General features: G+C 40.9%; 4 protein-coding genes and 2 non-coding genes across 7 annotated transcripts in view; 4 read left to right on the forward strand and 2 right to left on the reverse strand.

The window, feature by feature from the left end:
* LOC120722111 (transmembrane protein 158) overlaps positions 1–3,708 on the reverse strand; it is a 4,549-nt gene extending 841 nt beyond the window's left edge. Inside the window, exon 1 of the mRNA XM_040012941.1 lies at positions 1–3,708. This exon is cut by the window's left edge and continues 841 nt beyond it. Coding sequence (XP_039868875.1) covers positions 2,601–3,302 — 702 coding nt within the window. The 5' untranslated portion in view covers positions 3,303–3,708 and the 3' untranslated portion in view covers positions 1–2,600.
* A 14,805-nt stretch (positions 3,709–18,513) lies between these two features.
* Positions 18,514–53,810, forward strand: lars2 (leucyl-tRNA synthetase 2, mitochondrial). Its single transcript, XM_040013091.1, is given in 22 exon segments — positions 18,514–18,686; positions 22,791–23,023; positions 25,502–25,633; positions 33,225–33,316; positions 34,707–34,767; positions 34,868–34,957; positions 35,244–35,387; positions 38,121–38,228; positions 39,143–39,302; positions 39,807–39,844; positions 39,846–39,912; positions 40,024–40,139; positions 40,227–40,510; positions 43,864–43,962; positions 45,694–45,831; positions 45,938–46,041; positions 46,429–46,608; positions 46,721–46,890; positions 48,487–48,564; positions 49,793–49,904; positions 50,990–51,117; positions 53,454–53,810. Coding segments are annotated over 21 exon segments (2,706 nt in total). The 5' UTR covers positions 18,514–18,686; positions 22,791–22,798; the 3' UTR covers positions 53,634–53,810.
* A 5,148-nt stretch (positions 53,811–58,958) lies between these two features.
* limd1a (LIM domains containing 1a) lies at positions 58,959–76,419 on the forward strand. Its single transcript, XM_040012699.1, has 8 exons — positions 58,959–60,849; positions 65,547–65,648; positions 69,792–69,859; positions 71,109–71,171; positions 71,723–71,853; positions 72,873–72,924; positions 74,576–74,644; positions 75,192–76,419. Exons 1-8 carry the CDS (start codon positions 59,637–59,639, stop codon positions 75,324–75,326), a joined length of 1,833 nt encoding a protein of 610 aa, XP_039868633.1. The 5' UTR covers positions 58,959–59,636; the 3' UTR covers positions 75,327–76,419.
* Positions 70,837–121,632, forward strand: deptor (DEP domain containing MTOR-interacting protein). 2 transcript variants are annotated; one of them, XM_040012700.1, is made up of 11 exons: positions 70,837–70,847; positions 85,463–85,860; positions 86,029–86,121; positions 90,397–90,575; positions 93,246–93,369; positions 102,987–103,165; positions 109,389–109,571; positions 110,277–110,429; positions 113,618–113,688; positions 114,040–114,144; positions 117,931–121,632. In XM_040012700.1, the coding sequence occupies exons 2-11, from the start codon at positions 85,847–85,849 to the stop codon at positions 118,051–118,053; spliced, it is 1,224 nt and encodes a 407-aa protein (XP_039868634.1). In that variant the 5' UTR covers positions 70,837–70,847; positions 85,463–85,846; the 3' UTR covers positions 118,054–121,632. The 2 variants fall into 2 exon arrangements, with proteins under 2 accessions (XP_039868634.1, XP_039868635.1); XM_040012701.1 differs by having other exon boundaries at positions 86,032–86,121.
* trnar-acg lies at positions 78,906–78,978 on the forward strand. The gene has a single exon. It is a non-coding gene; the product is annotated as a tRNA-Arg (tRNA).
* On the reverse strand, positions 79,399–79,471 carry trnar-acg. Its single transcript has one exon. It is a non-coding gene; the product is annotated as a tRNA-Arg (tRNA).
* Positions 121,633–134,917: the final 13,285 nt, after the last annotated feature.

The raw sequence follows: 134,917 nt of genomic DNA on the forward strand, positions 1-134,917 counted from the left end.
GAACAATTACAAAATACTTCCTCTACTAAAAGTTTTGTGTCTTTTTCTCAATCTAACTACTGATAAAGGGACAGCTTGTCTGGTCAAATGTGTAATATCAACAGAGCTCCACAGCGCCCTCTGATGTCTGACTAACAAGCAATCAGACAACCCCATGTTTGCACATGCTGCTGGTTCTCATGATACACAGAACAAAAAGGGTGATTTGCACTTTATGTGGTAACACCTCCTTTTGTCTCCAGCATCTGTGAGACAACAAATAAGTCTACAAATTGTTATTTCAGCAAAGAGTAGGGTGACCAGATGTCTGTGCTAATGTGGGACTGCATAGCATTTTCTTACAGTGTCCCACATTTTACATTGGCACAAAACACTTGGAAGTATATTTGGCCTTTGTGTCGTAAATGGTAATCTAGTTATAGTTTAAACTGTTTGTTGTATTTTTAGTTTTTAGTTTGCTATGAAACTTTCACACTACTTCCCAGCATTGTTGACGTCTCACTTTGTCCCTCAAAAAACACAGACTTTGATGGGATTTGTTCACCCTAGAAAGGAGTGGCAGAGAAATGCCTTTACTGATTTATGTGTGTATTTGTTGATGCTGATTACATTACTGGACAATATTTAAAGCAGGTTATAGCTACTTAGGGCTCCCTGAACCTGCTTTTGCTCATAATTTATGCGTGCAACAATATTCTAATATATTCTATTCGAAGTTACAGCACATTTCCCACAGAAATTAATCCAGACACTCATCAGGAAGGACAGGTAAAAAGAAGAAACATTTGCAAAAGCCATAAATTTCATCATAACACCCTGAAAAATAACTATATTAATAGTGGTTATAATTATGAGAATGAGAGAGGAGGACAGAGTGAGCGAAAAAGAGAGAGCAGGATGATAACAGTAAAGCGAGCGAGCAAAAGAAGCAGGAAGGAGTGTCAGACTCAACAAAATGAATAAGACAACGTCGCATCTGTTTCGTCCACATTCACTGATGATATTTTTAAAAGTTGTAAGATTATATTTTTGTTATTTTCTAGGTGAATACAACATGTTTGTATGTGACTGTCAGTGCAAAGGACAAGTGAGGCGGATGAAGAGAGAAAGGACAGAGATATTGGCTGCAGATCGCCGTCCGTCCCTGAGCCTGGTTCTGCCGGAGGTTTCTTCCTGTTAACAGGGAGTTTTTCCTTTCCACTATCGCCCAACTGCTCGCTCATAGGGGTCATATGATTGTTGGGTTTTTCTCTGTATATATTATTGTAGGGTCTACCTGACAACATAAAGCGCCTTTAGGCGACTGTTGTTGTGATTTGGCACTATATAAATAAAATTGAATTGAATATTGAAGTTAGATGTAAAAAATAATCATTATTTTTCACAAGATAATTTTCATACATTTCCACTGTCTTTATTGAATAAGGATACTTTAACCACCTGTTGATTTAGTGGACTGCCTCTGTGTGGTTAAGAGACTGAAACGATGTGTTGCATGTTTCTCCTCTTATCTGCTTTGCAACAAATTGTCAAAATGACTTAAATTTTGCCTCAGGTTTGATAAATAAAGGTTCCACCCTAAAATGATTGCATTATATTGAATTCTGTGATTATTCATTCTGAATTCTTCTTAGACACTAGCATAGGTAATCCTTCGACTTAGTGCTTTTGAAGGTAACGTGTGTAAACAACCGAATTGAAGTTTGCAAAGGCGAAAAGGGTTGACTACATGAGCAAACAGCATATTCTAATAATATCATTTACAAGGCTCTGGATGCATGACATTGTGACTGTGGCTTCCTAAAAGTTTGATCTTAAAATCACCCCATACAAAATCCAAGTTCAATCACACACGTTCCTGCATTTTAAGCAAAAGTGAGCATAAACATACAGGATCCAGATCCAGAGGTAAAATCATGATCCATTCACATTTAACGTGAGTGCTTGTGTGTGTGAAGTAAATGTGACTGCAGAGAACAGGTCAGAGAAAATCTGGTATGGCCTATATATGTTTTATTTTTACTTAAATCTTTAGAACATGAATACAAATAACCACTTTTATTCAACTTGACATAAGAAATCTAACAATATAAGTACTCAATCCCTCTCTATGCCAATCATAAACAACAACTATGTTTTTAAAGGATCTTAATCTGGGGGCAAAAAACTATCACATTGACTTCTGAATGCGCATGACTGTTGGTTATATAGTGTATGAGACGGCACGCTTTGAAGTTCAGTTTTCAGTGCAAAAGTCCTACACATAGAATAAGGCAAAAACTTTCTAGAAAGATTAAAAACTATACAAACACTGTTTAAAGAGAAAAGTTTTGCACAGTTTACGCAGACATAGGAAGGCCTACAAGGGTATACAAAACACATTGGTGTTGGTCCCAGTATAGATTAATATTGGCTAGTATATAATAACCCTTTATACTTTACCTCGGTTGTCCTAAAGAGGAGGAAAAGGAGGTCTAAGAACACCCTAGATTAAAGCATTTGATCAAAAAGTTCCTCCGCAATCATTCATTCATACAGTTCGATGGCTACAATTATAGTATAGGCAGCACAGGCTATAAATATAATGAAGGATATTTCAGTTATCTGGGTCTCCTCTGCTCCATCCCATTAGGCAGAAATCCTGCAATGATCGGCACTGGCCATATGAGAGCAGCAACACTCCACACAATGATAACCAGAGTCATAAAACAAGCCACAAGTGTCGACTCGATGGGTTTTCTGTTCAGCCTCCAACTTTTGTCCCCCTTCAGCTCGTCGAGGCTGAAATCCACGCAGCAAAAAGTGACTTGATCCCCGGTCTGCTGGCCCCTTGACCTACCCTGACCGAACTTCCGGTACCGGGACATCCCGCAGCCCACGCACAAGCGCAACTCCTGCTGACCCCCGGTGACCCCGAGGTGCTCGATGACAACGGGCGAGATCACCCTGTTGAAAGACGCGGCGAAAAAAGCCCTGCCGTGGTTGTTGGTGGTGTAGATGATAACATCACACTGGAAGCCGAAGCTGCTGTCCCAGCGGGCCACCAGCGACGTGGGCAGGAGTCTCTGGACGCTCACGTTGCACTGGGACAGACTCTGCATGGAGGAGGCGTCGGGCGAGGCGTCGCTCTCCTCCACAGACCTTTTGGAGAAGCGCACGTCCACCTCCAGGTTCGCCAGGAACCTGTTGGAGGAGTTGATGGGCGGCAGGAGGAGGTCCTCGTCGCTCCAGCCTTGACATCGCGGGAGAAGTGCGGCCACCGCGGTCAGAGCCAGCAGGAGAGTCGGAGAGTTGTTCAGCATGGCACAGGGCGCGTCTCTCCTGCTCGCATGGTGCGGTGACGATCGCCGGAGACGGACGAGATGTGCAAATGTTTAATTCACCAGTCGCGAGTGTTTTTTTGTTTTTTTAACGCAGCACCCAGCGGAAAGATTCAATTCCCTGCTCGGCTGATACAAATGGAAACGTCCAAAGGCTGTCATGCGCGCATCCCCCCTCCCTGCGGATGTTTCTATCCGTCTCGTTCTCCAAATGTGCCCATCTATCGGTACACAGACGTAGCAGGATGGGAAGAGCTGTGCGCTCTGAGCTCCGATCTTCACTTCCTGCCGGTCACTTCAGGTGTGAGCGCTGAGCATCAAAACACAAAGGAGTGGTTTGGGGGGGGGGGGTCTCTAGTGCTCCAGTGCGCAGGAGCTCAGTGCATTACATATTTTCTAGTCATGACATACACATGCTTCATAAACCTACCACACCAAAAATAAATGAAAGCGTTATTCAGAGTCTACAGAGAACGTCGTGTGACTGTATAGAGGCCAGTTAATCAGCTGCCCTCAATTTATTTCTCAATTTATTCCTCTGAGGCACCAGGAGTTAGCAGCATTACCAGAAGTTTAAAAATAATCACGGGTGCCCCAGTGCACCCCTTTAGCCCCACTGAGCTACATGTCAACACATGAGAGAAAATCTCAAAAATTTCTTTATTTATTTGGATTTATTGAAATATTCACCAGGCTTGCTACATTTCCCGCACAGAGACATTTATTAAAATGTTGAAGTGCATTTTTTTTCAATGATTTGGCATCAAAAACGTGCAATTTCTAAAATCTCAGTTATACCCAACTACAAAAAAGCTTTAAAATGTCTTCTGACAGGGAGCAGTATTATTATGGTGGGGGAGCAGCAAATTCTGCGTATATACAGGTGTCATATTAGAGTCTGTTGATAAGACAATCCATCATTTGGAGCAGACTGAAATATGGATGTTTGGGTGAATTTGGTGATTGCCCCACCTTTTTACCATCAGCAGCAAACCAAAAAATCAGCACAAACAGACATTGGTCACTGATTTCAGATGACGATTGTTATCGAGGGCAATTAGAGAAAAGTCTCAGGCCTTGATCCAGGGTGAATGGAAGAATCCTTACTGCCACTGCTTTTCCTGCAGTGATGAGGTCAGGTTAAAATTTCAGTTTGACTGCAAATTCACGCTCCCTAGGGGTTTCTACAGCCTGTGCGAGTTGGGGAGACGTCCCCGTGTAGCACATGCGTGTCCATATGTTTATAAAAGTGTTTGAAGTATTTTGTGCCACAGAGAAGCATGATAGGATTTCAGGTGATAAGGGACAACAGCATTACAGCAAGGACGCAGCGACTTTGACTGTTGTTTCATTTGACGGACTGAGCTGAGAGATAAGAAGTTAATCCACCACATGCAGGAAAGATTAACCTCCGGACCTTTATTTATTCAGATCAGATTAGATTCATTGAGTTCAGCCTGAATGATGGTCTCTGAGCAAACATCAGGGTTTTAGTGCCTTGCTCAAAAACAAGTGCTGCTCTTTCATTTCCACACAAGTAGCTATACCTTGACCGGACACTTTGTTAGGAGCACCTTGCATGGACCCTCTTTTTGCCTTCTAAACTCCCTTAATTCTTCATGGCACATATTCAACAGAGTGCTCAAAACAATCCGAGATTTTGGTCAGTGTTAACATGACAGCATCACAGGGTTGCTGATTTGCTGGCTGCACATCCATCCAAAAGGTGCTCTACTGGATTGAGAGCTGGAAACTGTGGAGGCCATTTCAGTACAATGATCTGATTGTCATGATTAAGAAGCCAGTTTGAGATGATGTGAGCTTTCTGATGTGTTATCCTGCTCCAGCCATCAGAAGATGGGTACACAGCATGAACAATACTGGACATGGTCAGCAACAAATTTAAGCATTTAAACTGTGGCCATGTGGTACTAAGAAGCCAAAGTGTGACAAGAATATTACCCCCCACACCTTTACACCACCCCGAATCGTTGATACAAGGCAGGACGGATCTATATTGTGACCCTGCCATCCAAATGTGGAAGCAGAAATGGAGATTCATCAGACCAGATAATAGTTCTCCAGTCTTATATTGTCTAATATTGGGGAGCCTTTGTGACACGAGTAGCAGTGCAGTCTCCTGCTGCTGTCAACTGCTTCAGCGTTTGATGTTTTGTACGTTCAGAGACGCTCTTCTGCACACTTTGGTTTTAATCAGTGGTTATTTGAGTTACTCTTGCCTTCCTATCAACTCAAATCAGGCCAGCCATTTTCACACTGACCTCTGACAACAAAAAGGCATTTTAACCCATAAAACTGATATTTTCTCTTTTTCAAACAATTCTTTATAAACCCCAGAGAGGTTTGTGTGGGAAACTCCCAGCAGATCAGCAATTTCTGAAATACTCAAGAAACAACCATGCCACATTCAAAGACACTTTAGTCACCTTTCTCCCCCATTCTGATGCTCACTTTGAATTTCAGCAGGTCTCTTTGACGATGCCTTAAAGCCTAATAGCTCTGAGTTGCAGCCACATGATTGGCTGATTTGATAATAATGATGTGTAACTAATACAGAGACTGTATGAATAAATTCTGTCTGAACAATTTCAGCCTTTATCTTCCTTTAATGAAGTACGTGTTAATTCTCTAAAAAACTGACAATCTAATAAAATTTTATTCAAGTTTTTTACACACATTCAGTGATGAAGCATCCATGAGAAATACTACAGCATCATTGTTGTGTCATGACCCCACTGATGGGGAACTTACCTGGCACACACATCTAAAATCTCAGAGTTTTTGTTGTCTGCAGGAATATGGGGCCAGTTATTTGTACTGCTGTAACGTACAGTTAGACAACCGTATGATAGGGTGTTGCCACATTTTATTTCTGATTAAGTCAGGGAATGAGGGAAGATTATGATCTTGCCTAAATTTGCCCCTCACAGAGAAATGTTTTTGAGCGTCCAACACAATTTTTAGTCGACCCTTCCCACATTGATACTGTACCTCCTTCCTGAGTTAAAAGGCACTTTTGTGTAAGCATGCTAATTCTGAACATTCTTTTGTCCTTCTGTCAGGACAACCTATTAATGGGTATCTCCTGCTGAATATATAAAGCCTTGCTGCTGCTCAAAGATAGCTGCAAGTTCAAATCCACTCAGGTCTAATGACGGTGCCACACACAAGCTACACAGCTTCTCAGCAAGCACAGAAGGCCACTCATGAAAGAAACTGTCCACATCCGTTCTTTTTTCCTTTTCAGTCAAAAAACAGCCGCTGCATGCAAAGTGTCTTCCTGTAGTTACCCAGAGTGAAAATGCTATCTTTGGGTTGTCGTTCATTCTGCACATGGCAGAGCCTATTCAAGACAGCATATATGAGAAAAAAAGAATGAATTTAAAATCTTGTGTGACAGGTTTTTGTTATTTAAGTGTGTTACCTTCTCACAGACTCAGACTGCCCATTAAGAGCAACAATATCTCTCCCCAAGTTGTGAAGAATGTGCTTTAATCGGCATTGCTATTTTTAAAATGATGTGTTTGTTTTTCTTTCTCAGTCCGAAGCTTCTACTTATGAAGCTGTAAACCCAATAGTCCATAACCCCTTTACTTGTTTGCTCATCTACTCTCCGCCCTTTGAGCTTTCTTTATGTTGGTGCTTGTTTCCTTCGACCGTATTGTGCACTCAGGGGAAACCAGACACATCAATAAACATGTTCCTCTGCAGCAGCAGGGGTTTTCGTACACACTGTGTATCACCTGGCTGTTCTATCTGATAGGAGACACAATCCCCCGCCCGCCACCCTGCCCTCTTTGTGTTATGGATCCAGCACTTTATCACAAACGGCCAACATGATTACACCTACAGCTGGGGACACGGCTGCAGTTAATCTCAAGGGATTTTTTTTTAGCTCTAATGATAGTTTCAGTATTAGGACTGGTGGTTAAACACCTGATCGCTTTTTGGCAGGTTGTCCTGAGCTGCAAAATCTCACTAACTCCAAAAACTTGATGAGACCAAGACCAACCTTTCTCCTTTTACCTTTTGAAAGAGGTTTAAACTAGTGTCTTAACATTTGGCATTTTTGAAGCATTTGTACTTTTATTTATTAGAGATGCATTGCATTTGTTTTTGGTTTTTGTTTTTCATCTACAGCATCATTGTTTAGTCTTTTCCCTTTATTTTTCTATAAATTGCATTTCTAGGCTAGGCTTCAGCTCCCCACAACCATAAATTGCACAGACAGGTAAGAAAATGGAAAGATGGTCATTTACTTCGTGCCTTATGGTCACGTGTAAAAATTCAAGAGTTCTGGTTCAGAATATCTGAAAACATTCATGATGATTTAGGGATTCTGTCACACACGATTCATTTTAGGCAGCGACTCAAAATCAGAGGGAGAAGACTAACATTTTTTTGACTGTTTGGTCAGACACATGCACACGCTGGAGGTTGTTTTGTTGGGCTCTCGCAGTGCTTCTGCTGTTCCCCCTCACACAGGCACAGGAAGCAAAAATAGGACCTGCTGATGGGTTGATCCAGAAAGCCAGCTCGGCTCATGTAATTCATGTAATGGCCACTCTCCGGGATCTCCTGTATACTCATGCGACTGTGTTAGGAGACACAGGAAACCTTTATGTGACAGCAGCAATAAGGACTCTAGTAAAAAGCAAAAGTAGAGACAAATCCGTCAGGAGCCATGAGGAGAGAGCAACGGACACTGGACGCCGTCTGCAAAAAACATTCTTTTTGGGGGGGATTACCACTGCAGTGCAACTGTAATCACTTTCATTTGCATTAAAGGAATTGAAATGGGCTCACAGTGGTTTAAGTTTCCCAATATCAAGTGTTCCCTTCACTGTTTTGATCAGTGTAGTTTGTTTAAAGGGCTCCTGGCTTAGAGGCTGTAAGGTGTGGAAAGACAGGGGTGGAGACCTGAATATAGTTTGTTTTTATATTATTTTCTGTGCATTTTTTGGGCAAGCATAAATAAAAACTGTCCATAACAACAACAACAAAGCAAGATGGATGGATTCAATGCAAAAAAGCATCATGAGCAGCAACTGCTCTCTGGCCTTTTTATTTTAAACAAAACAAGACACTAAAGGTTTCCCTGAGGTGCAGATTGATTACGGCCGTTGCTCTTACTGTGTCCATCGTCCTTAAAGGGTTCAGGAAAAGCCAAATTATCCTCATGTCTTAATTGCTTAACTTTCATAACATTCTCTTCTTCAACTTTTTAAAAAGAGGGTATGTCTTTGAGGAATTAATTATGTCTTTTAGCAGTCTACTTTTCCCAGCAGCTTAAATATAATGCATCAGAAAAGATAATAAGCTATTGACAGAATTAGGGTGATGATTATTCTGTTTTATCTTCGCAGAATGAGATGAGATATGGACGCCTCTTGTATGAATTGTTTTCTCCTGTGCTGTTTAAATGGTGTAATTTGCTCCAGAGGCCTGCCTTCGTGTATTTGATGTGAGGGCCAGCTGAAAGATACCTTGGCCTCAATTTGCACCTGAAAGCTCCCGTGTGCTCGCCTCTGTTTAATTATGACAGCGTATCCCACTCGGTCTTTTTCTCTTTTTTTTGCTTGAAAACAATCGTGTAGTTGTACTGCTCTCTTTCTGTGCACTGAGACATCTCTCTGGTGCACGCAAACACTCCCACACGTTTCCAAATGCCGGTCCCTCTGCATCAGAAATGCTCCAGACAATGTACTGGTGAGCCGAGCAGGAAAATGTAAATGACTTTCTTGTTCATTAATTATGCTATAAAAATGTAAATTGCTCTGGTGACAAAAATGCAAATGGACTAAGATAAAAGTCTCTTCTGCTAAAGGAAAATGTATGAAAGATTCATTTCTCAGAAAATGTAGCTCTTTATTTTGGAGACCAAAAGAGGAGAGACCTGCAGCAGCTCCTGGCTGGCCTTCATCAGCTCTGTGCTGGATCAGACGCCATTAATCTGACCCGCTGGCTCTCACACACAACTGACTTAATTAGAAGTCAAGGATTGGGGACGCAGCTCCTCATAACTGTGGTGTTAAGTCGCTTGTTTTACATCTGAGAATCTCCTGTCTGTTTCCAGTTGTCCTGTCATACCACCAATCACTGCCAGGACTTATCACCACGGCAACAAAACTGCGTTTCCCTAGTAGCAGGGGAGTAGTGGGGTGCCCGCTGATAAGGAATGAATGGTCTGTTTAGTTGGTAATAATAAAAATAATAATAAAAAGAAATGAAAATGAAAATAATACTATTATCTTTGTTTTTATTGTTATATGTGGACTTTAGTGGTGAGGATGCTGCGGGAGATCAGAGCAGCCAAATATTCACAATAATAACGTGTTCAGGGACTGTGGAGGAAAAATAATGCACCGGGCAGCAGGCCTGTCTGTCAGACTGTCCCTCTCACTTAATTTTTGAAGAAGTAACAGGCTCCTAGTCAGAAAACGACTGGTTCAGGCACAGACATGATGAAGAAATGCAGAAGTGGATGTGATGCATCTTTTACATTCAGGTTCTTGAGGGAATTTTGAAGAGGTTAAAAAACTGAAACTAACATAACTTACAGTGATGGAAATACAGTTAATGGTTTATTTATAGGGAGACTTAAAGATACTTCATACACTTTAGGAATGGACTCTGAGACCCTTCTTCTTTGAACTGATGGACAGAGGAGGTCAGGCAGGAGTATCCGTGGACTGTGATGTTCACAAGCAACACTGTGATCTGTAGTGAGAGTAGGGAGCAGATGGAAGAGAACCGGAAGAGGTGGAGGTATGCACTGGAGTGAAGAGGAAAGAACATGAGTGGAAGCGGGACAGAATAAATGTGTGTGAATGAGAGGGGAGACAGGTGTACGAGTGAACCTGCAAGGAGCAGAGGTAGTGAAGGTGTTTAAAATTCAACAGACGTGCACAAGTGAGGTGAATAGAGTGCTGGCATGGTGGAGTTGGTGGAAGTGAGTGTCCGGTTATTTCTGACAGAAGGATAGCAGCAAGAGTGAAAGGGAAGGTTTACAAGATGGTAGGGAAACCTGCTATGATGTATGGTTGAGAGACTGCGGCACTTCAAGTTTTCACTCAGAGTGACCAGAACAGACAGAATTAGAAGAGAGTACATCAGAGGGAGTGACAGCTTAGGGTGAGGCAAGGCTAAGGTGGTTTGGATGTGTGCAGAGGAGGGAGAGTGGATATACTGGGCAAAGGATGGTAAATATGGAGCTGCTAGACAAGAAGGGAGACTACAGAGAAGCTTCATGGATGTAGTGAAGCAGGACGTGCAGAGGGTTGGGGTGACAGAAGAGAATACTAGGGATAGGGTGAGATGGAGGAAGATAATCTACTGGGATGATCCCTAAAAGGAGCCGCCAAAAGAGAAAGAAGAACTGTATTCATTACCTGGAGTCTGATCTAGCCTGTGAAAGCTGGGGGACCAAGGCTTTTCTTCTATTTCTTTTCCACCAACACAATGGCCAACATAAGAACCAGTTTCCACTAAAAAAGACAGGTGCTCATGCTAAAAAGCTGCCACCAGCATCGCACTATAAACCTTAAACATGGGACACTGAGATAGTCCACAGAGGTAAATCAAACCTGAATAACACAAGTTCCTAGTGAAGTTCATTACGGGATCTTTTTCATTCAGCATTTTTAAAGGTTAACCCACATTTCCCCTCCAAAAAGCTTGTCATTTGATAAATGTATAATATCAATTCACTTTAGATCGTTCTAGCCTGTACATGAAGGTCAAAGGTCACTCTTTTGAGGACACCAGTGTTCACATTCTGAATCAAGGAGACGAATAGTTTGAAAGATGAGTAAAAGAGGCCATGTATGTCCACTGTGAACCACCATTGCTGAACAGAGGTGGTGGCTTACAACACCAGCTGTCAGCCACCTGCAGTGCAGTCTTGAGATCCCCTCTCAGGCACTTTAACCCCCACTCACTCTTTGCCTCTGGTGACCTCAATAGATTACATGTTGGGGTGGGACAAAGTCTCACAGAGGTTTGACCCTTATGCCTAACCTTCCATGTAACCTGACATACACCTCCCAACAAATGAAGCTGCATGTCAGGTTGATGCACCACGCAACGACAACGTGTAAAGCAAAAGTGCTTTACACTTACGATTTCTTTCGGAAGTATGAATCAAGCTTTAACTTCCGGTGATGGCAATTTCCCATACCTTTTTATTAACACCTTGGCCCATGTTAGGTTTCACATGATAAATAGTGGGTCAAGACCATCAGGACTACCTCCTTACATCTCTGGAGCTCTGAAAAGGAACTGAAGAAGCCTCTTGGATAAGAGTTGAAACATTCTTTGCAAACTTAAAGAAGTCCAGTTACCATCTTTTTCAAACTCCTAAGACTACTCGGATGATCGAGAACTTACAGAGACAACCGGCTCTACCAATGTGTTTTTACTAAAGCAGCAATTTAAATATAATAACAATAAAAGTAACCAGATATTTATCACTGATTCTTTTCAAATGTCAGCAGCATTTTAGAGGTGTAGTCTCTCACTGTGAAGGCACAAACAGTAATACACTGCTGGGTTGATAAAATATAAAGACGTATTACAATCTCTTTTAGATGAAAATCTTAATCTAAGAGTAATTATGAAACACGAGTTTTGCTGATTTTAGTTAAAGTGCTTGTTTTTAATGAATCCACTCAGTACGAACAGGACTCACACTGAGTGGATTATGCTGGTGGATAATTGCTTACCTCTGAGTTGTAGTTCAGTAGGACAAGTACGGGCATTTTGTAACTGCTACTGTTTCAGTGAATACTTTGAACATGAATATGATTTTATGAATTCTAAGACTGCATAAAGCAAAAAGTCTTTATTTGACTGTTAGATTCTGAAGGAGAGCAATTAGGACGCTCATGAAGACACGTAGAAATTACGTTTTAACTTGAGGACGTAACAAGATGACAATTTGGAGAGTCATTTTATCGGTTTCTTAATCAGATTGTCGCCTCAGCCAGGCTTACAGACGGTCTGAGTGCATCTAGGAGACTGCAGAGGGATCTGCAGAACTGAAGAGCTGTACAGTAATTAGCAGCATTAACTGCTGAGGAACTGCTCTGAAATCAGGAGAAGTGCACGGGGAGCCAGAGAAGAAGACATAACAAATGTGTAGTTGTGTCAAACAGCTTGTGTGTCAGATGACTGACGTCCCACAGCAGTGTGGGAAAATTAGAGCGGGAGCGATCAGGATAGATGGCGATACTGCCCGAGAGCTCCCAGCAGATTGTTTAAGATCTTCCTCCAGCTGCAGAGCTGGTGCTCTGTAGAACCATGTTTCTCTTTGAGGTCTTGGGCTTGCACAAGCACAGATAAGTGAAGGACAAGCGAGGCTGTTGACGTGAAACACAGTCTGGAAATAACATCATTCTTATCGGGCTCCCTGAAACACAGTGTGCAGAGATGGTGTGAGATTGCTTCTCCGTGGAGCCACTTCTTATTGAGGTGGATGTGGATTGTGGATCACACGCCTGTTCGGGAAAGGTCACCGTGGACAGGTAAAGACAAGCCAGACCCAGACTCCCCTCATTTGCTTCCCAGCTAACGCATTGCTGCTCCGGCAACTCTGCGTGGTCGTTTGTCATCTGGTTCTCCGCTCGCGAGGCGCAATCGTCCTCCAGAGCAAGGGGAGAGGGAGCGATTACCATGGGTTGTTTGTCAAGGTGTGAACAAGGTGGATGCGAGAAGAAAAAGAGAACGATTGGTTGCTTTCAAAAGTGATTTGTTTGAAAAACAGCAGAAGGCTGGGGTGTACCTGAGACTCTGAGAAACAAAAACACCCTGAATACAACAAAAAATTACTGATGAAAAGACTTTATTTTACCGAGGAAGGATGCCATCCAAGTTTTAAAATGGTAATTAGAGGGGAAATATAAATAAGTGGAGCTCTGAGACAAAGCTGGCCACTGGAAAAAGGACGAGACTTTCACAGAACTGATTCCATGTGTGTGTTTGTGTGTGTGTGTGTGTGTGTGTTTCTCTATAGATTTAAGAAAAAAAGAAACAAAAAAGAAAAAAAACTCTGGCTTAGTTTAGTCAGACTCTCCCTGAGGACACTGAGCCTCCATCTGCTCCTGTTATATGATACCTAACACTTCTGCTTACACATCCTGTTGTTAGAGGACCATTATTTCTTTAAAAATGACTTTGAGCAGACAATTTTCACCTGCTGAAGTCTTCACAGCATTTAATGAGTTCATTAAATGCCCTGTAAACACATTTTATCTGTCAGCTCCTGCATGAACAGCAACCAGCAACATGAACATGAAGTCACCTTTAAGTAAGAACCATTTCCGTGATTGTTTTTTTATCTTTTTATTTGATAGAGACCACAAGGAGAAAGGAAGCGTAAGTGGAGAAGGGAAGTTACAGTATATTATGTCCTCAAAAGATTCCAAGTATATGGCAAAATCTCTGTGTGTGTGGTTCAAGGCTGAAAACCATCATTGATCTTTGGGTCCTCAGACTGCACTGCATTAAAAACAGGGATGGTTCTGCCATGGAAATCACTGCATGGGCTCAGCAACACTGTCTGTGAACACAGTCCACTGTGTGTCCTCACAGTGTGCTCTACCGTTGCAAATAAGTCATTGTGAACACAATCCAGAAACACACATATCTTCTCTGAGCCAAAACTTATTTAAAATGGACTGAGAGTAAAACTAACACTGTTCTATGTCAGACAGATCCAAATTTGAATTTAATTTTATAAAACATGGACACCTCATCCTCCAAACTTAAGAGAAGAGGGACAATCGAGCTTTATCATTGACACTTAGATCAAAAGCCTGCATCGCTGATGATATGGGGGTGCATTAGTGCCCATGAAGGTTGCACATCTGGAAAGGCACCATCAATGCTCCCATACACATGGACATCTTTTTCAAGGGAAGACTTTACATATTTCAGCAAAGACAACAATAAAGTGCATACTGCACCTGTTACAACAGCATGGCTTCATAGTAGAAAAGGTGTTGAACTGGCCTGCCTGCAGTCGGGATCTTTCACCCACTGAAAACCTTTAAATAATCATGGAACGAAAAATAGGACACAGACAAGAAGACACAGGGATGACAAGAATGGGACAACATTCCTCTCCCAAAAGTTCAGCAGCTGCTCTCCTCAGTTTCCAGATGTTTACAGACTGTTGTCAAAAGAAAAGTGAATGCTACACAGTGGTGAACATGGCCTTATACCAACTTTTTTGAGTCATCTTGCTGCCCTCAAGCTCAAAATGGCCTTATTTATTCTTAGGAATTTCACATTTCATGAGTTGATATGTTTTCTATGTTCTGTTGTGAGTTGACTATGGGTTTATGGGGGTTTATATTCCAATCTGTTTTTGTTTGCAATTTGTACAGGGTCCCAACTTTTTTGGAGCTGGGGTTGTACAATGATGTCAGAGCAACATAGTTGCGCTTCATGTCTTGTTACTGTGTTGTGTGGACCAGCTGTGGCCTAAATGCATGCCCAGTGGTAACATGGGTAATGGCAGGTGCTGATGTCTGACATCTGGCCCATGGTTGGTAGATCTGTCACTGAGTTGTTGTAGTCATATTCACCCTGAGTGTATGCAGTCAGTCAAATGTGGTCAGAGAGAACTGCACATGTGGACTGCACTGAGCTACATTTGGACCGCACAGCCACAGCTTTTTGGCTTATGACTTCAGCTGGAACAGGAAAGTCACAGTCATTTTGGGGAGGAGTTTTCTGAGGTTTTCTAGGAAGGTAAACTTTAGAAACATACAAATCGAACATCTGTCATGAGGAAAACTTGGCTTTCATAAAAGAGAGAGCTGGGTCTGAACCAAGACCATTTGTTGCACTGTGATTAATTGTCTGATAAAATGATGGAGGGAAGCTACAAGCAAGTGGATTTTACTGAAAAGCTAAACTTAATAAGCCCAGATGATCAACAAGCCTTTGAAAACACACGGTTTAGATCAGTAGTTTGTTGTAGGAGCCATCTTCTTATCTGATGATGGGATATTTTCCCTTCAAAACATGATTGATCCATCCCCATGATAAACAGTTAGAGAGGTGTTTTCTTTTTATGTTTTTCATCTCGTCAAGTTTTCTCACCCTTGAGAAAAATACTTTCACATCACATGATTCTTCAGTGACTTTTTTCTCCAGAACACATCAGGTTTGTTTGGCTGTTCATTTCTGAACTTCTGATGCTGAACTTCGGATCGTCACCACTCATCTGCAAAGTTTGAACAGGAAGTGAGTGGGGTTGGTGTTGTCACAGCTGTGTCACTGAGATGACCACGTTGACCTCGTAACATCGAGCACATCACTGCTAGCATGTAACCGGATTAGAGCTGGGTCATGTTAAATATATAATAACATTTCACTCACACAAAAATACACATGGTACTGAAATATGTTTTAACAGCTCAACAACAAACATTAAAATTAAAGTGTTAACCTATGGGCATTCCTCAGGTCCACTAAAATGTTACCACACGCTACAATACTATACAGAGCATGATTATTTTGAACACAAGGCTCACTGTATTTATCAAACCTAAGTCAAATAAATAAGAAAGAGTGGAATCAACCACAGACAGTAATGAATGCATCTTTAATAACAAATAGGGTTCATGAAAAACAGGGACAATCTAAGTCCTCTGGGGTAATTGGCGGCCTGCAAATTGAAAATCCAAAAAGTTCCCTTTGGTTACGACTCCTTTGTCTGCCATGTGTTTGTATGGAAAGAGGAATGTGGTCAAATACTAAAAACCTGGGTTACTATTATGGAAGCCAAGGTAGTGTCTCCATTGAGGTCCACAAACACAGTTGCACTTTTGCATGCGTCATGAGCATCTCTCCATCTTTGCTGCTTGCATATGCGTGCATCTGAGTAAACAAGTTCAAAACTGAACTTTGTGTGTGTCTAAGTCAACGTCTCAAAGAGAAACACTGAATGGGAGGCAAAATTTGGTCAGATTACACACACCAAAAGTGTGGGAGACCTCTGACTGATGATGTATGTTGTACTCTGTGGTATCTGACCTTCATATTCACTTCCCACTTTGATCTGGTGCAGGTGAAAAATTTGGACTGATTTTATAGACAGTGAAGCACTTACTTGAAGGGTGATCATCTTGTGGTTATGCTGTAAATACTTTGATCATTTTTGCCATGTAGGACAGTGTAGTGATGAATATTATTAAGAATGGAGCATTCGGATTTGAAGGATTTGATTCCAGGATCTCTCCAGAAACTTTGAGCTGGTCACAAAGCGTCATTCACCAGCACCTGCTGTCTTCTACTGTAGTAGAGGAAGTGAGATTCATTCATTCATCAGTGACGTTTCGTCTGTATCTGCACACTGATCTTTGAATGTATGTGGAGAGTTAGCATCTTTACTCTGTCAGAAACCCATTTCCCTCTCATTCATCCACTGCAGCCACATCCTGGGCGGAGGCACCCATTTAACTTTGATATATGATGGCAAGCCAGAGCAAAGCCCCAGGTTTAGCTCGCTGACGTCAGATAAAGTACCTTTCTTTAGCTCTTACTAATGATGTCCTCCCTCCTTCTTTCTTTCTTCCCCCAATGGCTCTGACTTGTTCCCCCCTGCACTGCTTCTGTCTGCACGTCAGATCAAAGGTGAGAGCCACAGGGAGGGCTCATAGGGAAAAAAAAAGACTGATAAGACACTGTCTTCTCCTCAGCCTTCTCCTCTTTGCCTACCTTGCTCCATGATGAAGATGAAAGTGAGTAGAGGTGCACTCTCAGTCAGCAATCACTTCAAGATGGAAATTGGCATCAAAGAAAGTGTACTTCCCTCAGAAGCCGCATATAATGATGGTCCCTCCGGAGCACACTGTAGTTGTAAAGCTGATCACGGCGATTCGTGGAATAATTTCAGTCAGCTTTTATGCAAACTCTTATCACTGAAGATCAGTTATTAAAATACTTATGAAAACATTGGAAATCTCAGAGAGTAACAAGCATAGCGTATAAAGAGAACACTCATGTCAGTTCAGCGTCGATATGTTAAGTTGGGAAGAATAAACCTTTGTGGATCCATTTCACCTGGTTTGGTGCAAAAGTGGCAACAGGTGCGCTAGAAAGGCAACAAGAAGGCAATGGCTGTTCACAGACCATCTCTGACTGACTTTTCTCTTATTTTGTTTTAGCCTGAGATAATACCTGCATCTCATTCAGGTTGCACAGGTATTCCAGCACCTCCAGGATGGCGCATCCATATGTGACACTGCAAAAAGGTTTGCTGTGCCTCGTAATGTGGTCTCAAGAGTATAGCTGAGATACCAGAAGACACCTGGACCTGCTGTAGAGAGGCATCAATCCATCTTTTGCCGTGTAAAGACCTATCTCCTGGTATCATCTCTGAACTCTTGAGATTGTGCTGGGAGACACAGCAAACGTTTATATGGAGGTTCACATGCCTTGTTGTGGCCTCTCCAATGCGGCTGTTGTCATGTTAATTTGGACCGCAGCAGATAAATTGGAATCACAATGGTTTATTCTTCCTAAACAGACACCCTGATATCAATGAAGTTTTGAATGACTTTGTGTGAAGATTTAGTACTCCCTTGAATTATGTTCAGTGATTATACATATAATGATACAAACAAATGCTCAATAAAAATCAGGATACCTAGGGTGGACAAATATATGTATAATCTGTAGTCTGCTTCATTAGTAAGCAATCTACTGTATTTACCATTAAATCCAAGGTTTTGTTGTTATCTTTTTGTTTTATCTGATTCATTCCTGCCAGTTGCTGAATACATGTTTATCTGTCTAGAGGCTACAGTGCAATACAAAAACTGATTGGATAATGACAACTACATCCTTTTATTTATTTATTACATATTTTGTTCCTATAAACATAGTAAAACTTTTTTTAAACATCCATTGACAGTATGTTCTAGTGTTAAAGTGAGATTTTCAAAAATCCCCTCTCTAGAAAGAAAATTTTTTAAAAATGTGTCACAAAACAGGAATTGTCAACCTTTGTTTACTCAATTTTCATTTTATCCTCTGGAAAATAGCGACTGCTAGTACTAGTACTACTACTAGTAGTACTAGAAATAGTTATTCCAGGGCGTTAATCGCAATATCCGTCAGGAATGTAGCTAAAGGCTGTCTTTGTCGTTGTGCACGGTGTTAATAAAGGTTATTTAAATCCAATATGGCGGCGCCTACAGTGCAATCGTGAGCCAGGAAAACAGGTCGTTTACAACGGTTTTTAAGGCTGGTTGGGATGTTTTCTTTAACACGGACTGGCGTATTCTGTTATTGCGAGCACAGCGCGGAAATAAAGGAGTAGGAAATAAAACGGTGAGTAGCTTCACAGAAGACATTTTCCCTCCTTTCCTTCATCCTTCAGCGTGTGTGCAGCTGACAGACTCCACGAACTTGCACACAGCAGGTGTAAAAAGGTGTTTCCATTGTGTTTAATTCGCATTAAAGAGAGGAGTGTTCGCTTATCTATGCGGATAAAGCAGCAGGTCAGGTTTATCACGAGAAATAACAACACGCAATACCGCTGTAGCATAAAGACGGAAAAGAAACCATGTCAAAACCCCTATAACGTGCATGTAACAAAGTCACGCGATAATTGGCGTGACGCATGCTGTATCAATGTAACAGGATGTGGACTATTTGTGGTTTTAGAATCCAAAATGGTTTTGCTCTTACTTGATTTGCTTGCTTGGTGCTTCTTACAAATATGCAGGAAAATCGTGTATAACTGATTAGCTTATTACACCTCATTGTTAACAGTGTAAGACAAGCTGAACTGAATTTAACGTCTGCATTTATATGATCGTTTTATCCACTGAGGCCAAAAGTTGTTAGGAGTTGTAAATTTGGGAGCATGTGGTCAGAAAGACAAGCTGTGGTAACACAGTTTTGATGGTGTTTTGAGAATATTCTTATAAATGTATCCAATACATTTGATTACTGGCAACATTATCGTTTCTTGAGCAAATGTAAGTAAGTGCACCTTTACTCATTGTCTTAATATATGTGAGCTCTGGCACCAGAAACAGATGCATTTGACTTCTGACATATTGAAACACCTGTCCTATCTGAGCATTTATAAAAGATTCTCATAATGACTGACTGCACAGCTCTTCCCCCAGATCCTAGTTTTCTGCTTTAAAAATATATTTTTAAATTGTCACAGTTACTGTTCATTTGAAGAATTAATCAGCCACCCCCACCCCACCCCTTGCTGAGTACTGGAGTCCAGCACACAGACTTGGACATCAGCTTGAGATGAAGCAATGTTTTACTCTTTGTAGGAGACACCCGAATGGATGAGGCCAGTCACCATAGAAACATTATCTCAGTCTTTCGCCTCAGCCCACTCACTCGCACCGTCAGAGACGCGCACGGCGTTGAGTGCTCGTCTCTCCCAGCTTCAGCCTGAGGGGAGGAGTGTTGGCTGTTGTGATGCTAGCTTATACTCAAGAGAATATATTGAAGACAAAAAAGTCCCACAAACAGGTGGGTGGAGGAGAACCAGTGACAGCTGACAAAGCTCAGCTTTCTCCAAGTGATTTGTCCATCCTGGTCAGTTGTCTCCTTATAATCTAGGATGTAATTTTTTTTAAAAAAGCAGTGGTTTTTATTGCTAAAATCAGGTCATCTGAAACTTTCTCTCTCATGTTGATTTGTTTAACTGTCAAGTTTTCATAACATCAGCAATCCTACAATACAGAGTAACCTTTTCCTCTGAGCCCTCCTCAGCTTTAGTCATAATTTATATTTTCCCAACTGACTTGATGTCAGTCTGATGTCGGGGCGTGCTGATCATCTCAGCCTCCGCTTTGATGCTTTAAAGGTCTCTCCTTCTGAGATCCAGATGCGTCACTGCTGTGAAAATATTCTCCTTACAGGTCAGGTTAGCAGCAGTAGTCCTCCGCAGCCAAGACTGTGCTGACTGTACGAGCCTCTCAGGTTACCTTGGAAACTGTCTGTATATACACGTCTGTGTCTGGGTGAAATCAAATCAAGGTTAAATGGGTTTTCGTACATACTGCTGACTGTCTGACCGACATTAAGCCAGCAGAAAGTTTAGCCTAACTGCTCTCTGATCATTAAGGAGGAAGGGAAACCTTTCTGAAACAGCCTGCAATCAATCTGTTTTTCTTCTTTCAAGTTGTTAGCAGTGGGAGTGGTAAACTTTTTTTTATTTATTTTATAGAGTAATCCTGTTCTGGACATTTTCTTTAATGTAGTATTTTGTCCTTTTGACCTACCAGTAATTACACAAATTGAGTGAAGCTGCCACTTCCATGCAGGTGATGTCCAGAGGTAGCTGGGTGCACTTAACCTCCTATAATGAAGTGGAAATAATCTAAAAGTACAGGGCCGATTTAAAGCCGAGAAATCGGTGTGTCATTTCATGTCATCTGACTGCAAATGACATTCTTTCATCCGAGCAGGCAGGTGGTTTGATACCTTAGATTCAGAGAGAGGCAGAGCTGTAATCACATCGCGCTGAATAAACCAGTCGTGCTGTTGTGTGAGTGGCGTTGAGCGATGGACACAGGCTGTGAAGCAGCAGTGGTAAAAAGAAATTTTAAAAAAAATCAGAGCTGCCATAAATTAATCGCAGTGGATGAAACTGTCACTCAGTCTGTTCGCAACAAGTGGACTTTAATGTAATACTGCTCATTCCTGTAGATTCAAGTCATCTGAAGTCATATGCACTGATGTGGGAAACCCTTTTCAAACCTACTGCAGAACTATCAGAACAATCTCCAGACTGAAAACCTTTTTTTTTAAACCCCTCAGCCCTAAAAGGCTGATGGGGTATTGTTGTCATCCTGCGGGCGACATGGACACCCACGTTTGTGAATAAGATAACTCGAGAACGAAGCAATACAGGCACTTCAAATTAGTAACATCGTTGTATCTAAATGCTAAAAATTTCGGACAAGTTTGAATCTCAGTGACCTTGACCTTAAGGTCAAGTTTAAGTTTAAAAAAAAAAAAATACTACAAATGCGATAACAAGAGAACAAGGCAAAGTGGGATTTTGATATTCATACCGTAGATGTGTCTACTAAAAGGCTGAGGTTACCACCGGCTGCCGTCAGTATTTTTAAATCCTTCTAATCTGGAAGGGTTACGCATGCATTTGTTACATCTAAACTGGGCTATTCTAATGCACTTACAGTCCCTCTGGGAAATATTCACAGCGCTTCACTTGCTTCATATTTTTTCAGTCATTTTACAGTCTTAAATTCATTTTTTTTACCTCAAACAATACCCCACAGTGATAAGGTGAAGAAAAGGTTCTTGCAAATTTGGGCTCCTTAGTAACTCCTGATCATCAAAGCTTATTTCAAAAGAACCTCGTGTCTTTGCTGCTGCTGCACCAAAACTCTGCAGTGACCTCCCAAATGACCCAAATTCAAATGTTTAAATCTGAGTTGAAGACGCACCTTTTCTGTCAAGAATTTGGAACTGTGACCGGAAGATTTGGTTATTTCACGTAAACATTGTGACTGCGTGTAATGTCAGTGTTTAAGGAACCTGTAAAACACTTTGGGTTTAAATGTGCTATAAAATAAAATATACTTAGTTACTTATTGAATATTACACCATGGAGGGCATATCTGCCCTGTAGCCTTTTAGAATAATAATGTCAGACTCTAGTGGGTTTGAAAAATAAGTTTAGCTTATTCCACTCCTCAAATTTTAGAAGAAAAAAAAAAAACAGCTCCACACCTGACTATTTTCTTTCATCTTCTTCTTCTTTTGGTCGCTCCCTGGATCATCTGGACACTAGTGACATCCTTCAGAGTGTGCAGTGTATTCTTTGCAAAATCTCGAACCATCTCAGGTGAAGTGTTTGAGGGTATCAATGCGTGTGCTACTGAGCATGTGCTCACAGTGCAGGGATAATATTTCTATTTTGACACACCAATGCAGTCATCACTCAGTACTGGCCCTGCTTCCTGTGTTCCTGTCTTCTTCGTCAACATAAAATCCAAGTTGAAAACTCACCATTTGGTCACATCGATGGAGATCCAGCACACACTGCAGTTACACAAGTTTGGCCGGTCAGAGTGAAACTTCCAGGAAACGATCCAAGCGTAGGAAAGGGCCGAAGGGGCACGAAGAGGCAGCTTTGAAAGGGAGAGCAGCAAAATCTATATCAGATAAAGTGTTTGATTCATGTGGGCGGAGTCACGAGCCTTTTATTGTCATTTCTATGTAAAGATGGAAACTGCTGTTTCCATTTTCTGTCAGTTAGATATTTTAATGTGTGTGCATTCATGTTGTGTGTTTTATAAGCTATTTAATATATTTACCAAAGGTTAGGGGAAAGCTCGGTTAAAGCTGACCTCTACTGAAAAATAGAAACTTTAGTATTTCACTAGCATGTCAACATTTCCACCACTGGCTGTTTTCCTGTTTTATCAGACTCAATCATGCGGGTGTCCGTGAGAAGGCTGGCGCTGTATCCCCTGTTTGCAGCCCAAAGGAGCGGAGCCCTCCAGAGTCCATTTCTGCACCAAATTTCACCCAGGAGTCGCACCCTGTTCAGTGAGACGGGCGTGTGGGAGAAGGACTATCGAACAGAGACCAGACGCAAAGTGGAAGGATGGTGGCACCCGCGAATTATGGCGCAGTGGCGGAAGGATGCAATGGAGGAGGTAAGAGGGTCTTTCAAAGTATCAAATAATAAGCTCAAGATTAAATGAATGATTGTTTTGCTTTTGGTAACCAGCAGTTACAAAAAAAACCCCAAAACTCAGTTTATATATGACACAGCAAGTGCTCCAGCTTCCTCTCACAGTTCAGAGGTATGCATGTTGATCTAATTGGTGATTTTTAAATTGGCCCTGAGATAGACTGGCAGTCTGTCTCTTGCTCAGTGTCAACTGGGATAGGCTCCTGTCCCACCACAATCCTGGTTAGGCAGTCTGGAACATGCATGGATGGAAATGCACTAAATCCTATAATAATCCTAATTATTATATAATCCTAATATAATAATCCAATAAATCCTTATTTAGATAAGAAGCTGGAACAAGCAGATGGTTGGCATTTCATTTGCCCCACATGCTGCTGCTGTAAAAATGTGTTGAGGTAAACTGCTAGTAGAAATGAATGTCTGATATGTCGAGTGAGAAACATGAGTCATCCTCAGTAAATACTTGACATAACAAAAATACTTCTTTCAGATGTTCTATGGCCTAAATAGAGGTCATTACTGTTGAATGAGTTGGAAATAATTGTACTCCACAAATCAAGGTTGCACCAACCAGTAGACGTCTTTTGTAGAATCTAAACATCATAAGCACAAACAAGTGTTTTGTTTGTCCTTGCAAGAAAAACACAGATGTGTGTGTTTAAAAAAACTGCTGATTTTATTTGAGTTTCACAAAACCTCTGCTGTGTCTACCTTGGGCCAAGTGCGTACTATAAATGAGGACAGTGGTAATTAGCTCCCCTCTTTAACCGAGCAAAACATTTTTAACCCACGAGTGAGTTCAAGAAATTCAAATGGATCCACACAATACAGAACAAGCCTGGTAGAGGTAGGAGCTGAAAGATTTCAAAGACTCTGGAAAGAAAACCAGTGAGAGATGTGTCTGAAGACCCCAGAACGACTGCAGAGACACAAGTGGATGACTTAACCAAGGCAGGAATGATATTCTCAAAGAAGAAAATCATCAAAAACCTGCACAAGAATGGATTGTGAGGTTGCACACCATGAAAAACTCCACTTCTGCAGAAGAGACACCTTCAGTCCAGACTAAAGTATGCTAAAGAAAACCTGAGGAAAGATTATAAATATTGCAAGTGCGTCCTTTGGCCATATGAGACAAAACTAGAGCTCTGTATCAGAGATACCGCTCATGTTTGGAGAAAGAAGAGGGAGGTAAACAACTAAAGAACTCCCCAGTGAAAAGTGGTGGTGGGAGTATTGTTTTGTGGGAAAGCTCCAGTGTGTCTGGGAGTTTGAATCTCACCAAGGTGAAAGAATCATGAAGAATTTAAAATAAAACCTCAAGCAGTCAGCGCAAAACTGGGTCTGCGTCATCGCTGTGTTCCAGTATGACAGCAACCCAAACATTCATCGCTCCTGGAAGAACAGCCTTCAGAATGCCAAAGTGAGCATTACTGACTGGCATGGACACATCCTGAAAAACTGAAACTCTGTGGGGTGAACTGAAGCCCAGGGTCCCTGCCAGAAGACCGTTAGATCTGGAGAAAAATGGGCTGTGATTGGAAAACGAGTGTGAGAAACAAACAACTGCAGGCTGTTATCCAGCTAAAACTGACTCCAGTGTCTGATTATTAGCATCAGTGGGGCTAATAATTTTGACCCTGGTAGTATTAGCTTTTGTGACATAATTTTTTTTTTCTGTGTGCAAAGTAAAATACGCATCCAAAGTAAAACTCTGACGTTTGGAAAAGCTCTGTTAAAAATTCCTTGTTTTGTTTAACAGCAATTGGGAAATACTTATTAGCACCTGAGCTAATAATTCTGTCCTCTGATCCTGTATTGAAACAGATCCACATGTATACATTTGAGGCACAGTTAGATGAATAGGTACATGCTTCTAAATTATGCCCTCATCTATTATTGCCACTGACCCTCGCAGCTCATCTCAGACTCGGAGCTCTGGATGATTATATATCCTAATGGCCTGACAGTGTGGCAGTCTGGGACTGGCTCACAGTGATTAAGTGCATTTACCACAGAACTCTGGACCTAATTAATTTACTGAAAAATTCATGACTCACGTTTCCTGTAATCACGTCTTTCTGGGTGTAACTGGTACTTACTGCGTTGCTGTGGCAACAGCATTGAGACTGTAAATCACCAGCGGTCTGCACTGACACCATTTAAATTCGGACACTATAATCAGCTTCTGTTAGAGCCTTATACAGTAATATACCCCGAGTCAGTCGGCGCTCACGATCGCTATGTGATGAGCAGCTATTCCTGTTCTCATCAGTTTAATGGAGTCTCTGTTGTATGGGATTCATTCAGAGGCCACACTGATAATGGAGAGGCTCTTCTGCTGTGTGCTTTCAGGATTAAAAGTCAGTTTTATGGTCATTTGTCTCATGTCTCATGATTCTATAACGGCCTCTTCTTCTTCTTCTTTTTCCTCCAGAGTCCCCACAAGAAGAAGTTTTATGTCCTCTCTATGTTTCCTTACCCATCAGGGCGACTGCATATGGGCCATGTGCGAGTGTATACCATCAGTGACACCATTGGTCATTTCCAAAAAATGAGAGGGCATCAGGTATGTCAGCTTTTATTTTATTCTTTTATTTTGTTTTGTTTCTGCCTTGTACCATCCCTATTGAAGCCGAACATGCTCTGCTCTCACAGCAGCAGTTGTTTAGCGGTGCCATATTTCAGAGTCCCGAGAGCTGTTTAGCTTTAAGTTTGCTGACTCTGTAAGTAAATTACAGGGTTTTATGGCCAACACAGAAATTCCATAAGTGATATTACAGGACACACTGCTGTTTGATGTAAATGGATTGGTACTTATAAAGTGCTTTTCTGCTCAGTTTAAACTCTCAAACTGCTTTCTTACAAAACTCTATTATTTCTTTGTTGTTTCAATGCCTCTTTGCAATAAATCTAAAGGCTGTTTATTTCTAATTCATGCATTTGTGTTGCTCATAAAAAACCTTCCAGATCTTCTCTGCCAATGACAAACCGCTTATTCTGCTATTGACTGTTGATTGATGGTGTTTATCGGATCGGATGATGATGTGGAGGAACGTTATCTTTGGTGAAAAGCGCTATTTCTGTGAGGTCTGTCTAACATTCAAACTCCAGTGGATGCATCTGAGAGCAGTTTGGTTAGTATCTTGCTCAAGGATATAACCACCAACCTACTTCCTGTGCTACAGCCAGTCCTGAATTCAACCCCACCGAACGCTTGTGGGATCAGCTTGGGCATGCCGTTCGTGCCAGAGTGACCAACACAACTGGCCGACTTGTGACAAATGTTAGTTGAAGAATAAGACGCCATCCTACCCCAGTGTGTGACCAAGCTGGTGACCACCATGAGGAGGAGGAGGTGCCAGGGTGCTGTGCCTTTGTATGTGTACGTCAATCATCTTCAGTGTTGGGAAGGTTACTTTTAAAATGTATTCCACTACAGATTACAGAATACATGCCCCAAAATGTATTTTGTAACGTATTCCGTTACGTTACTCAAGGCTGCACTTTTTGCAGCGATCTCCTATAGAAAACTATTCCTCACCTCTAAAACAGGTTCGCAGCTCCGAACCGTAAAGGCGTAAAACCGTAAAGGGACCTCTGGCTAATACTTCGGGGTTCGTGTCGGGCTCGTAGCTGAAAACTAGCTTTACTTTGTTGTCTGAGTCAACTTTGCTAGTCAGAGACCGAGAGAGGCGTTGAAAGGCTGCTCCAACAGAACTTATTGCTTCGGAGGAAAACGCAAACACAGTGTACAGTCGAGTCTTAATAGCTTACTTACAACTTGGCTCTTTTTGCCTGCAGTGGTTATTATTATATTTACATGCTTCCATCTCCCGTTTTTGCTCGGTGACAGCTCGTACTTTTCCACGCTCCTTTTTCTCCCTCCCTCACTCACAGACACATAACGGGTATGGCAGTCCATTCAACCTGCAGCACGGACTACACTGCCCGTGAGGCTACATTGTTTACAGTTATGCCTGTAACACTTCTCCTATTGCCTTCATATTAAATAATTTTTGTGAATAATTTTTTAAAATATTTCTTCACGTCATTATGCGAGCCGCAAGTAGAGGTGACATGGACCACGAGATTGAGACACAGACATTAGAGCCTCTTTATGCGTGTTTTGTTTGGGTTTCCACCGGCATGGAAACTAAAAATAGAGAGAGCATAGCCTAACATATGAAACGGGAAAATACTGCCGTGTAATCCATTCATTTCAACAAAGTAACTGTATTCTGAATACCACCTTTTTAAACGGTAACTGTAACGGAATACAGTTACTCATATTTTGTATTTTAAATACGTAACGGCGGTACGTGTACTCCGTTACTCCCCAACACTGATCATCCAATATCCAATAAGTGACACCAAACAAGAGTCAATAACAGAATAAGCTGTTTGGCACTGGCAGAGAAGATCTTTTAAGTTTTTCATGGGTGCAACTCACTAATGCATTATGCTTACGAATGTGGCAACATTAAAGGAGAAATACACAAGCTTTGTACTGGTGTGAGATTTAGTGTCTAGAAGCATTGTTACAACAAAGGACCATTCACACACAAATAATACATACAGGAGGAGAAGCAGGTAACAGGTAAACACTGAGAATACCCCATGACAGTAGCACATTCAGGTGTCCATCCCTGTAGGAATGAGCCTGTTCTGCCTTTGAGCTTTTAACTTTTAATGCACGCCTCAGTTCGGCTTATTGTGCGCTATCTTCCCCTCACCGCACGTCTCTCCCTGTGACAAACAAAAACTTACAAAGGACGTGACGCCCTCAAATGTGCTTTTTGAGACACACACTTGCTGTTATTGTGAGGAGTTAAATGTAATGGATGTGTTTTGGCTGTTGTTTAGTAATATTGGGGAAAATGGTGAGTCAGTCCTTCATTGAACTCGTCTTTGATACAAAACATGACGCTGCATTGACAGTATGATTGCTGCTTTCTCACTGGAGCCACTTCAAAAGGCTCCCCGCACCAATCCGTAACCCACTTGTTTTTTCTGTTTATTTCTGTTCAACAGTTCTTTAATATCAGCTGTGTTTACACTGCTGGACTCACTGTTTACTCTTCCTCCGAACTGTGAAGCTTCCCATCTATATAAACGTGTAATGCTTATGCAGTAGTTTGACTTGAGCATTAATATGAGTGTGATTAGAAGCTTAAGTCTACCCCAGGGAACCTGTTTCTTTCAATTAGATGGGCGACGTTTACACCGCCGTGAGAGCGTGTAATTAAATTGTTCTTTGTTGTACTTTGATTTCTATTGTACATCCCTTTGCTTTTTAAATGCTCATTTCAACGCCACACCCAGGTGCCAGTTTATTACTCTAAATGAGAGTAATGAATCCTACCTTCTCACAGGTGTTGATTCAGCTGTAATGTCAGCCTGTGTCAGTGTCTCGTGAACTGTTTTTGGGGCAATCACCATGACAGAAATTAGAAAACATTTTACACTTAATCCCATCAAGGAGGAGGTAATGTTTTTAGTAATGTTTGTGTATGTGTGTGTGTGTGTGTGTGTGTGTGTTACTCTTACTGCCTCAAAAAGTTTTGAATTGATTCTGATAAAAAAAACTGTAGAGTGGGCTTTTGGTTACAAGCCATTAACATTTGGATTAGATGCACCAAGGTCTTTAAGGCCAACTCAATGCTTTATTGGTCAAAAATTGACAAAAACTTTCAATAAAATTAGAAATAAATTAGAGGCTATGATTCTTACAAATATAAAGATTTAAAATATTGTCTCATGTTTGACCTCTGACCTCTACTTCAAGGTCAATAGATTATGCTGAAGGTCATAGTGATAATAATCCTATATAGGGCTGTTTAAAACGGTCTTTCTTACTGCTGTTGTGTGTAAAGACAGTATATGGTGAATGATATATAGGCATTATAAACATCACTGTACTTTAAACCTCTGACGTCTTCTTCGAGGTCAAATAAGGTCAAACTTTCGTAAAATGACTCATCTTTAAGGCTAATATTGAAATTTACTGCCTGCTGGGATTCTGAATATCACATTATAGTTTGCATTCAACTATCATGTCACATTTGACGTCTGCCTTTCTTTCAAGTTTCTTTCAATCCTAAGTTTGAAGAGTTTAATTTCAGTTTAGTTTTTTTTTTTCAGTATTGCTGTATTTGTGGCAAATGTCAGAGGCAGGATTTAATAAAATCAGTGCACAGCAGGACATTTTGAAAGCAGCTGACTCAGTCTTGTAGACATCCGAATCCTCAATACACACGTCCACAAAAGTCTCTTCGGATAGTTTGTGATAACAGATTTGACCAAATGAACACATGACAAAACTACGTTTATTTCTGCTGCACTGCTTATTTCAGAGATCTGGTTTTTATTATAGTAGTTAACTTTCATGACTAGTTTTAGTTTTTAGTTTACTTTTAGTTAACTTTAATAACCTTGGCTGACACTGAATCCTTTTTACAATAAAGTGAGGAATGAATTCGGCCCATAAGCAGCTGTTTTGCTTTTCCTATAAGGTGTTTCTATGGTTTTTAATACCTGCTGTGGTAATTTGGATCCTCGCTATGAGGTCTCCTTGTAAGGTTAAAATTAGGTGTAAATAGAGTAAAATCCATACTCTCGATTACCAGCGCTCTAGTCTGTTATTGACTCCACTCTGTTTCAGCTCCTAGTGCTGCAATCGATATCCAGCACTCTCTTTGATTCCACTAAACGGCGGCCGCTGATGAAGCCGCGAGCAGTGTCTGTCACATGGACCGTGCTCCTGCGGTGACACAAACACCTCCTGCTCAGTTCTTTGGTTAGACTTTGTCTGTACATGATCTATCCACCCAAGAAGAAAGGTGGGTGTGTGACAAGTTTCTCTCTTCCTCCGTGTTTTCTGGTCCAGGTGCCGTCTTTACACGAGATGCAGTGTTATTTTTGTTTCACCTGCCCGTCTTCCTCTGGCTGGTTTCTCTCTGAACAGAAACCTGGTGTCACATCACTGATAACTACTTTGTTTCTCTCAGCATCGGTCAGAAAGTTGAGTTTGTTCTGCTGTATGCACTCAGTCTACCCTATTCACTAGTTAACTGAGAAAGGTACTCACTCTCCTGTAAACGGTTATGTGTAATGGGAGTTCTTTCATGTGTCACATACTAAATTAGAGAAAGTTTTAACCTAGACCTAATTTAGTTCTTTATAAATATCAAAATATGAGGTAATCAAAACAAAAAAAGATGTTAACTTTTAACATTTATTGTAAGTACAAAGCTCGTGCTAATAATCACAGTAAACAGTAAAAATTAAAGTCGTTCCTGAAACTTCAAGTGTGGTTTTTTTTTTTTACACTTATTTTTGTTTTTGTTTGTTTTTTTTACACTTATTTTTTCTCAGAATTCTGAGAAAAAGTTGGAGATTCTGAGATTAAAATCAGAATTCTAACTTTAATCTCAAAATTCTGACTTTTTTTCTCAGAATTCTGACTTTAATCTTAGAATTCTCAGATTATAGTCAGAATTCTGAGTAAAAAAAAAATTCTCAGAATTCTGAATATAATCTGAGAATTCTAGGAAAAAAAAGTCAGAATTCTGAGATTAAAGTCAGAATTAAAATCTCAGATTTCTAAGCAAAAATTTAGAATTTTGAGACTAAAGTCAGAATTCTGGAAAAGGAAAAAAGATGTGCCCACCTTTTCTTTTTCTTTTTCTTTTTTTTTTCCCCCTTTCGGTGACCCTAACCCTCTTCCGTAGATATTAAAATGAGTTTGATGCAAAACATATAAGCGTGACAAATGGTCCTAATTATTCAAACCATGACTGAGTACCGTTTTCAGTTTAGATAGATATCATGGGCACTGCTGCTGGGTGTAACCATATATGTGAAAACAACAACGCTTGTTTCTTGCTTAGGAAAAATAATCATTTTTACAGTCTATACCACGTGTCAAAATCGTGGCCTGCCGACATTTAAATCCAGCCACACGTCACTTGAGCTTCTTCACACAGAATTCAACAAAAGGAAAGTTGATTTTTCAGAGCAGACAATTTCGGCTGAGACGAGACCCTGAGTCTACGTGATCACCAAGTGTTTTCTTCTCTCTTTTGTTCAAAAAACCGTTACTTTCTGGTGGGTTTTTTGGTTTACAAAAATTCACTGTTAACTATTACATTTGCACTCAGTAACCTTCATGTTCTATTGGATTATAACCAGAATACGACCGGCTGGCAGCCTGTGGAGTTGAGTCCTGTGGAGTTGTGCTTATTGACAAAGAGACTCATTGAGACTGATGGATATGTATCGACAGTCGGAATGATGACGCTGCTGATTAAAACAAATCATTTCCTGACATAAGCTAGAATTAATTTAGTTTCAAGACGGTAACAAAACTATTAGTTTGCTTAAAAGAAGGATTGCTTTTAGTTTGACAGAGATGCATCTAATGGGCACTGATGGTACACAGACATCAATATCAGCTTTTTCATTATTCAGCTGTCAGAGCAAATCTTCAGGCTTTTCAGGCTTTTTCGTTTCATGCTTATAAATATTAGCTGGTGGTAGGTTCAAATTTATCAAACACACGTGTGTATTGGTACATTTTCACCACATTTAGAGAATGAAAAGGAATAAAAATGCTAAAGACGGGCGCCAGTATAGCTCACTGTGTTGAGCAGGCGACAGATGTACCAAAAGGTTACTGCAGGAACCCGGGTCATTTCCTGTGTGACGATCCTCCTGCACCACCTTTTCTTCTGCCCTGCTGTCCTGTCCAATATAAAGGCTGAACTACCCAAAAATAAGCTATTTAAAAAGACTAATAGGGCTGGTCTGCCTCTACACATACACTGATGTGTAAGGGTTGGTAAAGGAGTAGTTAACCTTTGAATGGGCTAGTGTAACGAGGAAACGTTTATCAAGTTGCATTTCAAAGTGTCAGATGGAGTGGAGTTTGTCTGGAGCTGTGTGGGTGGACACTTGCATGTAGCATCATATCAACAACATCAGTCTCCCAGCTCTTCTCCTCTGCTTTCATCCCATGGTGCCCTGCCCTGATTGGCTCTGACTTTGCATTACAGTGACTTCAGTGACTCTCTTGTCCGTCTACCACAATCTCTTGTCAATGTGCTGATTTCATGGCCACAGATTCTCAGTCGGGGTAGCTTCACACTTTCTGTGGTCACAAGGGTAAGTGGAGCTATTACCAGTGAAGTATTTACGCTGGATCGAGAGTGTAGTAGCACATCTGTCCTAACATTTTTCCGCTTGCAGTTCACATCGTGGCTGCTTTACTCACAGTGTGGCTGTATTCCTCCTGAGCTCTCTTAGCCTGATACCATCCAGCACTCGGCTTTACAAATGAGGCCCCTGCAGTTACCAAGGATACCAATTCGTCTGAAACATCAGACCAGTTAGGGTCCGTTCAGCGATGCTCTCCAGCTCTCGAGTCCTCGTCGCTCTGCCTCTCCTCTACTTTACTCACGCCTTCCACTCCTGTGCTCTCATTTCGTCTCGCCCAGTAAGCAGAAAAACACCATCGAGGACCCAAAAAGATGTCGCCTCGAGTGTTTGCCTGGGGGAGCCGTGCGTTCAGAGAGGATGTGTATAGAAAGTGACAGTATATTTACAACAAGTTCAGGGTAATAATGTAAGCATGCTGACCCTTCTTTCTAAGGTTAAACCAGTTTCTTTTACATTTTAGTAAAACATCGGCTCTTAGTCTGTGTGCTTTCATCCCAGTGTGTAAGCTCCCAGCAGGGATTTACACATCACCATAAAGTTGATGCGTGCAGAGGACCCTCGTTCCCTGCTAGACTGACTTGTTTTTTTGGTTTAATAGTTACTGATTGCATAAATCCTGCTGTAATGTGAACAGCATGCTGATCAGAGGTGCTGTCAGTTAATTATGTGAATGATGCACGTTGACACCACAGGGCTATTTTCATTTTCCTCCTTTCACCTGGGAAACTTTCTCCTCTTGGTCTAAGTGTGATGTTAAGTCTGAATCCTTCAGTGACACTTTTGACCAATATTTAAACAGATTTCATATCGTTTCAGAGAAGCCATTTTTTGGTTAATTCAGCTCCTACTCTATAAAAAGTCATAAAAAAGGAATATCGAATGGCTTTCACATTTTTCCAGAAGGCTAATGAAAATAACGAGTTCCCTGATTGTGTCTGCAGGTCTTAAATCCAATGGGCTGGGATGCCTTTGGACTTCCAGCTGAGAATGCAGCCATAGAGAGGGGGCTGGACCCAGAAGACTGGACTAAAAGGTATTTGAACTATTACATCTCAGTGTGTGTTGTTTTTATATACTAACTGGAATTGGCCCACTTTTGTGGTGCTAGGTTAGACCCTGTCTTGACTTACAAATGTAGACCGTGCCTGCAAACAAATGAATGGCTGTCTAAGGGAATTCAAACAGTTCTTTAAAATGAATACTGGCATTGCCATTTAGTCATCATTTATAGTTGTCAAATACACAATAAGCCATAAAATGCTCCGAATTACAATTAAATTCTAAAATTGCATTTAAGTAAACAAAATACTAAATGGAAAGTTATACCTTTAACCGTTTAATTCAAACATATTTTGTATTTTTATATTTCTTATCTTTAATTTAAAATGACTTCTGTTGTTGCTGGATGTCATCACTCAGACATCCCACCGATGCCGTGAGTTTCTCATCTCGAGCTGACAGATTACATGCTCCGGTTTCTTCTTTTTCCTTTAAGTCTTTTTTTTTTTTATACCAATTTTTTGTCCAAAAGATATTCAGAACCTCCGTTATTTCAGCCAGAGCATCGCTTTTTATTATTATGTGTTTTTTAAACAGTGCTCACAGAAACACTTTGGAAACGTTTGCCTTTTTCCAGCTTCCTCTTTGAAAACAATTGTTTCGGTTTCATCAGTCAGATTTTCGCCTAATTTTTTGCCTTAGTTGTCCAGACGTCTCTTTTGCAACACGTCACCGCTCTCTCTGCTTCACCTGGAGGTAAACCTGTCTTCTTATAGAGAAAATGGAGGCATGGCAGTATGCAGATTATATGCAGGCAGCACAAACCTGTTGGTTCAGAATGATTTAGTAACGTATGCATAGTGGTAAGAACAAAATAGGCTGGTGTGCATGTTTCATAACTCCAAAGGTAATTTTGCTAAATGAGGGCTATTGTCATGTTCAAGAAACCAGTTTGTGGTGGTGGAGGTTTTGTGATATGGCCTGATATCCTGCAAGAAGAAGCTATTAGACGATGGGTGCACTGTTGTCATAAATGATGCTCGACTGATATTAAAGGTCCTAAAGTATGCCCAAAGAAAAAACTCTTCCACAGCATTACACCACCAGAAACCTGAAGCTTTGTTGGAAGGCAGAACAGATCCATGCTTTCATGTTGTTTGTACCAAATGCTGACCCTACCATCTAAAGCAGCAGAAATTAGGACTTAACAGACCATGGAGACAGACTATGGTGAGCATATGCCATCTGTAACCTCAGTTCCCTGTTCACAGCTGACAGAGTGGCACTGGATGCAGTCCTCTGTTGCTGTTGCTGATCAGTTTAGCTGATTAAATATTTGTGTTGAGCAGCTGAAAAGGTGTACCTAACAAAGTGGCCCATGAGTGCAGTATATTCTAACTCTATTGCCGTTCCTCTTGCTTCAGTAACATACAGTCTATGCGGGAGCAGCTGGACACTCTCGGGCTTTGCTTCAACTGGGACCGGGTAAGCAACACGTGATGATGAGCTGAGCATCAGACAGAGTTTTGGCAGCTTTCAGGCCCATTTTGCTCCCTTTTGAGTCTGATTCTCACTTTCCTGACAGGAAGTGACCACTTGCCTCCCAGACTACTACAGGTGGACGCAGTATCTATTTATCAAGCTCTTTGAAGCGGGACTGGCATACCAAAAAGAGGTATTAATCGTATTTGCGCTCTGGTTTATCCTGGATTTCTTTTAAATGAATAATATGACTTGCGCAGGTTTCAGATCCCTGACTGGTACAGTAATGATTGAAGCAGCTCAGAGTTTTCTCTTTGACTGGATTAAATGGTAGACAGGCTGGAAAAAACATTTTTCATTTTGTGTAATAAAATGCAGTGGCCTTAAAATATGCTTTTAAATAAGCTGTGCTTTTCAATTTGTGAGCTCATGTGTGCCGTTTGGTTGTGTGCTGTGTGCGTGCATGTGTGTTATCCAAGGCTGTGGTGAACTGGGACCCTGTTGATCAGACGGTGCTGGCTGATGAACAGGTGGATGAAAATGGGCACTCCTGGAGGTCTGGAGCTCTGGTGGAGCAGAAGCTACTCACACAATGGTTCATCAAGACTACAAACTATGCCAAGGTATGACTGTAGCGCGTGTGTGTGAGAGGCAGTGCTAGAGAACAAGAGCCCAGTATGTGTGTGACAAGCAGCATCTGAATGGCTGACCAGAAACTTCATGTGGGCAAAAATGAGCTGCGGAGCCCTCTGATAACAATCATGGCTGACACTTCAGTAGCAGCAGCTGCAGTCCTGCTTCTCTGGTTCTGCAATCAGACCCCTGGAGACCGTCATTTATAGCCTGGCATCTCTATTTCAAGGAAAAAGAGACCAGAAGCCTCAGTAATACCACCAGGTGGCCTGGCTGGCTGATGAGAAGCCTCCACCTTTAAGCAGAGGGGTGAACAGGGCTGGTGCACGGTGAAATTAGCCGTTTTGGACTTACATGAATCAGCCTCAGAAAGAAGGTTCATACATTTTTCATGGAACTCATGCATGTGTGTGCATGTGCTTGCACATAGAAATACACTGTACAGGCAGGTACCTATAAAAGAGAAAAGTTTGGCTTTATGTGCTCAGTGCTTGAGCACTTTAAAGTTGAATATATCTTAGTTTGTTTGCTGAGTTGAGAAAAATTGGGTAGAAATGTTTTTAATAACTTTTTTTTTGTTTCTAGAGCTGCAATGAGGGATTACATTCATGTTTAGTTGATGTTAGTTGATGTTAATTTTGTGGGGCATCTTTTTTGGTGTCCAAATGTGCAGAAAATCCCCCAAAAATTGCAATACCAACAAAATAATTCAGCTTCAAAGCCATCCAAAACTTTAAACATAGTCAGAGATACAGAACATCAAAGCAGTAAATCCTCACATTTGCCTAGCAAAGTTTGACATCTCTGCATTCAAATTATGGGTTCAGTCACTGCCTGATTATTTCAGCTCTTCTTGTTTCCATCACAATATAAAAGAAAGCATAAGCAAGTTTTTGTGAGTGGGGTTTCATTTCATACTGAGATAAAATTGAAACCAGTGCCTGGGAGGTGTGAAATAAATGTAAAAAAGAAAAACATTGGAAATGATGCAAAACACATGTAATTTCCAATAAAACAAACCCCAAACTTGCGAGAGCACCAGCGCGTCCGTTTGAGGGTTTTATTCGCTGCTTTGTCACTTTGATTAAAAAAATAATTTCGTCCGCAGTCGGCTGTCGCTCAGGTTCAGCCGCGGCGCCGAAGTCGCCCGTGCGTGTCCGTGTCAGAGGTTTGAGCGGAGGTGGAAGCAGCCTACTGTGACAATGTGTTCCTGCATTTCTAATTTTCTCTGAAGAGCAGAGAAGTGGGAAGGAAGGAAGAGGAAGGTGTTAAGGGAGAGAAGTGAGAGAGACAGATGGAGGGAAAGGCGGACCGTGTCAAACCAGAGCGTGACAAATAAAAAGCGATGTAATTGGACTGTGATTTCCTTTTTTTTTTTTATTTCTGTCCGCTCGCCTCTAAACGTGTTCGAGTCTGTTAGACAACATTAACTTCAGGCAATATTTATTCAGTTTAGCTGTCAAGTTATTCCACATTGTGCAACGACTGTGTATTATTACTAAGATGGATCCTTTTTTTTTCTTCCCATGTGGAGCGTGCAGGATGCTAAATGATCACATGGCAGGAGCAGGAGTTTTCAATTTCATGCATAATCACACTTGTTGCACTCAGACAAATGCTGCCTGCCTATTACACCACGACTGACATCTAAATGATTCACAAAAAGCGAGAGCTCAGTGCGCCGCTCACATGCAGTATTGTTCAAATAGCTTCCAGAAATGTTTGATTTCCTCCAAGTAAATTAACACCCGACAACTGAACCCACTTCCAGAGTGCAGCTGTTTGTGCGTTTCCTCACTGTGTTAATATATTTCTCAGAAGTGTACTTGACATGTCTCACTCACACATGCACACACAGTCCTTGGTTACTCTTATTTCATGCTCGAGCTTTTCTTTGTTGCCAGGGACTCATGTCCTTGCTGTTAATGTTTTTTCTGGCTTTTGTGAGAAAACCACTTACTGCCTTTCACTTTAAAGCCGTGCCCGATTCTCACTCGTAGCTTTTTTTCTTCATCTTTGTTTTGCTGTTTCTCCTTCCAGCAGCCTCTCAGTCACGCTGACACACGTTCTTCGGGATTTATGCCCCTTTTTTTCCCCTCTCGCTCTGAAGGGAATCCATAACTGACGAGCTGCACTCATGCTAGCGATGACTATGGCCAGTGTTTATGTTTGTATTGATAACTCTGTGATGAGGTACTGCATGCTGAACTGCACCACGATGGGGTGGAGGGGTGGTTTGTGGGTAATAGATGCTGACAGACTGAAAAGGAAATTGAGAATTATAACATCTCTGGCCTCAGACCAGCTGTGGCTTTTTGGCTTGAGCCTCGTTGATATGCATAGCTTCCTTTAATCATGCAGTATAAATGTTGTTGTGTGTCTGGGTGTGTAGGGGCTTATGGGTGTGTATGTGAGGTGGGGGTGTGTGAGGTAGTGTGCACATTATATAGGCGATTGCTTTGCGATATCCAGGAAAGAGGGCGAGCAGAGGTCACAATTTTTGAGAATCCCTTTTTGTCTGCATAATGTGACCTGGTCGGCTCTGCTGCTTTGTCAAAATAAATTGGCTGCGCTTTGAAAGAGGCCACACGGAATTGGAGTCAATTGCATTATCCTAGACAGCCACATACTAATAGGAATATCTCTTTTTCCACAGTGAAGTGGAAAATTAGCTCCTTCCAAACTTGTACAAAGTAGTAAACTTGTGGCTTTATCTCTTTCAGCCCCTCCTGGACGCCCTGCAGGACCTTCCAGAGTGGTACGGGGTCAAAGCCATGCAGGCAAACTGGATTGGAGAGTGCACCGGATGCTACTTCGACTTCAAACTGAAGGTGGATCTCGACTCCTTTCTCTCTCCTCTTCACTTTTCTTGTTTTCTTTCAGTCTCTCAGCACTTTCCCAGCAAGTGCTCCCTCTTCTGTGCTTCTGTTTTTCATCTCTTTCACCCCGAGCACTGATTGCTTGCTTTGAGTTTCTTTGACAGCTCTCTTTTTATCTGTTTCTATTAAAATCATGTACCAAAACACTTATTATTTGCTTTCACTGCATCTGCTACAAGTAGCAATTTACCCAAACAGATGATGTCGCAGATTACTTGCTGCTGAAAGTCGTATTTAGACTTCTTCACAAGCCTGTTGTCTCAAACTGAGAGACATCAAAAAGCCAACTGAGAACCCAATTACTGCCATTATTAAAGCAGTTTTCCTTAAAAATAAAAATCACTCAAGTCGGTTCTTTAATTGTGATATTTTGTAGTATTTTTATATTTATAGAGGAAAGAGGGTTGGATAATAATTGGAAAGGGTTGTTATGAAGGAATGTAAAATTAAAGTAAAAACTAGAGTTTGTAAAATGCTGCTGTTAATTGCAATTATCTCCTATCAGTATGATTTTAGCATGATGGGTACTAATTGTTAATTAGAATATCCTTAAATAACTGTGCGCCATCTAAAAGTGATCTCAGGATGTTTATTGTAGCTAAAAGAGCCCAGTAAGCCCTGAAGGTGTTTTATATGTCTGAGTCACTGTGGTCAAGTTTTATAAGCTGTGATTCAAAATTTGTGTATATATATGTGTGTATATGTTATAAAAATCATAAAAATGCTAACAGTTGCATTGTTCTAGTTTTAATTTGCCATCTTACAGAAATATGGAATAGAAAGCCAGCAGGTCCTCGCTGTTTATTTGACCTCTGTGCCGCTGTGGATGTGACAGTTTCCCACATGCCTCCTCTCTTATTTTCCAGGTGAATGGGAAGGAAACAGGAGAGACCCTGTCAGCCTACAGCTCCTCCCCGGAGACGGTGTACGGAGCTGCTTACCTGGCCATCCTGCCCTCCCACAGACTGCTGCACGGCAGTAGCTCAGTGCGCTCCGCTCTGCAGGAAGCCTTTCAGCCAGGCAGAGGTTGGCATCTCTCCACATTCGCAACCAGCTTGTGCTCAGGCTGTTTTCGAACTGGAGAAAAGAAGATGTTTAAGAAAAGCTGGATGAATTAGTTGGTTTCCTTTAAGAAAAATGATTTATCATTTTAGTACATGGTGTCTCGCTACTCTATGCCCTCTGTGTTATCAGAACTTCATATTTTTTACACACTTTAATATGTTCTTGTATGATTACTAGCTTTTCTTTGAAGAAGTGAGAACTATATTTTTTATACACATCATTAAAGTTTTGTATTGTACTTGTCTTTATGTGTTCCATATCCTGGAGTGGATGCATGTTGGATACCTTGCGCTAATGTAAATATTTAATTTCGAACACAGTCGAGGTTTGGTTGTAGAAGCTGCAGTGGACTGTTTGTTAATTGGGTTCCCCTTGAACTAGTCTCAGTGGTGAACAGTTGTTGATAATGAGCTGCCAGGGGAAGCAGCGCTGCCTCTCATTCCCCTCCTGCCCTTTGCTCTTCAGACTCCCTGACAGACATCACCGCTCACAACCTGTTCACCTGGCCGTGAGGTTCCCCTGGTCATCTCACACAAGGAGACTTTTGATGACTATCTGGATACTGTGGTTGGTGCGTTATGAACAAGTAAAAAGGATTGAAATAAGCAGGGATCTGTCATCTTATGTCTGTTGAGTGGTTTTTACCTTCTTGACATGTTCATGCTGCACATGTATGTTACAGGTGTCCCGGACTGTAATGAAGAGGATCTGTCTGTAGCTAGAGCTCTGAATCTGAGTTGGGCATCAGTGCTGAAAACTCATGAAGATGGGACACAAACCCTCATCAACTCTGAGGAGGTCAGCACTAATACTAATCATTCTTTAATAAAAAGCAAACAACACTATTTTCATTCTTTTGTCCCTCTTCTTTTATCTGTTGCGTAGTTCTCAGGCCTTACCAGAGAGCAAGCCTTTAACTCTATTACCCAGAAGGCCAAAGAACAGAAGGTTGGAGGCTACCTAACCAGCTCCAAGCTCAGAGATTGGTTGATATCCAGACAGCGATACTGGGGCACACCCATCCCTGTGGTGCACTGTGGGTCATGCGGTCCGGTCGCAGTCCCTGAGGAGGAGTTACCAGTTACTCTGCCAAAGCTGCCATCGATTACAGGAAAAGGGGCGTCGCCTCTAGAAGCGGCACATGACTGGGTCAACTGCAAATGTCCCAGGTGAGAACGCTGAGTATTATCAGCCCTGTATAACGCACAGCAGGACTGTAGACTTCATTTATCCCACTTCATGGGTCTCATTAACCTTTCGTGCCATTACAAACAAATAGATAAGCAGTGTATAAGAAGGAGGGAAGGAGAAGGTACAGGATGTGACATCTTTCTTAAATCCTTAAAACAAAGGCACATGAATTTGTGTCATGTCACTTCTGCTAATGGAGAATTAGTATTTGTAAATTGTCTATAACACGCAGTGATGCTCACAGGGCCTTACGTTCCTTCCTAATATTCAAATTAATGTAGAAAATGCACAGGAAAGAGTAGCAGCTAGGAGGTGCTGAACCCTCTGTTATGCTTTTATAGCCCACACAATAACAGTTTTAATGAGTGCATATAATTACTACTATAGCCTGTACTTGTTATACTGGTCAGCTGCAGTTTATTATCTAAGAACAAACATATAATCCATAAAGTGTCAGTGTCACTGCAGCCAGAAAATGCAGCTTGGGAAGCTGTTTATAGCAGCTTTTGTCATTTATGCACCTTAACATTTGCTTACAAGAGTCCAAAGAGTGTGTTGGCTACCATTGAGTGAGCCATATTATTTATTGCATAGCTGCAAATAAAATTCTTCAAAAGGCGCAAACTCCACAAAGAATGGCTGAGAGGTCTTTTTTTGTATTAGATTAACTGGAACAAGGCCCCACAAACACGAAAAATAGCAATAGAGCAAAATCGTATTCTTGCATCAGGATTAAACATGTTTACGTCTGCTATAATGTTGAATCATTTAAAATAGAAGTCTCTGGTGACCTTCGAGGAACTGCCTCGGAGGTCACTGCTCTGGTTCTTTTCTACAATTTGAAAAATCCGGTCCGATTAGTGTGGGAACTCCTGAATATGTTCACTCCAATCAAGCCTTTTGTTCAGTTCTGTATCTCATAGATCCCATTTGCACAAGTATCACTGGATCAACACCATCTCCTGAAGCACTGTTAGTATTAGCATCAGCACAGCCACACGTCCGTCTATGTCATACTGTATATGAGATACACGGTGTTATTCCTTTTCTAGCACAGCATAAGCGTTTTGGGGAAATGATCATGCCTGTTCTAGCGTTTGTGGCCGCCTTTCCTTCCTGTGTTTCCTCAGGAGAACAACACTGACAAAATGAGATCGCTGTCAATCGGGCCTGAGAGCACTGACAGCTTTACAGGAACACTTTGCATTGAGTGCAAGCCTGTAAATTGCATGATTAATACTTTTGTTCATTCGGGGTTATGTAATCAGTGGCATCTCTGACACGAGCAGCATGAGATGATGATGATGGGTGTTATATAAGCCAGCTGTGTCTCGAGAGATGCACACGAATGCCCTACAAGCACGGACATACATGCATTTACCTTTTATGCACAGTGCCTAATCACTCACACACACGGACACACACACACACATCTTAGCAGCTCATCAGTGAATGTGCTGAATGCAGAATGACTGCTCAACTGGCGTCTCCGGAGCGCCTTGCTGACATGGGAATTCCTCTCTGAATAAGACTAATCACCGCCATGGCACCATGTTGATTAAAACCAAGGCCCACTCAGTCGCAGATGGCACAAGTCATCAGATTGTGTTCACTCACTTCCACAAAGCTACTATAATTCCCCCCCATCAGCAGTGATTGATGGCTATAATCGCAAAGACGCCGTTATCTCCTCTCTTCCCATCTCCCCTCCGTTGTTAAGTGTCTGTTGAAATTTGTTCTCGTCACTTGTCGACCATGTCCAATTAAAGTTTCCGAGGAACACAGACGGGCAGGGCGATGAGAGATGGGTGGCAGGAATGCAGTTTTGTCTGTCCTTGACGAAGTCATTTCCTGCGTGCTCATCTTTGTCTCATAACCTCTGCAGTTCTGTAAATTGGTCTGCCAACTGAACCCTGAGCTTTGATTTAGTCTGGTTTAAGAAGGTGTGCGTGCAGGTGTGGGTTTGCAGGTAAAAGGCGAGACTGCTTAGTTAGCACAACACCAACATATAAGCAGGTGGACACACAGCAGATTGGGGCCACGTTGCTGTAGTGGAGAGCTTTCGAGTGGACAGCTGCCTCCTTTAGCTGCATCTGTTTGAGAGCCTTTTGGCTTTTTCTGGCTCACCCTCCAAACACACACGCACATTTTACACACTCTCTCCAGCACAGGTTTGTTTTAGCTACCAACTTTTGTTGTTGGGCTCCTTTCATGGCTTAGAGAAGGCCCATCTCTGGACAGAGCACCTTTGTGTCATCAAATCTCATCCTCAGTAGTCTGGGACCAGCTGTCCGTCAAATAGCCACAATCTGACTCCTGATTGGTCCATACTGGCCTGTCTGAGGAAGGAGAGGAGCATCCTTTTTCTTTCTTTCTTTCTTTGTGCACACTAATTTTCTCTTTCCATTTGAGCGCTTTTGTGATAGACTGGGTTTTGTTATACTGCTGGGTTTTCATCATATGAAATAACACCTGACTTCCAAATATTAACTGTGCTACACCTTAGCCTTGTTGCTAGGCAACCTCCAGCTCTTACCTCATCATCACAGCCTTATTATAGACTGGTATGGTAGGTGGTCGAGGAGTTTTTGCCTCTCTACGTGCGCGTGTCTGACTAAAAAAATGTGACTGTGAGATGAATCAGAACGCGTCGAGCAGTAGACGGAGTTTAAGATGAAACGGAGGCATCCCACGAGGTCCAGGAGACGACACCAGCTCCGCTGCACACACTGTAGCAAAGCTCAGAGCTGTTTCTCTGTTTGTCTTTCTGGGACACTGATTTTAAATCTTTTGAGACTCATTATAAGTAAAAGGCAGATGCTTTCAACGTTCCATTAAATGCTTTTAAACTGAAGCAGAAGTACTCTCCAAAAGCCCCGCCTCCTTCCCCCTCTTTGCCGATGTCCTCTCCTGCACTGTGAAAGTGTTGCTGGCAGATTCGCATCACATACCCAAGTGCTGTTTGGCTTGGATAGAGAGGGGCACAAGGTGGCATTTCCAACACAAACACATGATCGTGTGTGCGTCCTGCCAGTTCTTTTCCTGTTAGCACAGCCTGTTAGTCAGGGCACAAGAACAGAGCTCTGGTGCCAGGCTGGCTTCAGCTGTGCTTCTCCACGGGGACATGACCCCCACAGCCAGATGCAGGCAGCGTTACACACACACACACATGCGCGCGCACACCCACGTTAATCACATAATGAGCCATTTTCTCTGAGCATACAAACAGACATCATTCATTTGTTCACTTTCTAATTTATCAGCCTGTTTTTTTTGTTGTTTTTTTTCCCAGTCCTTCCTTTGCCAACTCTCTCTTTGTCTCTCCTGTCAGATGCAAGGGCCCAGCGAGAAGGGAAACTGACACCATGGACACATTTGTGGACTCGGCCTGGTATTATTTTAGATACACAGACCCTCACAATGCATACAGGTATAAACAGCCTCCTCTTGAAGCTTTAATATGTTCCTGTTCATCCATCTCTGGCTCAATGAGGCCAACAAATGTAGACTTATTTACTTTTCTTTCTTGCATCTTTTTTTCTTACCTTCTTTCTCACCTTTTATTACAATCGTATTTGTTTAAAAGAAAACGAGAAAAGAGGAAGTTGCAAAAGGTTCTCCAGCAGTAGGAGAAGAAGCATGTCTGTCTATTTAGATATGAAGAAAGGTCGCTGTGTAATCGCTGTGTAAATACAAACTCTATAAGTGCTATTGGTGAAAGTTATACTCAAACTATGATTATGCTCATTGTTAGATCACCCACTCTCTCTCCCACTTGCCTGCTTGAAACACTTGTATTGGGTTGTGTACACGCAGATATGCATACGCACTTCCCTGAAAGTTGCACTCTTTGCTGATAGAGATTATGGAGCAATGGCCGTCACCTGCTGGGGTGGCGGTGATACCCTGAGCTTAACAAAAGAGATTAATTTCCCAGTGCCCTGACCTAGCCGTAAAGCTGCTTTAAAAAGGGAGGGGGACTGCTCTCTCCATCACTTTTCTTTGCCGGACAGATTACGGCACAACAGAAAAAGCAATTACACCATTTGTGCATTTCAGTTGGATTGCTGAGCCGTATACACGCGGGGTGGGGGGTTGGGAGCGAAAATGGGAAGCGAGTGATGTTTTAAAGTAGCAAGTGCGATGAAGGAAATGGGAACAGGGTGTTATGTATTAGACTTCCTTGGCCTCTTGCCAGAAGTGAGTCCGAATTATTTTCAGCTTTGTGAGTTCATAACTCCCCTCCACCCCGGTTCAATTATCTGGAGGTGCTATCAGGCACAGAGGGAGGGTTGGAGGCAGAGACGTGTGAAGGAGAGTAATGATGTAAGTCTTCCCTAAAAAGCGTCATTACCGATACTCCATCATGACAGCCAGGCTGACTACACGCGGCTGTCCTGCCAAGATCTGAAAGCAATAGTCATAGTTTCACTATTAACTTGTGATGGCAGCCAAAATGTAAGCAGGCATTACTTTGGTACTTTTTTCTGAGTCTGAAGAAACTGAAGAGGCTTCACGATGCTTCTTTTCCTCTCTGGATTCTCGTGTGTCAGATTAAGCCTGCCCCCTGGAGGAAGACGGCGTGCATGTCTACCAAAGCACGTAACTACAAACTAGTCTCATCTGAAAAAATGCCTACTGGGATTATAATTGGGCATTTTGCAGCTTTGAGTTGCTAATTCATTCATTTTTGGCGTTGATTTTAAACATCAAAGTGCTTCAAGTGCAGATAACGAAATGACAAAGACATGAACGAGAAAACATAAAATGAATCAATTAAAATTAAAAAAAGGTAAAATAAATGGTTACTCTGCAGTATTATGGCGTTAAGTGAGCAAAAGATAAAAGTTACATCGTGATAGAGCAAACCAGCAGCCTCTGTGTTTACTGAAAAGACTTCTTCCACAACATTGGTTTGTGTGGACAGATGATGATGTTTGCACAATCATTTATAGCCTCTGTGAGAGCCCAAAAAAGCTCCTATATGAAACTCAACAGACCTCATTTTAGGAAGGAAGAGATCATTCAAGGTCTTCAGAAATCCTGTCCCCTTCCTCACTGACACTTCTTATTGTTCCTTTTCAGTTTAGCATTGCTCTTGATACTACTTTAGGCTAATAAATGAAGTGAGCACCTCTTTAAATGTCCTCTCCGTCTTCAGGCCTTTTGAGCGCCACTTGGCAGACCACTGGCTTCCTGTGGACGTGTACATCGGAGGGAAGGAACACGCTGTTATGCACTTGTACTATGCTCGCTTCCTCTGTCATTTCTGCAAGGATCAGGGTCTTGTGGCTCACAGGTGGGGTACACTGTGGTTTATGTGTATGTTTGGGTTTTTTTTTATTTAGTGTGCATTTGAATTTTGAGAGTGTTTGTAAGTGAAACACTCTCTTTATGTGTTACAGGGAACCTTTTCGGAAGCTCCTGGTCCAGGGTCTGATCAAGGGCCAGACGTTTAAGCTTGCAGGCAGTGGCCAGTACCTAAAGAGAGAAGAAATAAACTTCACAGGTACATGCTGCGTGCAGCTGGAGGGTGTTTGTTAATGTGACACATTTGTAACAAGTAGAAAGGAGGGGGGCTCGGAGAAATGACTGATCTTTTTTTCTCTGTAATGTGTGGTAACACTGCCTCCCCGCCTCCTTCTAGCGTTGTTAGCGAGAAGCCTTCTTCATTTAAGCGCTTCAGATCGCACTTTTCCAGTTGAATGACGGGTTAATCAGACACTCTCAGGAAAAGCCAAATCACATAAAATCCTTTGAAGATGCCAAAACACTCTTATACTTAGCATTTAAGGTTTTATTGATTGGTAACAAGATAAACAGGAGATACTGCTAGTTATCAAAGTAGGACGTCTATTGATCCCAGCTATCTCTGACCCCATCCTGTTTCTTCCAGATAAGGAGCCAGTGGCTCTGAGTGGCGGTCGCGTTGAGGTGACGTGGGAGAAGATGAGCAAGTCCAAACACAACGGGCTGGACCCCCAAGACGTGGTCCAGCAGTACGGCGTGGACACAGTACGACTATACATCCTCTATGCGGCACCGCCTGAACAGGACATCCTGTGGAATGCTAAGAGTGAGAAGAGTCTGCAAAATTACACAGACAAGTTAATCATGATGTGTGAACTTAAATAAATCTTGTAAAAACATGCTCTTTCCTGTGTCCTGTGTGTGTTGACCCACTCCAGCCGATGCTCTTGCTGGCGTTCTGCGATGGCAGTCTCGACTGTGGCAGCTGGTGACCAAGCTGAGAGCAGCACGGCAGCTCGGAGATGTCCCCAATCCCAGGCTGCTGAAAAAGAAAGAGCTCGCGGAGGCCAAAAAGATCTGGGAGAACAAGAACTACGCAATTCAAGAGGTAACTGCTCTGCAGCCTAAAGGCCTTTACACACCGAGCGTGTCGTGATGATGATTTGGTCCTGATGTTTCTAAACAAGAAAGGGAAGAAACTGAGATTCTGGGTTCATCCAATTCTCACTAGAAGGCAGCAGAAGGCAGAATTTTAATGGTTTGATCCAGGAGTTGAAGCTGTATAATGGCTGCTTTTGTCCATATTTCATGATGTCAGTTGGGCACTTTAAGCTCTTTTTGACAGAGCTAGGATCACATCTGTGTGTTTAGCTGTGTGTCTGAAGTAAAACGGTGTTCTTTTACTATTTCCGTATCATCATTTTGAGCTACGAGCACATTTATTCCCAAATGCAGTCTAATATATCAAGTGTGTTTATTCGGATCCGAAAAATTGAGCTTGTTTCGAAAAAAGTCAGTGCTGCAAATTTGTCTGTGTGACGAGCTCCAGTGAGAACGAGTGAATCCAACTCCAGGCCTCGAGGGCCGGTGTCCTGAAGGTTTTAGATGTGTGCTTGATCCAACACAGCTGATTTAAATGTCTAAATAACCTCCTCAACGTGTCTTGAAGTTCTGCAGAGGCCTGGGAATGAACTATTCATTTGAATCAGATGTGTTGACCCAGAGTGATGTCTATAACCTGCAGGACACCGGCCCTTGAGGCCTGGAGTTGGACACCCCTGGCTTAAGCGTCTCATTGTGACATTAAACTGTGACATATTGCAGCACTTCTCACCAGCAGGGGTCAGATATGTGCCCGTTGTCAAATCTCGGGTTGTCAGTGAGATTTAACATTCACTGTCCTTCGGCAACATATTGCATCTGTCATTTTGCTCCGTTTTGAATTTAGCTCTCAGCTTGTTCCTCTTATCTGTGCTAAAGTTGTTGATGCCTGGTATTAATTAATATCCTTCAGCCTTTTGCCACTTTGTTAAATGTTACAGTTGGAAGGCACGTTAAGAAGTCTTTTCTCATTTATAAGGCACCAAATGACAGCAAATAATATATCACTCGTTACACAGTCTCGCAGTACAAAGTCCTGAGTTGTGGCATTTCAGCGCTAAACATCCGTCGCAACCTGAAACCCCTGGAATAAAGGGTAGCAGCAGAAGGCGCTGGAAATTGATTTTAAACTGTCTCCTTTCACACTTTATAAATAGCCTTCTCTGGCTGCCAGGTTTGATAGTCGCTCTCTACCCCCCGCCTCCCACCTCAAGGCCATTGCTTTCAAAGGACCTCAGGCTGTTTGCCCTAAGCCCTCAAAGCCGAGGCTGTCCTTTGATCTGTCCCTCAAAAGCCTCGTTGATAAACCTGCTCCCTGTGGACCCTCCCAAATGGCTCCCTTTTCCATGAAAGCTGAGCAGGGGAATGTTGACTCGCTTTGTGGCTTCAGCTGGTCCACATGACGATAACAGACTGGAGGCCCGTCTTCTGAACCTGTCATTGTTTTCCAGTGATTCATCAGAGGCACACTCTGTAATAATAAGTGACAACACCAACCCATCTGGAAGCAGCCATATGTCTAGGATCCAGAAAGGCATCATAAAGCCTCAGACTGTCGTTTTTACTCACCGACTGTGCCGTGTTTCTCTGTTGGTGTTTTCAGGTGACGACTCACTTCACAGAGGACTTCCTGTTCAACGCAGCCATATCTCGCCTAATGGGACTCACTAACACACTGAGCGTGAGCGCACTCTCTTATATCTTGAAGGACAGTAATGTGCAAAAGAGTCTTCAGCCACCAGCTATTTCATTATATTTTATTTCCAAGGAGCCAGACTTCCTCTTGTAATTTTTTAATGTGGTCACAGGCGATGGTTCTCCAGGGTTTCTGAAGGTCTTTCAAGGTTTTTCTTTGGACATTGGCTGCTTTTTCACTCATTTTTAGTCCAGTCTCAGGTTCTTTTGTTGAATCTATGAAAAATGCCTAAGATAACATAGTTTGACAGGCATAAAATTGTATTTTTGCACCAAGTGCTAAAGTGCTATTAGCCTAAAACTTAGCTAAAAATAAATAAATACATCAATACATCAGATGAGCAACATCTAAAGTCATGTCCTTAAGAAATAGGAAAAGGAATCCAGAAAAGACCTGACAAAGGACCTGAGAGGTTATTCTTAAGGCAGGGACAGATAGCTGAGGTGTGACATCAGAATCAGTGGTAGCATGTTTGATGGAGTGATGAATCCAACTGTGAAATTTTTGTTGTTAATATGTACAGAGGAGCCAGGAGAGAGATACAACAGCAAGTGTGTACAGTCATCATTAACACAGTTGAAGCTCTGTTGGGGTTTGAGAGCCAGTGGTCATGGAGATCTTGTCCAAACAAAGTAGAATCAGATTTTGATCCATCATCAAGAAAGTGCTTGATTGGCAGCAGCTTCTTTTTTCAGCATGACAATGATCTCAAACACACTGCCAGTGCAGTAAAAGCATACCTGCATAGAAAAACATCAATCAGTTGTAGATTGGCCTCCTCAAAGCCTGGACCTCAACATTGTTGAAGCAGTGTGGGATCATCCTGACACTGAATAGAACAAAAGACAGCGAACATCCAAACAGCATTAATGTTTGTCCTTCAAGATGCCTGGAAAACTGTTCCTAAAACTACTTAAAGAAATGACAAGAAAGCTGCCTAAGAGAGTTCAGGCTGTTGAAGAATAAAAGTGATCACACCAAATATTGACTTTAAAGCTCATTGTACAAACTCTGTTTTTGCCTTCTATACTGTACTTTCGTCAATGTTCTCACGGTTCAGTAAATCATTGCACCTATTTCCCATTTTCCTTGCAAAATATGAATAAATGAGGCGTGACTCAACTGAGGCGAACTAACTGCAAATATGGTACAAGTATTGTTTGAACTGAACACACTGGAAATCACATTTTCTCCACTGCTTTTGTGTGTCTAGAGTGCAACAGTCAGGCTGTTGCAACACAGCGTGGAGTTTGAGGAAGCTCTGGCTGCCCTGGTTATGATGACAGCACCCATGGCCCCTCACTTAGCTTCTGAGCTTTGGGCAGGTTGGTGAAGTTCATGTGCATATTTAATGTAAAGAGGAAATGTGTCATATGATGACACACACACTTCTTACACTTAACCACTTGTCGGATGATATTTAAATAGTTATAAATGAGGATAATTTTGGTGTGTAAAAGAGGAAGTGGCCTCTGCTAAACATCTAATTTACACTAGTGAACACCCAACGATGAGTGGTGATGATCAGTACACTCCACCTGAAATAAACAGTGCTGAGAAGCTAAACAACAGAAAGGAAGCTCTAGCGTCACTTTCTGTGTCTCGTGTGGAAGCGTGCCCTTGTGCTGCCCTGGAGGACATCCTTTTCTTTTCATGGATGCACGGGCGCGAGCTTTCTGCACACAGCCGAGAGAGGAGAGAACCAGAAAACAGAGTCCAGCTGAAAGGAAAGCATATAGCGTGTGTGCTGGTTTTAATGAGTGACAATGAGCACGTTTTGTGTTTGTGTGTGCTCATGTACATCATGTACGTATAGCAGAAGAAGCTATAGAAGCTTAAGTTGTTTTTTAGTGAAACGAAGTTCAGCACGATAGCATCAGCAAACTTCGTTTTGTTTATTGTCCTACCCCCACCCCATTTAAAAAAATTTTAAAAATTCCTCAGTTATTCAGCTTACTCGAGTTTCACTGCATAGTTTCCCCGGTACGTGTTCGTCATGTTTTGCCCCCACAGTCTGAGAATCACTGATGCAGAGCGTTATAAACAGGACATACAAGATGTGTGACCTCTGCCGCACTGTACTTTACTCTCTGAGCCCTTCTTCGTAATTTCACACACACAGTGCAGGATAGAGGAAGTTCACATCCTTCCCTTGGGCCTCCAGAGGACAGGAGCTCGCTGTAAGAATAGCTGCGTCGTTGTTGTATGACCCATTACCGAGATGTTGTCTCAGCATAAACATTAACAAATACAAGCAACATTAAAGTCATCCGCAGAACTAAAAATTAAATGTATATATAACTTTTTTCTTTCTTTAAAAAAAAAGAATAAATTTCTGGCTGACTCTTTTGTACCTCCACATACGTTTCCTGAGAGTCGGCAAATATTGTCCATGTTGGGTCTTTCCCAGGTCTTTGCCAGGTGAAACACCCCCTCAGCCCCATCCTCCAACATGAAGGGGATGTCCTGCAGCAGTCCTGGCCGACTGTGGACCCAGAGTATCTGGAGGTCCCTGACTTTGTGGAATTGTCTGTACTGGTAAGTTCAGATAAACGTGAACTCACTCAATATGCATCACTGCTGAAGGTTCTGACTCTGTGACCGAACAATAAATACAGAAATAAATGGTTGTCAAAGTTAAATGAAGCGCTTACATTTCCTAATTCCTTTTCTTTTGTTGGTCATTGCACTTGTACATGTAAACATTGTGAAGACAACCTGCTGAAGTTCAAACTGAGCATCAGAATGGGGAAGAAAGGTCGTGTAAGTGAACATGGAATGATTGTTGGTGTCAGATGGGCTGTTCTGAGTATTTCAGAAACTACTGGGATTTTCCCACCCAACTATCTCTGGAGTTTATACAGAATGGTCTGACAAAGCGAAACTATCCACTGAGCAAACGTTCTGTGGGTGAAAATACCTTGTTGATGCCAGAGGTCAGGGGACAATGGCCAGACTGCTTTGAGCTGATAGCAACAGGAATTCAAATAACCACCAGTAACAATCAGGGAACACTCCATATTATGGTGGTTAACACATTTACCTAACATGCAGAATAATCCTCAGTTTGACACTGGGAGGAGACACAAACTGGACAACAGAAGATTAGAGAAATGTCTTGATTTCTGCTGTGATATTTGGATGTTAGGTTCAGAATTTGGTGTTTAAAAAAAGACAAAACACATGTATCCATAAATAATGCTGGTGATGGTGTTCTAATGGCACACATTAGTCCCTTAGTACCAATGTTTTAACACCTACCTGAGTATTGCTGATGCTCATGTCTGTCCCTTTAAATGTGCACTCAAATGCCACCAGTCACCAGATCTCATCCAGTCGAGCACCCTTGGTGGTCCAATCCAGTACTACCAAGGTGTACCTAACAAAGTGGCCAGTGAGTGTATATACAGAACTTTATTAAGACTGTTTTTCTCATACGTCCTCTAGCATTTCCTGAAACTCTCCACTTTTACTTCCATGATTACTTCCATAGTCTGTAATTTTCAGGAGAGCCTATGATTAGCCTCTGTGTGCATGTGCACGCGCAGATAGATGTCTTTACAAGTTCGTGCGTACCTGTGTGTTTATGCGTCAGCATGTCGGACACTGTGCTTAAAGTTAAAAAGACAAGTTGGTCAGTAATTAGAAGTTAAGAACAGAGTTCCTGCCTTGCTGTCACTCACTCACTCGTGTACTTTCTTTACAAAAAAACCAACAAAAAAAACGCCTGTTAGCCAAAATGAAGCCTGTGACTGGTTCTAAGCTGAGTACATCATCATCGGGAATTCAAGTATCGGTGTTTTTCAGCATGCAAAGACAATCAGAGGATGTATCCAGCTGTGATAGTGGTTTTTTTTTTTTTTTGTTTTGTTTTTTTAAAGAAAATCCATTTGTATCAGAGTGCTATTCTTCGTTCTGCCCTGGATATCCACTAGGCTAATAGATAAAAGCTCCAACTGCTGTAATGTGACTATTTTCTCTTTTAGGAGGTAGTATCCCCCTGAGAAAACCTGCTAATCCCTTCTCACACGCACACACACCTGTGATTTCAACAAACACTACGCTGAATAACAGCGCTGCTCTTTCACTTGAGTTTTACGTGGAAAAAGAGACGAGAAACACGAGACAGAAATGGGTGTGTCCACTTATTCTATTCCCACTACAGAGATCTAAATCTCATTGCAGTGACATTTTGGGAAATCAGCACATTTCTGTGTAAATACTCAGTTAGGTAAGGGTTACCTTAGCAAGAAGAAGTAGTGTTTATGGTTAGGACGGGTCTCCAGTAAACCCACCAGCACATGTCTGAGTGCGGGTGGGTGTGCCCAGTTCTGTTCTCACAATACTCCATATGTATTTTCCGTGTCTTAGTGAAAATAATACTCTTTTACACATCTCTGAGTCACACGCACTGTATATATATTTGAGCTTCCATTGCTCAGTGATGATGATGATGGTGGTGGTTTTCCCTTAGACTGAGCGCTCTGTTGTGGCTTTCCTCACTCTCAGTCCTCTAATCACGTACTCGGGTTTGTCCCAGAATGGAGGCCAATCCCGAGCACACGCACACACAAGCGTGCACACCCTTAATTTACAACCACCTCTAAAAGCAGCATCATGTTCAGCGTGTGCACACATACATTTGCTTCCAAACATACAAGACCGAGTGTCCTTACCATGCGTACCACTAACTATGTGTTTTAAAGGATGCACTGTATATGTAGAGGGAAAAGGTGGAGTCTGCTATTTTAGGAGTTTTGTGCCAGTTTATAATACAACTTTCAATGGCAAAACTTTTGTTTTTCAAAATAACTGAATGGAAAAAACCTTTCAGTAACTTCTCTCATCTGTCGCCTTCTGTTTCTTACTCTTAGATAAACAACAAGTCCTGTGGCATGGTGACCGTCCCTGTGCAGGTGTCCAAAGATACCAGTCGGGTACAGCAGCTGGTTCTGGAGAGCCCCGTCGGACAGAAGTTTCTGAGCGAACGCAGCATAAAGAGAGCCATCTTGTCTCCCAGGACTGCTCTCATCAACTTCCTTGTTGATGAGTGACACTGGATTGTTCACCACTGCTTTTGAGACAGACAAAAGAGGTGGACTTTTTAAAAATCTATTTAAGAAAACATAAAAGGCTGAACGTCAGTTCAGATAAAAATTGAATGATATCAATGTAAATATCTATATAGGCATTTTATTTATGTTTTCTATTTTAATAAAAGAGCAACTGCAGGTTTCCAGTCTCTTTAATGCAGCACCTATCTTTTCTAAATCAGACTCCCAATTATTCAGGACCTCACCTCCACCCAAAGACCACTTTAGATTCCAGTCATTGTTCACATTCTCTACCTTAAGCATCGCACTCACAGCTTCACACCTCTCAATCTACCAATGCACGTCTCAGCCAAGTCATGCAGCTGTGCCTTATCAGCACTTGTGTGCACCTCCGAGCCTGTTTTTGGGCTGCACAGACATAGACTGCCATTTGGCTACTGGATGCGGCGCTGCGTGAACCCTGGCCAGCTGGAGTTAACTGAAGGGCCTCACGCGGTCAGGGGATTTTTAACCTTGCCACCGCATCATTTGTTCTGTCCCTCATGGCCAACTATGCCTATTCATGGGCTCTGTGTCTTGACGTTAGACCAACATGACTCAGCCCTTAGCGCTGTCCTGGCAGAGCGCACACACCAGAGGCACTGAAATGTATCTGTGAACACGCCTACTGGCCTATCTGGAATGAGTATGAGTAAGCAGTCACTTGATATGTAAAACAATTTCCCCCTCGTCAAGTTATTGTGCCCACACCTCCGATTAGTTGAGTTTTTTAAAGCTATATGGGTAATAGCTAAGGACATGCTTTTAATTTGATAGGAATCATATTGGCCAGCTTGCAGCTGATAAAATCATGGCTTGCTGTATATATTGTTTTTAGTTACTCATGCTGAATTTTTAAAATGTGCAGACGCACAAAAAAAATGTTTCTTACTGACCCCCTCAATCCTTTTCCCATATTTTGGTGCTGTCTCTCAGCATTAGGTGACAGGAAGAGGCTCACAAGAGAGACAGAATAACAGGAAGTGAAACCAGGAATTAGAGGAGGGGAGTAAAGAACTTTAACTCTGTTCGTTGTTTTTCTCATTGTCACAATGGCTTGATGCCGTCGCAACCGAAAACAAAGCGAGACAAAGAAACTGAGGCATTTACCTTCTCTGTGCTCATCTCCGTGTCACACATTCAAACTGTCTGTTTTAAAATAGGCATTACAACCAGAAGGAGTTTGTTTTTAAACCCCTGATCTCTTCCTTTTTTGCAGCTCTTTTCACACCTTCATTTACTTTTCTCACTGGTAACAGCAGCTAATAAGCATGGCTGAACTTCAGGTGGCCTCAAAAATGGGCCCTGAGTTGCTGTTTCATTAAAGAGAGCAACAGTGTAACTGTTGTTTAGAGCAGTCTGAGTGACATGATAGAAAATCCTTCCTGGACTAAAGTTAGCCCCTTTGAATAAATTTGATCTGAACTGCAGTGATGCATTCGTTTTGTCACTTTCAGCTCATGGCATCATTTAACACTTTTTATCATCTCTGCAGTTTCCATGACGACGGCGAGGATTATTGAAAAGGCAACAATAATCCACTGTGACTCACTTTCTCTTCAGATCGCAGTCATACCCTTTCTTACACAAGACATGTACAGCATGGATTGTCTTTGATGAGATGAACTAAATCACTCCTCTGCCTCTTGAGAAATTCTGCTGTTGAGGCGGATGAGGGTGGAGCACACAGCGGCGCAGTCCCGGTCACCCTCCATTGCAGCAGTCGAGTCCCTGGACTGGGGCTGTGTGTTCCCACAGTGGGACGTTGTAATGCCACAGCTCATTATCTTGCAGGATGACCTCAAGGCTGGAAAAGTAGTCATCTGTGGGTACTCTTTGCTTACACAATGAGCTCACACAGTTTCATTAGTTCCTTAATTGTATTTGAAACGAAACTCTTGGGTAGTGTGTGATTATACACTTAACTGCCACACCTTAATTTATTAATTTGCAATACTGTGCAAAAGTTTTAAGCCACCCTTCATTTACTTATATTTTAAATCTGAAATAGGTGCAGTGATTTACTGAAAGATGTTAGAAAATAGATCGAAATGGAGTATGGAGGGCAAAAACTGAGTTGGTACCATTCTGATGAGTCTGAAAGACAATACTTAGTATGGTCGTCTTTATTCTTCAACACAACCTAAACTCTCTTGCCGTTTCTTTAAGTAGTCTTCAGGAATAGTTCTACAGGCTTCTTGGAGGACATTCAAAGCTCTTTGGATGTTTGCTGCTTTTTTTCTGTTCTCTATCAGGATGATCTCACACTGCTTCAATAATGTTGCGATCTGGGTTCTGGGGTGGCCAGTCCATGGCTGATGGGGTTCCACTGTGCGTATCTAGATACGCTTTTACTGCACTGGAAGTGTTTGGGATTATTATCAAGCTAAAAAATGAAACCATGGCCAATCAGTTGCTTTCCATATGGTATTCCATGGTGGATCAGAATCACAATTCCATTTTGACAAGATTCCCAACACAGCTGGCTGAAATCCAGCCCCAAAACCAGGACACTTTGACGAGCCCACTGTGTTTTACAGACATTTGTAGACACTCTGTTGCACATCTTCCCTGAGCTCCTCGCTACATACTGATGACAATTTGAACCACAATTTTCAAATTTGGATTCATCACTGCATCAGACCTGTTGTCACTGATTTTTCAGTCCAGTTCTTGAGTAATTTGGGATACCTCAGCCTTTTCATCTTGTTCCCCTTCCTTAAGAGTTGCTTCCTGACAGCCACCCTTCCACTGAGACCATTTCTCATGAAATTTCAGTGAACAGTCGATGAATCAACTGAAGGGTCAGTTGTTTGTTAAGGACATAATTTTTAAATTCAGTTCATCTGCTGTAGATAGTTTGCTTGAATGATTTCACAGGTCAGTATTGAGTGGCTTAAACAAACGAAACAAAAAGAAAACATTCATCTGAAAAAGGTCAGGTACAAGGACTGGACTAAAAATGAAAAGACTTTTAGAAAGCCTGGAGAAATACTGCTCAAGACCACTTAAAAAATGACACAGTCTGGCTGCTTGGAAGCAAAATGTAAAGAAATAAGGAGTGGTTTAAGACAATCCACTCTAGATTATGTTTACTGTGCCGGCTATATCCCTCTCTGTGCAGAGGAACACTTTCTAAGGTGTTTTGTTTTGTATTGAAAGGATCCATGTATAATCTTAGTACAAACACCGATGTCCTCACTGTAAAGCCATCCAAGGCTGTATCATAAAGCACTGGCCAGTGTTCATTCTTCCTTTGCTGTTCTTTCATCCATCTTTACATGCAGGTTTTTCAAACATATCTATTTATTCCACCTATTTCCATCTAACCAGTCAAACTGTTGTGTCTTGTCACGTAGAGTTGTTACTGCTAATGCTTCAAAGTAAAAGCCAACAATTTCACAAACTGCATCTGCTTTTATGGAAGAGTTAATGCCTTACAACAAAAAACAAGACTTCTGAGCATTAGTTTAAGAATATATGGCATTATCTGCTGTGCAGATTTCATTAACTGCTACATTTTCATTGCTTGTTTACAAAATGCCTTGGCACAAATCCTTATAAAAGAGTAACAACAGAGCTTTGGATTCCTGGAAATAATAGTGTTATTTAAAAAAAAAAAAAAAGGTTAACTGTTGACACTGTCCCGTCTAAGATCTTTCGTAACCATGAACATGTAGGAAGTCTGAAACCTGGCTTTTTTTGTTTGTTTGTTTGTTTATATCCTATTTTTCTCTTTTAATGAGGCTCTAATGACACAATTACCATAACGGGTGAAATAAAATGAGCTCATGTTTTCCAGAGTTATTGTCACCACATGCTTGGATTTTCCCCATAGATATTTAGCAAAGTAAATGCAGAACACGGCAACACTACACACAATATTCAAAATATATAGTTTTTAATTTAAGTCAGTCTGGAGATATAATTTTGTCACTTTTATGATGCTTTCTCAAATGTTTAGTTTATTATGTTTTGTACAAGACATCCAGGGTTCAAATCCAGGACACTCACTGCAATTTCATGTCAGAGTGCCATGCTAACAACATTTTGGATATAAAAATTTGGACATATTCATTAATGTCCCATGCTGCAACTGCATCTTTATTTGAAATAAATAATATTTTATAACTTTGTGGATCCTGCTCAATTTATTTAAGCAATAACACATTTGAGCAGCTGCTCTGGTTTGTCCTTTTTCCCCTTCTTTACAGCAATAGTGCTCCCAGCTGTTCTGATGAATGTGTTTAAGGGGTAAGTAAAGCAAGTTAGGCCTCCTGCTTAAGGGAGGGGGGGGGATTGCATTACAGTGACTGTTTCTTCAGGCTAAACCTTTTACTTTTATTATGCCACCAGGCTTCTCATATATATATATATATTTATATTTATATATATATATATATATATATATATATATATATATAATTTTTTTTTTTTTTTTTTTTTTTTTTTTTTTTCACAATAACTGTGGCTGTCAGACAATATAAGCACACTCAGGCTTTATGTAGGACATATAAAATATTTTCTGTATACACATTATGAGTTTGTCCTGCTGTACCCCCAATTCTGCCTCAAATATTCCAGACGGGTCAGGACACAATGCAAAGGGGTTACACTGTGTGTGTGTGTGTGTGTGTGTGTGTGTGTGTGTGTGTGTGTGTGTGTGTGTGTGTGTGTGTGTGTGTGTGTTTTGCATGAACAGGAATGTGTGATGTCATTCAGCAATAAACAGACAGGCCTGTTAATACCCAAACCACAGAAAAACACACCCATGCAGTAGTTACTGTACAGCTTTATGAATATTAAATTACACAGATTGTTATGAGAAGTGGGACTAGTTTAATTAAGCAGTTGTGTCAGGGGCTATACTTTATTTACTTTTTAAATCTTATTTTACCAATGCTGTTTAATAACAAGTAACACGTTACTTTAAGTAATTTCAAGTTCCAGCTTCTGCCTTCTTTTATTTCCATATAAAATTGTCTTCATTTTTTCTACCCTCAACAGTGAACCCGTTATTGTCAGGATTGTGATTGCACCCTGTTGCCTGTTTAAATAAAGGCAACAATAACACACGTCCTTCCATGGGAATGTGAAGTTATTAATAACGGTATAAAATGTAAAAATAAATTTTTAAAAATGTCAAGTTTAAGAACAATAAAACAATGAAAATAAAAGTTAGTAGAGGTTAGGGAAGTGGAATGGGTTTTTTTTCTTCTTTTTCCTCGAAGAAGAACGGGAATTGAGTCAACTCGGTGATATTTTTAAAGATGACACATGATGTATGGAACAGTTAACAGAATGGATGCCTACGAGCTGGGCTATTTTAAAACCAGATATATGCTATCTGGTTACATAAATAACGCTGATTAATGGCTGGTGTGTGGGAAAGCTCTTATCTTACTTGTCCTACTTGATTTGAGCGCTGTGCCTTTAAAGGAACAAACTGCTCCGTCGTTAAGTTCCAACTGTCGACCCGGCGGCCACGTACGGCTCGGTGCCCCAGCGGTTCTCCGGCGGTTTGGGTTAACTTCTCTGTTTTTGACTGCTTTCTAGTAGTTTTTCTTTCAGAGGTGCGGAAGACAAAGTTTTTGAATGAAGCTGTAAAGCAGCAACAGCAAGAGGAGGAGGAGGAGAAGGAGAGGGCGGTTTGTGGGGTCGTCCGGGGGTATCGGATCTGGGATCGGCTCACATTTATAACCAGACGGACGGCGGCTTCTTTGGGGCAGAGCTGAGCTTCACGGACGGACAGTTTCACCGAGGAGGACGTGGAGCTCGAACTGTTTAAAGGACGGGGAAAAGGTCGGAAATATCAGGCGGGAGGGGGAAAGTTTATTTTCTTCTCTCAAGACTGCGAGCTGTTGGACTACTGACTGTAAAGTTTTGCGGATATTTGTGTTTAAGCTAGGCTAGATACAACTACTTGCAACTTTATTGAAGCAGAGCCGATACGCCTTTTTAAAAATGGATAAATACGAGGATTTAGGGCTCGAGGCGAGCAAGTTTATCGAGGACCTAAACATGTATGAAGCATCCAGAGATGGCTTGTTTCGAATGAGGAGGGATGCGGGAAATAACCCCGACTTTGAAGAGACGAGGAGAGTTTTTGCCTCTAAAATGACTAAAATACACATGCAGAAACACCAGGAGGAGATAGCCAGAAACAACGAGGCCATTAAAATGAACGGAGGTCACAGCAGCATACATTACACCAAAGACAGACCGCCCATCAACAGTTACAGACAGCCGAGTGAAGCTGCTGCGAAGCCCCCACTACTATCTGGCCCTGTGCCGAGCACCGCTCCTGGGAGTCAGTACGCACAGTTTGACGGCCAGAGACACCACACGGGTATCCAGTCTGAACTTCCTACCGGCAGGGCTTACGAGTACGGAAACAATTACGACAGTAAGGAGCGCTTGGAGCCCCATTCATACCAGCATACCACCCCTTCCCCGCCTAGCTCTGGAAACCCTTCTCATGCGCGTCACCCAGTGAGCCAGCCGCCTGCTTGGGCCCCGTCCAGAGACAGCCAGCCTGCCCCATCTTTGTCAGAGTCTGGGAGCAGCAGTGCATCCCAGCACCTATCCCAGGCACCTTCTACCTTCAACAGTCTCCCATCCCAGCAGAATCAGGCCATTTCTTCACCTGTCAATAGAAGTCCACCATCTCCTGCTGGGCCAGTTAAAGGGTGGGTCGGAGAGCCCTCTGGCTCAGCAAAACCAGACCTGGCGCCTATCCTGCCTCTGAGTGCCTTCACAGGAGGAGCTGAATTGCATGTGCAGCAGCCCTCCACCAAGCCTGCGTCCCATTACACGCCACCGCCAATTTCTAAACCATCTGCCAGCCATAATGGTCCCGTGGCAGCCTCCTCTGTCCTTTCTACAACTTCTGAAACACTTCAGCCCAAAGCCCAGGTGACATCTTCTACTGTAAACCCCAGCAGTGTCTCCAAAAGCATCATCCAGGGTCAAGGTCAGAGCCAAATGCCTGCCTGTGGACAGACCAACAGTGCTGAAGCTGAAGTCCCGGGCTCTTCTAAGCCTGTCCAGCTACCCTGTCAGTCCATCCTGACACATCCACCTGAACAAAGTCCTTCAGCAGCTGAAATAAAATTAGAAGCCCTCACTAAGCGACTGGAAAAAGAGATGGATGCCCAGCCAAAGGCTGACTACTTTGGTAAGAATTCAGATTGCAAGTATTAACAAGGGGGTTTCTGCCAGTTGGGCAACTAAACCACCAAACCACAGTCCAAAACATAAACCACCATGAGACATGTGAAACCCAGAGCAGAAGAACAACAAAGGGTACATGTGCCAGTGAATGAGGCAAGTTGGTCACTTGCTTCATTCATTGACACGTGTACCCTTTGTCAGCTTTTGTAATCCTTCTGTTGTGGGTTTCTGTTGCAGACGTGCGTCTTGTGTGTTTCTTTTTTGGTGACATGAATACATGCCAACACTTTTTTTTTTTTTTTTTTTTTTTTGTCTGTCTGTGAAACTGCACGTCGACCGATGCCGTGGTGGTCCTTTCCCCCTTTTCCGCTCTGGAATCCAGACGGAATAATTTTCTAATTTGTCATGTCTCATGTAATTGCTTAATTGCCTACCCACAACAAACCCTTTGGCAGTAAAAGAATGTCAGAGGCCAGAAAGAAGACTGTTACCCTCTTATCTCATTTCAGGGAGGTAATTGATTACTATTGAGGCCCTTAACTCTGTACTTAGAGCTTTATCACTTTGGATCTGTGGGGCATTAAGTTTGTAATTGTATTGATGCTCCTCCCTCATCCAGTTTGTTTGATTGACACTAGAATGATGTCACTGACAGAGACCTGTGCTTGCACCCTTTTTTTAAGATTACGCTTTCTGTAAGCACGTTGTCAGGTTTGTGCATGCACCAAGCTCAAGCACATGGAAAACTACAATGTCTCCCATTCAGTTTGATATAAACTTGGGAATATTTGGCATAAAGTGTTTGACCTCGTTATATCGCAAGGAGCACTTAAAAGAAATTCCCAGATTTCCAGCTCCATCTCTGGAGAATTTTTATATAAATCTGTCAACATTTGAGTAATTACTGCTAACAATTTAACAAAAAGACAAACCAAGGAGTTTATGTGATTGCTTTGGTTTAAGTTGATCAATGTGACTGTAAATGTTAGAATTTGGGGTCATATGAAGAACAAACAAGCCGCTGCTCTCAACTTGTTGAGTTTGGGGGGGGAAAAACACCCTGCATATTCTGGTTTTCATTCCTCCTGTTGGTGCATGTAGCACTGAAGCTGCTCTCTCCAGACTGCAGGTGCTATCAGAAAATGAATATGCAACACATGCTGGGGAGAGAAACAAAATACAAAAACAGATGCTTGCCTTTGAGATCAGCTGATAGGCTGTAATCACAGATGCAGATCCTCAGGTGTTCAAAGCCAAAGTCATCTTTGAAAATAGGATTCGAGAGAGAAACATGGTGGGAAGGAAGAGAGAGCAGGAGACCCCGACACACGCACATGTAGCCCACCCATGAATCCTCGCTGGAGGAATTTCCTGCTGGAATGTCACAGATGTAATTCGCCATCTTCTACCTCACCCCCCTCCCTCCCAAACGTGCTTATATTGGTGTGTAAGGAAAGATCCTCTGGCATACGTCACAGTCACTGATGAGGTGCACAAATAGCCAACGCAATGTGGATGTGTGGGAGAGCACAGTGTGCAACAGGCCGGGGTTGAAGATTTCAAAATGATGCTATATATGCCTTTATTTTCTCACACACTGTCCTACATAGCCCACACAGTTCCTATATGGAGTTTCCCACCAGACCATGGCTCATCCTCTGAGTCATCACTTTATACCAGAGATGGGGGGGGGTAAAAACTAGTGTAGGCTATTTTTTTACATGCTTAAGTTTCTCCTGAAAAATCCTACTTTTGAGCTCTTTTAATGTTTTAATTTGTAAATCGTTTGTAATAGTGCTTGAATGTTAAGTTACTGATATATGCCTGCATGTATTGGGCTATGTTGTTTGCATACTGTGCTGATTGGTACGGAGCCCCTCTGATGACATGGTCCAATAAATAAATAAATTGTGGCCACAAAATACTACTTCGTGCCCACGAAATGGGTATAACGTGCGCACGAAATGCTAATTTGTAGCCACGAAACACTTGACCGATAACCGTGATCCTTCCCAGGCCCTTGCAGTTGGTTGACAATAAAATCTATCCCGGCGTCCAGGTCACAACTGGGCTCTTAATATCCTGTTTAAATGTCTCTCCGTAATAATGGTTCCTTGCATTGCAGGCTTTTCAAAATGCATTTGTAGCTCATTCCCAGCCTAAAATAAAACTCATTCATACTGTTTATGTCCATGGTGTATAGGTTTAGCCTAATCTTATGCTACGCAGCTGTCCAGGAATTGTATCAATATGATGTGCGCACGCTATCTATTTCGTTGCCACAAATGCGTAATTCGTTGCCACGTTATACCCAATTCGTGCCCACAAATTAGCATTTTGTGCACACGTTATACCTATTTCGAGGGCACGAAGTAGTATTTTGTGGCCACAATTTATTTATTTTTTGGACCATGTCATCAGAGGGGCTCCATAGATTGGCATTAACTGCAGTTGGAGGTTCTGGGAAAACGAGTTCATTGCCAATGGCTGCACCAAGGGAACACTGAGGAATGTCTGAAGGAAGAGAGTGAGGAATTTAAGAAATGAGGTCTTGAGATACAAAGAGGAGGGGCGGGGGGGTGTCCCAGACGAGTTTAGGGGTGCCTGTGGTGCAGCTTGAATGGATGAGCAGACAGTCTGAGAAGTTTAGGGACAGGTTTGTGGATGCAGCTTTGCTGCAAGAACTTGAGAGGAAGTTAGATTTATGGAGGAGTTCTTTCAAGAAAGAAGAAGCAACATCCCAGAGTTCTCCCTGGCCTCTTCCTCTAACTTTCACATACACATCCAGTGGAGAGTTTTTAGTGTTGCGTTAAGATGGAGGATTAATTTATCCCATCTGGCTGTTGAGTGGAAAGCTTCATCTTAACTCTTCCCAGGGATTCTTGGCTTCTGCTCTGGCAGGCCTTTTGGAGGCTAATTTATTTATTTTATTTTTGATCAAGTATGTGAATGGGATGTCCTCCCAAGCTCACATCTGCATGGTTTTGTCTGTGTGCGTGCACGTGTATGTATATGTGCTACAGTAACTGGCAGAAGTTGGTATGCTGTGTCACTTGTCACTTCTGGGTGTGATGTGTGTGTGTGTGTGTGAGCAGATTATTGTATTGCATTCATGCGTGTGTCTTTTATAGAGTTCATGTGGTGGATGTGTTCATCTAAGTTAATGTAGGTGTAGGTGACTCATGTTAAAGTGATTGAAGCACAAACTGCAACAGTGAGTAACAGGTTTTGTTTTTTTTGTTTTTTTTAAAGTGTTAAAACAGGAACACTAAAGTGACACTACATTTTTAGCCTGTTTTCCCTTGTAGTGCATACAAATCAAACGTAACCCCCCCCCCCCCCCCCCCCCCCCCCTGAAAAAAAGTGTACTGTGCTGTATTTGTACCATTTCTTCTGTTGTTCTTGTTTTTGTGTTTTTGGTTTTTTTGTTTTAAGAAGACTTGAGATTTGATCTTGACTTATTCAAATAGGGTATTTTAGTCTTCGTATGACTGCTTTATCATGTTTTCATGTAAACAAAAAGCTTACATAAGAGCAACATTCTTTGGCTTTCTAATAATATCCCTCTGTCATCTCTAAATCTTCTTTCCAGCCAGTGGGGCCCCTGATTATGTGCACTCTGTGGTGGCATCAGGAGAGGTTTAGCTGAATTATAAATATATATATGTATATATAGCCCAACTGTATTACTGGAAGTCTGTTTTGAGAATCATTTGATGAGGGCTATTAAATGTAACAGCATGTTTGTGGAGGACACAGTCATATGATGAGTGTTGGATACAATGGAAACAGAAGTTTCTTTGTCAGTGTTGGAGGAGCTGAGCTGTGTGAGGTTAGGCTGGGCTGGGCTGGGCTGTAACACTCTTCTGCTGAGCTCCATTTCTTAGTCTCTGGGGAGTTTTACTATAAAAACACACGCAAATAACCTCATGCCTGCCTTTACTTAACTTCCCCCTCACTAAAAGAGAAACTCGAGGTCTCACTTTCATCCTCCATCGGTGTCATCGCCCTTTATGTTTTAACAATTAGGTAGTCATATCTCACTGTAGGTAGGTGATTGATTTAGCAGCCCATCAGTCAGCAGTGATGGCGGTCCATATGTCAGTTTCCCTTATCATACCATGTCCTACTGTTTCTGCTCAGAGGAGGGTTCTCTGGAAATTTTCTCAATCCTCATGCAGCTCTCGGTATAAATAGTTGCATATTGATCACACGGTAACCTTGTGTTGCTCAGGAGCTGTCCAGAGTCAAGGGAGAGGTTATGTAATGTTCCTGGCCTGCCATCATGTGAAAGGCTTGTTGAAAGGACAGAAATAGTAATCTTCACCCAACGAGAGAGAAAAAATAACACCGACTTGGACGTGAGTGCGTATGAATATTAGCTACACTCCCATGTCTTGATATCGGGACACATTAACTGTGTATGTTGTAAAAGTAGGACTGCTCTGATTCTTATCAGCTCTTTTATTAATAGACTTCTAAGTCTTCAAGCCAAGTCAAATAAGCAAATACTGATGTGTTTCCCCCTTTCAGTCTAAACCAGCTTCCTGAAGTTTTCTCTTCCCTTTCTCCAGAAACTGATGAAATAACCTTTTGTTTTTATATTTGAAATTAATATCTTGTGCTGTAGTAACATGAATTTACCTGAACAGTGACAGCCATGTTGGTTAAATGTGTCTTCTTGTCTGTGTTCTGTTCCAGGGCTGTGTGTGAAGTGTAATAAGGCAGTGCATGGAGCCAATCAAGCCTGCCAGGCTATGGGTAGCCTCTACCATGACAACTGCTTCACTTGCAGCGCCTGTAGTAAGTACACACAAACTCCCGTGTGCCGCATACTCTCACTTTTGCTCCCATTTAAACACTTTTCTCCACACATAAAGCTGCTGTCACCTCCTAACTAACAGGCTGCCAAAGAAGCTCTACTCTTGAATCAAAGTGGTACCTTCTTCTTCGCTCATTCACTGCCCCCAAGCAAAAACATGCAATTATTTAGGGATTACTGTCCTCTGCTGCTAGTGTTTGGTTTCTGGGTGTGCCAGTCACTCGTTCAGCCCAGACAAAGGCATACTAAAAGTCTTTTTGCCGGCCTAATTCATCTGTCTTTCAACAAGCTAGCTTTTCGAATAATACTTGGTGTCTCTCTGAGTGTTTTTAAGGAGTTCAACTCTTAAACCCACATCCACACTTGGGAGGAATGTGTGCTTTGTGGCACATGGACGGAAACAAGAGTGGCTTGTTTCACACTGGACCGGTTGGCTACAGGGTTTATTTGTTCAAAGATGCTTTGGCATCGACTTCAAAAACTAAATCTCTCATTTGTTTGTGTGTTTCTTTAAATATTGCTTACCGGGGGCAGATGCAGTTTTTCAACTTTGAGTTTAAATGAAAAGTGTGGGAACGGCCGCACGTATAGATCCTGTGGATTCAATCAACGTTGTGCTAAATAATGTTTAAAGGGTTTAGTTTACTTTGTCGCTTTCGACCTATTACTTATGGTTTGTGGTTGACCTGTAGCTAGATGTTAATTTCCTTCCCCCACTAAAGCATGACCTCACTCATGGCTTCAACCATTTAAAATCTCTGTCCCAATTATCAGATCATGGGTATGCAGGGTATTTGTGGCACTCTGGAGATCTCTGCCAAGGCTCATTATTCTGTACCACCGCTGACCTTTCTGGTTATACACTCAAATGTGTAATTAACACCTCTATTTCCCTTTACCCTCCGTCATGTTTGTTTGTGAGGAAAATGGTGTAGCTGAATTATAATAAGAGATGCATAATATTGCTGGGTTTAGCAGTATCTTGTAGTCCTGATTTCAGACATGGATCTCATTAATTTTTATGTTCCTTCAGACATGTATGGATTTAAAGGAGCTGCCCTTGCCACAGAATGAGCTTTTACCTACAGGAATTATGGTAATGCCAAAAATGCATCAGAAACGAACGCAAGTTGCAAATTAGAAACAGTGCATGAGATAAGATTTTATCTGTTAATGTGTTAAAATATAACAAATCATGTTTTTAAGGAACTGAGCATTTCAAAGTAAGTAAGAGAGATGGGCACAGTCCTAATATAGCTTTACCTAGTAACATTTATACTAGTAAGAAGTGACAACGGCGCTCATTCAGGCATGAAGACGATTAACGGAAAGGACTGCGTGTCTCTAAGGGTTTACATGGTGGCTCAGAGTGTAGCTGATTCCTGAAGTGGTGGGAGAAAGTTTACACAGCACATACCTCTCATGGCTTGTTACAAGCGAGGGCATTAGGGTTGTGTTTGCTCCGAGCGGCCCCAGGGGAAAGCATCTCATCTGGGGAGGAATGCAGGCATGGGGGCCCTCTGTAGCCCCAGCTCCAGGAGGACAGTAGGCGCTGTTGTGTTAGCTGGGAGTACAGTGTGAGACAGGGAGACCATTTACCACGCAATACAGAGCCAGCACACAGGAACATAACGAAAGATACACATGCATATGTAATACTTGCTACATAATAGTCAGCTATTAAGCATTGCCCCTTTTTTTTTTTTTTTTTCTCCTGTCTCCAAAATGTGTGTGTCAGCATAACTGCTACATGTGTTGAGTTGCATAAGATTTTATGACCATGAACCTCCTTCTAGGCTTTCAGTCTACCAATCTGCCCCCCCCCCCCCCCCCCCCCCCCCCCCACACACACACACACACACACACCCCAGGTGACTGTGAAAGGCAGGCGGACATTCCTGGTGGCCAAGAGCGCTCAGGCTGCACGTCTGAGATTCAGCACTTCGCTGCAGGGGTCTTCCTTCTAGTTTAATCATTTACTGTTTACAGACATTTAAAGGTAAAAACACAGTTTCAGTTAGAGAGAAAAAGCCCAAGTTTTACTTCTCAGATGGTCTGTGGAACTGTTTTTTAAAAAAAAAAAAAGTGTAATTCAGAAGGGAAAAAAAAAAATTAAAAACAGCTTCTTAAATTTATATGCTTGGAGACACTCAGGAAAACTTGCATCTGTAGAGTTAATCTTGATGGAAATAAAAAGGAAATTGTGGTTGTTGTGGTTTGGTTTTTACATTTATTTTACTATGATAGCCTAGAACTGCAGCAGTGAAGCAAAGAACAGTGATAAACAGATTCTGCTTTCTCGATATCAGCCCATAATACAAGTCAGTCTGCAGGCTCTGGAGGATACAAGCCAGGATCCTATTGGTCCTTCAGTCTGCTGGTATGTTAACATCTGGAGGCTACATTTTCAGGGTCTTGACCAAACAACCGAAGTTCAAAGAAGTCTTAAAAATACTCATTTTCTCTGTAAATTAAAAGTACATCAGTGATTTCATAGAACAGGAAATGATTTTAAGGTGAGAACAATCTCTGACATGTCACAGTTGAGGACCTGATTCGTTGAGATTGAGGCTTGATTGGGAAGTCATGGCAGGGTCATTATGAGTTGCTCATTTTCTGAATGGGATCACATGAGGGAATTCATAGATTTGCTTAATTAGAACCCGGCCCTGTGTTTTGGCTCTGTCCCTCAGGTGTTTTACATTTTTATGAAAGCGCCGTAGTCGTCGTTTCTTGTGCTTTTCAAACCGTCACTGCTGACTCCTGACTTTAATTAAGCTCTTATCTTTGTGCAAAGCCTTCCCTCTGTGACTCACTTAAAAAAAAAAAAAAAAGAAGAAGAAGAATGTGAAGAAGAGGAATGGTCCATAATTCACTTTCATCCCCTTCATCCTTCCCTTTTTCCTTTAGGGACACAGTTCCAGGACTATCAGTAATTACTCACGGCCAGTTCCCCACCTTGGTCTGATCAGAATGACTTTGCTCTTCTTTAGGTAGTCTAGGCGACACTTTGGTAATGCATGGTCATTTTTACTCAGTTAAAATGGGATCATGAACTTGTAAATTCCTGAAGAAGTTAATGTGCTACCCAGTGAAAAATAGAAATCATGAGGTTTCATGGTTTAGATCTCATTTTACTTTTTATTCCAGCTCATTGCTTCCAAACAGTCCAGTTATGACTTTAAATTGTCAAACAATTAGCTGAAAGATGAAGCAATGAGAAATCATTTGCAGAGAAAAAAGCCCCAGTACTTATTCTATCATGAAAAGGCTGTTTGTTTTTGTTAATTGGTATAGGTTAGGATGTGGATCTGTCTCCTGGAACAAGTAGACTGGTTACACAAAAAAGAGTAAACAGATTGTGGGATGGAGCCTGAGAGATAAAGAAGTCTGCGGTTCACTAAGGTGAACCCCTCCCTCTCCTCTGCTGTCCCCTCCCTCATCTCCCCACTTCCAAAATCCGAGGAATGTTCTTTCTTCCTGTGGGACCTGGGCAGGCGTAGCTATGTGAAGCACACAAGGGCTTGGTACGCGTGTTTTGACAAAAAGTAAGCATACCCAGCATGTGGAAGGAGATTAGATAGGAACAAAGAAGAGCAGTGCATTATTGGAGGATTTGGCCTATGGTGTCCATGAAATTCAACAGGGAATTCTTTAATCAGTTTACCTGTCCAATAATTAGATTTAATGAGCCCTTTATCTGCACGTGTTAGATCCAGATGTGTTCCTTGCCTGATTATAGCCTGCTCTGTGCCACAGTAGTGTTATATTAAGACACCAAGACACTGTGAATCCCTTTATTTGATTAATCTGCTTGGAATTCAGCAGGACGTAATGAATACTGCAAGACGGCCCATTACCTTTTGAATAGCTGTAATTAATCACTACATTCTTAATGCCTTAGTCGTGGTGTAACTATTTTCTGAGATGAAACTCGTGGCTCATGTAAGACTTTCCAGTATGACAGTTCAACTTTCTGTCGTTAAGTTATCTTTTCAAGCCTGTTCTAAACTGCCTAATGTTCATATTTCAGTAAGAGGGAATAAGACGTTTTTGTTAGTCAAAGCTGTGGACAACTTTGAAGAGGGAAATGATGCTAATAGACTGTTCTCTCTGTTCTGCAGGTCGAAGACTGAGAGGGAAAGCTTTCTACTATGTTGGAGGGAAGGTTTTCTGTGAAGAAGACTTCCTGGTGAGCAGTCGATAAAGAGTCAATATTTAGTTTTCTTAAACTGGATTTTATGGTCTGATAACCATCACTGGGATTTAAAAATGCAAAAAAAAAAAAAAAAGCATTAGATTTAGTTTAGATGCCAGTCAGTATCCTTCTGTCATGGCTCATTTCTAAAATCAGATAACTTTGTGATTTGCCTAAAATACCAGAAATCACAGGTTCCCACCATTTGTGCGCAAGATCGCCAGTTCAAGACCAGAAAGAGACGAATGTCCCAAGAAGCGTTGCATCAGGAAGGGCGTCCGGCATAGGAATGTCTGCCAAATCAAATATCCCTCCACTGTGGCGACCCCTTGTAAATAAGGGAGCTGCTCAAAGTTTTTTTGTTGGTTTTTTTTGGGGGGGGTGTACATTGTCCCTTAATCCAACCGATGATTATTGAGAACTGCTTCATTCCACTTGAATGCAAATGGCAATCAGAGACATGACCTTCTGACACAGTTAAGAGAATTTCCAGTATTCAATGTGAATTACTTCCTTAAAGTGAGACTGGAAAGAGGTCTGTTACTGGAGAAACAGCTTTCCTACTGCTGATGGGTTGGAGGGCAGTCAGGCCAATTGGACCATCAGAGTATTCCCACGTGTACTTTGCAAAAAATGGAAAGAACATTCCCTGTGCATAATCACAGATGCATTCAACTCAATTAAAAGCCTAAGTTAGACTTTGTCATGAATTTTTTTTGTCTGCGTTTTACAGCTGGTGTTCATGTTGCGTTCATGTGAAAAGTATTTTACGAACTCATTCTTGCTCTCTCAGCAGCCCTGTGTCTGTTTACCCCGCGAGCCCTCTCTGTGTAAAACCTCCTGTAATTGCCCTTCCACCAAAAGCTCGTAGCTTCTCAATTAAAATCAACATTTATACTGAATTAAATTTGCTCCGGCTTTGCTCTCTGTATGAAGTGGTGATATATGCATATGTATTCTGCCAGGCCTGTACGTGTGCACTGTTCTCACTGATATTTTCCTACATAATATTTTTTTAAATACTTAAATATACTCAAAACAAACTACACTGTACTGACTTTGTGACTAAATCGGAAAAAATGTCACTGAAGCAAATGTTACTGCAACAAACTGTAGAGATGGTTTTAGTTCAGCCGCCCAGATGGCCTGGGATTTGGCCTAAGGTAGACACTGTGGAGCTGTTGAGGGGTCCTATTGTGAGAAAATCCGTTAATAAACCATATTTGTGTTTTCTCTGTTGTAGTATTCTGGTTTCCAGCAGTCTGCAGACAAGTGCAACGCCTGCGGACACTTGATCATGGACATGGTAACTGTTGGGTTCCTCTCGTCAGCTGAATGGGCTTCTGTGTGATTTTTGTGTGTCAGAGTCTGGTGATCTCGGCACTAAACGTGGTTACTTCATCCTAAATGAGCATTCAGTGCACACATCTGGATGATGACTCAATAAAGAGCGTTGGCTCGGTGTCTTTGTCTGTCTCCTCAAACACAGACACACAGGCTTGTGGTTTAAAAACACCCTGATATGATGTCATCACAAGTCAGGAAGTAAAGTATTTCTGTTGACACGAGTCTGCATATGTTAACCATTCAGTAGGCTGAGTAAAGGAGATTTATTAGCTTTTCTCGCTGTAAATAAAATGTGTTAAAATTGGGTCAATCTTTGTGATTTGTTTGGTAGGTAAGCTTGCTTCTTGTATTTTATTTGTCTTAGTCTATTCTGGGCTGTGATGATGACTCAGTTAACCCACCAAAATGTTCTCTTTTTTTTCCTTTTTTTTTAAATTTTTTTTTTTTTTTTTATGATGACCATTCAAAATACCAAGAAACATGAAGCGTGTTACTCATTCCTCTCCATAGATCCTGCAGGCCCTCGGGAAGTCGTACCACCCAGGCTGTTTCCGCTGTGTCATCTGTAACGAGAGCCTTGATGGAGTGCCCTTCACTGTGGACACCGAAAATAGGATCTACTGTGTCAAAGACTACCACAGGTGAGTGTCGCTTGTTACACAGTAATTAAAGGAGCACCTGGATTTGTCTGGGGTGGATTTAGTTTAAAGTGACGCTGGGAAAACATGTCCAGGTTTCATGTTCCAATTGAACTCACTAGCACAGCCCTTTAACTTTCCTCTGCTATGGCGGGATCAGGTTGAGAAGGCCTGCACGGGTTGACTAAGTTTCCCTCTGCCACATGTGGCAGACACATGAGAAGTTTATTCTGGCAGGGGGCAAGAGGGGGAGGGAGGAAAGAAAATATCACTGTCCAGTTAGAGGTGTGAATAGTGGCACAGAGCCATGGCTCTTCCCATTATTGGACATAATCTGCAATACAAGTAGGGGTCTGAAAGGTTTTATGTATGAATCCATGTGTGGGAACTGTTAACCACTTTGACAAACTGCAATCACATTTGAATGTGCAGCACCTGTAAAGGCTCGCTCTCCACAGCGGCTCTGCAGTTCCAGCTGTTCTTTTTTTTTTTTTTTTTTTTTTTTTTCTCCTGCTGGGACAGCATGTACAGCAGAACAGAGCACGTGGCCGATCTCTGCCTGCCAACCCCCAAATGTTCTCTACGCTGATTAAATCAGACAAGCCTTATTGTGTATACAGCTATGTGACTTTTGGCCACAGTCATGCCCATCCACACTGAGAGACCCTTTGTTATTTCCTCAGACTTCCAGGTGCCTGCCACGTGTGTGGAAATAATGAATCCAGTTTGCGCTTTAATTTTCTACTCGTTCTTGGATTTGGGGAATCACGTGTGTGAAGTGAAGCCAGCACATCTGCAGACCTGGCATTTCCTTAGCTGAATCAGGAGGCGGGGGGGTGTAACGTCTGGTAAAGGGACACTGCATATGAACTGTGATCTTTAAAGTCTGGATAGAGTTCATTTTAATTCAGCTCATTTAGTTACTACATTTACCTTAGTCGTTACAGTTCTTTTTTTTTTTTTTTTTTCAGTTAAGTTTAAAAAAGTCTTTAAAAGTTTCTCTTTCCATCTTACTTTCCCAGGGTCCTTGCACCTAAATGTGCTGCCTGTAACCAGCCAATCCTGCCCTCAGAGGTAAGCTATCGCTTGCTGTTTTACTTGGGTAACATCAGCAATGTGCATTTGAACATTTTGAGCTTTTCTCAAAAGAAAACACCAAAACAAACTTTATCCTGGGTTTTTAAAAAAAAACAACAACAACAACAAAAAAAAAAAAATAGGTGGTGAACATTTAGTTCCACAAACGGCCACTTGAAAAACGCTCAACCACACAGTAGAATCAAACGTGTTTACAGCCTGTGACACACAAACTGTTTTGCTCTTTCTGTAAACTTAAACCAACAACTGTCACATGCAGCAGGACGTTTTTAAATCACTCCTCCCGTTAACAAATTGTTTACTAAGTTTGCTAATGTTAGCTGATAAATTATCAATCCTCTCTTTTGTGCATATTTGTTCATTTGTAAATCAAAAAAGTGAAATTAAAAAAATGATGTCCAGTTGGCTACTCATCCCTTTATATATGCAGGTGTTAATTTAAATTACCATACCAAACTGGCACAACACAAATCATGTTTTTATACCCACATAAGATATATTTTAGTTATACAAAGGGTGGGAAATTCTTTGGTTACATCAGTTAAAAATAAGTGAAAGACAACCATACAGTATAATAAGCAGCTTAAATCAATCAAATACAATATGACACAAAAAACGCCTGTCTCAATAAGGTAAAAACTAATCTGGGTAGAAATCCAAGTAAATATAATTTCATATTAAAAATGTAATTCATAATATGGTATGAGAGACTTGTATGCCTGGAAGTGCACAGACAGTAAAGAGAATAAATAAAATGCGATAAAGGCCACTAGCCAGAGTAAACTGGGCACCGTTCATAGTAAACACCTTCATCTCTACACCATAAGGATGCAGCTTTGTTGGTTAAAAGCAGCGCTGACATTTGAACTCCTCTATGGCAGCTTCAAATACCTTACTTCTCTGGTGACTGGAGAATATCTGAAATATTTATTTAAACTTCAGATCCACTCAGTGGTTACTGTAGGCAAGCTGGACTGTGTTGTAGCACATAGGTGCTGAGAAAATTACTCTGTATCCAGATAAGTATATGTAATTTGGAGCTGAAATGTGAACCTGTGTACAGGATATGATCATAAAGCGCCGGATTTTTATCTTTACTGTAGAGAATGATTAGCTCAGGTTCACAGGAGGGCAAAGACTGTAAGAAGAACCATAAAGCTAAGATGACTAAGAAACTGTAGGAGTAGAGCATGATCAGCTATTTTTACACATGGACTGTCATTCAGTAAGAACGTGATTGATTATAAATCCTTAAGACCCAAACACAGAGCTCAAGTTTCAAGCTGGTCAAAACAATGTGAGGGCTCATCTGAGTTATCGTTTGACGGGAGGGAGAAATAAATTGAGTACATTCACAACATAGAATGAAACTGCTCTGATACTGGAGCAACCAGTGGCAGTCATGTCTCAACACTCGCCAAGATGATTGCCAAGCACTTGAGCTCCAAAGTTGTGATGCAGAGGAGTTACAGATCATTCAGCTCGTGGCTTGCATTGACGTCCCCGGGCTTCTTATCGATCTTTTGAAGCTTTTGTCAAACTGAGAAGTTGAACAGAAGGAGAGAGTGGAGCATTTTCTAGTGATATTACCTTCAGTGGTTTGTTTGTTTTTTTTTTGTTTTTCCAGGGGTCTGATGAAACCATTCGAGTAGTATCCATGGACAAAGACTATCATGTTGAATGTTATCACTGTGAGGTAAGTAAAAACACCTCGAAATGTAAAATGTGTGTGTTTTAGTGGCTCTTAGCCAGTCGCTTTCTGAATAGCTCATTAAATGAAATTATAATGAGTAGATCCCCGATCTTAATTACAGTCTTGGTAATTATGCTGTGCTGAGCAGAGCAGGTATGCAACACCTCATCATCACCATCTGATCATTTTCTCAAGTACCCGTTGTTTGTTCTTTTGCATGATTGACAGCTTTTTTTTTTTTTTTCCCACATAATCACTGAGCTGTGAGAAGTGCCTCTGTGTAACTACTGGATGGTTTCTTCTCAGCTTTTTATTTTTTTATTTTTAAGTCTTTCAGGTTGTTCAAAAGCACAAAATTTAGTGTTAGAAACATTTTCTTTCAAGAAATCTTGCAGCACAAAAGAAAACCCCTGCTGACCAGAGCCATTATTGCTGTCAAATCTTCCAAGATCAATACAGAGCAACAATCACACCCTTTGTCGACTGTTCTATCTGCTGAAGCTCACTCAGTAGACATGTCTCAGCCATGTTCCTGCTTCATGCTCTGCAGGACTGTAAGATGGAACTGAACGATGAGGAAGGTCACCGCTGTTACCCGCTGAACGGACACCTTCTCTGCCACTCCTGCCACCTGAAGCACATCCAGCCTGGCCGCTCCTCTTCAGTCGCTGCTGCCTCCTACTAACAGCGCTCCAGGTGGTGGGAGACACCTGATGGATCGGAGAAGGAACTGCAAAATATGGACTTCGGGAATTTATTTGCAATTCTTGTTGTAAAGGATTGAGACGTCCTGAAATATAGTTTGATATGTATATTGACAGGAATGTCAATGAAGTGTCCTTTATGCAGAATCCAATAATGAAGTACTGCAATGCACCAAAACCCTACTTTAAATGAAGCATTGCATGCAGACTTTCCAGAAGTGTTGTCATATTATAGATTTTCTTTGTGTAAATATGAAATGCCTTGGTTGTGTAAATATCCTAGACTGTGTGCCTTCAACTTCGCCTCCAAACTTCTGCTGTTAATTTCAACATTTAGTTACATCATATAATAACTTAGACACATCTGTGTCACACGAGAATAAAACGATACTTAATTCCAGGGGTATAAGAGACGGGCATCGTGGCACTGAAAGAATCCTGAATTGGAATCTCTGGAATGATTTGGCAAAACCAAAGATTGGAGTGGAAGTATAACTCTGAGGGGGAAATGTGTGTTTGTTTGTTTTTTAACCCTTATTTTGGGATAAATCCTGCTAACATCAACAACATCAATGGGGTTTTTTTTCTTTTAAATGTCCCAGTGACCACTGAAATTAAAGCTAATTTACAGGATCCTTCAAAATAATTTCCCAAATGTGTTTTATCAAGTGAGAGACTTGGTTATACTGTTAGTCTGTTCTAAGCACATGGAGAAATAGAAGTGAGTTTTCTATGCACCTATGAGAATGCTGGTATTAGAACTGTAGATCATTGCATATTTTTTTTTATAAATATTTATATATACTGTAGGCCTATAATCATTTGTCTGTTTTATTTTTTGGGCAATTCCCCTTTAAATAGTTATTTCCCTTCCAGAACGTTTTCGGTTTGATGCTTTTTGCCATCCATATTTTATTCATATACTAACTTAATGCTTGCTTGCTTGACATTTGCAGTCCTTATTTTGTAACCAACTGTGCTCTGTTTGATTGTTGTAAAGGAAATATTTAATTAATAAAATACAACAAGCCAAATTTGATTTAGACTATTAAATTGCTATTTCAGACCCCTTAACAAGCGTCTCCTGTTGCTTTTTCACCATCGTAATTTATTATTTATTACTGATTAATTATATTAAGCTGACAAACAGGCTAACAGTGTAACTTCTTCAACATTGGCTGATATCCATTCAGCATAGATGCTGATGCTAAAGAACAACAGGTATCTGATTGTGTTGCCTGTGCTTCAGCCAGACCACGTTTGTTTACAGAGCCCGCACCACTGTATCCAGAGGACAAGTGGGGCTACGACTGTATGCTGAGGCTGACTAAAAGTGCAGTGAGTACTGGCAACTGCACTCTGTTGTCTAGTCTTTTTCCTCTAATCCCAAAGCAGACAACAGTGGGACCAATTATGTCAAGACAAGGCAACTATACATGTTTTAAGTTTTCAACAGATGAGGTAAAGTACGAATTGGGAGAAATTGACCCAAGCTGGTGTGCTGTCACACTCACGGGAAGAACCACCAACAATGTAAGTGACCCAAACACTCTGATTGGAACATGGGCTAGAAGTGGGTTGTATTATTACTGTGGACACCGCACTCTTTTGGTTCGGGTTCCTCTGGGAAGTGAGGGGACATGTGCTATGGTACGGCTGGGAGCTCCACTCACACTGATGGGAAACCAGGTAAAAGCCCTACCACAACACAACACATGCACTTTAGCTGCCAGACGTAAGAGACACATTTTGGCAAAGAGAGGGACCCAGGGGGCACATGCGTATGACCCACGATTGAATTCACCCACCTGGATTGACTCAATAGGGGTGCCCAGGGGAGTTCCAAATGAGTATAAACTAGCAGACCAAGTAGCTTCAGGATTTGAAAGTATATTCATCTGGGTAACTCCAAACAAGAATGTTGATTGCATAAATTATGTCCACTATAACTTGCTGAGACTCTCTAACCTAACCAGAGACGGCATGGAGGGGTTTGCGGAACAGTTGGGTCCGACCTCGCTGATGGGAGTGCAAAATCGAATGGCCCTTGACATGTTGTTGGCGGAGAAAGGGGGTGTATGTGCCATGTTCGGAGACATGTTGTACCTTTATCCCCAACAACACTGCCCCAGATGGCTCAGTAACTCGAGCTCTGGAAGGGCTGAAAACTTTGTCTAAAACTATGCATGAACACTCAGGAATCGACAACCCGCTGGAGAGCTGGATGATATCCGTGTTCAGACAATGGAAAGGGTTTGTGATGTCTGTAATGCTTTCTATTGCATCATTTCTAGGGATATTGGTGACTTGTGGTTGTTGTCTCATTCCTTGCACCAGAGGATTGTTGGAAAAGGTAATCATGAGGCCAGTGGACCCCGGAGCGGTGACCCCGGTGTCCATGATGCCATTGATGGAGCTAGAAGTAACTGAGTTCTGTAACTTCTGAGCTACAGAAGGTTAAAACTGCATACATGCCTACAAAACACATATAATACATACAATCTAGAAACAGGCCTGAGCAAAGGCCTGAATGCATTCAGCAACCTGTTGATTTGGGTTTGCTTAGTAACAGGTGACAGAAGACGTGTCAGAGAGGAGGACAAGTCCACGGGGGCCTTCAGGGCCTGAAGTCATCGCCATATTTGGAAAAGATGCTAGAAAGAGGAACTTCTGTGTCTGCCTTTAGCTCTAAAAATTGATCATTGTCTGTAAACGATGCACATAATGTTCTCAAGATGCAAATAATGTTCTTATAACGCGTGAAGGGGCGGTAACCCTGACATTATAAAAAGCCATTGTCTGTGTATTTTGGGCTAAGAAGTCTGCTGATGTGATGCTGTGTGCTTCTTCCCACGCGTGTGTTCTTAATAAACTCTTCATCTGATTGCACTCTACTGGGCCTCCATTGGTTTGTTTTTGTGCCACATATTCAAATTCGGGACAATGTCCTCCTTACTATTAGTCCTGAGGAGCATGGCAGCCACTGCCATGTTCTTTTCTGCAATGATAGTCTACAACAGGGGTCTCCAACTCCACTTCTCAAGAGCTTCTGTCCTGCAGCTTTTAGATGCATCCCTACTCCAACACAGGTGAAATAAATGGTTGAATTACCTCTTCAGCATGCCAACAAGTTTGGCAAAGGTCTGGTAACAAGCCATTCATTTGATTCATGTCTTGTGGAACAAGGATGCATCTAAAAGCTGAAGGACAGTAGGTTTCAAGAACTGGAGTTGGAAGCCCCTAGTCTACACATATTCTCTTTAGGCGCAGGCAGACTGGCTGGCTAAAAAAAACGCAACAAGGAAGAACTCGATCCTATGATCTTCTGATTTGTTTAGGCACCGTGTTCACTAGCTCTGAAAATAAGCACGATGGCGTCACCTGCTGGCATAGAGAGCAACTAGGCCGAGTTTTTTCTCATTAAGTTGTAACTACTACTATTTATTCATTTAACAATTATTGTTCTTTTTAATGTTATACTTATAAAAAGAACGAATAAACCTAGACTGCAAATACTTACACTGTTGTGAAGTAGGAAGTGCTCGAATGGAAACCGTCGTGGGCCAGTGGCGCAATGGATAACGCGTCTGACTACGGATCAGAAGATTCTAGGTTCGACTCCTGGCTGGCTCGATCTTTTCCACTCTCCTCATATGTAAATTTAAGAAAGCTTCCTTGTTTTACTTTCACTTCCGTAGAACGAATTACGTCTCCATCTCCACGAGATCCTAGGTATTGTGATGGTTCTGACACAACCTCTAATAGTTATAACAATAATACTTATCTGTGTTTATCCAAGAAACTTTGTCTTCCCCCAAACAACCAAACTGAACTGAAGCTGTACTTGTTGCCAAGAAAATTGACTGATTGATGACTGATGGTCAAATCTTTCTAGAAATTCCAGCAAGTTCAGGCAACAGGCCTGCCTCTTTATTCTTCTGGTCACTAGCAAACAATATAATCAATACATCCACTATTTCTTGGAATTATACATCTCTAGCAAGTCATCCAGCATTTAACTCTTATATAAGAGAATGAAGGCTAAAAATACGACGAGCCAGCCAGGAGTCGAACCTAGAATCTTCTGATCCGTAGTCAGACGCGTTATCCATTGCGCCACTGGCCCACGTGACAGACTCAGTGCACACCTGCAATTCGTTAGCGTACCACTCTTCCTCTCTTACTTTAAAAGGCTCCGTTGGTCAGCAGATGTCGCTGTTGAGCTTTACACAAATAAGGTGGCAGGACGTCTCAAGATAATTGTCGAACAAACTTTTTTCTCAATATACTGACTTTAATCTCAGAATTCTGAGAAAAAGACACCAATTATGAGATTAAGTCTGAGAATTCTAAGGTTAATCTCAGAGAAAAAATTCTGAATTCTGAGAAAAAGTCAGACTTTTTTCATAAAAATTCTGGAAAAGAAAAAAAGAAAGAAAGACGTGGCTACTTTTTCTGTCTTTCTAGTGGTCCTAATCCTCTTCCATAAGAACAGGCTAATCAGACAGAAACACTAGTTACATTTCGTCACAGAGTGCCCACCACAGCAATAAACCAGGTAACTACACTCCCAAAGGCAAACTAATATTAATGGTTTATTTTCACCATCTTTCGCTAGCTCACCTAAATTAACCAATCTGTGTCTAACCACACAGACTAGTCCCGCCTTCTAAATCGGCAACTAAAACTAATGTATCACTTTGGTGATTAAGGTGAAATAAAGGTGAAATGTGGATAAAAAGAGATTAATTCTGAGATTAGAATTCTGAAAAAAAGTAAAAATTCCAAGAAAAAAGCCAAAATTCTGACTTTAATCTCAGAATTCTAAGAAAAAGACACAAATTCTGAGATTAATTCTGAGAATTCTGAGATTGAGCTCAAAATTCTGAGATTAGAATTTTGAGGGAATTAAGTCAGAATTCTGAGATTAAAGTCAGAATTCTGGAAAAGAAACAAAAAAGAAAGACGTGGCTACTTTTTTGTCTTTCTAGTGGTCCAAATCCTCTTCCATAAGAACAGGCTAATGACAATACAGAAAAAAACACTAGTTACATTTCGTCACAGAGTGCCCATCACAGCAATAAACCAGGTAACTACACTCCCAAAGGCAAACTAATATTAATGGTTTATTTTCACCATCTTTCGCTAGCTCACCTAAATTAACCAATCTGTGTCTAACCACACAGACTAGTCCCGCCTTCTAAATCGGCAGTTAAAACTAATAAAGGTGAAATGTGGATAAAAAGTTGCTGGAAAGGTGCCAATGTTGTTTTACCAGCTACAAATATCCATCACTACCTGAGCATACTGTTACAACAGGCTTTTAAAGATTTATTAATAATATTCAATATTATTATTTATTAATTTAATAAATATTGGTTATTTATTAACCAATGACTTGGTGTTTTTTCTTTAACATGTTATAGGTAAGGAAGTTGATCATACAGACAATTGGTCTTAAAGGTGCACCATGTTTATGTATCTTCGGTAAACCATACAGACTTGGTGTAGATTCCTCTGGGTATAACCTGTGGTATGAGGTTCGGTCAATAGCATTGTCTATCACCCTCTTTCTATAACCACTTCCTGGGTCTCGTTTCAGGGGCTCATAAGACCTGCAGTCAGCTGAGCCTGAAGAAGTCACTTGAATGAGTGACAAAACGTTTCTCCCACTGAAAACGCCACATCCAGAACAGAATCAACTTTTTGGAATCACTGTTGTCAAGACTGTCTCCAGGATCCACCCCTTAACTTCAGTGAAATTCTGACTGCCATGAAGACAGTAAGTCGAAGTTTATAACATAATAATAATAATCATGCTGAAGGCTAATCAAAGTTTATATATACTTAACCCAGCTATTTTTAATAAAGTAAATTAAAGTTAGGAGAGTTGTGAGCAAATTCTAATTCATATTCTATTAGCTAATATACAGCATTGTGCGACAAGCTATTATGTAGCAAGCTATCATATGCAACCCTGATAATGTTAAATACTACACGGTTTAACATACTAGTTTGCACATTGGGACATGAGCAAATAAAGTAAGAGTAGCACAATTAATTGCCCATCAGAGACTGACCGAGTTTTTTTGTCCTTTTTTGAAACAGAATGGATCCTAGATTTAGAAGAAGGAGAGGGGACGGCTGTGCCAGTCTCTTTGACACAGAAGAGGCCATGACAGTCAAAGCCGAGAAAAGCCCATGGGCCTGAGCTCTCTCACCTGAGAAGGTAAAAGAGTCAGCAAGGATGGCTGTTCTGTCAAGGTGGGGACCCTGATAATGAACACCATCTTCTGCAGTCTGGAATCTTCAGGGGCCATAAGCTTCAGCGGTTGGCTGAAAATGTACTGGGTTATGCTAGGTATGTGGTTCCTCTCTCACACACACAAAATATAAGTTAAAAAATTATTGTACTTTTATTGTCTGTTATCGGTTTAATAGAGAATTTTCCTTCCTGCTGGCTGGATCCACGCCTTACCAGATATTGACCAGAGGTGGATTTCCAAAACCTTGTACAAGTGGTTGCGCTTTAATCAGTCAGAGGTGGACCACACAAAGGTAGACAGAATGTGCAATTCACTGACTTCAAGTGCTCTGCCTGCACTGGAGCAGTACTTTGGCCACCCCTGTTCCTTTGGATGGATAGGACGCTGTGGCGTGTGAGGCTGTACTGTCCACATCCAGACTGTTGCAAGTCAGATCTTATATCTGCTGGACTACATTAGTAGATCAAGCTCATAGTTGATATCAGCAACTCTTATTACTTGGCTTCAGAATATCTTGCCTGTAGGAGCTGCAAACAAAAGATGATCAGCTGGAGCCACACCATCATTTCCCATCTAGATGTTGGCCATCGCAATTCCACTTCCCATGTCTTCTGACATACAAGCTGGGATGTGACATCCAGGTTGTGTTCTTCATGCGTCAGCGTAGGTTGGGAAACAGAAGCAGCCAAAAAAAAGCAACTGGAGGAAGAGCATGCTAAAAGCTGGCTTGAGAAGCAAATTCAGTTTCTCACTGCCTGCAGGACCTAAAAATCATTGACTGATGCAGGTATATGCCCAAGATGTCCTCAGCAGGCTGGATAAAGTGAAGGCCTCCATCACATCCCTGTTTGGACAGGCTATCAAAATGGACTTCGCCAAGAAGATTGTGAGGAAGCTGGCAGGTGAGCCTCGGTATACAGCTGCTTGGGTAACAAATGTTACTAGGAGATTTGCTACTGGATGCCCAACTGATTCCCACGCTCTCTACTCTGGTTTCATGGCCCAAGTCACCAGCTGCATCTTTTTGTGGGATGACAGCGACCTGCAATGACTCAGGGCAGCTAAGCCCACAGAAGCAAGGAAACAAGTCACATGTGCCCTACGGAAGCAGATGTGACAAGCCACATCACCAAAGCAGAGATGATACTTCACTGTAGAAGGACCATCCAGGACGGTGAGGAAGTCATGCTCAAGCAGTTGACTGAGGCATATGATGGAGAGAGGAGCTGCAACACTTTTGTTGTCCCTCTGATCCACTCTGCAAGGATGCCAGAAATCTGGAAGGCCCTACAAAAAGAAAATCCCTGCCTTGAGTATGAAGGGTTCCTATGGTTCCTCACCCACCTGCAGCTGCTTGGCTGGTGGATGTGCCTTACACCACCCAGCACTATTATAAGAGGAAAAGACAGAAGGAGAAATATAGTGACAGTTATGTGAGGAAGACTAATAAAATCATGTGTAAACAGTGTCAGCAGGAGAGGGACTCTACCACACACCAGCAGTAATTTGGCATTTGGTACTGCCAAGCCACAGCTGCCATGACTCTGGCTGAGTGGGGGGCTACTAGCTCATATAAAGCATTGGGTGCAAAATTATTATTAGTGGTGACAAACATAAGGCCTGGGGGTCTCAATCGGCCCACTGGATGGCTTTGGAAAATATGAAGAAGAATATGGGGGCCTACATTTTTTACTTAACCCTGTATTTTAAGTTTACAGCTTTTGTTGGTGATAAGAACCCCGACCTGCCGCATACACCCACACAGAAATAGTTAAGTAATTGATAAACAATCAAATGAAAGCAGTCGAGAACTTGATAGATTATTTACCTTATCAAGAGAGAAGGAGGCTATTACAAAAGTATTTCAGTTGTGTGGTTGTTCTGCAGGGATGGCCCAACTGAAACAGATGAAGCTCCCAAGTGGGTCCATTTCCTTGTTACCTCTGAAAGCAACCCACCCAGCTGCCTGCCCTTTCCTGCCTCCTCCCATTCTCTTGTTCCTCACCAACCTGTGATGGGTTCATGGATGTGCTTTACACCACCCAGCATTATCATAAGAGAAAAGGGCAGGAGGTGAAGAACAGTGGCAAAAATGAAGTGGTACGCAAGGAAGAATAATACCATCACATGTAAACAGTGTTGGCAGCAGTTGGTGCTGCCAGGCCACAGCCACCAAGACTCTGACTGAGTGGAGGGCAGGAAGAAAGATGCTCTACCCTGACTCTAGTGCACTGCATATTTAATGTCATTTTATTTTATTATAGACCATAGAAGTGATCTGTTCATTGTGGGTTATGCCATATTACACCATAACCCAGAAGTTCTTGTCTATTGTTCAATTTCGCCACGTTTCTCTTTTGTCTTGGTGCATGCTCAATCATCCAGGTAAGGAAATCCCAGAAGGCTGGACTGAAGGAACAGGGAGAAATAGCTGAGGTATGCCAAACTGCACAAGGACTGGACTGAAAATCAGTGGCAACAGGTCTGACAGAGTGATTAATCCAAATTTTACATTTTTGGTTTGTATTATTGGTGTTTACTGAGGAGCCAGGAGAGCTGTACAGCAGTGAGTGTTTACAGCCATCTGTATAACACAGTGGAGGCTTCTGTCATGCTTTGGGGCTACATTTGTGGTGGTGGAGATCTTGTCAGAATTGATGGAATTATGAAAGCAGGGCCATCAGATTTTGGTCCACCACACAACAACATCTTTTAAAATGTCCAATTAGCTACAGCTTCATTTTTCAGCATGACAATGACCCCAAACACAGAGCCAATGCAGTAAAAGAGAAAGATGCACAGAGGAAGACTATCAGTTATAGATTGGCCTCCACACTGAAGCGGTGTGGGATGCTTGTGACACAGAACAGGACGCAGCCAACATTCAAAGAAAATATCGGCGTAACTTCTTAGACAGGTACTAAATCTGTTTTTTGGTTTGTTTGTTTGTTTGTTTGTTTGTTTATATACTCTATCCAGAAAATCAGTGGACCTGTTTCCAACTTTCCAAACAAAATATAGAGAAATGAAGGAGTGGCTGTACATAAATGTACAGTAACACAGAATACTTTGTTTTTGAGTTGGAACTAATCTTCCAGTTCCTCGACAAGTTTCGACATATGTTGTTATTTTATACATTGAGCAACACATGTAAGGCAGTGTGCATGTCCACAGGAATTTGTGTGCTGCTGCTGCGTAGGTTGAGCTACACCCTGCTCACATGTCATAGGAGGATGTTTTGGTAGCTTATGATTGGATTCCTGTTGCCTGTCAGAGTTTGTCCTGAGGCCTTTTTAGCTACAAGTAGGCTACACTGACACACTTTATTTGAATAGAAATTGCAGTTGGCATTCTTTGTCTGCACTGAATTGCTTTATAGTATATTACATAATCTCCTTCTGTGTCTTTCCCCCCTCTATTGTACACTATAGCATATATATTTAACAGGTAAAGGAGGTGGAGACGTCCCATTTTGTGGAATAAATACAAACAAATCTTATTATTAAGCTCCAAATTGTTACCAATTTAGTTTGTGTAAATCACAGGTGTTACAGTTGCTTTTACAGTTGTAAATGACAGAATGCCTTTTTTCCCTCTAGAAAATACACGAACACGTGCAAAGGAGAAAGGTGTACAACCCGAATTTGTAGCTAAAATTACCCCCTCATGTCCCACCTATCCTACCTCATTCTTTCCAGAAGCGAGCGCACGCGCACCTGCACACGCTCACACACACATACATCTCTGCAATCCCGCCCCTTCGGTGAACTCCCCCAGTGACGTCAGCAGAGTCCTCCCAATGCGGGGGCTTTGTGGATGGGCTCCGGCTGCTCCGTGCAGAAAACGTGCAGTCAGCTCGTGTGGTTGGTCGCACGCGGGGACAAACAAACCGAGCACCGCACGGAGGGAGAGAGAGAGAGAAAGAGAGAGAGCTGCTGTCACCAGCGCTGAATTCAAAGATTAAACGCAGGGGTTCAAGGAGACTACGACGAGGAGGGGGCATGCATGCATGCACTGATCTGTAAGAGTAGATTTTCTTGTTTGGGTTTTTTTTTTTCCAATCCAGGGAACTGAAAGTGGAGAACTGCTGATGAAGCTGCAGGCGCACTGAGGCGCTGCCTGGATTGTTTTTGCGTCTCACTCCCGGCATTGTTGCTCGTGTTTCCCGGGATGGAGTAATTCCTTTCTTCGCTTTCATCCAAGGAATACCTGCGAGCCTACCCTCACCGCTCTCCATGGTGCTTGAAGGGTAAGCAGAAACCGAGGTGTCAGTGCATTGTTTGTCATCAGCGCACGGATCTTCTCCACGCCTTTGTCCAATCCGGTGATTCTTTATGCGTTTGTCACCTAAAAAGCAGTGATGCACATTTGGATGCATAGAAACACAACCCCCCCTGCCCTTTGCTTCTTGTTTCAGCAGAGAGATGGACGGCATCGGGAACACCATGCAGAAGAAGGCTGCCGAGCTGGAGCGTCTGGCCGAGGTGCTTGTCACCGGGGAACAGCTCAGGTATGTCGGTCGGTTCAGCTCCAAGTTCTCGTAGAATTCACAGGGTGTAGCGTCCTACCTTGTTTTTGGCAAAGTTTGTGGTACCTTTCGTGTGATTTGACAGCTTTAATAGCAAGGAATTCCTAGCAGTTTTTAAGTTACTATGCATGCTCATGTCTGCATGTTTTGGGTACATGTAAAAGGCCATGACAGTCAATAAGGGAAGCGGGTTTTGGGAGGATATTTGACAGCAGGTTAATAACCATGCAATCACGTGGCTCCCTCTCCATGCAAACGGGTACAGCAGCCTGTTTTTGTTTTGTTTTTTTGCCCCACTGCACCATGCACAACCAAACAAAGACATTCGCACATGCATAACCTTCCTCGTGCACGCTGTTGCTCCTCATCTCCACTATGTAACGCATTTTCACGTTACTATATCACTTTAATGTCCAGAATCTGCAGGATCCTGCTTTGCAGCATTCATTTCTGGTGCTCCATCTATACAGTGCCCTTTGAGCCCCGCAGAGAATGATGAACTTACTAACCCGGTGTCATTATCAAGCCCTGCCCATTCATCCTATCAGGGATTTGTACCAACACTGCTAGCAGTGTTGTTGACATGCTGTACCCTTTGACCCACTGTACTGTAAAAAAGAAAAAAGAAAAAAGAAAAAAAGACTACATAACCAGCAGTTCATTCACTACTTCATACCCCCAGCAATGAATAGAGGCCCAGTTGGTAAAGCATGGCATCAATGCCTGGAATTTCAGCCCCCAACTGAACTATATGGAAATATGTGGCTAAAGTATGTTTTTGTGGTTGTGTTTTGAAGTATGTTGCTTTCCAAAAAACCACAAGCAGTATCACTTCAGTCTTCCTAAAGAGATTAACAGTTTGCTTGCAACAGTTTTCCCTGTTTATCATTATATGCTCACCATGTGTGTGTGTGTCAGTGTCCTTGGCACTGCTGCACACTGAGATTGCCAGCTGGCATTGTGGTCAGTGTCAGTGAACGAAAGGTTGGTTGTGGAGGCTGTTCCAGGGTCTCCTGAGATGCCGCTGTTCTGGGGGAAAGGACTCAAGGTTGTGGCTTGTAAGACTTGCTCTCTGGCCTAAATCTTAATTCCTGACAGTTTTAAAGATGTCTTTTTGTCCCTGCTTTGCTTCACGCTTGAAGAGTTCAACTATTTGATGGATTGCAAAAAAAAAAGTAATATTATAAAATAAAATGAAGTTGGTACACATATAGATTTTGGTGCCACATCGAGCTTGTTGGCTGCTTTATGGATGGACAAACACTGAGGAATAAATTTAATTTTATCTGTTGCCATCGCCAGGTCAGCGTTTCCCATACTATGGATAGTGCATGAATAGAAACCAAAACTGTTCTTGGCTGCTTTTTTGTATGTATGTATGCATATAAAAAATGACCTTCAGTGAATATAGTAAACATTATTTATGCTTGCAATCAGCATGTTAAATTGCCTTTGTGAGCATTTAGGAATGCTGACGTTAACATTTAGATTAATGCGGTGCAGTGGGTAAGTGCAGTTTCCTTCAGTGGCTAGTGTGGCTATAGAAAGTCGGAAAAATTGTGTCAGGCACTGTCCTTTATTTCTAACACTCAGCGAAAAGAAAACATAGTCACTGTTTCAACCCGGTTTCATTACCTTACTGTTAAATCTTGTGGCCACCGTATAGTTATAGTACAGGGCAGCCAAAAATCACGAATCAGTGCTGTGCAAAGGTCTCGGGCCACCCCCGATTTCTCTATATGTTCTCTATGTTCTTATTTCTTAAGGACATGACTTTAAGAGACTTTTCATCTGTTCTGGATAGTTTGGGGTGGTTTTTTAGGATCACCACTTGCCCAGTTTTCCACACCATGCTGCAAAGTCTTCAGCTAATAACACCTTGTTGGTGCACAAGCACAATTTTATCTTTGGCATTTTTCATATATTTAACTAAAGAAATGCAAGCAAAACTGGCTGGTAATACACAGTGCCTAAAATACAATTAAAATTCATTCTTGGCTAAGTTTTCTCTTATGTACAGTATTTGTTTTATACTCGAATGACTCAAAGGTCAGTGTTAAGTAGCTTCACAAACAAAAAAAATTCCTCCGATACAAGGACTAGAGTGAAAATGAGGGTAACGAAGCAGCCAATGTCCAAAGAAAATTTTTGAAAGACCTTCAGAAAGCCTGGAGAACTATTGCTCAAGACCAATTAAAAAAATACAATTAGGTCTGGCTCTTTGGAAGCAAAATATAAGGAGATAAGGGATGCCAAAACCTTTGGACAGCACTGTAGCTTGTGAATATTTGTAATTTGTTTTGTTTCATATTATTAATGAGAGTTTTCTGATTAAACATGACCCATGGTCCTTCTCGCTTTCCCTTCGCTGCATCCTATTTAAAAAAAAAAAAATCCTGGAAACACTCTTACACACGGGACAGTTTAATGTCTGACTTTCTCCTTCTGTGTTTGGCTGCAATTCCTTTGTTTTTTTTTTAGCTTTGTCCTGGAGTGTTTGCTCATACCAAACGCAATGAGAGATTTAAAAACGTCACATTCCCTTTCAGTCTGAGAACCGCAGCATTCATAAGTATAAGATTACACTTTGCTGATGAGAGCAAGCAGTGCCCACACCTTTGTTAGCTCACTTTATCATGAGTCAAGCTCATGGAACATGAATGACACAGTTTCCGTTACTGATAACAGCAGACTGTTTTAAAATATGTTATCACTTGTTTGTGCTCTATCGTGTTCACAGAACAGATCTGTTTCAGGCAGATGGCTTAAAAACAGACAGAGAAGCAGCTATATGGAAGAACAGGCACATGCAGCTGTTGTAGTAAGTCTTGTGACCAGTTCATAGCTGTGAATAGATAATGTGTTGCACTGTGGTTGAGTCTGATGGTTATTAAGTGTTCATGAATGCTTCCAGCCTGGGACTCGGCATGCCAGTAGGCAAAGACTCTTTGAGAAAAGCTTCTCCCTGTTACTGTGTGATTCAGCACAAGTTAAAGAAATGAAACGACTTTGCTTTCTGCTTCCTCTCGAGTTGAATTTATGTGAGGATTAGACCGGAGCTAAATACACAGAGAGGATGATGTCAGAATTGCATGGATGCAAAGTCTCCAAGTTTTTCAGAGGAGCTTGTTTGCCCGTCGTGAGTCTTGGCAGTAGAGTTGGGTCGGCTTGGACTAATGCTGTCATAGCTAATCCGGCGTGATGCTAGCCAGCTGCATACAGACTCAGCATGAAGTGGAACTAGCTAGCTGGAGGAAGCTTGGCTAAGACTGGTGGGCTGTTTCACAATACCTAGGTTCAGCTAGAGGTCACTGTGAAGCCAGCACATGAAGGATCTACACCAGGGGTGCCAAACATAAAGCCCGGGGCCCAGAATGAGCCCAGCAAAGACTTCAATCCAGCCCACTCAATAGCTTTCAAAAATGTGAACAAGTGCATTGATTTTTAACTTTTTAACTGTATTTTCATAGATTTTACTAATAAGTCTTCCCAGCTACAGAAAAGTTATTAAATAAACAATTAAATGACAGAGAAGTTCTTATTTTTCACTATTTACTATAGAAATGTCCACATTTGCTTTTTTATAGTGCGCTCACATTTTAAAAACAAGAAACTTGAAACTTTAGATTTTATGTATGCAGGACAGTGTGGGAATGGGTTACCAAAGCTTATCATGAAGAAAACCGAGATGTACTGTTGAACTAACACTTTGATTTCTTATATCAAGAGATCTCAGGGTTTAAATGTTTATTTAAATGTTTTTACACTGGCGTAAGGAGGAGTTTCACTGGTTTGATCTCAAGATCAAAGTGGGCGGTATCTGGCCCATGATGGAAATTAAGTTTGGCTTGAGAGGTTCATCATGTGATCATGCAGTCAACCTTATAAATCCCTGCAGATAGTGTTTGAATACTGTGTTTCATCTCAAACCAAAAATATGCATTTGCTGTGTTTTCATTCCACTTTAAATTTCAATTGTGACACCCTCACATCGATAACCAAATCAGGACATGTAGTCAGCAACAGTGCTTAGCTGTTTGTTTTAGAACAATATGAGCAAAATGAGTGTAAAATGACACACCATGCTGCTCTGGTCTCTCCTCACTGTTATTACAGTCTCTTTATATGTTACAAAATCAATGCACCCTTTCAGGTGCAAAACAAACAACAACAACAACAAAAAACCCAATTTCTGGTGTAATTTCTAAGGACTTGTGCTGAAGTCAGATTTTCTTCCCCTCTGCTACTTGTTTACAGGCTGCGGCTCCATGAGGCGAAGGTGATCAAGGACCGGAGGCACCACCTCCGGACTTACCCGAACTGCTTTGTAGCTAAGGAGCTCATTGATTGGCTGATCGAACACAAGGAAGCTTCAGATCGAGACACGGCCATCAAGATTGTGCAGAAACTTTTAGACCAGAGCATCATTCACCACGGTAGAGCTGTGTGTCTGTGAGAAAGTGTATGCGTGTGAGAGTGGATTTTCCATTTTCTATAACAGCAAGGGTCCCTCTCTCACCCTCTGTTTTCTTCCTGACATTTTCTGGGAACAAGCCGTCCCTCTTAATGGATGATTCTCTGGGTCTCCTGGCCAATTTGGCTCCAGTGGAGCGTCTCATACCTGCTTCACATTTGACCACTGACAGAGGCCTTTTTCCTCTTAAGTTATTACTTAGACAGAGCCAACGTATAGAAACTAGGCTATAGATTAATGACCGAATGTCAAAACCCAGTCTGTGATCCTGTAACGCTTCTATACAGTCTGAAAGAAAACATCAGGACAGCTTTTGTTTCTCTGTGTGCATCTGTGTTTCTTTGCATGAAGACAGTGTTTGCCTTCATTATAGGCTTTGGGTTCTCTCAGTCACTCTCTAACAGCTGCTTCCTGTAGTGGTTCTTTGTCAACAATTGGCCATGTTGTTATTTAGGCATTGTTTGGGGGTTCTCGTTAAAGCAGTTTCTTTTAAATGTCTGCAAATTCTGCAGAAATTTACAGACTTCATGATCGGAACTGGTTTTGATGATCGGGTTCCTTAGTGTCACCGTGTTACTGCAGTATCACAGAAAGGGAAGGAATTCCATTACATTTGCCAAGTACATTATCTTGGACTCAATGATGAGCTGATTAGAATTCAGAAGTCAAAGGGCCAAGTCACTGTGACCTCATTGGCCATAACTCAGGAATTTATGGGCTGGGTGGTGCTATAGCTAGCTGTGTTGGCAGGTGATATACTCGGGGCTAAAATCCATGTCACAGGGGCCTGGATTCAAGTCTGACCCAGACCATTTCCCCTCAAACTCTCCTACTCTCTGTACCATCTTGTCCAATGAAGGTTAACATGCCTAAAAATAAAATACACCAAATACTTATTATGGAAAAATTGGATGCAAATGTTTGAAAAACGTAACTTGAAAATTAAAAAAAGGTAAGAGCCACTATGATATTATAATGTATAACTTAGAAAGTTATAAGTGCTGATCATAAGTCACCAAATGATGACGGACATCATTCAGACATGGTCGGCTGCTGAACTGGTAGCAAGAACCTTTGGTCTTCTTTCGGTTGTTCACCTTTGTGGATCATCTTCCTCCATTTCACACTATTCCTAGCATCCTCTTCTGTCACATCATCTCTCTGCATGACCTCCTTCAATACCTACATGGATCTTCTGTGATCTTCCTCTTTTCTTCATGACTAGCTGTTTCATCGACAACATGTATCATTACGTAAAGCTACTTGAAATACTACCAACATTTATTTAGAGTCTTGAGTAACTTGACCCAGCTGTCTTAGCTAATTATAGGCCAATCACCAACCTTTATTTTGTCTCAGAAGTTCTTTAAAGAGTAGTTGTATGACCTCTGTGGTTGTCCTACTTAACCACATTGCAGTGTACTACACTTATGACCACAATAATTTATTACAGTGACTAGAGCATGCCACAAGTATTACAAGGTATTGTGCTGCAGTGGTTTGAATCATAAGATAAGATAAGATAAGATAAGATAAAGATACTAGATAGATACTATACAGCAATATGTAATAGTAGTAGTAAATGGAGCTTCACACACTAAGGTTAACAATGGAGGTTAATAATAACAATGGAGTTCCACAGGGTTTTGTGCTAGGACCAATTCATTTTACATTATACATGCTACATGTATACATGCTACATGTATGCATTTTACATGTCACCGTTTGTAATGGCAGCCTGTGTGGAGGGAGGAAGAGGACCCAAATGCAGACACTTGGAATGAAACTATAATTAAACAAAAAGCGAGCCGTTTATTTGTGGCTGGGAAAAGGTACTAAACAAAATGTAGATGCACACTTAGGCAAAGGTTCAGGTGACAGACAACAAAACCTTGAACATGATAAAAACATGAACATGAAAAAAACCTGAAAACATGACAAGAACTCAACAGGCAACCTGACACTGAACAAAGGATGATAAAGGACTTAAATACACAGAAGGGTAATGAGGGAAGCGGAAACACATGGAGAACATAGCTGACACATGAACATGACGCCACAGGGGAAGCAAAACTAACTATTATACGCAAGGAGAGGAACATGGGAACAGATAAGAGGAACGAGGCACAGACATAACTAAAATCATACATAGAGGAGGAGAGACTTACACAGGAAACAGAGCATGGATAAAACTTTAGCTAAACGAAACCTAATTAAGGCATACTAATAATAACACCAGAACTTACCATTACTCTAATACATCATAAGAAATCAGACATACAAAATAAACTCAAAATGCTGGGTCACAGACCCACCGCCATGACATAGACAGTATTACTGGAAGGCAGAGCATTCATTTTTATTACTACTACTCCTCCATCCACGATCCCTCCTTTGTACATTTCCAGGCTGTCTGAATCTTGGCCGTTTGTCTCCAAACTGCTCAGCCTGAGATATCCCTCTGACATACTCATTTCTGTCTGCCAAAAATGAAGTTTAAGCTAGTAACTGAGTTTGGACAGACAAATATGTAAACCACATCTCGGCTGGTTGGGAGAGTAAACAAAAATGTGGCAGTGTTTTTGCAGATTAGCCCTTTCATCTAACTTTCTTTGCCTCTTTTTGCGTTCAGTGTGTGACGAGCACCGGGACTTCAAAGACATGAAGCTGTTTTACCGCTTCCGGAAGGATGACGGCACATTCCCGCTGGATAATGAAGCCAAGGTGTTTATGAGGGGCCAGAGGATCTATGAAAAGTATGAACAAATAAACTTTTCTGTTTTACCTTTTTTAAAATGTAGCATTAAGGATACTGTGTTGCATTTAAACATTTGCTTTCACACCAAGTGCTAGATTAGAAGAAGGTTCTTATATCTGCATAAAGACCAGGAAGTCTCTGTGTAAAGGTGACAAGATATGCTCTCAGTAATTAGCTTCCCAGTTGTGAAGTTTTTCTGTAGCCAGCAGAACCCGGGTGAGCTCATCAGTCAACTTCAGGGATGATTTTCTAGCTTCTTGATTGAGCTAATTTTGCCATTTACCCTTTCCCAGTGTTAGAGTCAGATTTACTAAACAGGACAAAATAGCATTTAATGTGTGCCATCCCTAAACAGTGCTCATGGGTGTGGTTGGTTTTACTGGTAAGTCACAAAAGTTGCACTGTTTGCTAAACACAGATGCAGTTAAATTCATATACTAATTCAATATTTAAAAACATTAATGCATATTGTCACTATCAGCAGCAAATTGCATGCCACAAACGTTAGTAAATCAGTTTACATACTTGATTTAAATATTGCCCTCCCTATATTTTGGCATTGAGAAACCATTCCCAACGATTACATGTAATTTTTCACTGTGCTCTTTTTGTAAATACAGACAATACTTTGTTTGGTGCATACGTTAGTAAATCTGGCCCTTAACACTAAGCAAATGGACTTCTGGGTCAAGCTTTAGTTATAAAACAAGCTCAAGAGTAGCATCAATTTCCCGATTTGACTCCTAGGTAGATGAAAAATTTCCCAGAATGTTAAACCTCTGGTGCATAATGTTAAGCATACCGCAAATGAATTCTCTGATCAACATGATGATTATCTGTGTGGCTCATTTTAGGCACAGCAGCTCAAACTAGCTGCTTGTCAAACCTGTTTGTGAAGAGAAGCTGTTCAGAAGAAAGCTGATTTACAGGGAGGGTCATGGGAAGCAAAATTACTTGTTTTTTTTCCTTCCAGAAACTGTGGGACTGCACCGAGGCTCAGAACAAGATAAATTAGGAATATTTTGTGCTGTACATCATGCAAAGCCTCTAGTCTGGGCTTGGAAATGAACCTAGTAGGTCATCTTTAAAGACCGTAGCTGTGAAAGCATTTGATAGCATGAATGGTGAACTGTGACTTTATGTTGATATGTGGTTTCAGTTTTTGGAGCTTCATGGCTACTTGGAAAGCTGTGCCACATTCCATCCACACATTTCCTGTCGTCCTCTGTATCTCTTTGTTAGTCTATGTCATTCTGCACAGCATGCTGATTGAGTGCATCTGACATACCACCCCCATTAATTAGAAAATTTGTCCTGCTGCTGAATTCGATTCAATTAGATTAGAGGACACTGCATTGAGCATGCCTGTTTTTGTGATAAAAGCCTGCAAAGTTAGGAAAATTAGAGGATATAGAGATGAGTCATAGCTTTATTTAGAGGAGCGCTTGGGTTTAAAGGGGGGATGCCACAAATAGCATGATCAGCTCTGTAACCGTGTTGTTTTTCCAGTAAATAGGAGACTAACAATTTATAAATATAAAAAACCCACCAAACTCTTCCTTTCTGCCTCTCGCTTGTGTATATGTGGCATTATTTTTTTGGACTCATGCACTGTAGTCTTCCTGTGCCACTTTTAATTTGTACACAGTGGCACACTGTTATTAACAGAGACCTATTTCTTATGTGTTCCTGAGACAGCACACACATACACAGTTATTGCATAAGAGAAAGAAATATTCCAAGGGGAGACATCTGTCGTTTCAGCCCTCAAAGCTATGTGTTTATGTAATCACCGCGGTGCAGTCCAGGACACACACACGCACACACACACACACACACACACACACACACACTTATCCTAGTGGTTGAATTGCTTCGCTGCTGCACTTATGACAAAAAAAATCTCTGTGTCTCTTGTGCTTGAGTGCAAAGTGCACTCATGTCCCACTGAGGGAAGGTTGTTGTCCCTACGCTTCCTGTTTTCATAACAATCTATGATTTAGTTCCTGGTAATCACTTCACTTGTAAACACTACACAACTGAAATGAATGAGACTTAAGACACACAAGAACCAACGACCACAGCAGAAGTTATCAAGCTGTCAGGAATGTGGTTTTATTATAAGGCTTCTATACAGCACATCGTACCATATAATACTTTGATTCGTTTATTAAAAAATTCTTGACTCATCTCTAAAGTGCCCAGGATGTTTCATCCTTATGGCCTCAGGGTTAGGCTCCCACAAGTTTGATAAGTGGATATAAAAATGGTTGAAACATCCTTATTTCTAGATGAACAATATTTTCTATAGACATTCGTGGTTGCCAGAGGATGCATGAGGCATTTTTAGTACAAGAGTTATCTGTTCATTAATTTCAGTTATAGTTTGCCAGGCTAGCACAGTAAAATAAGATGGAAGACATTCTAGCATAAATCTTTTTTTTCAGTGAAGACACCTGTCGTGGGATGGAGTTAGAAGAGGACCCGAATTCAGACTGAGAGAAGAATTAACTCAGTTTGGTATTTATTTTAGTTGTGACAGTAAGTCCATAATACTGTAGGAAATACAAGTGCAGGTGAAGAGAATCTAACCAATGGGACAAGAGGAAGCAAAACTAAACACAATACACATGAGACTAGAGAAGAGACAAGAAAGCAAAACACTAACTGAAACCCAAACCCCAGACTGAAGAGAAAGGTCCAGAATAAACAAACTAAGAGCCCAAAGGAGCATCAAGTAATAAAGACTTTAGTGCAAAACCCAAAGTGTTCGGTCAAAACTCCAGGATCATGACAACATTTCATCACAGAAGAAAAAGAAGGATTTACTAACAGAATAATACACAAAAGTCTTGAGCCACACTTTATTCCCTTATATGCTGCTTTAATTTTTTTCACTCATTTTCAGTGCAGTCCTTGTCTCTGACTATTTTCTTAGTAATGGTTTTTGTCTGTTAAACCACAAAACACTGAGCTACGAATCATGCAAACATAAAACTACCACCTAACTCAAGGGATGAACCAGTGTGTCTACACATACCCGAAAACTTAACAAAGGGCTAATTTTACATGGTATCTTTAGGCACTTTGTTATTATCTGCCAGTTTTCCTCCTATTTCTATAAAAATGCCAACGAGAACGCAGTTTGGCAGATAAAAAATAGTGTTTGTGTTCCACCATGCAATACAAACTGGAAAGTGCCTAAATTTGCAAAAGCGTCATATTTCAGCATGACAATGATCCCAAACACCAATGCCAATACAGTAAAAGCATACCTGGATAGATAAAAAAACAATGAAACACCATGAGACATCCATAGGCCTCCTCAGTGCCCAGACCTCAACATTATTGAAGCAGTGTGGGATCATCTTAATAGAGAACAGAACAAAAGGCAGCCAACAGCTAGAAATCACTGCACCTATTTCTAATTTTTCCAGCAACATATATAAAAATGGTTTGGCTCAAGACTTTTGCACAGTTCTGTACATTAAAATAGCTTTGTGTTTTTTCCTTCAGCCAGTTTCACGTCTATTTTTTCTTCTACTGGAAAATAAACAGTTCTTGTCACACGTTAATTGATCTGTGATACCATCAACTGTCAAAACAACATAAACAACATACTGCAAACAAACCACAAGAAGTTATTTTGACAGAAGTTCCTAAGCGACAGAGGGGACACTTTAAAACGTTGTTTATCATGTACCTGTTTGTGCGTGTGTGTGTGCATTTGCACTCTTGTTGATTATGCCCGAATTTCTACAGAATTTAACCTCTTCCTCCTTAGAGACCCCTGTTCAGGGTCAAAGTACCATCCAGAGTTGCAGCTGAAATGTTTAGGTTCAAAAACATCAGTGTTAGTGACTCGTTGTTTTACAGAAACTGTTTATTCTGTCACGTGCAATTTTGATTAATTACAGTAAAATATTTTATGATGAGTGTCTCATCTGAAGCACCCAAACTGCACAGTTTTGGAGCCCAGAGTTTCAGAGGATAATCATGCTCATTTAGATCTCTGATATAATAAATTACCTTTGAGTAGCTGAATTCAAGTGGCTCAGGTGGTAGAGCAGGCTGCCCACTGTTTTCAGGGTTGGCGGTTTAATCTCGAGCTGCCTTTGGCAACAGGTCAAATATATATAGAATGCACCTACATGCTTAATTTGAGCCTTTTTGAGATTAGCCTAACACTGCTCTATCCTCACATACATTCACACCTGCAGTAGTTTCTGGTAGCCTCACTGGAGCACCTGTGAGTTATGTTCTTTGGTGACGGATGGTGGGTTTTCTACCCATTGGTGCACACACAACAGTGTTCAGTTACTTGGTTTTCTTCTGCTTATGCTGTTTAGTGTCATAGGGGGCTGGAGCCTATTCAGGCTGTCAAAGGGTGAAAGACAGGGTACACTCTGGGCAGGATAAAGGTCTGTCGAGCTAACGCAGAGAGACGCAGTTTTGAATGTGGAAACCCTAACCTAATGCATGTCTTTGAACTGTGGAAGGACGCTGTGCCAACATGAAAATTTTACAGAAATTCTTTCATTTGCACAGCTTTGATGCAGATCACCTTAGCCAGCATTTGAGATTTAATCTAGGTACATTACAAGATGTAAGATACAATCTCTTGTCTGTGCGCTGCTGTTGTCATTCCCCACGTTCATGCAGGAGTTTTTTCATGTTTTTTCGTCAACGTTTGCCACATCAGTGCATACAGACAACGAGATAAGGGCAGGCAGGGATGTTTGTTGATTTCACAGGACTTGTCAAGTCTATAAAACACACCAGTTTCAAAAGCAGAGACTGCTTTTCATTCCCAAGGCCGCCCTTCAGTCTGAGCCTGGTCAGCCTCAAGGAACCACAGCGCTCACTCAGTGTACTGGTGGTTTTACATGTTTTCTACTTCAGCTGCAAATTGTATATACTTTCCGTTATGGGTGACCATTTTTCCGCATTCCAGACATCCATCATGCTTAACCTATATTTTGTTTTTTTTCCCTGTCAGATACACACAACCTTTAATTCCTTAACATAACAAGTTATAGCTGTGAGTGTGGTCACTGCTTTATGTTTGCGAGGAGATGTGACATTTCCAGTGGTGGAAAATCTTGTTTTGTTTCAGTAGGAAGTCGTAATAATAAGTGATTAAAAGAGGAAGATTCATCAAAAAAGGAATCAAACTTTTTAGGATGGAGGCAAAAAAAAAAGATTGGAGTACAGCATTGCAAAAGTAAACTTATGTCATAGTAAAGGTGTTAAACTAATCCTTCATTTAAGAGCCTTTTTTGGCACTGCAGGGTGTCGTTCACATAATGTGTTTGCTACACAGTCTGTGTAAAGGAAGTGCATGCATTTAGTTTATTAAGCTGTAAGTAGCCACAACTGCATAAACTCAGAACTCCACAAGGTCCACTTGTGTGAGCATGCCCAGTGGAGAAAAGTGCATCCGCCCCATTCAGCCCTTGCACGCTAATACATAAAAGAGAGAAGTTGATCAGCAACTTATAGCAGGTGAGCCAATCATTCCACCTGGCACTGCTCCCTGGATTAATCTGCCCCACCTGGTATCCTGCAGCTCAGCCAAAAACCACACCTCACTGCTGCAATCCCATTCATATTCTGTGATAGTGTGACTCATGATAAGATGGCAGGTGGGTAAAGTAAGTAAAATAATTCATAGCACCTTTCAAGGATCACAAAGTGCTTCATAAAAAGAGGAAATAAAAACCCCCCAAAACTAATAATAAACTACAGCAATATCCACTAGTTAAAAGCAAGTCTATACAAATTAAGTCTTGAGCTGCTCTTTGAAAGTTGAGTCCACAGATCTCAGTGGAATCTGTTTAGAAGTTCATAGTTTAGAAGTTGCAACCTCGAATGCACAGTCTCTTTTAGTTTTCAGTCTGTAACAAGGAACCACCAACAGGTTTTGGTCAGAAGACCTCAGGGACCTGCACCTTATATTTGGGAGAAAGAGTTTGGTAATGTAAGCAGGCATTTGACCATCCAAAGCTCTGAACGTGATCACCTAAATCTCAAACTGGTTTCAAATGAGACAACTTAGAGGACCTACTAAGTACCCTCACAGCCACATTTTGGACCATCTGTAGGTGATTCAAAGATGACTTACTGAGGCCAGTGTACTAAAATAGTCCAATTGTGAGGAAACAGATCCATGAATAATAATTTCTAATTCTGATTTAGACACCATTCGACTGAGGCAGTCACACACAAGGCTATTAATGTTTATCAAAATGAAGAGCCTAGTCAAATGTACATCATCAAATGTTCACCATAGGTTCAGTCATTTTATTCATAAATACACAAGGTTGTTGATCACAATGGGAACAAAGCTGTCAGGAACACAAAAGAGAACCAGTCTTCCCAGTGTAGGTGAAAGACACTTAGCTGTCACCCAGTTATTTATAGCATCAATACAGTCTTGAATGACAGATATTTTTGCAACATTTGTTAGAGAGAAAGAAGTATACAACTGGGTATCATCTGCATAACAATTATATGAGACGCAAGATGTGTCTTAAGTGGTTGTAGTGCAAACAGAGCTGCACCTTGGGTTTACACCACATGACAAAGTGGCAGATGAGAACATAAACATGTCAGCAGCAACCGAAAAAAATCTGAGGTAAGAAGAAAACCGTTCTAGAGATGATCCAGAGATGCTCACTTAAGACCTTAACCTGCCAATCAAAATACTGTGATCAGTTATGTCAAATGCTGCTGTTAAATCTAAAAGTACAAGAACAAGATATTCTCTCTTTATATTTCTCTTAGAAACCCTAAGAAAAGCTAAACCTTGGACAGGTCATCGGCCCATCATAGGTGCAGACCACCACTCACTCTCTTGTTTGCACCTACAGCCAGTTTAGAAGGCCAGTAATCAGCACGTCACACAAAGATACATTCAAACCAGTTAGGTTCTTGTGGGAGACAGAAGTGCAAACCACTTCACCATGCCCATCTTACATAACCATTAGTGTTGCATCCTTTAAAAGCTATTCTTTGGCCATAGAGTCATCACTACCCCACCCATATGAAAGACTAAATTTAAAAGCAGGGAAATGCCAAGTCTCAGTGTTTGTCACTCGGAGTTAGGTAAACTGACTGAACAGACACTCTGAGTTCATATCAGGGTCGTGGCAACTCCTCTTGTTCCACTTAATGCTTCCATGATCCATTTATATGTGTATGCAAAGCGTCACAGTCCTTTCTATTACTTAAGTGGTTACTATTCAAAGTTCAGAGTTCACTTCACTGAGCCTGTCCCTTGGAGCTAGCATAACACGATCTGTTGACTTTACCTGTTAAAATGGATTAAATTGCATTGTGTAAACAGATCTTGTGGAACATTGTGTCCATTTCTTTTAACAGCATGTTATGATGTTTGCTGCTAATGTGAGCCATAGCGGTTTATTCCAGTAAAGCCACCAATCCTTCAAAATTCTGCATCTAAACCAGCCAGTGACCTTAAATGACTAAAGACTTGAGCAACACTGGGCTTGCACTTGTTCTATATTTCACTCAACCCAAAGGTTGAAATTTGAGGATAACACTATGTCCCTGTGAGCAACTCAGTGACGTCATAGTTCTTCTCTTGACTAGTTTCGGTTTTCTGTGGATGTCAGTCAAAGTTTAATGAACCACAGTGAGAGCATGAATGTGCTTTTTTTATAGAGGCGGCTTTTCACATCCTGCAGCTGAGTTGGATTTCATTTAGTTTTCCATTTACTTTCATTTCTTTCATTAGTCTCTCTATTTGTGTTACTTAGCACAGAACCTGTTCTGTCAGGAGACTAATGGTTTTGTCGCTAAAGCTTTCCAATCAAATATTAATTTGTCTCCATCGAGATGTTGAAAGAGTAGGAGGTTTGTCTGTGCCAGGTAAAACTTGCTTACTACATATACTGATTAATGATATACTGTGGATTGCCTATACAAAAAGCGAATAAATAAATGCATGGCAGGAAATGTATTGGCATAGTTGCTCTTCTCTGAGAATTAGATGAGAAGGCCACTCTCCAATGATAGCAATAGAGTGCATAGCCTAGCTTAGAATAAAGGCAAGAAACAGAGACACAGTTAACCTGTCAGTATGTTTAAAGCTCATTAACTTACATATTATACCAGTGCCTTTTTGCATTTGGGTTATGTTGCCAATTTCCTGGCTGAGTATAGTTGCACACTTGTCTGTAGAGGTTTGAACAGCTTTTTGGCTTTGGTTAAGCCAAACTAATCTGATGGTTTCTTTGGAAATAGTTAATAGTTACTACACAGACATGGGAGTGGCATCTTCTCTTCTAACTCTACAAAAAAAAAGGGGAAAAAAAGCCCAGAGGAGCTCTCGTTAATATGTCTGTCATCTCCAGATTCGGGTTTAATCTCATCACTGAATCGCTGATCCGGTAGGGACTTACGGAAACTGTCTCCTCCATAGTTAAATTAATATAGCTTTAAAGATTATCCCATCACTAGTTCTTCTGTCCTGCTTGGATCAAATGTTAAGTTAGTGGCTGATTCTTAGTCTGGAGCCAAATCACCCAAAGCTTTTGGATGCATCTGATGTTGAAATTATTACTTCTTTGAATAAGTTCTTTGAATATTATGATTATTTATACAAATCTCCAAACTGCTGATTCATTCATGCATGATATCTGTGTGTAATACACAGTCCAGGCTGTGATATTAACCGCTCAGTGAATGATTGATAAGCCACTAAAACTGAATGTGGGAATACGTTTTGTGCCAGCAGAACAGGACCAACAGCGTAGAAAATACATCTTTGAGGCTGTATTTCATTTTAAGCATATGTTTTGACATGCAGATGGCAGCAAGCCCTCTGTAACTTGCACAGCTCTTTGATGGCATTGCTTAAGTGTATAGGCTGGTGAGTGCTTGCGTGTGAGTGACAGGTGTGAATGTGGTTTTGAGAAAGTGGGATAGCGAACGAGTCGACAGTTCTGCTCCTTACAGGCGCGCACATGCCTGTTTTTGTTTGGGTCTGTCACCGGGTGCCACTCAGAACAGACTACAACACCTGTTTAATGCAATCCTTGTTTTGTTTTTTGTGTTTTTGTGGAAACTATATTAAATCTTGTGCCTTTACATTCAACTCGGCTGATTCCAAAAAACAACCCTCCATTTATCAGTGAAGCTTATCCAGAAGGTTTGCCTCAGTGTACTTACTTTGTAATCGTGTAGGTTTGATATATGAGGTTTAAGGAATGGCTTGAATTTATGCACACTGCTCATGTGCTCATCTGGAGACAGCTACAGCACAGCCTTTGTGTATTTTGAAAGTGAAGATTAGAGAGTGAAGGAATGACCAGAGTTGCTGGTTTATAAGGTTTTCTCCACAGGGAACTACCTCTGAAGAAAGTTTACTTTTCACTCATCCAAAGGCTCGTAGCTTCCATAAAACCTTACTTTATTTTCCAACAGCTAGGTGAGACTTTTATGTAAAATCACTGTAACTTTAAATAAATTTGTCGGTGCCAGGTGCACCACGTGCACCAAATGTGCCATTTCATCTCTGCAACACCCCACTATCACTCCTTTCCCTCGGTCTCAACTTCATTACTCTGTTCGCTCTAATTTTCTCCATAGATTAATGAACACAGAGAACAACCTACTGCAAACCAGAGAGGAGGAAGGCAAGTCGTTTGAGCGGACGCTGGTAGCCTCAGAGTTCATTGATTGGCTGCTGCAGGAGGGGGAGATGCCAACCAGGGAGGAGGCTGAACAGCTGGGGCGGAGGCTTCTTGAACATGGGATCATCCAGCATGGTGAGGATGGAGTCAAGGGAAGGGCCTTGTTTCCTCCTGTCAGTTATTTGGTTAATCAGTACAATCATTTATCTCCCTGTTGAATTGGTAGTCAGCAAAGGGTTTACCAGTTTACCGTTTTAGTGTCATAGATATGTCTAGATAGAGCCAACCTAAATTACAGTTTCTTTCTAGGCAATACCCATAAGTAGGCCTCAAACCTAACAACAAAAACTAGGTTGATATGGTCTCTAAAGGGTGCCTAAAATATGAAATCTTTATTAGTTTTGCTCCTTAAAACTCATCACTGCCCATTTTGGGCTTCTAGCCATTTTGAATTGACCCACATTATAGTGTCACACTGACTGGGAATGCATTTCACTGCTTATGAGTAGCACTGGTGTCATTTATCCCCCAAAAAGTAATGTTTTACATTACAGTATTTTAAAATATTTTTATTCTAATTCAATACATTACTTATAGAAAGTAATTACTTGCACTGGGGCATTGCTCCATTACTTTTGTGCTAATTTGCACTGTCTGAGATGCAGTTTCACCCATGTGATTGCCAGTTAAATGTATATTATTAAACTATATATGTGCCTACATAGCAGTAAAAGTCCTCTTCCTAATGAGAACACAAGCTCTTTCACTTCATGTGCTGTTAGTTGGTAAAAAACACATAATACTTAATATATACTACATAATACTATGGCAACAGCGTTGCTTCCATAGAAACCTCGTGCATCCCGAAACCCTGTTACCGTACTTCTCCTTTTGTCACCTGCTGGAAATCAAGCTTTTGTTTCTTGCATGGTGCTGAAATACACTCAGCTTGAGGATCACTTTCTCCGTGCGTCCTTTGCTATATGGAACCTTTGCAAAGTTCTTGGAGAGATTTATTGCCATATTCCAAGCAGCGGATTGTTGTTTCTGGCCTTTGCACACTTTGCAGTTTACAGTTGGAGATCACTCTTCTCTTCATCAGTATCCTCAATGAGATGAGTATAAGCCAACGCAAAGAAATGTTTAAAAAATCATACAGATAACTGAAGAACTTATGTAAAAGAAGTAACAATGCAGTTGACATGCGAGGCGTGTGTTTTTTGTGAGGACCCAAATGCAGACCATAAAAAATGAAAACAGGAATTAACTGAAGCGTGCCGTTTATTAAGGCAGACATACCCAACGGGGAGAAACATAAAAAACAAACTAAACAAAGGAACGCCTGAACTGGGGGAAAGACATTAGAGAAATCTGAGCATTAGAGAAACCCTGAAAACACGGGAGGGACACAGGAGAGCCACGGGTAAAGCAGATGTGACGACAAAGGTCGGGGGAAAACTCACACAATATATACAGACAGGATGTGATCAGGGGAATTGGAAACAAATGGAAAACACAGCTGATACAACCGAACATGACGCCACAGGGGAAGCAACACTAAACACGCTTAACATAGACCACGTGACTGTCAAAATAAAACAGGAAAAAAGGCGGACTAAGACACTCTGACTTAACAAGGGAACAGGGAAGTGACAATGGGAGATGAGATGTGGACATTTACTATGGAGCACATACAGAGGACAAGACGGGCTGGGGAGAACGCACATGACAGACAGGAGAGGCATGGAATAAATGCGAGGAGGTGAACGTGGGAGCTAAATGGGGAAAACCCAGACATGAGGAACAAACACATGCACATAAACAGAGATGCAAGGTGAGTTTTTCCGAAAGGTCGCTTTCAACTGATTTAAAAGTGCTTTTGCATGTGAACAAATTTGATGTTTTAAAAACTTGTGTTTGTGCAGACACAATTTTGTGTGGAGGGTAATCACTGACATATACATTCATATCGTGTCCAGTTGTAACCAGTGTTGGTCAAGTTACTTGAAAAAAGTAATCAGTAACTAATTACTGATTACTTCCACAAAAAAGTAATCCCGTTACTTTACTGATTACTTATTTTCAAAAGTAATTAATTACTTAGTTACTTAGTTACTTTTTAAAAACACGATTTACAACCTGAATAGGTGATAAAGCGATAGATCTTTCAGCCCAATTCTACTTTTTCTACATAATCCATCATACAAAATGTAATCAAATGGAAAAGTCTATTTTTTTAACTTGTTTTATCAGTTTTAATCTTTTAACTTTATGCATCAAGCAAAAATTTAATTATATGCACCATTCTCTGAGTTGAATATATTAGTTTAACATTTAAACCTATTTTCTACACATTCCAGCACATAAAATAAAATATTTTTTGTGTTTACACTCACTCTTTCAAATAGATGCAAGTAAAACACAGCAGGAAATAAATAAAGTCAAAGACTCAGCGGTCCTGTTGCTCTATTTTCACCTGTAAAGCAAGACTGCGGTAGGCGGAGGTTTACCCTGGTGCAGGTGTGCCGCGGTCAGTTGAAGAATCCGCGAGTTTCTCTGTGAATTTCCCATTAAGTCGTTGCGCACTCGGTGCTTGCTTGGAAGTTTAGCGGTTTTTTTCGCTGTGAAAAGAAGTTTTCTTCCCACGCACAACGGACGCTAATGTTTTTGTCACTTTTTATGGAATCAAACTCAAAGTAAGGTCAGTACTTCCACGCTTTAAACGCTGCACGCTCATACTCTCTCCCACAATCGATATGTGATCCATTGTTGATCTGCACACAGCTGTTGTCACCAACAGCGCACTCGCTTACGTCACTGTCGTGAGACATTCTCGCAAAAAATCACGGTTTTAGTAACGCAGTAACGCAGCGTTCCTACGGGAAAGTAACTGTAATCTAATTACCGTTTTTGCAATAGTAATCCCTTACTTTACTCGTTACTTGAAAAAAGTAATCAGATTACAGTAACGCGTTACAAGTAACGCGTTACTGCCCATCTCTGGTTGTAACTGTGCGTTTAATACCTGCTAAGGTGTCGCTGACATTTTCCTGAACATGCTTGACTCACACACTGTGGATGTCAGTATTTTTCCAGGGGCTTTGGTTCTGCGTTTGTTGTTCAGGGCTTCCATGACAGGTTGGCATTTTGCTGAATGATGGTTATTTGGACCCTGAATGAGTTTCTGCTGGGTCATAACTGCATCATGAAATTTCTCTGGTTCCCGTTCATGTCTGATTTAATTTGGCTTGCTGCAGAGAGATCACATGACCTTTGTATTTTCATTAAGGAAAATATGTCTTCAACAGTGTTGGGGGTCGTCATGTCTGGATTCCAGACTGTAGATAGCTAAAAGGAACAAAACGTTTTTGAAATGCCACTGGTGTACATCATGGTTGCCATGTTCTGCAGTCCAGACAGATTTAAACAGAGAGGCAATGATAACCTACAGATGAAAAAGAAAGAGGAAAGACATGATGAGTGGTGGAGAGGTGGTTTATCATATGTTATCAAGTTATTCCTACCAACTCTTCCCTTTTGCTACTGCTTCTCTTCAGCCTGAATGCCTGTCGTCACAGAGTAGGTCCATCTGGCCCCTCTTTCTTTCTCTTGTTCACTTCCTAGTTTCCATCTCTCAAGGACTGCTGCAAAACTAAGCATCTCGAGGGACTTGGAAAGTGGTGTTACTCCACACATACGCATGCACACACACACACACACACACACACACACACACACACACACACACACACACACACAAAAACACAAACAGCAGCCTTGTTACGTCACTTATTTAAGGTGATAGAAAACTTCATTTGCTCCGTCACAGAGACACGGCACTGCCACCCCCCTTGCAAAAATAAGTGCTCTAGTATTACGGAAATAATATGTGGACTGTGTATGTTGTTAACAACACTGTGTTGCAGTAAAGTTATAAATAGCTTACTCGTACACACCCCGAGTTCCCATGAAAAACACATTATAAAGGGGGTGGAGAGTAAACCAGCCAGATTTCTGTTCTTTTCTGTTGTGGTCCGTAGTCACATTCATCTGTACGATGTATGGTTGGTCTGGATGGATCTACTTTGTGTTTGGCCCAAAGCCTGTGTTTGGTCAGTGTGCTTAGTGTGGCGCGCTGGGGAAAATGTTTTCCTACACTGTGCTTCTGAATGAGGTACAGACAGGCAGAATAAGCAGATGACAGAGTTCCAGGTAATGCTTAAATTAAACAGAGCAGGGCTGATATATCACTGTGCAACAGGCAATGAGCCAGGAGCCAGCTGTCATCACCAGGGGTGAGGCTTTACATGATAAATCAGATTACAGAAGAAAAACCAGCATTTCACGTCAGTCTGTGAAGAGGAGTGTAAAGCACAGTACAGGCTTTTTACTTTTAAAAAACACAATAAAGGGACTTTGTTGAGCTGACAGAAACCACAAAATGATGCATGACATGGCCACGAGCCAAATGTGTGTTGCTCATAAAAATGCATGATACCTATAAATGAGAAATGACTATGAGAAGGCTCATTATGTAATGATTATTGTAATAACATAACATGCACTAGTGGACACCTGCGCATTTAGACTTTCTTCTTACAACTTACTTTATATTTTAACCTTCCGAGACCTTTAATCTCTTGTTTGGGATGGATTTTTATTTTCTTCCAGCTATTTATGATTAGAAGTATATAAAGTAAGCTGCATCTTTGAACAGAAAGTCATTCTTACAGTTTTACATTCTGTCTGCCCGCGTGCTGAACTGAAAAACGTTTGTAGCGCGAACTGTAACGTGAATGCTTGATTTACTACAGTAATGAGTCTCTGCACTACTGAAAAATGATTGCTTAACTGTACTGTAATCAAAATTTGATTACAGTAATGCATTACACACAAATCTGAACTTTACATTTATATATATATATATATATATATATATATATATATATATATATATATATATCCAATATTCAATAAGAAGCAGCCATTACTAAGAAGGAAGTAATGATTTCTACAGCTCTCTTTTTTTTTCTCCAAAAAGGAGGACATTGAGAAACATCAGTTATTTAAATATACTTTAGGTTCACTAAAACCTTAATAGTCTGGCTATCTCAGTGTGGAGTAATGTTGTATTTGTCACAGCCAGAATGGCCGGTGTGTTTGTGGAGCAGACCCGAAAGCAGACAAGGGAGAGACAGAACTGAATCTTTAACAAAAAGCGAGCCGGTTATTTTGTGCTGATGTCAAAAACGGAAAACAAAGCAAGGCTGGTGCAAAACTAAACTGGGAGCAGCTAAATTACTATTATAACTATAACATGAAACATGAACCTAAGCAATAGAAATAAAACTCTGTGACCAGCCGTGACTTGACGTTGAGACAGCAGACAACCAAACGAAGAACAGAGGAAGACAGAGGACTTAAATACACAAAAGGGTAATGTGGGAAGTGGAAACACCTGGGGAAACACAGTTGGCATAAATGAACCTGAATGCCACAGGGGAAACAAAACACAATGAACATGGAACACAAGACTCTTCAAAATAAAACCGGAAACACAATGGGACATAGACATGACAACATGGAACACATGACATACTGTGTTAGAAGAAGAAACATAAACCAGATTAAAAACTCAACCAAACTAATAATACTAGAACTTAACGTATCTCATTAGTAATACAGAATACAAAAAAACTCAACTACACCCTTAACTTAAGAATAACACCTGAATTTAACATTATTTTAACATAGGAAATCAACCATACTAAATAAATGAAAAGACGCTGGGTCACAGACCCACCCCCTGACTGTATTGTGCTGTTTTGCATTGTTTTGTGGGTGAGTATTTCTAGATGGCAATAATCTGGCTTGAAGAGGTTAACTTACATAACCTGAAACAGGAAATTGGGTTTCTGTCTATAGCTGGTTGGTTGAAAAGATTAAAACCCCCAAAATACTTTGAGGGGGTTAACAAAGACATCACGCGGGCATTATGTGACTCCTCAGCCAGGAAGAAGACAATATCAGCTTCTCTTCTCTCTCTCAAACTGTGCATCTCACCTCTTTTGAAACCACAGTAAGAGCAGTGACATTAACAGCAGTTTGACCAGTTTACGTGATTAGTTTCACCTTGGCATGCTTGTTAATTTTGATAAAAATGTACTCATATCTCATCTTATCAGCACAGCGAAAATAAGTGAGGTCAGTGCTCTCAGTGGTCATCGTGTTCTAGCGCAGCTCCAGGGAAATTGTCGTTTGAGGTTCTAGATCAAGGCTCAATAGGAGTAAGATTATACATTTCAGATGCATAACAAAACGTATTTATGATCTTCATGTCCATTTTCCCTGTTATTAGTCACCAACAAGAATCACTTTGTTGATGGGCCGCTCCTCTACCAGTTCAGGATGAACTTCCGGCGACGTCGGCGACTGATTGAACTTCTTCACGAGCGAGGGCGCAGCATCCCAGAGAGCCACGACAGTCCCTTCTGTCTCCGGAAACAAAGCTCTGACGGAGGCAACACCAGCTTTCTCTCAGGTGCACACTCCATCTGACTCTCAGTAACTGTGTAAAAGCTTTGCTTCATTATTTCCTTTCATTCCAAACTGACAGATCAGCTAAATAATCTGTGTCCTCCTTTCAGTCATTTTAAAAGTAAAACATTGTTTTTTAAATCTAAACTTTTGCTGAACCCCAGCTCCTCCGTGAGAGTATTCGCAGACGTTTGGTAGAGACCTTGGGAAGTTTGTCACCTTTCATAGGAAACCTTCACTGTGTCCATGTGTTCATGAAACATTACTCTTATTAAGCAGTTTAAATATTGCCCCTGGTTATTTGATTCAGTGGCATATTTATCCAGTTTGCCTTATCTTCTGTTGACACACATACCCAAATCCACTCTCCGTAACCTGTGTCCTTGGTGGTGTCTGCCTTATAAAGATAACAGAGCAGCCCTGTTTGTGTTACTAGGCATAAGAGCAGAGCACAAAGTCTCTGTCTCACCAAAGTGGCACAAGAAATATGGCAAAACAAAGAGAAAGTTAAGCATGCACATTTAAAACTATTAAATAGTTATTAAAAGTCTAACCTACTTAGGAGGTTACACAATATATTCCAATGAGAAAAGGCTCAATATGTTGTATGAATGAAGTAAGGGGCTCTATGTAGTGCTGCTTTGCCTTCTTTCTCTTTTTTCTGGCTGTCTTTCAGACTAACAGCTCAGTTTGTGTTTCCCTGTCTCAGTGAGTCCCACAAAAGAGATAAAGGTGTCTGTCGGAGTTCGTCGCAGCAGCATGAGCAGCAGCTGTGGCAGCATCGGTTATTGCAGCAGTGGTTATTACAGCAGCAGTCCTACGCTCAGCAGCAGTCCGCCTGTCCTTTGCAACCCTAAATCTGGTATGACAACATAGATATCGAGTGTATTTTGTAATGGGCCCCACTCCCACTGAACATAAAAAAAACTATGGAGCAAGAACTATATCTTCGTTTAACTGCCAGGTTTTCTAAAGCTGTGGTTTAAAGTTGCTGCATATAGAGTTAAATGAAGTCTTCAGTAGACGGTGGCAGTTATAATAGTTTAAACTAACCTCATTACTAAATGGGAATAAGTCCAAATGATTTTAGTTGTTGTGTGTTCTTACTGACAGATTCATGTTATTTACTAATTGTAAAGTTATTTTTTAATATAGTGGCTCTACTTTGGATTTTTAAAGCGGTCATTTAGAGAAGCAAAGAACTTCTGACTTTTTCTCTTAGACAGTGGACAGCTTCAGTCTGTGTGCTGCTGCATGCAGCTCTGTCACGTGGTAAACCAGAGGTGTCAAAACCCTTTTTATGTAGTGGTGCACACAAAGCCCAGTTTGAGCTTGTGTGGATCTACAAACTGTTCCCCGTCCTTTTAGTGTAAAGAAATCCAAGCACACATTTATTCCATAAGATTTCTTAAGAAAAATAAATTAAATTTTGAAAAGAGTTTTTCCACATTGTATAAAGAAATATTACATAAATAAATAAAAAATCAGCACAGGTCCCCTGACGTAAACTTTAATGACTAAATGCTTAAAATGACAGAAAAGGTTGTTGTGCTGTTGTTTTAACCAGTGACTCAATGTAACAAAAAAGAGAAACATTTCTATTGTAAATGCTTAAAAATGGGAACTTTTCTGTTCTTTAATGTAACACTTAAAACAAAACACTGTTATCTGGTGCTTAGTTAGTTTGTTGCAATAAGCCAGGTCATGGGTGATGTCTGGGGGCCAGGCCAGCTGTATGTTTGACACTCCTGTGGTAAAAAAACAAAAAAACAGAAAGAGAGCTGTTTGTGTAGCAGGAACACAAGACCTCCACTGCACAGCAGGTTTCTCACTAGATATTTTACTTTGTGTTTTTTGAAATTAAAGTTACTAAATTAGGCTTCAGACTTGCTCAGTTGGAAAGAAGGAAACGAAGCGTGAGAATCAGCTGCCGTCAGTGAGAGAGGCGTCAGATGGACTAGTTGAAATCCTATATAATTTAAAGTGACAAATATCCATATTACAAACTTGAAAACGAAACACATAGAAGACTCACAACAGGTCATATAACAGACTACTTAACCCACATTTATTCTATCGCAAACTGTGAATTAGCTTGTTTTTCTGTGGGAAGACATGCTGAAGAAAAATCCTAATGAGCGCACATTTACTTCAGTGGAAAGCAGATATACACTGCTTAAAGGAAAGTGACAATCATACCTGTCATTTGGAAATGAACGGCTTTGAATTCTCTGTGCAGATTTGAAAACTTGGCAGTGACGCCCTTGAGCCGTGTGTGTGTTTCTGAGTGTTTTATTTTGGCTACTTTGAGGTGTCCTCTGATGTGTTTGATTCAAGCAGAGTCCTCGACAAGAGTCTCTTTGTGCCAGCAGCCCCCCCTTTTACATTAGCACTTGCTCATGGTGCACAATGAGCAGGAAGAGGAAGGCGCACACACACACACACACACACACACACACACACACACACACACACACACACACACACACACACACACACACACACACACAGAGTAAGAGTATTTCTCTTTTGCTTCACATACGAGGAGGAAGAAACTCCATATAAGATGAATGGGGTGCGCTTTGACCAGTGTTTTGTTTCTATAAAGTCACACCATTAAAAAAGGTTATGTCATCGTGACACAAAGGGGGCAGATAACAGAATGTTAAGAGAAATTGTCCTGTATATCTGATCAGATTGGAATTCCACAGAGAGATTATGAAAATTTCCAGCTCTAGAGGATTAGCGGTCCTTTGCACTTCACTTCCTCTTCTTTATCAGATTACAGTTAAGTGTCGCGATGTAGACCATAAGTGATTTGTCAAGCACGGGCCACTGGCTTTCTAAGAAATGCCCTTGCATTTTTTGCTTTTAGATTTTTGAGAGTTATTCAGTGATCTTTGCGGCACATATCGAGTTGATTTATAGTTTGTTATTAAATACTAAGCACCTGTTGAAATCTGAACTCAATGTGCACACAAAGGCTGAAAGCTGCTTACTTATTTGTATTTTTCTACTTTACAGAAGCTATAGACATAAGAGTTTGTTAGACCCTCCAATTCTCCAGTGGTAAAGGAGATCTGGCTATTCTTAAAAGCCTATCAGCTAAACATATGCAGCCCTATGATAGGTCCTATTATAGGAGATGAGGAACTGAAACACCACCCTGCATAAGAAAACTTAAAACATAGAGACAGAAAACCATTCGCACTCACATTCACATGGATATAAACTAGAAAAAAGCAAAAGGAGTGAGGCATGAATATCTGTCTGGACTTAATCTTCAATAAAAAAGCTTTCAAAACTGGAACAAACAACTTTGGTTTGGCCAGTCAGGGCTTCTTTGACTGAGACACCATATTGATAAAATATTTAAGAAGATGATATGGAAAAGGTCAATGGACCTGACCTAAAGGAAGGAAAACAACAAAGTGAAGGAAATGTCCAATAGATGAGTGGGAACATTAGTTTAATGTCCTGGAGAGGCTTTAGTTGGAAAACTATGGTCAGACGCTTCATACTTATGGCCATTACATCGCATAAAGCAGCTATAGCTTCATTCACAGACTCATCATAAATGCTCATAAAGCATAGCAGTCAGTAATAATGCGATCACCAAGCCTAAGAAAAGTTGTTAAATAAAGAGCATTGTCTAAAGAGCATTGAAAGATCTTATTTATTTTAACTTTTTTATCTCACCTTTTGCTCTCCAATTTCTTTTCATTTTTCCTCCTTAAAATGAGGACATTTCCAATTAATTTAATCTAATTAATTAATAAGACACAAAAGTCTTTTGGATCCTTGTGGAGAGTCATGTCGTTGTGAGTACTGGTAAGGGGAAGTTGGACTAGAGGAAGGAAAGCTATACTGTTTCAGGAAGCAGGGTGCCTCAAAGGCATTATTAGCATGTGACCAACACTCATAGTTTCTACACACACACGTACATTTTTAACCAAAAATAGACCTCTGTTTCATGTGTGCATGCCCATGCCAGTGTGTCGTCTTATTGCTGTAACATTGTGTGTTGTGTTGATGTGTCTTTCTCAACAGTCCTGAAGAGACAAGTGAGCCCAGAGGAGCTGCAGAGACCAGGAGGACCTTTTATAAAGAAGACATTCACTGTAGGACACACACAGACACACACTCGCACACAGAGAGCTGAGGTCTGACGGAGACTATTTGAGCAATCACACACGTCCTCACACACACACAGACACACGCGAATATATGTGAAAGGTCCCATGATTCATGGGCGTATGCAGACAGCACACATACATCCCTCCCTATTCTTTTTCTAAGTTAAGTGTGATCACCAAAGAGTCTCAGCTGAGCATCACACGACAAAAATCCAAAGTATAATGTGCAAACAGTACTTTAAAGTACATTATTTCACCATCTAAAGTCTAAACGCTGAGCACGGGATTGAAAAGAAGTGAGATATTCTGCGTCTCATCTGCTGCTGTTGTCCTCAGATTATAGGCGATGCTGTGGGCTGGGGGTTTGTGGTGCGAGGAAGCAAACCCTGTCACATCCAGGCTGTGGATCCAGGTGGACCTGCTGCCGCTGCTGGCATGAAGGTAAGACTGGTAGAAATGTGTGAACTCCTGAAAGAATGATGAACCCCTGCAGGCTTCTGTCATCAGATGAAATGAAGAGAAGAACAATAGAAAACAATAGATGTACTACACACACTTCTTAGTGAAATCTGAGACTTAAACTTGCTTTTTGCTGTGGATTTTGATTTCAAGAGGGCAGCTCCTTTAAGTCTGTAGACTGTCGGAGAAGAATTTAAATGTCAAACAAGAGTTTAAGGATTCTTTTTGTAGCTTCAGCCCACAGGAGGAGGATGCTAGGGTGGGAGGAAAGAGTGGCACAAATGTGCTGTAGTAGGGGTGGGGAAAAAATCAAGGAGTATGAAAGGATAATGATAGCTGTGCTGCTACAGCTGCCATGAAGGTATGTCAACAGAATGGCAGCAAGGAATCCTGGGAATGCAGAGCACAGCAACTTTACCACAACATGGAGAGCGGGGACAGAGTGCAATGACTGAAAAAATTGTAGAAGGAGCCTGAAAAACGAGAAATTAATTATTGATAGCGTGCTACTCATGTAGGGTGGTCACCGATGGAAGCAAAAGGGCTTTCTTGTGTACATATCACTTTCCATATCCTTTAGTACACATCATTTAGTTGTTCTGTTACAGGGATGGTTTCTTTTAATTAAAGGAGAAAATGTGTGCAACTGACTGAAAGAAAGGATGGTTGCCATAGCGAAGACACATGAGCTGAAGATGAAAACTGGAAGAGGAGGAAGTAGGTAGAGGAGATGAGTTTGAGTATTAGCACTAAAAGAGGAAACAGCCTCTGGAAATAATATCACTTCTGCTCTGGTGACTGATTATTACCATAGAAACATGCACCGGGTTCAAGTCAGTCATAAAGGTGTCGTCGCTCAGAGAGCGTTTCACGTGTGTTAAACTTATTTTGGACTTAATTGGGACAAAATATGAAGACCTCATGTGGAAGCTGTTTTAATTGTGCACCATTTTTATTAAACATTTAACATGGTCTGTTTGTGTTGAGCATCTTTTATACCCATTAAGCCAATAAATACCATGCCAAAAACCAGATTATTACATTAGCTTTATCTGATTTCCATCGTGTCAGGTTCGTACATTAAGTTCCTCGTGTGCAGCGGTGTGTGCAGCATCGTCATCAGTTTATTTGTGTGGAGTTAATCGCACTCCTCGCGTTTCCTCGGAGGTTCCACCTCACCTGAGTGTTTTTATTACTGTTTAATGAAAGAAGATCGCAGTCCTGAGAGGGGCGTCATGTTGTCAGGTGTTGAAACTACAGTCCAGGCAGAAGGCCAAAAAAACGACAAGTCATTGTCAGATTACAGCCGAGTCGTTTCACACACCTTTTAACCTGTTGCATCTTTTCCTGTTTCTGTCATTTCACTTTGTGAGAGGGGTTTTAACCATCTCAGCACAGGGAAACATTTCGTCCAGCTAGGGTCCAGCCAAGATTAACAACCCTGCAGCCCGAGAGAAGGAATGTTTGGATAGGGGAGAAAGAGGAGGGATAAGATGGGGAGTAGTTTAAAGATAGTTAAAAATACTGGAAGGAAAGGTAGAATAGAGAGATGAATTAAGGGAACCAAAGATAAAGATGAGATGGCCAAATGAAGAAGAATGAAGAAGACTGCTTTGGCTCTGAAAATAGTGCAGTATAGCCCGTAGAGATCTGGGTGTGATTACAGTGAGGGTCTTAAATTCCTCTGCTACATAGGATTAGCAGCCTGGCGTTTTTTTCCCCCTCTTCTTCATCACACTTAATCTCTCTTTCCTCTTATTTCCTTTGCCTATTTTGAGCTTTCTAGCACGGAAACATTTAGGAGTGCTGGAAAAACACTGAGCAACGATTGCCGTGAGAATATTCCTAGTGGCCTCTCTCTGCATATGTTCACTTTTCTGTGTAACAGGAAAGTTTAGGTAGCTGTTCACTCCAAGAAATTTTCTACATGCATAATGTTTCCTGTATGCACAGTCAATAAACTATCTGTTAGAGGGTTTTTTTTCTTCAATCTTTCCTCGGCTGTCTGCACGTGGTTGATTTATGGGCTATTAAAATATCAGAATAATGAGGTGCTTTTGTTCTTAATCGATCTTTTTTGGCATCGTGAAGAGAAAAAAAACAACTTTTAGGGGCCAGTAAAGCAGGCAGTGCTTATGTTTGTGAGTATGTGGTTTAAAAGTTTGCAAAAAACACAGCAGCAGGATCATGTTGCAAGAACGGCAGCTAGAAGGCAGTTTTGAAAAGACGCCTTATTTTTATCTGCAGCTGCAGAAGTGGTTAAACGATAACATAGGGGGCATTCAGGCGTGACAGGAGTGGTTTGGAGTGAGGCAATCATGTTGTACCTCTTGTTATTCAAACTCAGTTATATTTTTTACATCAGTGAGCTCACAGTTTTGAGCTATGACTGTGCTCTGTGCTCACTGACACCTGTGTTAGGTTACATGTGTTGACACTGAAACTTGTGCTGATAAAAAAAAAAGACAACCCAGAAGCATTTGCACTCTTGCATGTTAAAGTGAAGGACGGCCAAATGCTCCTTTGTATAATTGTTCATAGACTGTATATAAAAGATGGCCACCTATTGCTTTGAATGCTCACAACTTAAAGCTTCCAAGTTTTTTTTTTAGGTTGTTTTTGTGTTTTAAAATAAGCCTTAAACTTATTCAGATGAGAGTGTAGGGGATTTATTAGCTTTTGCTGGGGCAGGTTATTAATAACATGTGTCTTTAATTTACTGTTATAATTTTGACGAAAGAACAGACTTACTAGCTGTAGACACTTTTTTGTCTATTAATATAAGTGAACATTTAACAAGACCAAAGGGCACTCACACTATCCCCTCAGTGATGTGCTTTCCCAACTTAAAGCCCAAAGACCTGTAAGGCAGGAGTAAGGCAGCTTTAGTTTGTACTTATAAGCTTTGACCGCAGAGCTTTACAGATGAAAACTTGATACAGAGAGAAGCACAGTTTGGATAAAGTATAGCAGGCTGTCTTTCATTGCAGCAAATGTAGATTTCGGCTTTGTAGAATGAAATTCAAATTCTTCTGTAGGCCTGATGGCTTTTTGTAAAACTTTGCAATGTGGGCCACGACTAAGGGTATAATTTCCCTGTAATTAAAAGGAATTTCAATGTACTTTATTTGAAATTACAATATAATTATATTTGCTTACAAGCCCTTAAAGATAAATACACCTGTATTATATAACAAGTCAGGTTTTTATAGGAAACAAAGAAATAACTATACTGTGAGTAATTGTAGGTAATGTATGAGTAACTTTCATTGTAAGTACTCTGTACTTTTCAGCGTGTGGGTTGTATTATGAAGTAGGACAATGAATTTCTCCATTTTCAGATCACATAGGGCTGCAAATTTTGATGGGATCTATTTATTCTTGTAAGTTGGTAAGAGAGAACAGTCCTCATCACATTTATGTTGATAAAATAAAAATACAGTTGAATAATAGCACATCAATACTCAAAATTGCTCATCAAAATTACTCACACATTACTTACGTATGGTATAATTGTTTCCTGTAAAAACCTGACTTGTTAACTCCTTATTTATGTGTGTCTACCGTTATGTATTTGTAGGTAAATATAATTAATTCGTAATTTCAAATCAAATAGTTGTGCCCTTATTTGCAGGCTGTATTGTAAATATCTGGGGAGTTTTTTGCAGCTATAATTAAATATATCGCTATCTGCCTCTTTTCTTTTTTCTCTATGAGTGGCATTAAAGGTGATCAAGCATGTCTCCTGTTTCTGTCAACTTTCTCCAGGTGTGTCAGTTCGTGGTGGCGGTGAACGGATTGAACGTCCTCTGTCACGACTACCGAACCGTCAGCAACCTGATCCTGACCGGTCCGCGGACGATTGTCATGGAAGTGATGGAGGAGGTGTAAGCATTAAAGAGAGCTCCAAGAGGAAACCTCTCAGAAGAGTAATGCAGGAAAAAATGTGGGGACTGAAGTAGTACTTAACCTCAAAACCCCATCGAGAGCGAAACACTGAAGACTTGAAACCACGTCTCACTAGCTCTGTTCCAGCATTGTTTGAACAAGGTGGATAACCAAGAAACTGTGTGTGTGCTTAAAAATGAGGCTATTGTAGTCAAGCAAACGAGTCAATATTTGGAGAAACTAGGTTGTTTTGGATTTTTTTCCTTTGGTTTCGTGGTGTGCGCACTCACACACTGACACACAGAACCAAAACAGAGACCACGGAAGAGCTTGGAGTCAGAAAACTCACCCTGGAGAGTGTGTTCAAAGGATGTGAGAAGATGTGAAATTAAGTTTTGCCATTATAACTCGTGGATCAGAGAGTAGAAAGCTGAAAATGAGGACGAATATTTCATGGCGCCATGAAAGCAACCTCTACTCCAGTGAGCTGTTCCTGGTGGCTCAACACTGCCCTCTGCTGAGAAGGACAGGAAGACACACTTCACACTGCTACTACAAGTAATTTCAGGGTTTTCAAGGGTGCCATAATGGAACCATTATGTTCAACGGGAAAAGACAAACACCTGCCGTCGCCATGTGGAAAATGTAAAATACCAACTTAATCGATGTTGAGGTAGATTTTTTCCTAGCTGCTAAGAATGTTATAAAGGCGATAAACTTACATGCTACATTAATAAGCACATTGTATATAGAAAAGCAATTAAAGACTTACAGACACAAAGTTTAGAAGTCCGGCTTTAGAAAACCTGTCTCCCATTAAACCTTGTAACCTATTTTGATTACCCGTGACAGCTCTCTGTTAGGCACTTTAACCTTATATGCAGCCTAGAAAATAGACAGTGACCGACAATATCACTGTCTGTAGTTTTTTTTAAAAGAATTCGGAGGTTTCTGTTATACTTGCCTTTGAGATGTGGACACAAGATGTGTTACATACCATTAAGAATTGCCAAAAGAGGGAATACTAAAAATAAAAATGACTCTAATTGGAGTCATACCAACCAGCCTTAATGTAAACTTAGAGAACATTTGATTGACCTTTTAACTTTTATATATCATTTGATGTTTGATGTATAATAACGATAAGAAGAAAACAACCAAAGCACTTGGTTGACTGAAGCGTCCTTTTTGGGGGGAATTTGATTCAATCAGACTTCCCTAATTTGAAACTAATGTGGAAGAATGACTTCCTCCACCCTTCCCCCACATCCTTTTCTCCTTTATTATCTGTACATGCGGAGCAGTTACACATCAAGCACCATATCGTGTATGCGCTAAAGAGTTTTCAGACAGATGAGAAAAGATGTATATGTACAGAAATTTAATGTATGATGGCCTTGTCTGATTTTTGTCTCCAGTAGCAGATAAATGAGCGACACGCCTGAATATTCAATCATTTTAAATAAAGGGAGCAGTTTTCCTCAGAATCAAAGAACATTTTGTTCATTTTGGGGACTTTTTTCCAGCTTTTTCTGAAGATTTCATTTTAACTTTTTCATAAGTTTGAGTCAGTAAGTTAAAATTTTGAGATACCTAACTTGAATTTTGAGATAATAAGACAGATTTTTGACTTACGGATGACACTTTTTAATTCTCTCGTAGTAGTGGAAACAAGCTTTTGACCCTACAGGTTTTACTCAGAGCGAAAAATAGCTTCATTTTTCAAAATTAGTTTTCAAACTGAGAGAAATAAGAGTTGGGCTCTAATGAAGGCTCTGTGCCAAAACACTTTGGTCGTATTCCTACTGTGATGTAAACCAGTAAACATGTGAAACGTGAGTAAAGTATCCACTGTTTATGATGCTATCTTTCTCTTTTTTAATAACGTTGCTTTGGAATTCTTTCTTTAGATTTCAGGTTTATCGCTTCACTGCTTCAATGGGAAAAAGGTAAATAAGAGAATTGTTTCTAATGAATCTTTAAATCCTTGAATCAGCTTGATGTAGCTCGAAGCTAAGTGGATTAGATCAGGCTTGAATTATAGCCTCTAAATAATATGAGGATCCCGCGTATGTTACTACTGTGCCATCTTGTGTTTATACATACTAGCATGAATTTAGAAAAAACAGAGCATGGATAAGTGATACTCATATCGTTCATACACTATGTGTCTGTAGTCCTGAGCAGCACTTGTTCCTTGTTTTGTCTTAGACTAAACTATATTCCATGTCTGGAGGAGGAAATTATTACTGCAAAAAAACACAGATGCAGAAATGTAAACTTTGTTTTCAACCACAGTATATTCACAGTTGTTACAGCCAAACTGTAGAGTTAATATGTCCTAGTGAACTACCTCCAAATATGTCCTGTGTAATTAATTCAGTCGACTATTCATTGATTTATCTTAATGTGCTTGGATGTAGTAGGCAGTCAAATAATGTAAATATGTGCTTGTTTAGCTTTATCTCCTAATCTAAAGCCCACTCCTTCATCTGATTTATCTGGCAAATCATTTCAGGTACAACAGCAGATTTTAGGCCTAACTCATTCAATGATCTAAACAGCTGGAATATGTTGTTGCCGAATATGTCCTCCTCAGATTTACAGAATTTTGCCTCAAAATCTGTAATCTGCTCACGTTGTTACATGGATAATGCCATATATTGTACTGTTAATGTATCGTATTAATGTTCTCCAAAACGCTTTCAAGTAGTTGCACTTTGCTTTTACCCTGCAACCGTACAATATGTTTATTAGAAAGAAATCTCAAAGCACAAAATAATTTCTTCTCTGGGTTTTCATTAGTCTGATGTAGCGATTTCATTAATCTTTAATGTTAATATCTACACTTGGTATGGATTCAATTTTTCTGTTTTCTCTCATTAAAATTCATCTATATGCAGTTTGTAACTTAGTAATTCTTCTTTTGTGCATCTGGAAAGTGATCTGTGATTTTCTTCTGTAGATAATGTTTGATGCAGTTTCATTGGACAGAAGCAGATGACAGTTTGATTTGGAGGAGAAGAAAGTTTCAAGAGTGTTAAATCTTGAAGGGGTTGTGCCAGGTTGGCTTATATGAGTTTGCTGACTGTTAACCGAAAGCGTTTGCCTTAAGACCTGAGTTTGCTGCCAATAACAGATGGTGGTCACTTTGTTCCTCCTCTTTTCCCCCCTCTCATTCTCTTCTCTGTTCAGTCATTTGCAACTTTGCAAGGTGGTTGCTCCAAGTCACCACAGCTTCAGTTTTAGTGACAATCAGTGTTGTATAGATAACAAATGCACAGTCATTTGATCTGACAGAACGTACATCACCGCTGTCTTCGTTTTTGTGCCGTTGCCGGTTCTATACTTCAACTTTAATGTGTAATAAGATCAATGGGGATTCTTGGCTATGAGAGGTTACACATTTTCAGCACAGCTGTTTGTTCTTTTTTTCTGCTATCCGAGATTGAATGTTTGTTATCAGAACAACAAAAGCTGACAGTAGCAGTCTGTTTTTCACAAAAAAAGCTAAATCTCATTGTAAGTTCGAATGTATTAAAGAGCTGATCAAGTGTCAAATAAATAAACTGATTTCACAAATTCATTGTGCTTGTGGTTTCATCCTCAGGACTGTCTGAACCTCTTCATGCACTTAGTATGACTAAATTTCACCTTTTTGATAAGGATAAAGATAGTTATTTTAAAATATATAAATTAAAGTTGAAAATAAAATAACTATAAATTAAAGTTGAAAATAAAATAACAAATAACTATTGTGTATAAAATAAATATATATATACACAATAACAGCAGCTGTACAAGTAATTACATTCTGTATTTCTTTGTCACACTTCGCCTGGTTTTCCTTCATACCTCAGATGTATCAGTCGTACAATGATCACCAATTTTTTTCCCTGGAGTCAGCACACACAATGCCCTATTGCAGTACATGGTTCCCAACCTTTCTGTGTAAACAGTTAAAGAAAGAAATACTGAAGAAAGTGTTTGTTTTGGCTAAAATAATAAATACAAAAAAGCCTTTAGGTTCGGTCTTTTATCAGTTTGGTCAAATTTGTCAATACCACCCATCTGATGAAGGTTTAGTACAAATGTTTTCTGAGACTGGGACGTCTACATGGTAGATCAACATCGACGTTTGTTTGCTACCTTCAAAAGGTGCAATGTTTACAATACAATACCTGAAGTTATCTCTTGACTGTCACTGGCAAATACACGCTTAGAAGTGATGTGTTGAAACTGACACATCATGTGTTAGATTTTAACACATGTGCTGTATCTGCTCAGGGACAACACATGATGTGTCAATTTTAACACAAAATAATGTGTCTGCTCCTTTAACACATCTTCTGTTAAAGTAAGTCCACACACAGATGTGTTATTTTGACACAAAGATGTGTTAAAATGTGTTTTGTTAGTAAAACATGTAAATCTTATTTTTTTTAAGAAATGAGAAAAGGATGTGTGTATATATAGTATACATTTATTGATCCATTTTATACTTGGCACATTATTATTTATTACAAACAGAATAAACGACAGTTTTCAGAATCTTTTAAATTAAAATCTATTAAAGTCAATTTTAACCAAGCCTATATTACTAAATTTATATGTCAAAACAATTTCTATTTGACAGACTCGAACAAAATTAATATGTGACTAACATTCTAGCTCTATAGATTATTAAAACGTCAAAAGAAAAACCTTTGAAATAGTGCAATTATCATATATATTCTGAAATAATCATGTCCAGACAATACATGAATGCAGTTTATTTTAAAGGTAACAGTTGTCATCGTCAACAAATTGTCAACATTCAACAAATATGCAGTTGTGTGCAAACAAAAAAACATTTACATTTCACCGAATATAACATCCTTGGGTTCAAATACAACTTAATGGTATCAAAGCTTGTCATTACATATATATATATATATATATATATATATATATATATATATATATATATATATATATATATATATATATATGTGAAGGCGATAAAGTGATACACATGTTGAACCTGATCCACAGCACACGTCAGTCCATCATTCAGAGGAATAATCTGGACTGAAACTGTCGGACCTCTTTGTAGTGTATGCCAGAGGTGGGACCAAGTCATTGTTTTGCAAGTCAAGACTTACTCAAGTAAGTCTCAAGTCTTTATCCTCAAGTCACAAGTCAAGTCTCAAGTAATGTCAGGCAAGTCAGAGTCGAGTCTCAAGTCACTGGTGTAAAAGTCAGAGTAAAGTCACAAGTCTGAAATTTTGAATTTCAAGTCCTTTCGAGTCTTTAAAAAAAACGAAAAAATAATGTTGCAGTTATGCTAAATGTAAATATTAGACCATGTAATTTTTAAATCTGTGTTTTTCTCAACACATGACGAAATAGTGAATGTAGAAAATATACACAAATTGTGAAATTGCACCTCTATAAAATGCAGCTCAATTAAACTTAGCTCCTAGAATAATTTTCACCGACAGTTCTGAGATAAGCTGCATGTTATTCTTGGATGCGGTTGTAGGACCGGCTTTAAAATCGCATGACAAAAATATCATACACATTAAAAAAAACTGCATCACCAACGTAGCCTGGACAACATTTGCTAGTTAGATGAAGTCAGCTATCTCATCGTAGCATATTTATATGCATATTTATAATCATACGGTTCTTGGAGTGAGTGCATACACTCATGAAGTTTAGTAACTTCAGGTCACTGCAACAAGCCCAGGTACAGTTTACCGACGGATGGGTACAGGGCCTTGAAATGCACCGTGTAGAACGAAAGACCATCGTACGTATTGTAACGATGGTTAAGTGTTATTGTACAGTGACATGTTGGTTATCTCTGCACACTGTTGTTGTTCCTTTAAAATTCATGTTTGGTCGTGCTGCAGGAAGTAGGGAGGGTGGTATACAGGAAGGGGAGGGGGGACCTGGTTGTTCTGTGTGTATGTGTGTGCCAGGGTGGAGAGAGGTGGAGTACGAGGGCGCTCTCCCCTGAGTTAGCAACCCTCTTGCTTATGTGCCGAATAAACGGACAAACTGAGACCCAACCGTCTGGTTCTTGTGAATGTTACAGTATCATAAGTTTACCAGTCTCACAAATCGTCGTCATAAATACACATTCGTTAACCGTTTATTAATATAACCTTTGAGCTCAACGGTAATTAATTAGTAGTGGAAATAATTTCTGGTAGCATCACAGAAATGTAGCAGTGACAATAATATTGTATGTTGTAATCGCACTGGGCAATTAGTGATACAAAACAACTGTTTTATCCTGTGAATAAAAGTATATGTTTTTGTCAATGTACCATAATAACAGAAGCGAAACGCAATATTGTGTCAAGACAATTCACTATTTATGCACAATAAACAAAGGAGCATAGCGCCACAATTTCTGTTCAGCGCCAGACTTGCTTGTAACCTATATCACTAATTATGTTATGAAAATGACGTATTAACTACTACAAAACTCTGACCTTCGTGTAAATGCTTGGAGCAGACTAACCTGTGAGCTGGAGTGTTCTGGGACGTTATATTTGATCTTTGAATGGCTGCAATCCAGGCCACCCGTCGCCTCCTTGTTACTTCGGAAACATGGCTTGAACAATTTCTCTTCAACGATGTAATCCGATAACAACCGATCTCTTTACCCGTCGGCTTCCCGTGGCTCTCATGCGACCGGCTATTGCAGTTAATAATACAACAGCTTCTTGACATTTTTGTGTTTCTTTTTATCGCTGTGTAACTGATTTCAATTGAAAGCCTGCGTGCGCTAGTACCTCTTGCCACGAGTTCCCAGAATCCTTTGCGGTTTTACCCGTGAATGACGTCACATTTTCAATCTCTATATAATATGCATGTTAAATTTTATATTTGGGGTGAAATATCAAGTCTTTTCAAGTAAACCGGTTCAAGTCCAATTCAAGTCCCAGGTCATTGGTGTAAAAGTCCAAGTCAAGTCACAAGTCTTAGAACATTTTTTCAAGTCAAGTCTAAAGTCATAAAATTAATGACTCGAGTCTGACTCGAGTCCAAGTCATGTGACTCGAGTCCACACCTCTGGTGTATGCCATTGTGCATTTGACCCAGACAGCCTCCTTTCATCAGGCAGTCCTGTTCGAAGCTCATCTCACTCTAAAGAAGTAGGTTACAAGTGTGGGGACCACACAACAAACAAGGAGGTGAACAGATACAAAGCACGGCATTCAAATGAGACTAATTTAATTTTTTTACATTGCAATTTAAATGACACCAGTGGAATGATTATAACATTTATAATAAATAAGTTAGCTGAGTTTTTTTCTGGTAGCTTACACATGATTATACACCCTGCCCTCTTCTTTGTGTCAGTGTATAAAACTGGTAAATTTTAGCCCTTGCCTTGCTCCTTAGTTGACCCAAGGAAAGATTTTTCTCTTTCTGTATCAACAGAACCAGATCCTTATATACAGATTGCTGAACTGAGGAAGAAAAAAAGTATATAACAAAAAACAAACACCCAGCACGCCCCTGCGGGCGGTTTATCCTTCAAGCTCGGGTCCTCTACCAGAGGCCTGGGAGCTTGAGGGTCCTGCGCAGTATCTTAGCTGTTCCCAGGACTGCGCTCTTCTGGACAGAGATCTCCGATGTTATTCCCGGGATCTGCTGGAGCCACTCGCCTAGCTTGGGAGTCACCGCACCTAGTGCTCCGATTACCACGGGGACCACCGTTACCTTCACCCTCCACATCCTCTCGAGCTCTTCTCTGAGCCCTTGGTATTTCTCCAGCTTCTCGTGTTCCTTCTTCCTGATATTGCTGTCATTCGGAACCGCTACATCGATCACTACGGCCGTCTTCTTCTGTTTGTCTACCACCACTATGTCCGGTTGGTTAGCCACCACCATTTTGTCCGTCTGTATCTGGAAGTCCCACAGGATCTTAGCTCGGTCATTCTCCACCACCCTTGGGGGCATCTCCCATTTTGACCTCGGGACTTCCAGGTTATACTCGGCACAGATGTTCCTGTACACTATGCCGGCCACTTGGTTATGGCGTTCCATGTATGCCTTGCCTGCTAGCATCTTGCACCCTGCTGTTATGTGCTGGATTGTCTCTGGGGCATCTTTACACAGCCTGCACCTGGGGTCTTGCCTGGTGTGATAGACCCCAGCCTCTATGGATCTTGTACTCAGAGCTTGTTCTTGTGCTGCCATGATTAGTGCCTCTGTGCTGTCTTTCAGTCCAGCTTTGTCCAGCCACTGGTAGGATTTCTGGATATCAGCCACCTCCTCTATCTGCCGGTGGTACATACCGTGCAGGGGCTTGTCCTTCCATGATGGTTCCTCGTCTACCTCCTCTTTCTTGGGTTTCTGCTGCCTGAGGTATTCACTGAGCACTCGGTCAGTTGGGGCCATCTTCCCAATGTATTCTTGGATGTTCGTTGTCTCATCCTGGACTGTGGTGCTGACACTCACCAGTCCCCGGCCCCCTTCCTTCCGCTTAGCGTACAGCCTCAGTGTGCTGGACTTGGGGTGAAACCCTCCATGTATGGTAAGGAGCTTTCTTGTCTTTATGTCAGTGGCTTCTATCTCCTCCTTTGGCCAGCCTATTACCCCAGCAGGGTACCTGATCACGGGCAGGGCGTACGTGTTGATGGCCCGGATCTTGTTCTTACCATTCAGCTGACTCCTCAGGACTTGCCTGACCCTCTGCAGGTACTTGGTGGTTGCAGCCTTTCTAGCGGCCTCTTCATGGTTCCCATTTGCCTGCGGGATCCCCAGGTACTTGTAACTGTCCTCTATGTCTGCAATGTTGCCTTCTGGTAGTTCAATCCCCTCAGTTCTGACTACCTTCCCTCTCTTTGTTACCATCCGACTACACTTCTCCAGTCCGAACGACATTCCAATGTCATTGCTGTATAGCCTGGTAGTGTGGATCAGTGAATCGATGTCTCGTTCACTCTTGGCATACAGCTTGATGTCATCCATGTACAGGAGGTGGCTGACAACTGCTCCGTTCCGTAGTCGGTATCCGTAGCCAGTCTTGTTAATGATCTCACTGAGGGGGTTCAGGCCTATGCAGAACAGCAGTGGGGACAGAGCATCTCCTTGGTAGATCCCGCACTTGATGGTGACTTGTGCTATGGGCTTGGAGTTGGCCTCTAGTGTTGTACGCCACATCCCCATTGAGTTCCTGATGAAGGCTCTTAGGGTCCCATTGATCTTGTACAATTCTAGGCATTCCAGTATCCAGCTGTGGGGCATTGAGTCATAGGCCTTCTTGTAATCAATCCAGGCAGTGCACAGGTTGGTCAGTCTGGTCTTGCAGTCTCGGCTGACTGTTCTGTCTACCAGTAGCTGGTGTTTTGCGCCTCTGGTATTCTTGCCAATTCCTTTCTGTGTCCCACTCATGTATTGAGCCATGTGCCTGTTCATCTTAGCCGATATGATGCCTGACAGGAGCTTCCATGTAGTACTGAGGCAGGTTATTGGTCGGTAGTTGGAGGGGACCGGTCCCTTCTTGGGGTCCTTGGGGATCAGGATATATATATATATATATATATATATATATATATATATATACACACATATATATGTATAAATGTATAAAGGCGATAAAGTGATACATATGTTGAACCTGTGAACACAGACTCTCTACAGGATGGACACGTCAGTCCATCATTCAGAGGAAAGGTTACTTTGTCATTCTTAGCAACAATGACGTACTGCCTGGTTGCACTCTTTAGATCACCGATGCATATCACCTGGGGTTGGTGTGTTGTGGATGATGCTTCAGGATCACTGCAAAGTGATGCAATACTTGTTCCAGGCTTGGAGACAGGGAAGATAAAGATAGATTTTTAGAGAGACTAAAATAAATTCTGAATAATAATTAAATTGATTTCATCCTTGTAGTTGCTACTTGGCAAATAAATCTGATCCTGACTAATTGTTAATAACAGTTGAAACACATTTTATGACTTAGGAAACGCGAAGTGTACCTGATTTTGACTAGTCTCCCCAAGAGAGGTTTCCATCTGTGGTCCTCTGGCTGACAGGAAGATATGGAATCTATCAAAGTCCTTAATGTCTACCTCACTGTCAACGTCAATCAATTCCATGAAATCAGTGTTATACTTCAGCAACCTATCAAGCACACAGCCCTCGTGCTGAGCTTGGCTTTGAACAATGATATCTTTGTCACTGCTGACATGAAGAATTGTTTTTACAAATTTCTTTCTCATCTTTAAAAGTGGTTACAAGGACTTGGCTTGACACATGGCTAAATAGGTGAGATAACTTGAATAGTCATGACATGCAATCCTGCTGCAAAGCTGTTGTTGTTTTCTTAATAACACTGACTATTACTTGCTCAGACATAAAAAAGAAACAATATCAGAGCATGTTTCCAGCAATAAGCCTTATAAAATCATTATTTCTGTGATATGAGGTATATATAACATGAGATATATTTCATGTTAAACAATGATAAGTAATTCTAAGAGATACTTATCACAACACTGCTAACTGCTAACTTAACCCTTTAAAGCCGGTCGGAGTGGACACGCTCCATTTTGCCTAACTATTTTAAAATCCCGGTAGCACTGCAACCACGTAAGCTAGCGCAATAATTTTTTTTGCATATGAAACCAGAGGAGTTGTACTTACATCTTATGCCATCAGCTTGTCCTAGGTCACAGTTTCCTTCCACATATAGCTTTGCAAAAATTGCATAAAAAGCGCTTGCAGGAACAAAAACATAATATTCCAGAAACACAGCTGTTCGTAACACTTCCTACATCCATCAGCGTGAACTGTCGCATGTCCGCCATGACCTGGCCGAAACCGGAAGTGACGTCATTTTGCGGAAATGTAGTTTTTTACCATCAAGGCCTCATGAGCCTATACTGGTGTTTTTAAAAGTTATGTTTGACTTTATGACTGTCTGTGTCGTTTCTGGGATGCTTAGGACTCATATTGCACTGCTGGAAATAGTTTATTTTGATGCATATGCTGTTATTTTGCAAATTTGCATTATAATATTTATTTTCGTTTTTCCTGCAGTATATGAAAATTGGTGTATTTCAAAAATAAAACTATGAAGACACTCGAAATAAGTTTCCTGTGGTGGGAAACTAGTTTGTGCAACTTTTTTGTATTTACAGTTTTGAGGGATACGCCTCTTAAATTTCTCTAACTAGAAATATATGTTAAAAAAACAAAAACGATTTTCAATTTTTTTGTAGTTTATTGCACTTTTTTGCAATTTATGTAAGTACTATGCACTTAATGCATACATATTATTAAGATTTGGGCTATAATGGTTGTATTGATGTATAGCAACTTGAAATGCTCCCAAAAATGGCTCCACAGCATGTAAAAATATAATATAAGCTCTGGCGGCCTTGGTTCTATGGTAGGTCTTAAAGGGTTAAGTGTGACAACAGATGGCAGATGGGCGACAGCAAACTAAAGTTACTTAGTCTTTATTCCTATTCCGTGCTAGTAAACACATGGTCGTGGTGATAACTACATTTGCTATATTCAGAGCTAACATTTGTCATTTTACACAACTCCGCTATGGTTAAGTACTGACTTGCTCATAGGCACCACAATGACTGTCGGAGCCACTAGCTCAACTACAACACTGGTACTAAGAGCCATTTCTGAATACTGAAAACTGAATTTTAGGTAATACATAAAAATGCTGCCAAAACAGTTTAACTCTACCGAAGTATGGCACTAAAGCCAAGAACTAATACTAAAATTAAGAGAAGGATATGTTAGCTATGACTGTTACCTTAAGGTTAGCTAGGTATAGTTAAGCAGTAATTAACAACGCTTTAACTCAAAACTCCTAAATAACTCCTATATTTTATAAAAATTCAAAGCTTCACATTCTTCCAGAAAGCTGACATATTTTCAATGCATTAAGATAAACTGATAAATAATACTTACTGTAAGGTCTGACAACACACCAGGCGTTGCACCCTCCATCTTTGTTTCTTTTGTTTCAGTGGCGCGAAAAGATAGGTATGTCCTGTTGCTGGGCAGAATTTAATTCAGTTTTCAGCATGTGCATTCTTTCTTACTTCATTTTCTGCTTTCACTTCAATTTTATTGCCTTAGGTCACATGTGAAAGGTCAAAATTCAGCCTGTTTTCTGTGTGTATACTTAAGGTTATAGTACAGCCAGGGCCAGTAATTGGTATGCCATACATATTGAGAAATAAAAGATGAATCTTCTTTCAGAATTTTAGTACACCATACACACCTTGGTCCATATAACATCATAAAATAAAATAAATTTTAGGTCCTGTTGTTGTTATCTGAAAATAACACACAAAATGTGTTAAACTGTGCAACACATCAAGTGTGTTAAGCTTTTTACACATCTTTTCAAAGTTTACACATTTTCTTACACGTGTTATGTACAATTCACACAAAATGTGTTTATAGTGTAACAACACATTTTTGTTTTGCCATTTTTAATACATCCTTTCTAAGAGTGTACCATCCATATTCTAATGATTAAAACTAGATTAAACTAAGAGTAAACAGTTTAGACTACAAAAGCTAATCTGAAACAAGCAAATCTAATCTTTAATCCAACTAAACCTATTTTAGCTGCACTAACAGAGGCTACCAGCAGGGGGTAATATTATACCACACTATTCAGCATACACGTCGTCATGCTCCTGATTGTGTTTATTAATTTTTGGGGATGTTCATGGATTTCGAAAAGAAGGAAATAACTTTATTATTTGCAGAGCAATTTTTACAACTTTGTCAAATATGTGAATGCAGGGGGCGGAGACAAAGAGTATTTGGATGATTTCTACTCATTCCTCTTTCACATTTCTTATTCATCTCGCTCAATTTAAATAACATGCAAATAAAAGAGCAAAAAAACAAAACAAAAACCCAACCCCCAAACCTCTGCTCTTATTTTATTATAAGTATATAAATTTATCTGAAAGGGTTTTTTTCTGGATCCTAAGTCAGACTCATGGTATCCCATCAACAATCAATCCTTAGAACAGTCTGCAGTTTTTCTCCAGACTGAAATTTCCCATCTCTCTCTCTCTTTGCAAGTTCCGCCTCATCTGATAAAGTAAAAATGTTGGTGAGTTATTAAAAAAATGTTGCTTACACCACAGTTTTGTCATCACATAACACCCTCATTTCTAATCTGGCTAACAACTATGGCTTTTTTCACTTACCCACCCATTTATTCATCTGCACCTTTTATACACGTCCATTGATTCGCTCGGCATCCAGCCTTCACACTTCCACCATCCATTCATCTTTGCATCTAATCTTCTGACTGTGTGCCTGTTTGTCTGTGTATCTGGTCAGTAAACAGAGTGATACATACACAGGAAATTAAAAGCCATGGCACAGAAACCTAAGAACCCACTGGACTTATTTTTACTCCGGGGATGAGACAAAAAGAATGAGATCAGAGTAAGAACATTTAGAGTCGATCTGAAGCAGTCGACTTTTACAAACTGCAGTGATTGTATAAGTTTCTATTTTGGGAGAAATGTGTGGCAAACAGGAGTGATGTTTTTGGAGGGGAGGTGAACATTTTTATTGGCAGATTATGTTCTGTTCATGAGGCCTTGGAGAATAATGTGTTGACACAACGTGACGTCGATTGTGGATGCAGGATCGCAGTCGTACTGCCAAAGTTGGGAGTCCAGCTGGGGCCAACACACAAAAAAATGTATGTCCTCTGAGATCCTGAGATTAACGTATTCACTCTGTGGTATAAATTACTTTATAAGATCACATTCAGGCTTGAAAAGCCCAGTTGGTCCAATTAAAGTAACACCGGTAGACCAGAAGAGCCAAAATCGAATCATTAATACATATAAAAAAACTCTCTTGTGACAGTGACAGCATCCAAAATAGGAAAGTTAAGTAGAAATAGGAAACATATTGAAACCTGCGGGGCTGGTTTTAAAGATATTTCTTTTCAGACTGCATTTTTTATAACACTGTGTCCTTGATTATGAGTAAAAGTGATGAAAATCCTGCAAGGGCCAAAACTGGGTTTATGAAAAAATGAATTGAATGAAGTGTTGAGATTGTTTGTTGCACCAGAAGCGTTTTCTTACTTTGTTCTAGGATTTAAATGGTCAGAAATTTACTCTTTCAGTTTTTTACATATTAGGACATAAACATATGTCTAGTAGTTATCAGGATTTAAAGTTGTGTAAAAACAGCCTCAGACGAACACAACATATGATATGTTACACCCTGTCAATATTTATTTAGCAAAAACTGAACCAAAAGTAGTGTGTGAAACACCAAGTATGCACCATAATCTGGTAGTTTGTAGCACCACTGTTAGCACCAATAATGTGAAGTAATCGTTTTCTGTTTGACTTTATCAGCCTGTGAAGCAGCTATAGAGAAATATTGGCCCACTCTTTTTTACAACATTGCCTCAGTTCTTTGAGGTTTGTAGGCATTCATTTATTCACAGCCCTCTTAAGGTCACAGGATTTCAATCAGGTTTAGGACTTTAGGCCATTTCAAAACCTTGATTATTTCCTTTTTTTAGCTATTCTGTTGTAGATTTGCTTAATGACATTAACGATGATGGCAATGCGTTTGGCCTAATTGTCCTGTTGCATTAACCAGTTTCAGCCAAGCTTTAATTGTTCAACAGATGACCTCACATTTCACCCTAGAATATTTTGGTATATAGGGGAGGTTTTGATTGACTCGGTGAGTGCAAAGTGCCCAGGTCCTGTGATTTAAAAAATAAAGCCCAAATCATCACCCCTCCACCACCGTGCTGACTGTTAGTATGAGGTGTTTGGTTTTTGCCAAAGATGTCACTGTGCAGTGATTCCAAACATCTCCACTTTGGTGTCATCCCTCCAAAGGACATGGCTGCAGATGTCTTGGAGTTTGTTTAGATGCAACTTTGGAAACCTAAGCTTTGCTGACATGTTTTCTTCAGAGCGAAGAGGCTTTTTCCTGGAAGCTCTTCCATATAAGACATGCTTGTTCAGTCTCTTTCAAATTGTCAAAATGTACCGGCATGAACTTTAATATTTTACATGTTAAGTGGCCTGTAGAGGCTGAGATGTGGCTTTGCGGTATTTTGCTGTTTCTCGGGGCTTAAGTTCAGTGCTGATGTGTTTCCACTTTGGCACTGTGTTAGCACACATGAATGCTCCACAACAGCTAACTGCCAAAACTTCAGGTTTTATTTTGTTCTGTTTTTCTTAGAGGTGTTCAAACATGCCATGTGTCGTTGTTAATTTCAGGTTAAAAAACTCCTTTTAAGATTATTTGTATTGTGTCCTGATTCATATAAGGTTAAAATTTAAAGAGGTTGTACTAATTTTTCTTTTACCATGACTGTACTAATTGTACCTATGTGTATCAAGTTATTCATTGCACATTTATCACCCCTGCTTTCAATACATTAATGCATACAAAATACCTTGAAATTAAAAATATATGCAAGAATATAAAAACATCTAGTAAATAATTTATTTCCTCAAAATTAACCATAAGTATTTGCTGTGTAGTGTTTTTCTTGTATTTTTATTGTATGTTTTTTGCTTTCTGAGAGTGGAAATAATGAAGCAGAAAAATTCATTGGAATAGTTTAATTAGCTTTTTGACACAGAGCGCCAAAGAGTGTGACTACTGCCTTAATTAAATAAAGGTTATCTGTGTTATAGTGTGAGAAATAAGGAGCCTTTGAATATTACTTAGAAAGGAAAGAAAAGAGGAGAAGAAAAAAAACCCCAATGCTTCAGTGGTTGCTCAGGTTAATGAGCAGAATGGCTTTCAGGCATGACTACAGTGTTTTCAAGTGAATTGTCTCCTGTCCTCCACTTCTCTTCTCACAGGATGAGCTCAGGACAAGTCACAGCAAGCAGAACTGTTAGCTGCCTGCCAAATGCTTCTTGGGCTGTGGCTGCAAGCTCTGTGAATTTGGCTAGCTACTCTGGCAAGAAGTCACCTTTGGCTCACGCAGAATTTCCTATTTCAGACGTATTTTAACAACTTAATGGTGGAGAAGTGAAATCAATATATGTGACACTGTTTTTAATTGCTACGATTGACTATAAATACAGATTCTTTTTCTTGTGAAATTGCAACATGCAGTGTATTAATATCAGTCTGTGTTGTTTTTCCATTTCTGGAATTGGACATTCAAAGAACCTAAGCATCTGCAGCCATACTAGAAGTTCTTTTGGGCTGTTTGATGATGCACAGTGAGGATAGTGAATATCATCATTATTAACTAGCACTTAGCATGCGCTGGGACTTCACTTTATGCTAATTGCTACCATGGCTAAAGCTTTGAACTGAGGAGCTCTGGTGAATGTGCATGCAGGAGATACCTCAGCTCATAAGCACTCAAACAGCCACCTTTGCCCAGAGTTTTCAAATAAATAACTTTAAGAGTTAATGACCTCTATCTCTGAGCTGCACCATGAAGTGCTGCTTTGTGACCTTAAGAGCTGTCGGGTTAGCGGCACTGAGAATGGCAGGCTTGGTAGCAGATGACAAGATTGCTAACAACTGTGGCTAGTGGACTAATCAGTAGGCTGTGGTCACTTCTGTCTCCTGCTGCCCTCATATTAACCTGCTGCTTGTCATTAACACAGCGCTCAAGAGCAATGTGTGTGTCCGGCATTCACACGTCTGCGTGTGCGCAAGCTTGGCCTTGAATGTGTCAGCTCTATTTGAACTTGTCTTGGTGTTTAGCTTAAGCCTATAAGACTAACAAATTAGGCTCTTCTGCTGGTTTAAATGCAGCCTTGTGTGTGTGTGTGTGTGTGTGTGTGTGTGTGTGTGTGTGTGTGTGTGTGTGTGTGTGTGTGTGATACAATGAGTTGTT

The sequence above is a fragment of the Simochromis diagramma genome, unplaced genomic scaffold (assembly GCF_900408965.1).
Source record: "Simochromis diagramma unplaced genomic scaffold, fSimDia1.1 OVJJ01000618.1, whole genome shotgun sequence".
Lineage (NCBI taxonomy): Eukaryota > Metazoa > Chordata > Actinopteri > Cichliformes > Cichlidae > Simochromis > Simochromis diagramma.

What these genes read in the sequence shown, in the direction of transcription:
- deptor (XM_040012700.1), top strand. An exon ending in CCAGAGCATCATTCACCACG is followed by an intron (nt 90,576 to 93,245) that starts GTAGAGCTGTGT and finishes TTTTGCGTTCAG; the next exon opens with TGTGTGACGAGCACCGGGAC. An exon ending in CTGCCGCTGCTGGCATGAAG is followed by an intron (nt 114,145 to 117,930) that starts GTAAGACTGGTA and finishes AACTTTCTCCAG; the next exon opens with GTGTGTCAGTTCGTGGTGGC.
- limd1a (XM_040012699.1), top strand. Translation starts at nt 59,637, where the DNA reads ATGGATAAATACGAGGATTTAGGGCTCGAGGCGAGCAAGTTTATCGAG. An exon ending in GCCAAAGGCTGACTACTTTG is followed by an intron (nt 60,850 to 65,546) that starts GTAAGAATTCAG and finishes GTTCTGTTCCAG; the next exon opens with GGCTGTGTGTGAAGTGTAAT. An exon ending in CTTCACTTGCAGCGCCTGTA is followed by an intron (nt 65,649 to 69,791) that starts GTAAGTACACAC and finishes TCTGTTCTGCAG; the next exon opens with GTCGAAGACTGAGAGGGAAA.